General features: G+C 38.6%; 2 protein-coding genes across 2 annotated transcripts; both read right to left on the reverse strand.

Annotated features, from left to right (window-relative positions):
- Nucleotides 1-19,113: 19,113 nt before the first annotated feature.
- LOC115209758 (centrosomal protein of 72 kDa) lies at nucleotides 19,114-92,607 on the reverse strand. The gene is made up of 15 exons (XM_029778271.2): nucleotides 92,528-92,607; nucleotides 76,277-76,404; nucleotides 74,907-74,944; nucleotides 73,030-73,184; nucleotides 70,977-71,126; nucleotides 68,730-68,852; nucleotides 59,045-59,103; nucleotides 54,237-54,370; nucleotides 47,308-47,390; nucleotides 45,150-45,313; nucleotides 41,049-41,202; nucleotides 28,769-28,938; nucleotides 27,245-27,374; nucleotides 22,120-22,234; nucleotides 19,114-20,015 (listed from the first exon to the last, which is right to left on the reverse strand). The coding sequence occupies exons 1-15, from the start codon at nucleotides 92,589-92,591 to the stop codon at nucleotides 19,748-19,750; spliced, it is 1,935 nt and encodes a 644-aa protein (XP_029634131.1). The 5' UTR covers nucleotides 92,592-92,607; the 3' UTR covers nucleotides 19,114-19,747.
- Nucleotides 92,608-101,824: 9,217 nt separating this feature from the next.
- On the reverse strand, nucleotides 101,825-125,499 carry LOC115209140 (ER lumen protein-retaining receptor 2). The gene is made up of 4 exons (XM_029777293.2): nucleotides 125,306-125,499; nucleotides 110,392-110,651; nucleotides 109,130-109,382; nucleotides 101,825-102,989 (listed from the first exon to the last, which is right to left on the reverse strand). Exons 1-4 carry the CDS (start codon nucleotides 125,394-125,396, stop codon nucleotides 102,955-102,957), a joined length of 639 nt encoding a protein of 212 aa, XP_029633153.1. The 5' UTR covers nucleotides 125,397-125,499; the 3' UTR covers nucleotides 101,825-102,954.
- Nucleotides 125,500-144,179: the final 18,680 nt, after the last annotated feature.

A 144,179-nucleotide genomic window follows, 5' to 3' on the forward strand; every position in this document is an offset into this window, starting at 1 on the left:
GAACGAGTACCAGACTTTAAAAAAATAAGCACTCCAGTATGGACGCCGTCTAATGACTAAAACAAGTAAAAGAAAAAAAAATATTGTTTTAACCTTTTTTGTTTAATGTGTCGCGAATCGCTATTCTCTGACAGCAGTTTTACATTTTCCAGATGCCTTTAGCTAGGCCGAAATAATGTCTTCACCACTTGACCCTTTCTAACCTCTTCTAGTACACCATAAGCTAAATCAACTAAATTTATTGTTCTCAATGATATATCTATCCTTCTGGGTCTTAATATAAGCAAGCACATCAGTTGTCATCAACAGAACAACCAAAGGAATCACTATCAAAACGACTGCTACAATTTCAATGTCCCACCCTCTTTCGGCCATACATACATACATACATACACACACACATACTTACACACACACATACATAGATACATACACACACACACACACATACATGCATACATACATATACACATACACCGAGTAAAAAATCAGTTATCTCTCTCTTTCACACATTACTCTCTCTGTCTCTTCACACACACTAACAGAAGCACTTCACTTACACAACATACTGTCTGTCTCCCACACCCCATCAAACGCACACAGGCCGACTTCAAAGTGAAACCTTATCGTCGTAAAATCGCTTCCTCTTAGTCTCTTTCGCTCTCATTACTTATGTAAAAAAATAAAAATTTTTTACGGAAATCGACGGAAATCTGATCTACGACATACGAAACATCGCCAAGCCTTGTTTTGTTTTGCTTGTCGGCAATTAAATACTTGTTTTAGTAAAAATGGATATTCTAATTGGCATTATGCAAAAGAAAAAAAAAACAAAAGTTTAAATAAGCACACAAACTCTGCATCCCATATCCAAGCTATGTTGACATGGAAGGAACGCCAACAATGTTTATCCATAACATCCATGTCTTCAATCTTGCAAAATGATCAGTTGAACAAAAATCGTTATTATATCAGTTCCATTGTTGATATTGTTCATTTTCTTTGTGCAAACGAATTGCCTTTTCGAGGAAACGAAAATGAAGCTTTTCGGGAACTTTATTCGGAAGATGATACGTAACCTTGTGGTCTTTATTTGAAATTATTCCAGTACACATTAGAGAAAGACTCAAAGCTAATGGAATGTTACAGCATGATTCCAAAAAATGCGACCTACACCTCCGCAGCAATGCAAAACGAAATCATCGAATTGTTGATAAGACACACTGTCAGCCTCGTGCTCGATGTTTATTTGAAATTATATAAAAATAATGTTTAAAGATTTGGCTGTTATCTCTAGCATGTAGAATGTGCTTGTTGAAAATATTTTTTTTAATATTGGAGTCGATACATTCGACTAAAAATTCTTTGAGGTGATGCCCCAGCATGGCCTCAGTTTAATGTTTGCAACAAGTAAAATGAAAATAAAAACGAAATATATCAGAAGTTTTGCCCAGGATAGGCGTCAAGAAATGTGAAAAAATAAACGGAAAAAATAACCGAAAAATATAAGCATGGGGCTTTTGTCCACTTTCACACTTTTGTCCGTACCCCTGTTCAGCACCCCCAGTTGCAATCGGCTGGCTACGTGGCTGGTATGAAGTAAGGATTTGCGTTCTCTCTATCTGTATGTATGCGTGTATGTATGTATCTATGCATGTATGTATACACACAAACACACACATAGAAATTTGGCACAAGGTATATCTACACGAGAAAACATTAATACATATATCTTCCGCGTTACGAAAGCGCATTACCCATAATTCATTTCCCCATAACTTATCTTGTTCATTGACGTTTAATTTATATGAAAGTCATCGGGGGGAGGATAAGTTTCACATTACGTAGCTTCGCATTGTGTCATGATTTCCACGGTTGCAATGCTTCCACTATGCGACTGTTGCTTAAAAAACAAAACGAGCTTTTAGGGCATCAAGTCATTTTATAACGATATATTGAACCAATCGGTTTTTGGGGGGTATTGTTTGCCACAGAAGACAAGTTGGTAGCGTTTATCTTTAATTCATTAAACTGTTTATCTTTTATCTTGTCACATATGGTTGTAGCAATGTGGAGTTTGTCAATGAAGATATACTTCAAAAGTATGCGTTACCTTTGCCAAAGTAGATGGCTCAGTTAATGCTGTGTAGTCTCACTGCGGCTGTGAGAATAATAACTGAACCAAATTCACAAACAATTAACTGTAATATTTATTGCCAGACGTAACGATATTCGGTGTTGGCTTCCCGCTACTATCTTTCATTATTTACTTGTTTTTTCACTAAACTGCGGCCATGCTAGAGCAAACCCATAAAGGGGTTTTAATCTAACTAATCAACCCCAGTACTTACGTTTTTTTCTATAAGTTTGGTACTAAATTTCTTTTCATTCGCAGAATCTCTAAGTTACGGCAACGTAAACAAACCAATACCGGTTATCAATTGCTAGGAAGGGACAAATACAGATACAAAAACACTCACATGCATACGCGCGCATCTATACACCGTCTTCGTCTTTTTTTTTGTGAATTCTCCCTATATATATATATATATATATATATATATATATATATATACACACACACACACACATACACATATATATATATGGCAGTGCTCCAGCATAGCCACAGTCATTGGACTGAAACATAAAATAAAAGAATATGTACACTCGCACATACGCAGATTGATCTATCTATCTATCTCTAGTTTTTTTTTAACAAGAAACCATTCAGTAGCATGAATTGGCTCTCTCTCTCTCTCTCTCTCTCTCTATATATATATATATATATATATATATATATATATATATATATAAGTACATTAAAAGGCTTCTAAAAGAAGAAGTGAGTACTAGATACACAAAAGTTGGATAAATTCAGTGAAATGAAAATTAAAAACGTTTACAAACTCGGTTCATCTTATAAAACCTTTAATAATAATCTTGCAAGTATGAAAATTGGTCCCTAAGTTATATTTTGTTTATAACAGCTACTTATCATCATGTTTACACTGGAGGCTATCATATTTATTGGATTAATTTACAAATTCATCTTATAAAAGTTAGAGAAAGCAAATTAGTAGAGTCGCACATGCTTCTATTGATATGCACTTCTAGAATAACAGGTTGCTTACTGAAGAATCTGACCTGAGCAGATAAATTATATTTAATGCTGAAAAAGACGAAACTGCAGTATAAGATGAACCGAGTTTGTAAACGTTTTTAATTTTCATTTCACTGAATTTATCCAACTTTTGTGTATCTAGTACTCACTTCTTCTTTTAGAAGCCTTTTAATGTACTTATATATGAATAACATATAGCCTATGGCTAAAATGTCTTTTGTACTAGATCACCGGCGATAATAATTTATTTTATCGCATTTTGACTATGTTTACGTATATATATATATATATATATATATATATATATATATATATATATATAAACGGCAAAATGTCTGCGTGTGTGTATCCTTTATACAAATCCACAATTTTTCAGTTAGAGGGCTCGCACTTTCTATGGTCATTCAAAACCGTCCAAGGGTGGTCGTGCACATCTTTACATTTCCCCAGTCACCCCGCAAAGCCATTAAAAAATCAATAGAAGTGACTTTTTTGTGAATTTTCTATCCAAAACCTAATCAAAATGCCTGAAACTTGATATGGCAATTGAATGCCAGCTAGCTGTATGTGATTGGTCGGAGATTTGGACAGTACTCGCATATATGTGCGCACGCGCGCAGCTGTATATGCATGCACTAGCACTATGACCCGGAGTGTCATGATGAATCTGCTTGAGAACTATGTTAATGGTACACATGTCTGTGGAATACTCAGTCACATATACACTGATTCAATGAGACTGGCAAGCCAGTAGATTGAAGCAGTGAACCCTCAATGGTTAGAAATTCTAACCATTCTTCAAAAAGTCTGTAATCTGAATTTCATATAGACTTCATAGACTTCCTTAGAAATCCTGCAAATTAAACTGTTTCACATATAATCACCACTACCACTACCACCACCGCCACTGCCACTGTCACTTTCACAATCACCACCACTACCACTGCTACCCACACCACAATCGCCGCCACCACCTCCATGCTGCCACCATCACCACTGCTACCCACACCACAATCACCACCACTACCTCCATGCTGCCACCACCACTACCACTGCTACCCACACCACAATCGCCACCACCACCTCCATGCTGCCACCATCACCACTGCTACCCACACCACAATCACCACCACTACCTCCATGCTGCCACCACCACCACTGCTACCCACTACCACCATCACGCTCCCACTACCACCACAGCCACCACCACCACCACTTCCATGCTGCCACCATCACCACTACTACCCACACCACAACTACCACCATCATCACCATTGCTACCCACAGCACAATCACCACCACCACCACCACACTCCCACTACCACCATGGCCACTGCCACTGCTACCCATACCACAATCATCACCCCCACAACCAGCCTTTGGACATTTCTGCCTCAAGTAAGACTCATAAGGTTGATTACTCAGTTTTCATGGCACATAAGTAACCAAGATCACAACATTCTCCACTGACTGGGACATTGGTTCATTGGAGGGTTATTCATTTGCAGTGGAGCAGGACAGAGTAACATAAAATGAAGCGTTTTGCTCAAGAACACAACACAACACCCAGTCCAGGAATCGAAACCACAATCTTACAATCATGACTCCAATACCTTAGCTACTAGGTCACACGTCTGTTATAATAAATAATACACAGTGGATTAGAATTTCCCTCGTTTTCAATGTTTAGGAAAGACGAATGTGTATAATTTGTAAATTAATCCAATAAATATGATAGCCTCCAGTGTAAACATGATGATAAGTAGCTGTTATAAACAAAATATAACTTAGGGACCAATTTTCATACTTGCAAGATTATTATTAAAGGTTAAATGGCAAAAATTTGTGTTTAAATTCCTTTCAATTTTACTCTGTAACCGTCACAACCCAATGCATTACACAGTTTAGCAAATACAATATTTTTCTTCATATTATTATTATCGTCATTTTGTTTCTAATCTCGACTAACATCGGTGACTTCAACAACAGAAATGAAGGGACACAATTGTATATACACCAACGGTTGTTGTGTGGAACAGTCTAATATTTAAGTGAATAATATACTTTTGTGCTGTTTTGTACAAGATGGGCGTCATCAAACTGAGAACTAAAATACTTCTTTTTTATCTTCTTTATTTAAGATGGTAGAGATTAGTTCTAAATGGAATGATGCCTAAGATACCTTACATAATTTAATTCAGCTCTTCTCCATTCAGGGTTCAAACCTTACCAAAGTTGACTTTGCCTTTCAATTTCTTGGGGGTCATCATTACAATCACCACCACCATCATCATCATCATTGTTTGTCCACTTTTAATACTGACATGAGTTGAATGGCCCAAGTCAATCCTTATTCAGAGTCACTGTCCCCCTAGACGGAGTAACTATCCTCCAAACTGGAGTATGGACTCCTTGATGGGTTCCACTCAAACATTCCATGTCTGGCATGGTTTCTGTCGCTGGACGTTCTTCCTGACACTAACAGAGTGTATCAAGATATATGGCATGTTGATGTATTTGCCAAAACAGACTATGGAACCTGGAGTGGACTTTGGCTTTGCCAGCTCCTGCCCAACCATTCAACCCAGGGCAGCATGGAAAATGGACATTAAATGATGATGATGATGATGATTGGAGTGCATTTTATCATGGCACCAGCACTTGAGAGGTTGTCATGTTCTTTACAAGAATTGAAGATCCTTCTCTATCTTCATTCGCCAACCACTGAGTACATTTATTGTGGCACCAGCACTAGAGAGTCTACCTTATTTGATGAAAGGCACTAAAAAGACATCTCTTACCCTGGAAAACATAACCAAAAGGATGAAATGAAGGGAGATTGATGACCATGAGGGTGAAATAAGAGAGAGTAAGGATAAGATAGAGTAAGTGAGAATAAAAGTTAGCATGAGTGTAATGAGGGAAACAGTAATAAGATGGTAGGGGAAGGAGTAATAGGAGAGAGACAGTGATGGTAACATGTTGGTTGTTGGTAAGGTGGTTGAATAGCCCTATGTTGGGATTGTGATTAACAGGATGCTGGGTGTCTATGAAAAATCACATGGGGGAGAGATAAGGATTTAGATAGAGTAGGTTGATGGTAGGAGATACTGAATATGGACAGATCAGATACATTAGATCACGTATGTTGTAGCAGCAAAGGATGATACATCTTGGCATGTTGATTCCAGACTCATGTAGCAGTCATAGCAGTTGATGTCATGTTGTAGAATATGCTACTACAAAAATGCCAAAACATGTAATATTTATATCTTGGTTTCAAATTTTGGCACAAGGCCAGCAATTTTGGGAAAGCGGGTAAGTCAATTACACCAATCCCAGTAATGAACTTGTATTTTATCAACCACCAAAAGAATGAAAGACAAAGTCAACCTTGGTGGAATTTGAACTCAGAATGTAAAGACAGAAGAAATGTCAAGCATTTTGCCTGGTGTGCTAATGATTCTGCCATCTTGCCACCTTAAATATTCTTTTCTACCCTGGGCACAAGACCCGAAATTTTGGGGGAGGTGGGGGGCAATCGGTTAGATTGACCCCAGTACACAACTGGTACTTAATTTATTGACCCTGAAAGGATGAAAGGCAAAGTTGACCTCAGCAGAATTTGAACTCAGAATGTAAAGACAGATGAAATAACGCTAAGCATTTCGCCCAGTGTGCTAACGTTTCTGCCAGCTTGCTGCCTTATAATATACTTACATATTGCAATGCGTTTTGTCTCTGGAAACCGTTGTGTCTTATCCTCCTTAGTAATCCCTACCATAACTCACAGTTAATGTAATGATCACCATGACCATCACCTCTCAAAAGCTAATATAGCTGTGTTTGTAAGGTGGCAAGCTGGCAGAATCGTTAGCATGCCAGGCGAAATGCTTAGTAGTATTTCATCTGTCTTTACGTTCTGAGTTCAAATTCCACTGAGGTCGACTTTGCCTTTCATCTTTTTGGGGAGTCAATAAATTAAGTACCAGTTGTGTACTGGGTTCAATATAATCCACTGGCCCCCTTCCCAAAACTTTTCTGGCCTTGTGCCTAGAGTATAAAAGAATATAGCTGTGTTTGTGAATTCCTGACCGACTGACTTATGCCAGTGTTAGGCTAAACCTTGCAGACCAGTTTAATGACATTAATAACAATTACATATTTGACATATATATATATACACATTATACACACACATATATATATATATGATGGGCTTCTTTCAGTTTCCGTCTACCAAATCCACTCACAAGTCTTCGGTTGGCCCGAGGCTATCATAGAAGACACTTGCCCAAGGTGCCACACAGTGAGACTGAACCCAGAACCATGTGGTTGATAAGCAAGCTACTTACCATACAGCCACTCCTGCGCCTATATATATATATTTATTTATTATATATATATTTATTTATTTATTATATATATATATATGTATACACACACACACACACACATATATATATATATATATATATATATATATATATATATATAGGAGAGTGTTGTAGTTTGCTTGAAGCATTGTGTATTCTTTGTAAAGAATAAAATGTTTTGAATAACACAACAATGCACTATAATAACAACAATGAACTATAATAACTGTTGTAATTTAATCTGATATAATATTTCGGAATATAAAAATTCCTTCTTCAGATATCCATCAATTCCTAGGGATATCTGAAGAAAGAATTTTCATATTCGGAAATATCATACCAGACTATGGATGATTAAATTACAACAGTTATTATAGTCCACTGTTGTGTTATTCAAAACACATTATTCTTTATATATATTTTTATATCTCTCTCTCTCTCTCTCTCTCTCTCTCTCTATATATATATATATATATATATATATATATATATATATATTTATAATAGAATTAGCTCGTATACGAGTAGGTATATATTTGTAAAAAATGAAGTTCGAAAATGCTGCTATATTATACAATTTTTAATTTTTTAATATACATTATAACATGTTTCAGTTCCTGAAATGAACCTTATCAAAAAAGTTATATATAAAAAAAGACAGCTCATGCCGTCAAACACAAGAAATTCATTTATAATACACAACGGAGTCAGACATCTTAGAGTTCATGTATAGTTGATATATAGTTTGAAGTAAGTTCATTCATGCTATATGTTCAAAGTGTTCGATGCAGTGGCCCACGGTGGCGATACGTATTCAATACAAAAAACAGATCAAAGTGGTGGAAAGCAGTCAATACAGAAGATTGATGTTTCCGAAAGAGCGAGGAATTCATTTTTACCTTAAGCAATGTGATGACCCATGGTGGGTGTTCGCTGGGTGGTTCTAGTGAGTCTTGTGAATTGCTCGGTTTTATAATGCCTGTTAGGTGGTCAGTCCAGCGTAGCGTGACGTCATCAACGTTTTGACCAATCGTTTCGTTAGGTGGCTTTAGTCAAGCAGAACGGGACGTCATCATCATTTTGACCAATCGCTGTATTATAACTGCCTCTTGTCTGTTTCCTGTTTTGACCAGTCGCTTCGTTAGTCAAGCAGAACGGGACGTCATCCAGATTCTGCCCAATCACGACTTATAGCTACATTAGATCTGCCCCCTGTCTGTTCTTGTTAGGTGACTAGTCAAGCAGAAAAGGACGTCATCAATATTCTGACTAATGACTGTCCCCTGTTTGTATCCTGTCCATTCTAGCAGAACTAGACGTCATCAACTTGTTGACCAATCAGAATCGGGTCTGACCCTTAGCTGTATCGTATGTATCAGGGTCAGATTTGCACGAAAGAATTTTTTTCCCTTTTTTACTAAGGTATATTTCCGTCAGTGCGAGTGTCTGTTTAAGGTAGCGGCCATGGTGGAATTTTGCTTCTCCTTTTCGGAGGACTTATCTTTTGTTTTAGTATTCCTGGCCCAGGGTGTTTAAACTTGGTCTAAATTTTTTTATGAAATATAGTTCTTTATTTTGGCGTTGTGTGAAGGTTGCCTTGTCACTGAATTTATAGAGCGGGTTAGTTGTAAATTTCGGATTTACATTTCCAGCACATCTATCTATGTGTCCGCTGACCGGTATTTTGCGGTAATCAGGGTTTCTAATTTGTGATTTATGCACCGCCATCCTGTTACGTAAGCTATTTTTTGTATGGCCTATATACTGCCTATTGCAGCCTGCGCATGTTATGACGTAAATTAAGTTTTCTGATGCGCAGGTGAAGTTTGTTCTAATGGTGAACTGGTGGCCTTGTTCCAGTATAAATTCTGATCCTTCTTTCAAGATGACACAGATTCCGCAGTTGGGCCTTCCACATTTTCTAACTGCTGGTTTTGTGGTTAATGTTGAGTGCAGTGTAGCTTGGGTTAAAATCCTTTTCAAGGATTTTGGTTGCCGTTTACTTTTAATGATGGTGTGTGTTTCGAGGATCCGGTTCATCTTTGGGTCTCCCTTTAGTAGGGCTGTGCTTTGTAGTATGGTGTTGAAGGCCTCATTGTTGAGTGGGTTGTGTGTAGAGATGTAGGGAAGGGTTTTTAATTGTTCTTTCTTTTTTGGTTTTGTTTGTCTCAGATCTTCTATACTTAATTTAAGTACCCGTTGGATTGCACTGTCTATTACGGGCTGTGGATAGTTTCTATTTGTGAGTATGGTTCTAAGTTCCTGGAGACGTGTGTGTCGGGTGTTTGTGTCTGATATTATGGTGCAAATCCTTCTAGCTAAACAAAAAGGGACATTCATTCTAGTGTGTCGTGGGTGGCATGAATCAAAGGGTAGGTACTGTTTAGAGTCTGTCGGTTTATAGTAGATATCTGTCTCTATTTTGTTGCCGGTTTTCTTAATGAGGATGTCTAAAAATGGTAATTCTTTTTCGTTGTGGTCCATCGTGAATTGTATATTGTCATTTATTCCATTTAATAGTATTTTAAATTCCTCAAGTTTCTCTATACCTTTGTCCCAGATGATGAAACAGTCATCGAGGTATCTTTTCCAGTTGTTATGGATATAGGTGGCGAAGGTGTTTCCATATTTCTCGAGTGTTATCCGGTATAGTATTTTCTCGAGGTATCCCATCACTAGGTTGGCAAAAGATGGTGCAGTACGCGTGCCCATCGCTGTTCCCGATCTTTGCCTGTAGAAATCATTGTCAAAAATAAAATAATTGTTCTCTAAAATGAATCTAAGTCCTTCTATTATAAGGTCTTTGTTTATGCGAGTTGGGAGTTCAAAGGGGTAGTTATTCAGCCAGAAGGTGATCGCTTCTATTCCTAGGTTGTGAGGGATGTTAGAATAAAGATTAACTACGTCGAATGATACTAGAAGGGTTTTCTCATTGACTGTTTTAGGTAGGTGGTTGAGCATATCTATATCGTCTCTTATGTAGCTTTTGATGTGTTTTAGGAAAGGTTTAAGAAGTGTGTCTAAGAAATTGCTGAGGCGGTGAGTTTCACATGCTGGCCCTGCTATTATCGGTCTTAGTTTAAGATCATTTGGTGAAGGGATTTTGATGAGTGTGTCGGTGGATGTTTTGCATGTTTCTCTAATGGTTTGGCTTTTGTGTACCTTAGGGATACCATAGAACAAACTCGATTTGCATTTGAAGTTAGTCATGTATTCATACTCCTTGTTCGTGAGTCCTTGGTATGTGTTGATTAATGTCCTAAGGTTATGCATTATTTTTTGCTGGTTATACTGTTGGGCCCTTTCATAATACGTTTCATCTCTTAATAGGGATAGCATTAAATTTTTATTGACCACCTAACAGGCATTATAAAACCGAGCAATTCACAAGACTCACTAGAACCACCCAGCGAACACCCACCATGGGTCATCACAATTGCTTAAGGTAAAAATGAATTCCTCGCTCTTTCGGAAACATCAATCTTCTGTATTGACTGCTTTCCACCACTTTGATCTGTTTTTTGTATTGAATACGTATCGCCACCGTGGGCCACTGCATCGAACACTTTGAACATATAGCATGAATGAACTTACTTCAAACTATATATCAACTATACATGAACTCTAAGATTTCTGACTCCGTTGTGTATTATAAATGAATTTCTTGTGTTTGACGGCATGAGCTGTCTTTTTTTATATATAACTTTTTTTGATAAGGTTCATTTCAGGAACTGAAACATGTTATAATGTATATATAAAAATTAAAAATTGTATAATATAGCAGCATTTTCGAACTTCATTTTTTACAAATATATATATATATATATATATATATATATATATATATATATATATACACATATATATATATATATACACATATATATATATATATACACATATATATATATATATACACATATATATATATACATACACATATATATATATATATATATATATATATACACATATATATATATATACATACACATATATATATATATATATATATATATATATATATAGATAGATAGATATATGTATACAATGAGCTACTTTCACTTTCTTTCTACCAAATCCACTCATAAGGCTTTGGTCGGCCTGAGGCTATAGCAGAAGACACCTGCCCAAGGTGCTCTATAGTAGGACTGAACCCCTTACCACACATCATTATTTAAAATCCATTTTTGCATGACACACAGCAGGGTTGAGGTAGGATTTCCACTCCAAACTTGTAAAACCCACACCAACAAGCACAATCCTAACAGACCCATGGGTGGGAGGGTTGCCACCTGAGTGGTGCAAAAGTGTCGTTGGCCAGGAGTAGCAGGGAATCACCAGCAATTGGTGGATACTGCAACACACTGTTACAGAGCAAGACCCCATACTAATACAACTACATTTGTCAATGCTGGCATAGGTTCAATGCCAGCATGAGTGAATCCAGCAAGCTCCAGGGCCATGTCAATCACCAGGGTCAACTGTTTCCTGGATGTCCTTCCTAACAGCAACTACTTTATCTTGTCTGAGTTCCAGTTCCAACCTCTGCATTTTATTTCATCACCGATTCTGTCGGTGCCAATTGTTGTTTCAATTGTGTCACTTCAAACTTTTTGCTGCCACTTGATATCAAATATTCTCAAGCATGGGAAGCTGGCCATTGTTTTTTCTTCCTTTTTTGTCACTTTTCCGCTTTCACATCCATTGAATAATATAGGTCAGACCAATTTCTTGAACAGCTTCAGCTTCATTTTGCAGCCTCTTCCATGGCTTCTCCACACCATTCTTAGATTGTAGAATGTTCTCTGAACTTTGGATATTCCGTTCTTTATATCTTCCCTTTCCCTCATTCTTTCTTGACTGTCATCCCAAGGTAAACAAATTCTTCGATGTCTTCCACTTCATTGTTGCCGATTCTTACACAATCTTGCTGTCTGGCATTATTCCTTAGTGTTTTTCATTCTTCTGGGTTGAGTTTAAGGCTAATTCTGTCCACGTTCTCTGCCAGTCTGTGTGTCTTGCTATAAATGTGTTTGTAGGTGGATGATAGCAATGCCATGTCTTCCACAAAGTTGAGATCTTTGAACATGCTCGTCAGGTTCCATCTAAAGCCATTCATAGGCCTTTCGGTTGTTTTTTTGCATAACCCAGTCTGTTGCCATGAGAAACAGGAAGACTGATATAATACAGCCTTGCTTGACTCCAGTTGTAACCTTAAAACCTGCTTGTCTTTAGTGGGTACTGGTGGCTTTTTCATGCCACTGACAAGAGTGAGGTCAGCATCTAACTTGCAAGACAAGAAAAAAAGTATAAGAAAAAAGTATAAGGAAAAAGTATGAGAAAGGAAACCCTCTTTTACTGTAAGTCAGTAATTAAAACTTGAAACATTTAGCTCCAAATGTTAAGACTCTAAACGTATAAATATGAGAAGAAGCATATTTGACTGTTGTTTTAGCAGTGTCAATACTCTTACACAACAGATTCCTTCATTGACTTTGGTGACGTTATACTGGAAAGGTCAGCTGGTGTGAAGTCATGACACATCCACTTTACCTTCAACACTGATGTAGACACAATACACTTCTCACTCTTTACCAAATATTAATACAAACAGAGCGTATAACATCATTGCACTTGTCTCTACAACTGAGGGAACATCTGGGTGGTCTGTAAATATGCTGGAAACAGCAGCCAGATCTCCATTAAGTTACATCCTACTGTCCTAAATAAAGACAACACACAATGGATATTATAGTCCTACTTAATCTAAAAAGATGGTGTTCATGGCTGGATTGTCTCTAGAGCTGAACTGGGTTAAACTACAACAATTACTTAGAGTGATAGGTCAATTCCACTTCCTAGAATTGCAGAAATGATTTTAAGGAAGTCAAAGTGGAATCAAGAACCAAGATAATGGTGCAACATTGAAAGATCTTCTCCCAACTCGTGACTCTACATCATCAACCGAGAATAATCACAACAGCAAACGTTAAGAGTCCTGAGCACACAGACATGTCTGTACTCTATTGAATCATCATCGTCATCATCATTTAACATCCATTGTTCATGATGGCATGGGTTGGATGGTTTGACCTGGGATAGCAAGCTGGAAGGTTGCGCCAGACTCCAGTCTGATTTGGCATAGTTTTCTATGTCTGGATGACCTTCCTAATGCCAACCACTCTGAGTGTAATGGGTGCTTTTATGTGCCACCGGCACAGTTGCCTGTTTGCATGACACCAGTAGCTTCCATGACTGTGATTTTGCTTGGATTGATGGGTCTTCTTCTCAAGCATGACATAATGCCAAAGGTCTCAGTCATTGACTCCGTGGGGCCCAACACTTGTAAGGAACTCAGCCACTTTGCCTCCACGAGGCCCAACACTTGAAAGGAATTCAGCCACTTTGCTTCCATGAGGCCCAATGCTTGAAAGGAACTCAGCCACTTTGCCTCCGTGAGGCCCAATGCTTGAAAAGGTGTTCTTTATGTATCACCATCATGGGTGTACTTGGCTTGATGAGTCCTCTCAAACACAGCACATTACCAAAGGTCTGTCACCAGTCATTGCCCCTGTGAGGCTCAATCAGTTTAACAAATTTATCTTTTGATGCAGAATCATAGTTCATCTCTTAAACATGGTTCTGGGTTCATTCCACTGCATGGCATCTTGACCAAGTGTTTTCTAGGCCTGACCAGAAGCCCATTGTATATATATTTATGTGTGTGTGTCTGTCGTTCCCCATCACTACTTGACAACCAGTGTTAGTTTCATTGATTGTGTTATGTTCAGGAAGTTGGGCCACAACACACCAGTTACATTTAGATGTAATATCATACCCCATCATCATCATCATTTAACGTCTGTTGTCCATTGTCCATGCTGGCATGGGTTGGATGGTTTGACAGGAACTAGCAAGGCCAGGGCCCACGCCATGTTTTCTAGTCTGTTTTGGCTTGATTTCTACAGCAGGATGCCCTTCCTAACACTGACCACTTTAAAGAGTGTGCTGGGTGCTTTTTATGCGACACCATCACCTGTGCTTTTTACGTGGTACTGGCACCAATACTTTCTTATGTGGTACTTCGGTTTTAGAATATCAGTTCTGTTGTGGGCAGAAATTGGCACTTTGTCAGCTTTGATGACAAGGGTTCCGGTTGAACAAATCAGCGGAACAGCCTGCTCGTGAAATTAACTTACAAACGGCTGAGTGCTCCACAGACATGCTTACCCTTAACATAGTTCTCAGCATGACACAGGACTGTAACAAGGCCAGCCCCTTTGAATTACAGGTATGACTTAGTTTTGCCAGCTGAGTAAATTGGAGCAATGTGAAATAAAGAGTCTTGCTCAAGGACACAACCTCCCGCCAGGAATCGAACACACAACCTTACGGTCATGAGCCAAATACCCTAACCACTAAACTATGTGCCTTCACTAAGGACAAAGAGACACAAACATACACACAGACATAGATATAATGCTGTGCCATAACATACACATACTGCGAGGTGGCGAGCTGGCAGAAACATTAGCACACCGGGCGAAATGCTTAGCGGTACTTCGTCTGTCTTCATGTTCTGAGTTCAAAATCCATCAAGGTCAACTTTGCTTTTCATCCTTTCGGGGTCTATAAATTAAGTACCAGTTGCATACTGAGTTGTTCGTCGAGGAGGCGGGTGCCTACTACATGTTGATAATAGGCAATACACCTTGAAACCTAGGTCCGTGTGTGGTTTCCGCTTCATCGGGGAATTATCTCCCTTTGCAGGATAGAGGACGCCGTGATGGTGTCAAGCCTATCTGGCGACGTTGATGTTCGCCTGGGGCTAAATGCAACAGTAACACCCCCACCACCCTGCCCTGTCCCTAGCCATATTCAGATGGCTTTAGTCCCTTATGTTATGGAGCAGTTACTGTCTATATCTCATTTAGAGAATTATTATTGCTATATATATATATATATATATATATATATATATACTTTCAGGTCTAGATTCATATCACACGCTACACACACACTTTTTTGTCCTGAACCATACAAATGTTACTCGACATGTAGTTTGTTAGATTTTTCTCTTCTACATTGTTACATTAGTCAATGTCTAAGTGTACCTAATATAGGTTCATGTTTTATACATAATTGTTCATTGGTTCTGCACATGTTTCAGACTTCACACACACACACACAAACACCTACACCCACACAAAGAAGTTTGTGGTGAAGTTTCATATATGCAGTCAAATGTCTCAGCTGTTTTATTCATAAACTTTCATGTTAAAATATACTCACACACACACACACATACACACACACAAACATACACACTCACACAGACACACATATGTGTAGTGTGTTGTCCCACTTAACTCACTGAGTTGTATACATACTGCTTGTTGAAACACTATACACACACCCTTATATGTGGGTGTGCATGTGTGTATAAATAAATAGATAAATAAATAAATAGATAAATATATATATATATACATACACACACACACATTCTAAGCCTGAACAAGCTGGGTTTCAGTTAAAAGCTTGCAAAACTTGAAGTTGCTTTGGATCTGAAACAAACTGCTTTAAACAACAATACATGTAACTATGACTGTTTGTTTTGTTTGTCCAGACACTCGTGTGTGTGTGTGTGTTTATTAAGGGAGAGAAAGAGAGAGAGAGAGAGAGAGAGAGAGAGAGAGAGAGAGAGAGAGAGAGAGAGACTGTTGCCCACAGAACAAGCTTGTACATCCAGTAGACAAACACACACATATAAAGAGAGAGAGAGAGAGAAGACAAGAGAGGAAGTGATAGACAGACTGACAGACAGTATGTTGTATCACAGAGTGGTTATACACACAGAGCCTGTGGAACCAGTACACACGCACACAGTTTGTTTAATGCTCTCATTAACACTAATCACTCAACTATAAATGAATTGAAATATTTCCTATTTTCAGCCAGTTTTTACTAAGGTAGACAGATTAATATCTTTTAATGAGAAGCAAATCCTAAATATCTGAGCCTGTCATTGCTCTAATGACATACATTCAGTAATTCAGAATTTTATATTTCTTAACCCTTGTAGAATTTACTAGAAATAAATAACAGTCATGTGTCCCCTTTTAACCCCTGAAGGTTTACTACAATAAAAATGGCAACATATCGTCATTGTCATCGTCGTTGTCGTTGTCGTCGTCGTCATCATCATCATCATTACCACTGTCATCATTTAATGCCAATTTTCCATGCTGGCATGAGTTGGGCAGTTTGATAGGACCCAGCAAACCACAGGAGTGCATCAAGCCCCTGGGATGCAGCAAGCTGCCGTGACTTGCATCAAGCCTCAATGTCTGCTTTGCCATGGTTTCTACAGCTGGATGCCTTTCCTAATACTGACCACTTCACAGAGGGGACTGGTTGCTCTTGTCTTGCCACTGGCACCAGTAACATTGGCTCCCTCATCTACATTTCACACCCTGATGTCAGATGATGTTGGCATTGGGTCAGTATAAAAACGTTATGCAAAGGCACATGGCACAGTGGCTGGGCATGTTGCACTCACAATCTCTAGGTCACGAGTTCAATTCCCAGACTGGCTGTGCATTGTGTTCTTGAGCAAAACACTTCATTTCACATTGCTCCAGTCCACTCAGCTGTAAATGGGTAACACTGCAAGAACCAACTTTCCAACCAGGGGAGAACGTTGGCCTGCTCACCTAGCCAGTGGGGTGGCATCATTTGAAAGCTAAAACAACGCAAAGTGCATTGTGACCAGCTATGTTTAGCAACATCCAATAGTCTGGTCGATCACATGATCATGTGATAAAAATATGAAACAAAAAGTATTGTTCAGATACATGGCCCAGTGGTTTATTATTGTATAAGATCATGGGTTCAGTTCCAGGACCAGGCAGTACATTGTATCCTAATCAAGGCTCTTCACTTCACATTGCATGTCTACTCATACGACATGAGTACCAGGTGAGTTCTGGTACAAGCCTCGCACTCCCTCCCTCTCTCTTTCTCTCCCCTCTCTTTCTCCAGCTGTGACTTCATGGATGTTGAACTGGGTGAAGACAGAGAGGACCAATTTGATGTCTATGTTCGCTTGTGACTGCATGGCAACCTCAAAACAATTAGTGGAAGTTCCTTCAAGCCTTGGTGACAGCTGTAATTATTTCGTTCTTACTTTTATTTAAATGAAAATATACCCTCAAAGATGACAATAACAGTCATTACAAGGTTGGTCAGATATGTTTTATAAATCAATATAAAAATTATAAAAATATAGAAGCAACAGGAGCTAGAAAAGAATTATATTTTTTAGCTCTTCGTCAACCATAACAAACAATATATACATACATACATACATACATATATAAAATAAATATAGAGATATTCTAATTGACAAGTCAATAAATTATTTATATTACAATATTACATTAAATACTATTAATATGATATATAACATAACATAATATTATATGAAAAATTATAAAAACCGTAAAAGGCTAACAAACTGTTTCAACTTATATATATATATCCGATATACATAATCACAGTTCCATTATATATAAATCACTTCAGGGTCCTTGGTTCAGAAAGATGAAATTCCATGTGAAAGGACAGCTGGATTGTAAAAATTAATTCAAATGTTAGTGTTATGAGTGTGATTATATATATTGGAGAAAAAAAATATATACATATATTTTCTGTAGAAGAGCATAGGCTCGAAACATAAAAGACTTTTTCAATTCCTGAGCGTTATACTAATACATCTGTTTGTTTTCTACACCACCTGCCTTTGTCTTTTGTTTTTTTCGTGAATTCTCCCTATATATGTATGTATGTATGTATGTATGTATGTAAGTCGAAACAATTTGTTGGCCTTTTATGGTTGTTATAATTATTCATATAATATTATGTTATGTTATATATCATATTCATAGTATTTAATGTAATATTGTAATATAAATAAATTACTGGATTGTCAATATTATATCTCTATACTTTATCTTTGTAATTGCATTATACCAATATTTATATGGTATCCAACTGAAGTACCAGTGAATTGGATGTTTAACACACCCCTTTGAAGGGTCTCTTTTCCTCAGTTTGTTACTTTATATATCATCATCATCATCATCATCATCATCGTTTAGCGTCCGCTTTCCATGCTAGCATGGGTTGGACGGTTCAACTGGGGTCTGGGAAGCCAGAAGGCTGCACCAGGCCCAGTTTGATCTGGCAATGTTTCTACGGCTGGATGCCCTTCCTAACGCCAACCACTCCATATATATATATATATAGATGAGAGACAAATATTCTCTGTATAGAAGATACTTTGTCGTTCTCAAGAGATTTAAACTTGAACAGGTAGAGAAGTAAATGTAAGGATAGGCAAGTTAGGCAGGTTGCTATACAAAAAATATTCTTTTCTACTCTAGGCACAAGGCCTGAAATTTTGGGGTAGAGGCTAGTCGATTAGATCAACCCCAGTATGCAACTGGTACTTAATTTATTGACCCTGAAAGGATGAAAGGCAAAGTCGACCTTGATGGAGTTCAGAACGTAAAGACAGACAAAATACCACTAAGCATTTTGCCCGGCATGCTAACATTTCTGCCAGAAAAATATTAAATACATTTAATACAAAAAAATGTACATATGCTTACATATAAAAAGGTCTGACTTACAAAGAATAGAAGTGTTATCAGGAATTAAAGGGGTCGAGTAAGGGTTTTACAGGTTTTACCCCTTTAATTCCTGAAATTTCTACTCTGTGTAAGTTGGACCGTTTTATATGTAAACATATGAACATTTTTTATATTAAGTGTATTTAATATTTTTGTATACCAACTTGCCTGACTTACATCTACTCATATATATATATATATATATATATATATATCATCATTTAGCATCTGCTTTCCATGTTGGCATGGATTGGACGGTTTGACAGGAACTGGTAAGCTAGGGAGCTGCACTAGGCCCCCATCTGATTTGGCATGGTTTTATTGGCTGGATGCCCTTCCTAATGCCAGATAAATATATATATATGCACATATACGCAGCGCTATGCGTGTGGCAAGTTTTCTATTGGAACAGAACAGTTGATAACTGGAAAGAATAAAACACACAGCCTTATTTCATATAAAAATACACATACATTGTAACACTTGCACCCATCCACACCCACATACACACACACACATGCACAAACACACACAAAGCACAGAGACTGTCACTGGTCAGAGGAGATCTTTTCTGAAAAAAGAGATTCCTTTTCATCACTGTCATAGAGTTTAGCTGTAGACTGGGCCATATTCTCGGCTACCAAAGAGAAAGGAATGCCTGCTTCGGTTGATGCATGATCTGAGACTGAATCCAAGGCAGATATAGTTTGGCGCAGTTGTTCATAGTTCCACTGCATCTGTTGGACTTCTCCCTGGTGGCGTTGCTTATTTTCTTCAACTTCTTGTAGAAGATGATTATTGGTTTGAATCAGGGACCTGTAAATATATCATAGAAAACATATAAGTAATACCCCAGTAGTATATGTATGTATATTTCCATATATATATATATATATATATATATATATGTATGTATGTATATAAGTCAAAACAATTTGTTGGCCTTTTATGGTTTTTATAATTATTTATATAATATTATGTTATGTTATATATTATATTCATAGTATTTAATGTAATATTTTAATATAAATAAATTATTGGATTGAAGCATTCGCCACCATAACCTTGTTTAGGCTTAGCAGCCCTTCCTGTTTGTTTTCACTGTCCTGTTTGTGTTATAAATTTTGACCCTCCACAAAATCCCAAATTTTATTTAATTTGCTTTGCGGGAGCAACTGTTTTATCGGAAGCGTATATTGTTGTTAAGTGGTCAAAATACAAGAGTAGAAAAACAGCCAACAACTGATGAAGGGTTGTTCTTTGTGTTGTTTGTCTTGTTTTCCATTTGTGTTCATATTCCATGTACTCGTACTTCAAATTTTTTCTTGTGCACATTTTGTAATGTCTTGTGCCCACATATGCACATTATATATATATATACATATAGATGTAAGTATGTTCATATACGTATATATATATATATATATATATATATACCTATATATGTATGTGTATATAGTTTATATTATATATATATATATATAGTTTAATAGAGTTAGCAGTCGGAATAACCATCTAAGGTATAAGAGTATCCATTTTTACTACCAATATAAATTACCTATGTTAACCCTGGGCATACATATGCAAGCATATTATGCTCCTAGGATACAGGCAATAAAATAAACAAGAGTTTATGAGGAATCAAGTTTAAATTAAGCAGAAAATGGAAAAAATTCTTGATCAACAAACAAATTGACTATCAAGAATTATTATTTTTTAATACAAAACTTTATCACTTCTAACAGCCATTTCTGCGTCCAACATTCCTTAATGCTGTCAAAGAAAATGCTGAGAATAATATTCATTATATTCTATAGCACATCCAATGTGGTATATGAAGAATATTATTCTCAGAATTTTTTTTGACAGCATTGAGGGATATTGGAAGCAGAAATGGCTGTTAGAAGTGATAAAGTGTTGTATTAAAAAATAATAATTGATGGTAGTCAATTCATTTGTTATCAAGAATTTTATCCATTTTCTGCTTAATTTAAATGTATGTATATATATATATATATATATACATACATAGTTATAGATTGAGTGGCATAGAAGTATCAGATCATTCCATAAGTAATGTCTGGATCTTAGATATTGAAAACAAGTAATCAAATCTTACATTTTAAAGTAACTTCATTAACAATATTACGTCTATAATCATCTATGACATCTTTCTATCTACTCGAAAGCTTTTTAATTCCATTAGTGAAAAACTGTTTTGGTTTTGAAGAGAAGAACTCTGAAGCTACTTACCACACACTCCTGCGCCTATGGATTTTTTTTTTATTTAACATTTCTTCAAAGGTCAAAATTATCTTTATCTTTTGTTTTTTACTTGTTTCATTCATTAGACTGTGGCCATACTGGAGCACTCCCTTGAAGGGTTTAGTGAAACAAACCAATCCCAGGACTTAATTTTTAAAGTCTGCTACTCATGCTATCAGTCACTTTCACTGAACTGATAAGTTATAGGGACATAAACAAACCAACACCTTTTGTCAAATGGTGGATGGAGGAAAACAAACACAGACACAAAGATGCACATATACATATGTACATGACTGGAAATGAGTGACACCATCTGTATGGTAGTGATGCTCGTTTACAACCATCAGAAGATGTCAAGAAAAGGACACGTGAACATGCACGCACTCACACACATGTGCGCATGCACCATCATGCACACACATTCATATGCACATGCACACATACACACATATACATACACATATATATTATGGGCTTCTACACAGTTTTCATCTACCAAGTCGACTCACAACACTTTGGTCAGCCCGAAGCTACAGTAGAGGACACTTGCCCAAGGTGCCATGCAATAGGTTTGAACCCGAAACCATGTGGTTGGGAAGCAAACAGCTTAACCACATAACCATGTATAAAAGAATTAATACAAAGTCCTTACTTGTGACTTTCTTGAAGCATGTCTGCCAGAGTCTGTATCTGATAATACTGTTCCAATTTGGATTCTAACAATTCAACATCTTTCTTCAGCTGAAGATTTTGGTCTTTCAGTTCTTCTGAATAAAATGAACAAAAAAAAATGTAAAAATTATTTTTAAAAATGGAGAAAAAAGTATAAACAAATATTATTATTGTTATCATTAGCAGCAGCAACAGTGGGAGCAGGAACAGAAGTGGGGACAGTAGCAGCATTTAACCCCGTTGTTCCCATATTTCTGTTGAGATGTTCTGTGTTTCTTTCAATTAATTTTAAATATAACAAAGAATTTAGTAATCACTAGTGTTAGGAACATGAATTGTGACTAAGGTTTGGTAGAAGATTTTAATTCAAAACTTATGGAAACAAAACATTTGTATTACAGAGCCAGAAGCAGTTTCAGCTGGGTTGGTATCAAAAGAGTTAAGAATTGTTTTCTACGTTGGCATGGATTGGACAGCTTGACAGAAACTACAGGACTGTACTGAGGTCCAATGTCAGCTATGGCGTGATTCTTCTATGTCTGGATGCCTTTCTTAACTCCAGCCACTTTACAGAGTGTTCTGCGTGCTTTTCTTCATGACACTGGCACTAATGAAGTGGCCTAGTAACTTGCAAGGCAAGAAAAGAAAAGGAAAAAGGCCCCTTGACTGAGTGGACGGTGTATTTGTGCCTCTAAGACAAAGAAGGGGAGTGAGGAATATCCCCCCACCTCCCTTTTAAAGATGGTAGACTGTAATTTTAGTGACTTGGTTGTAATTTCTAGCAGGCTAATCAACCACAAACAGGTTCTCTTACTGGCTTGAGGATACAGGTGTTGACTGACTTTGTGTCAAAGAACAGAATGCCATAAAGAATATTTAAAGTTCCAGCTCTGTGCCAATTCCACAGCATTAATATCAAATTGTGGATGTGACTGTGTGGTCTTGGGTTTGATCCCACTGCATGGCACTTTGGATATCTTCTACAATAGTCATGGATTGACCAAAGCCTTGTGTGTAGGTTTGATAGATGGAAACTGAAAGAAGCCTATTATATATGTGTTTAGTCATCCATCCATTCATCCATCCATATATACATACATCAATCCATCAATACATACATACATACATGCATACATACATACATACATAGTTTGTTTTTGTATTTGGTTTGCAAGATATTTGATGTAAATTCATGTGTTGAAGCAAGTCTTGGGTGGGTCATTATGTCAATAACAGTAAACACACACACACTGGTTCAATATCACTTCTTTAATGTTAGTCAATCGGTTAAACATCTAACTCGTTAACTAAGTAACTAATTGAGCATTTCTTTAATGTATTGGTTAAACAATCAATTAGTTGTTTGTTCATCAAAGTCCTTCCATCATTATTCATGACCTTCTCAATGACTCACTTTCTCTCTACAAGGTCTGCTGTGAGTCTGTCCAAGAACTGGTCTCATGCCTGTACGTGTATATGGAGATGTGTTTACTTAGAAGATAAGCTAAGGGTGAGATCAAATGAAGAGTGTATGTGCATGCAGGTGTGTGTGAGTGTGCAAGTATGATTATGTGTGTATGTGGGTGTATGCACACATGTAGAAGCACACACAAACACACACACATGCTTACCTCCACTTGTAAACAAACACACATCTATATACATACACACTCTCACGCCATAGTACCACAGAGTGGGACTGAACCCACCACCACCTCCAAACCATGTGGTTATGAAGCAAACATTTTTATTACTTGTGTGTGTGTGTGTGGTGTGTGTGTGTGTGTGTGTGTGCATGCGGGTGTGTGTGTGTCTCTCTCTCTGTGTCCCTTTGTCTCAGGATTGCATGATGGTTGTAAATAAGCACCACCATCCATACAGGTGATGTTGTTGGCTTCAAGTCTTCTGTGAAAAACATGTCTGATCACAATGAAATATTCCTTTGTTTGGAAAGGGGTGAGAGTTGGTGACAGGAAAGGCACCCGGCTGCAGAAAATCTGCCTCAACAAATTCTGTCTGATCCATACAAGCATAGAAAAGTGGATAGTGAAATGATGATAATGATGGTGACTGTCAAAGCAGAAGTCATAAAGAAACTGTGATATTTAATGAACACAGTATGACGAAGATATACGAGGTTAAAAGATATAAATAAACTTCAACTTGTTAGAACAAGACAATTTACAAGACAAACATAGAAACGAAGAAACTTAACAAAGGCCATTATGGAATATGAGAATTTGAAGAGATTAAACACAATTGTTTTCTTTTTAAGAACTTAAATCTGAATTGAATGGTAAAACCGTGGCAAAAGTAATAAACACAGAGGTGTGATGGTGGTGGTGTTTGTGCTGATGGTGGTGTTTGTGGTGGTGGTGGTGTTTGTGGTGGTGGTGGTGGTGGTGTTTGTGACGGTGGTGGTGTTTGTGACAGTGGTGGTGTTTGTGGTGATGTTTGTGCTGGTAGTGGTGGTGTTTGTGACGGTGGTGGTGTTTGTGCTGGTGTTGGTGTTTGTTGTGATGCTTGTGGTGGTGGTGTTTGTGCTGGTGGTGATGTTTGTTGTGATGTTTGTGGTGGTGGTGGTGTTTGTGATGGTGGTGGTGCTTGTGCTGGTGGTGGTGTTTGTGCTGGTGGTGGTGCTTGTAGCAGTAGTAATACTGATGGTAATATTGAGAGTGGTGGTGGTGGTGGTTATAAAATAATACACAAACTGAATGGTGGAAATATAAGAAAAGCTATTTATACAATAAACACAATAGGGACTGCCTGCTACAATAGAAGACATGTTTAATGACAAGGTAGCAAAGGGTCTGTTAGAAATAGCAGCAAAACCCCTTCAAACCCTGCCTTACCAAATTAGAGAAAGAAAATACATGAGAAAGTGTAGCCCTACATAAACTGTGTCTGAAGAGAAAAGACAGAGTGGCCATGGCTGGATTGTCTTTAACTCTAAGTCTACGTGGTGAGGGTAGAGTTTTGTCTACACAGCAACATATGTTGATATCAGTGAAGATATTTTGACCTTTTAACTTTTACTTGTTTCAGTCATTAGAGTGCAACCAGGCTGGGGCAGCACCTTGAAGAACTTTAGTTGAATGAAACTCAGGACTTACCATTTTTTAAAAGCCAGGTACTTATTCTATCGGTCACTTTTGTCAAACCACTAAGTTACAGGGACATAAACACACCAATGCCAGTTGTCATGAGGTGGTGGGAGACAAATACTGACACAAAGACACACACACACATCATCTAGTTTTTTAAATCTGGGATTTGTCCCCGTTAATGGGTGTGGCTAGATCTACCTCAATGCCATAGCAACTGAGGTAGGCAGGTGCAGCCCACCCCAACCTTTGGGCTGGCCGGTGCCCATTCTCCTTTTGGAACTGGATTTTCTATGGGGAGAATGCTTATTCCCAACCTCAGTTTCTAGACATGAGTGGTCCCGAGACCAAGGCCTCTACCATGATTTTTAAGAAATGTGGTAGAAAACTTGCTCAGGAAGGCAGGGACACTACTCCCTGAGACCCCTTTCGGAGTCCCCCTACCTATATATATATATATATATATATATATATATATATATATATACACATGCAAAAGGCTTCTTTCAGTCTCCGTCAACCAAATTCACTAACAAGGCCTTGGTTGGCCCAAGGCTACATTTGGCCTGAGGCTCTTGCTCAATGTGCCCTGCTGTGGGACTGAACTCAGAACCATCCAGTTGGGAAGCAAGCTTCTTACCATACAGCCATGCCTCTGCCTTATGATTTTTTTACTTTTTTAAGCCTGGTACTTATTCTATCAGTTTCTTATGCTGAACTGCTAAGTTATCAAGTAGTTGTGGGTGGAGGACAAAACAGACCCAGGCATGACAATAGGTGCAAGTATGGCTGTGTGATAAGAAGTCTGCTTTCCAACTACATGGTTCCAGGTTCAGATCTACTGTGTGGAAGGAGACTGAGAGAAGCCTGTTGTGTATGTGTATAGTCATGGCCGATGCCAGTGCCATCTGGCTGGCACTCATTCTGGTGGCATGTAAAAAGCACCATTCAAGCGTTGGGCCTCGTGGAGGCAGTGACAGGTGACCAAGACCCTTGGCAATATACTCTGCTTGTGTTGACCTGTCAAGCCAAGTGAGACCGTAGTCATGGCTGATGCTGGTGTCAGGTCAGTGGCACCCATGCCTGTGGCACGTAAAAAGCATCCACTACTCTCTCAGAGTGGTTGGCATTAGGAAGGGCATCAAGCCATAGAAACCTTGCTAAACCTTATCAGAACCTGGTGCAGCTTACCAGTTTTCAGTCAAACCATTCGACCCATGACAGCATGGAAAGCAGACGTTAAATGATGATGATATTGATACACACACACACACACACAAGCATCAAGAACAGCAGATGGCTGTAGGAAACCTGCCTCTACAATTTCCACTTGACCCATGCAAGCATGGAAAAATAGATGTTAAATAATGGTGATGATCATGAACATATGCATGTTGTGTTATGTCAAATGAATGAGAAAGTAGTGCTCAATACATGTAGTAGAAGATATGGTTTCTTTTTACAGAAACTGAAGCTAATCATCATCATCATCATTTAAAGTCCATCTCCCACTGTTGGCATGGGTCGGATGTTTTGACAAGGAGCTGGTAAGTCAGAGGGCGACACCAGGCTCCGGTTGTCATGGTTTCTTCAGTTGAATGCCCTACCTAATGCTAATCCCTTTACAGATTGTTGTCATCATCATCATCATCATTTAACATCCACCTTCCATGCTGGCATGGGTGGAATGGTTTGATAGGAGCCAGCCAGGCAGAAGCCTACACCATCCTTCTGTGACTGTTTCAGCAGGATTTTTACAGCTAGATACCTGTCCTAACACCAACCACTCAGCAGAGTGGACTGAGTGCTTTTTACATGGTGCCAGCACAGGATGTGGTATCAAAACACATGGTGTTTAAACATGGTATTGGTGCAGGCATGGCTTGCTTTGTAATCGCATGTCCACCAAACAGTGGTAGAAGTAAGAGAAGGAAGAGTGAGATCATGAACGAGTAGTATGTTAGTTTATAAGATTAAAGACTAAAGAATAAACCACTGAACTGCATTGAGTTGTGTCAGCAGGAAATTCTTCAGTTCCTGACTTAGACTTCTTGATCAATAACCATTGTAGATCCTCTCTCAGTTTCTTGTTTTCTTCCAGACATTGCTCCAATTGAGTTTTCAGACAAACCTACACAACAAAAAGAAAATCAAAACTGACGTTAAACAGACATTTAACTCTAAAGGAATAATTAAAGAAAATTGAAAAAGAAATTGTACTAGAGTTTAGACAAGGGTCAGTAAAATGGCCAATATTGATCCCTCATCTAGCAATCCTAGGTGTTGTTAAACAACAGAAACAATTTTGAGCATTAACCCTTTCATTACTGTATTTATTTTGAGATGCTCTGTGTTTCTTTCAATTAATTTTAAATATAACAAAGAATTTAGCAAAATCACTTGGTTATCATTAAGCTTATGTTAGGAACATAAATTGTAACTAAGGTTTGGTGGAAGATTTTTAATTCAAAATTTATGAAAACAAGACATTTGTACTACAGAGCCAGAGGCAGTTTCAGCTAGGTTGGTAATGAAAGAGTTAAAGTAATGATTTGTTAACCCTTTCATTACGGTATTTATTTTGAGATGCTTTGTGTTTCTTTCAATTGATTTTAAATATAATAAACAATTTAGTAAAATAATTTGTTTTTCATTAAGCTAGTGTTAGGAACATAAATTGTGACTAAGGTTTGGTGGAAGATTTAAATTCAAGACTTATGAAAACAAGACATTTGTACTACAGAGTCAGAGGCTGTTTCAGCTGGGTTGGTATCGAAAGGGTTAAGGGTGCTGAATTATTGATGAACAGAATCTGGAAGAGTGTGGGTGATTCAAGGCTAAAACTTACTAATTTCCAGGCAAATATCAATGTTATAATTAGTATTCACCAAACATACTTTGCATTAAATATTCCGATTATGTGGCTGAATTTTCATCATCATCGTCATCATTTAACATCCGTCACCATGTCACTCACAAACGCTGACCACATCTGATGGTCAGCTGCAGTCAAAGCTGTAAAGTAATGTTTTTGCTTATTGCCTGAAAGTCCAGCTTGCAAGTTTGGCAAATGCCCCACCAGGAGAGCAAGCATGATGTTTAACGGGAACCCCGTTGCTGTAGTCGTCCTTCACTGTTGTGGTGTAGAGTTCATGGATTAGTGTAATCCATAGCAGCTTATCTTGACGTCAACTGTTGACCATCACAGAGGATATGCTGACCAAATCACCACTGAGCATCCAGCATGGATTTGAAGTGAGTGCAGACTTGTAAGCAGAGGTCAGCATTACCAGGTGCCAGTGGATGCCACTGTGGGTAGGAGTAGCTGGGGTAGTGATGGGGGTAGCAGAGTAAACCCTCAAGGGACAAGAATGTAAGTATGAGAGAGAATATGGACAGTGGATCGGTGGTGGAGAGTAGCCAATGATGGGAGTCAGAGGTAAATGTAGGGTGGAAGTGTAGCCTGATGGGACATGAAAGAAATAATTCTGATGACATTTCGTATTTCTAAAGAAATGATTTTACCACGTCAGGGTGTGTTGTTTGAATAGGTCTACTTTCTTGACTTCTTTCAGCAGTTCTTGCTTTGTCTGGTGCACTGGATTTACCAACAAGGTTTGATGAAAACTGAGGATGCATTACAGATTCTTTATCACACTGAGCCATGTGTTTCTCTATCAAATTCTTTGCTATGGCTGAAATAATCAGAAATAAACACATTAGTTTCAAGTACTAAATGATTAAATAAATGCGGCTAAAGGGAGATTTGCCTGCTATTTCAAGGGGTCTAATTAAGCATGGGGAGACAACACATGGCTGCTGTTCTGGGAAAGAAAGATTATGAATATTGGTTTGTGCAGGGAACGGAAAGGATTGGAGGGCACAAGGGCGATGAGAAGTGATGACATGAGTAGGCCAAGGTGCCGACTCATGTTTTTAAGGCCAGAAAATATTTCAGTCCCCAATAGTTAATGATACTCAATAAGGCTCAAGTGAAACCCACAATGGAGTGCTACTCCTACATCAATGCTGGTGCTACATGTACCAACATCTCAGACTGTATACAGCGAAGGACCATTTAACTTCTAATGGACACACTCCAGCCTCTAGCCCACAAGTATAGTGTCTCCTCTGTCTTTTCTATCATTACTATACTAGCTTCTGCTCCTTGGAGTCAGCTTATCTCATACCTCAGTCAATCAGGCATCCTTTCATCATCCTTGGACTGTCCAATCTCTTCTGTTCTCTGCATTAACCACTATTCGTAATCTTTCTTTTCCAGAACATCAGCTATCTGCGGTCACTACATGGCTCATTGGGTTTCTAGAAATAGCAGGCAAATCTCCCTTCAGTCACTTACTACTTTATTAAATAAAGAAGCAACCCATTGGCCAATGCAGTCCATGATATATTCCAGTCAATACAAGATGGCCATAGCTGGAATGACTTTGATTACAGATCTGTCCAATCAAAATTGACCCAGGTCTTAACAACAATAACAATATCAATAACATCTCAAAAGTGCTCTAAAATCATAAAAAGCTGAAGAGAGGTGTAGGCATGGCTGAGTGGTGAGACGTTTACTTCCCAACCACATGGTTCCAGGTTCAGTCCCACTCTGTGGTACCTTAAGTAAGTGTCCTCTACTATAGCCTTGTGAATGGATTTTGGTAGACAGAAACTGGCTTAGTGATTAGAGCATTCTGCTCATGAGCATAAAGGTCATGAGTTCAATTCCTGGCAACACATTGTGTCCTTGAGCAAGACACTTATTTTACGTTACTCCAGTCCACTCAGCTGGCAAAAACGGGTAGTACCTATATTTCAAAGGGCCAGCTTTGTCACATTCTGTGTCACACTGACTCTCTCTGAGAACTACATTAAGGGTACATGTATCTGTGGAGTGCTCAGCCACTTGCACATTAATTTCATGAGCAAGCTGTTCCATTGATCGGATCAGCTGGGGCCTTCGTCATCATAACCGGTGAATAAACTATCGTCTAAATTATGCAAAAATAAAAATAACACAGACATCACATTTTAACAGATATATTTACTAAAGTTACATAAAAATATCTTGAAATACTAAAGAGTAAATTTATTCAATAAATTGCCATTGGCTTCAATCACAACTTCCAGACGACTTCAGAATCTTCTGCAACTCTTCTGGACAGTCTCCTTGTTTAAGTTGGTGAATGCTACCATAATCCTTGCCTGCAGTTCGTCTTTGATGTTACAAGGAATTTTGTTGGTCTCTCACTCAACTATGCCCCACACATAGTAATCAAGGGGGTTGCAGTCTGGGGAGTTAGGTGGCCAGATATTAGGGGTGATGTGATCACAGAAATTGTCCGACAACCATGACTGTGTACTCCTGCTTGCGTGGCATGGTGGAGAATCCTGTTGCCAGACATAGGGTCTTCCAGTAACCACCCTCTTGACTTAGGGCAGCAGTACCTTCTCCAGGCACTTGATATAGGCCTCCATATTGAGTCTGAGGCTGTGTGGGAAGATGAATCAAGGTATAACATCGCCATCACTAGTGTTCACTCCAAACACCATGATGTTGAATGGATGTTAGAGTTTTATTGGTCTTGGTACATGTTTGGGGGACATGGCAAACACTCAGATTGACACCCAAACACTCTGAAATGTTTGTATTGGAGTTTTTGGCATGAATGCCAAGCAGTGCAGCATGTTATTTCCAAATTTCTGGCAGAGAGAATTGTGTCGTGGTGCTGCTTTTCTCACAAATGATGCCCAACTTACCCTACTATACTGTGTAGTCAACAAAATCAAAAACAAACATGTACATGCATGAAATTAAAAATATAAAATGGCAACAATTTACCCATCGCACCCTGTATATATTGATGTGCATGTGTCTTTGTATCTGTGTTTATCTCCCCTCACTGCTTGACAACTGGTGTTGGTGTGTTTACATCCCTTTTACTTAGCAATTCATTAAAACAAAACCAATAGAATAAGAACCAGGTTTAAAATAAAATCAAGTACTAGAGATCAGTCCATTAGACTAAAAGTTCAAGGCGGTGCCCCAGCACGGCCAAACCCTAATGAGTGCCACAAATAAAAAATAAAAGATTAACAATCAAGTTTATACATCAAAGAAATAAGGAAGAGAAATTGTTTTTTCTCTTGAGAGGAGATAGAATAATAATTAGACTGTCTATTAATAAATATGTTGGGATTAAAAATATATTTATGACTTCTTTCCTGATGAAATATTTCTGTCAGCTAATTCATATGACACACAAACACACAGAAGTTGTTTTGTAGGTATATCCTCACTGATTCATGTCATTGATATATTAACAAGTATAACTGTTACATATTTATTTACTGTGTGGTGTCTATGAATGGAGGTGATGTGGACTCCTTGCAAAACCCTGCAGGCAAGGTAAACCTCACCACCTGTCTAGGAGGGGGGGTGTCAACACTGAATAAAAGCTGATGTAGGGTAGGGAAAACTCTTGAGTTCTACTTCAGACAGTCCCTCTCTCTCTCTCTCTCTCTCTCTCTCTCTTTCTCTCTCTCTCTCTCTCATGCCTGTAACACGATAAAATGAATCACCCGGTCATGGCTGAAAAAATATGAGAAAAATATGAGACATGCAGTTTTCTCTATACCAGCTTCGGCTAGTAGAGAGAAAACAGAGGAGGGGGAGGGTTGGCAGAGGAGGAATAGGATGGGGAAGAGGAGAAGGCAGAAGTAGAATAGGATGGAGGGGAGGGGGTTACCTTCACAGGTAACTCTATCAAATTTTAGGGAGTATATATTATTACAAAACTGATTACAATAAATCTGCCAAGTACAAAGATAAATATCAAAATGAACAATAATAATAATGATAATAACAACAACAACAGCAACAGCAATAAGGAGGAAATATCTACACTGGATAAAAGGACAAAAAAGTTGATGACACTGCATGGGGCACCACATCCTAAAGCAAACGTAAACAGACTGTATACGAAAAGAAAGAATGGTGGCAGAAGACTAATTAGTATAGACCATTGTATAAAGAGTGAAAGGAGAACACTTGCCGAGTATCTGATAAATAGTGATGAAGCTCTGCTACAATATACTGTGAAAGATATGGGTGTAAATGCAGATGAAATGAAGGGCAAGGAAGAGTTTAACCAAAGAGCTGAGGAGAAGAGAAAAGAAGATCTTCTTGAAATGAAAATGCATGGACAGTTTGAAAGGAATACACAAGACGTTAAGGATAATACAGCATCATGGGCATGGCTTGAGTGAGGTGATTTGAAGCGTACCACCGAAAGCCTGATCATTGCTGCACAAGACCAGGCTATTGTTACCAATTCAGTGAAGTATAACATCTATAAAACTTCTGACACCCAGAAATTCAGATTCTGTGGAAAGAGTGTGGAAAATACGACCCACTTGGTAAGCAGATGTGAGAGCCTTGCACAAAATGAATACAAGCGCTGCCACGATAAAGTGTGTGTGTATCTTCATTGGCTCTTATGCCGTAAATACCAATATGAAGTAACAGAGAACTGGTATGAGCATGTACCAAGTAAAGTTATGCAGGAGGATGGAAAAGTAACGATATTCTGGGATTATGATTTTCAGACGGATCATGTAAGCAAACACCGTTGGCCGGATCTTGTCATATTGAATAAGAGAGACAAATACTGTCAGATCATTGATGTAGCCATACCAAATGACATGAATGTTGTGAGTAAAGAGGTGAAAAAAATCCCCAAGTACTCCGAATTGAAAGTGGAAATGGCAAGACTGTATGGAATGCGAGAGGGTAATGTAAAAGTGATAACAGTGGCAATCGGAGCGTTGGGCTCAATCCCATTGAAACTTCAAGACTTCTTAAGGCTACTGAAAATCCCATGCAAGATTGATGCCTTACAAAAAGCAGCCATATTGGACACAGTGCACGTCTTAAGGAAAGTATTATCTGTCTGAGGTCCTCGTTGTGACTTGACAGATGACTAAAGACTCTGGTGCATTTTTACCTACACTGTATTATGAAGGAATAATAATAAAGAAAAATGAGCTCAAAATCAATTAAGCCAGACTGTAGCAAGGATATGCTTGAAGATCAGAGCAAAACCATACACATTTGAGAAATGGGTTGGCAGAACACTCTCCCCCACCCTATTTTCTGCACATCAAAAAAATAGAGGGAATGTATTTACATTCTTCATCATCATCATTTAATGTCTGTTGTCCATGCTGGCATGGTTTGGATGGTTTGACAAGGATGGCATGCTGGAAGGCTGAACCAGACTCCAATCTGATTTGGCATGGTTTCCTACAGCTTGATGCCCTTCATATTGCCAACCACTCTGAGAGCATAATGGGTGCTTTTACTTGCCACTGGCACAGGTGCCATTTGCATGACACCGGGGTGCAATTACATGCCACCGGCATGGATGCCAATTTGCATGAAGCCGGTATCTGCCACAACTATGGTTTTGCTTGGCTTGATGGGTCTTCTCAAGCATGATATAATGGTCATGGTCATTGACTTCATGAGGCCCAACACTCGAGAGGAACTCAGCCACCTTGCCTTGTAGATTATAATTTCATTATCAGGAAAATGAATTAAGAATTAATCTCTGAAAGTTAATTTAGAGGGAAGGAAATCTGGTCCTTGTTCAATGACAAGGGACAACAACTATAGGCATGTTTCAATCTATTGGACCTCATCAGCACAGTATATAGCCTGTTACTTATGCCAGTGCTACGTAAAAAGCATTCATGTCAGAGCTGCGTAAAATTACCTGTGCTGGTAGCATGTAGAAAACACCCAGTATAATCTGTGCCAAACCAGACAAATGGAGGCTGGACAGCTGCTGTTAAACTGTCCGACCCATACCAGCGTGGAAGACAGACATTAAATGATGTTGATGATGATGATGAGAAAAGAAGATTTGGCCAGTATAATTTGCATAATCAAAAAAATTGGATAAGTTACGGGAAGTAACTCAACTGTCCACTGGTAAGATTAGTTGAGGGTATTTTGCCCTGTTTCAAGCTCATGTCCTCTCGAATATATATCTGGTCTCATTTGATTGGTACCAATCCATATCACTTCACATAATCCTAGTACATTCCTTGAATTAAGTGAGATAAATTCATCTTTGATGTTTTGTGTTTTGCCCTCTTGATGTCTTTTCTACTCTGGGCACAAGGCCCAAAAATTTTGGAGAGGTGGGCAGTCGATTACATTGACCCCAGTACACAACTGGTACTTAATTTATCGAGCCCCAAAAGGATGAAAGGCAAAGTCAACCTTGGCGGAATTTAAACTCAGAACGTAAAGACAGACAAAATATTGCTAAGTATTTTGCCTGGCATGCTAATGTTTCTGCCAGCTCGCTACCTTTAAAATACTCTTTTCTACTTTAGGCATAAGGCCTGAAATTTTGGAGGAGGGGTCCAGTCGGTTAAATTGACCCCAGTACACAACTGGTACTTAATTTATTGACCCCGAAAGGATGAAAGGCAAAGTTGACCTCAGTGGAATTTGAACTCTGAATGTAAAGACAGATGAAATACTGCTGAGCATTTCGTCTGGCGTGCTAACGATTCTGCCAGCTCACCACCTTTGCCCTTTTGATGTTTGATACTATTTTTCCTCAATGTTTGTTTCTTGCAGCCAACAGTTACTTAATCATTTAGCTTTTAAACTGGCCATATGCCCACAGGCATATGGCGCAGTGGTTAAGAGTACAGGCTACTAGTCTCAAGAATGTGAGTTTGATTCCAGGCAGTGACCTAAATAATAATAATAATAATAACACCGAAAAACACCTTAGGAATGAGAACCCAGGTTCGAAATTGCCCCAGGACACCTGATAAAGGCTGGAGGGTATATCAGCCAAAACGTGTTAACAACAAACAAGATCATCATCATCATCATCATCATTATTGTTTAACGTCTGCTTTCCATGCCGGCATGGGACGGACGGTTTGACTGAGGACTGGTGAACCAGAAGGCTGCACTAGTCTCCAATGTGATGTGGTAAAGTTTCTACAGCTGGATGCCCTTCTTAATGCCAACCACTCCGACAGTGTAGTGGGTGCCTTTACATACAACTGGTACAAGGCCTAGTCAGGCGTTACTGGCATTGACCATGCTCAAATGGTGCTTTTTATGTGCCACCTGCACAGGAGCCAGTCTGGCGGCACTGGTAACGACCACGCACAGAGCCAGTAGCAGTGGCATGAGTAACAGGCTATATACTGTGTTGATGAGGTCCAATAGATTGAAACATGTCTATAGTTGTTGTTCCTTGTCATTGAACAAGGACCAGATTTCCTTCCCTCTAAATTAACAGAGCCCTGGAGGACAAATATTCGTCAAATGTAAATAATGTAAATAATGGCCATATCCTGTCCAAATATTCATCATCCTCATCATCGCTTAACGTCCGTTTTCCATGCTAGCATGGGTCTGTTTTATAATTAAAAGATTAAAGATGGTAGCAGTGTGGGGGGGGGGTCATCCCTGCCTCATAATCTCCCTCCCACCAGATGAAGCTCCATCCTTTGAGATTCCATTTGTGTTGCTGCTTGTATTACATAAAATCTGAAGATTCAGAATTTTTCTTGGGAAAAGATACAACAGTAGTTTCCACAGCTATAGGGCCTATTTAACTTTTAGGCAGAGAGAACCTTTCAGGATTGATAAAAATAAGTGTCAGTTAACCAGTAAGGTCAATGTAATCGACTTAGCCTTTCTCTTGAATTTGCTGACCTTGTGGCAAAATTTGAAATTATTATTGTATGTAAGGACAAAACTGTATCGGCCATTTACAGACAATAACAGCAATAATGCTTTTCTAATCTAGGCACAAGGACTGAACTTTTGGGGGAAAGGGGCAGTCGATTAGATCGACCCCACTACACAATTGGTACTTAATTTATCGACCCCGAAAGGATGAAAGGCAAAGTCGACCTCGGCGGGATTTGAACTCAGAATGTAAAGACAGACGAAATACTGCTAAGCATTTCGCCCGGTGTTCTAACGTTTCTGCCAGCTCGCTACCTTTAAAATATTCTTTTCTACTTTAGGCATAAGGCCTGAAATTTTATAGGAGGGGGCCAGTCGGTTAGATTGACCCCAGTACACAACTGGTACTTAATTTATTGACCCCGAAAGGATGAAAGGCAAAGCCGACCTCAGTGGAATTTGAACTCAGAATGTAAAGACAGACAAAATGCTGCTAAGCATTTCGCCCAGCATGCTAACGTTTCTGCCAGCTTGCCGCCTTAACAACAGCAATAATTACATATAGGAAGAGAGATACTGTTTGGATTTTATGGCAAGCTGTTGATAGGGCAATCTGTTGTGCACATGTGGTTATGACGCATATGCCTGGTATACTTTATCAGACAGGTAGTCATGATGAGTATACTGGGCTTCATATATTTTACCCCAGTGTCACTTTGATGGCATGCACTGCTCCCTCACTCAATAATAATAATAATAATACACACACACATATATAGGTAAGTAGGTAGGTAGGTAGGCAGGCAGGCAAGTAGATAGATAGATAGATGACCTCTTGCTAGATAAATCTGGGTCTTTCTATGTGTCTCTCTGTTGTGTTTCTTCCCCCACCTCTCTCTGCTTTAATTCTGTTCTTTCACACACACACCCTATTATACACAATAATAACAATACTCAACTGCTAACTTTCCCAGCACCACCACAACCAACCACACCTATTTTTTTATTTCAACTTTCAATCACAATAAGAAAGAAAATGAATTTTTACAAATTTACACTAAAGAAACCAAAATACTTCATTTAATACAAAAGGAACCAATCAGAAGTTTACCTGTATTTTTATCTATAACACAAGTATGATCTGACTCTTACCAATATTACACACCTTTGTTCTGGACACAATACAACCAACAACTTCTCCAGTATTCTCACACTCCACCATACCTAGCTTGCCATGTCATTCTAATCAATGATGGACCTCGAAAGAGTCACTTTCATTACATTCAAAACACTGTGCTCCAAAGTTAATTCCAATCTTTTACCAAATCCTTCACACTTCCTTTCTCTGGAACAATCCCTCCTGTCATCCTCTCTTCCTACATCTCAGTGACCATTGTTAGACATTTTAGGGAGCAATATATGATGGAAAATTCTCTTACATGACACACTCACACACCAAAGTTCACTAAAAAAAATGTTGCATTTGATATTAGCAAATATACCAACCGGGTTTGACATGAAAGCCTTCATCATCATCATCTGTGGTCAGTGCCCCCTGACTGGCTCCCGTGCCAGTGGAAAGTTAAAAGCACCATCCAAACATGGCTGATGCCAGTAACCCCTGACTGGCCCCCATGCCAGTGGCACATAATAAGCACTATTCAAATGTGATTGATGCTAGGCCCACCTGACTGGCTCCTGTGCCAGTGGCATGTAAAAAGCATCCACTACACTCTCGGAGTTGCTGGCGTTAGGAAGGGCATCTCGCTGTAGAAACATTGTCAGATCAGATTGCAACCTGGTGCAGCTGCTGGCTCTCCAGATCTCAGTCAAACCGTCCAACCCATGCCAGCAAGGAAAGCAGACGTTAAACGATGATGATGATGATGTCCATGGGCTGGATGGGTTGACCAGGGCTGGTAAGGTGGAAGGCTCCAGTCTGATTTGGCATGGTTTTCTACAGCTGGATGCCTTTCCTAACACCAACCACTCTAAGAGTGTAGTGGGAGTTTTTACATGCACTGGCACAGGTGCCATTTCATGACACTGGTATCTGCCACAACTGCCACATAATGCCAAAAGTCTCAGTCATTGCCTCCATGAGGCCCAACACTTGAAAGGAATTGGCCCTCAAGCTATTAATCCACATTTGTCTCTCAACTCTTGTTGCCCACTATCCTTTAACCTTTATCTTTTTATCTTTTACTTGTTTCAGTCATTAGACTGTGGCCATGCTGGGGCACTACCTCAAAGAATTTTTTGTTGAATGGATCGATCCTAGTACTTTTTTTTAAGCCTGATACTTATTCTATCAGTCTCTTTTGCTGAACTGCTAAGTTACAGCGATGTCAACACACCAACACTGGTTGCCAAGCAATGGTGGGGGACAAACACAGACAACACACACATATGCACACACATACAAACACACAAACACACACATGACAGGCTTCTTTCAGTTTCCACCTACTAAATCCACTCACAAGGTTTTGGTTGACCCAAGGATACAATACAAGACACTTGCAGTGGAACTGAACCCAGAACCATGTGGTTAGGAAGTAAGCTTCTTACCACACATCCAAGCCTAATAGACAGCACATGTCTTTCTTGTAGCCAAGTTCTTACTAATGACTTAAATCTGTTTCTCACCTTTTCAATCAGAGGTTTTCTGTCATCCAATTCTATATGCTGACAATGCTCCCTCTCTCTCTCTCTCTCTCTTGCTATCAACTTTGATACACTACAAGGTTCGGTTAAGTTTCCCACACTCTTCTCTACGCCAATGACCCACTTGCTCTTACTTCTAACAACATTCATTCCTATGCAGACAACACAGTCCTCCTGTACCTTCTGCACCTTTTGAGTCATCCATACAGAACCTTAGCACTTTATGCATGACATATAGCAACACCATGGACAAAGATCTTTAAGAGCCACCTTTGATTTATGCATGACATACACTTGATGCCATAGACAGAGACCTTTGACGCAGATCCAAAGACACAATTAATATAATACATCAAGGAATCACATTTGTACCACACCCATTACACACAAGTACAGACAAATAAACAAAAGGTTCAAAACCACCAACAAATGTTTCACCATTCAACCTTTGGTGACCTCAAAGCAACCTCACACATATAGGATTCTCAAAACTGTTTCACAGCAGCTAGGTTTCTGCTTCTTTTATCTTTTTTTACTTTTGCTTGTTTTAGCCATTAGACTGCGGCCATGCTGGGACACTGCCTTCAAGATTTTTTATCAAATGAATCCAACCCAGTAATTTTTTTTAAGCCTGGTTCTTCAGTCTCTTTTGCAGGACCACTAGGTTATGAGGATGTAAACATACTGACACACACACCAACATACACACACACACACATGCAATGGGATTCTTTCAGTTTCTGTCTACCAAATCCACTCACAAGACTTTGTTCGGCCCGAGGCTATAGTAGAAGACGCTTGCCCAAGGTGCCACGCAATGCGACTGAACCCCGAAGTATAAGACACTTGGCCAAAGTGCCATGCAGTGGGACTGAACCCCGGACCTTGTGGTTGGGAAGCAAGCTTCTTACCACACAGCCATACCTGCATTTAGTTACAAACTTATAAACAAAATATGATAATTAGATTTAATAAGAACCACTGTAATGACTGAGACAGCATAACTCAATAGCACTCCCAGAATTCTGTTTATATTCTACAGAGAACTATCAACTCAATTGATCCAATAACTAAAGCAATCATAGACACAGGTGTGGCTGTGTGGTAAATAGTTAGCTTCCCAACCACATGGTTCCAGGTTCAGGCCCATTGTGTGACACCTTGAGTAAGTGTCTTCTACTATAACCTCAGCCTTGTGTGTTGATTTGGTAGAGAGAAACTGAAAGAAGCCTGTTCTTTATAAATATGGGGGTGGAGTGGGTATTTGTCCCCCCACTGCCACTTGACAGCTGGTGTTAGTTTGTCTACATCCTCTGTAACTAGTAGTTCAGCAAAAGAGACTGATAGAATAAGTTCCAAACTTTAAAAGAAAGTATTGTGGTCAATTCATTTGACTAAGAATTCTTCAAGGCGGTGCCCCAGCATGGCCACACTCTAATGACTGAAACGTGAATCAAGAGACAACGTGCAGTATGTCTTAGATACGAGGAGGTGCTGGAAAGTTCCTGGCTTTAAGAGTATTGAATTAGGTGCATATTTTGCCATAAAAGGAAAATGTTGCTATCAATCAATTTTATCCAAGGTAGGCACTGCCTACCTTGCCTAACTAGATGGCATGTCCCTGGTATATACATATATATATATATATATATATATATATATATATACATACATACAATGGGCTTCTTTCAGTTTCTGCCCACCAATTCCACTCACAAGGCTTTGGTCAATCTGAGGTTAAAATGCAAACAATTACTTAAAGTTCTGCATAATGGAACTGAACCTGAGATCACATGGTTAGGAAGTGTCTATACCTAGGTTGCATAGACATACTGTTTGTTATTCACACTATCAGAAGTGAACGAATGACTGGCCTTGCTGTAAACCTGTCAATTAATCATGGTTTTATTTCCAAAACTAAATATATAGCTAAAAATGAATTGCTTTATATTTTTCATAAATGTCTATGTGGTTAAGAAGCTTACTTTGCCACCAAGTGGCTTTGGGTTCAATCCTACTTCATGGCAATAGCCCCAAGTTGACCAATGTCTTGTGAGACAAGGGGACTATGTGGAAGCCCTTTGTATACATATATATATATATATATATATATATATATAATATATATAGATAGATAGATAGATAGATAGATAGATAGATAGATATTAAAAATGTGTCTGCGTCTTTGCGTTTGTGTATGTCCCTCTCCACCCTAGCTTGACAATCAGTGTTGGTTTGTTTATGTCCCCATAACTTAGAGATGCAGCCCAAGAAATCGAAAGCATCAGGCCAAGGTCAATTTGTCCAAGTAAGCCCTTCAAGGTAGAACCCCCAACATGACCTCAGACCAATGGCTAAAACAAGTAAAAGAGAAAAAAAATGAAACATTTTACTTACATTTGAATTTCACATTTCTATGAAGTGACTGGGCCCCGTTCCAATATTTATCAACAAAATCCATAATCTTGAGAAGTAATCGATCTACACTGGGGCCATCAGAGGTTTTTGAAGCTTCAGATCCTTCACAAGAGATCATAGTTGATGAAGAAGACTGAGTTTAAGAGAAATATTTATACAGACTTTTGTTAATATTTACATGGCATCAATAATAAATAATATATTTATACATTATTTATATTATATATATGTGTGCGTGTGTGTGTAAGTAACCTCTATAATACCTATATAAATAAGGTAAATAAAGCTATTTCTCTGTAGAATGGAAAAAAAATGTCAGATTCTCATCAGAAGCGTCTACATTAATTCTACCAATCCCAGAGAAACAAGCAACCGATCTGATTATATATTCAACAATAGGCACAGAAAACTACTGCTACTAATTTACATAACATGTCAACACTTTATTTTTAAATATCAGAGGACTGTCAATGGAGATCTCAGTCCACATAGTATCGAGGTATGATGGCCTCACAGAGGTGAGGTGGCTGAGTTCCTTTCAAGCGTTGGTCCTCATGAAGGCAAAGTGGCCAAGCTCCATTCAAATGTTGGGTCTCACAGAGGCAATGACCAACACCTTTGGCATTATGCTGTGCTTGCGAAGAAGACCCGTCAAGTTGAGCAAAATCGCAGTCATGGCAGATACTGGTGTCACACAAATGGCACCCATGCAGGGGGCATGTAAAAGCACCCACTACACTGTTGGAGGGGTTGGCGTTAGGAAGGACATCCACCTGTAGGAAACCATGCCAAATCAGACTGGATCCTGGTGCAGCCTTCCAGCGTGCCAGCCCTGGTCAAACCATCCAACTCATGCCAGCATGGACAACAGACACTAAATGATGATGATGATGATACTGATGAACCTATATAGTATGTATATAAACAAGGATAATTAAGCTATACACACACACATACACATATGACAGGCTTCTTTCAGTTCCTATCTACTAAATCCACTCAAAGGGCTATTGTCAGCCCAGGGTTATAGTAATAGATACTTGCTTGTTCATTCAGTGGGACTGAACCACAATTTCTTAATTACACAACCACACCCACACCAACCATTGTTGATAAAAAACTTCCCTTTCAGTGTAAAGAAATGTTAGTTCTGAGAGAGCAAAACATGAAATCAGAAAATACTTGAATAGTATGAAGGAGGTGTTTTATGAACTCAGTGACCTTCTGTTAAGAGTGTTTTTACAGAATGCTCAGCTAGTGCTATTGTAAAGGTGGGAAGAATGTGTGTGTGTGTAAAATGCATATAATAGATCTAGCAATAAACTAGGAGCCACAGTCTGTCAAATAAAGTACTAAAGTTGGGGTTAGTTAATAATAATAGTAATAATAATAGCCCAGCTGGCAACAAGGTATGCGAAAAGGGCATTTGTTTTGCTTGGGTGAGTTTGTTTTGCTTGTTTGTTTAAAGCTCATCCAAGAGAAATTGAGAAATGGCCTTTGAAGTTTTAACTATTACATTATTACATAATGTTGTGGTGGACGCCCCCAGGTGAAAAATAGGCTGGTCCACTACTAATAAATAGTGGACTGATGCAGTCAGTAATGTCAGTCAGTGAGGTACAATATTTAGAGCCAGTCCTGCAGGGACGACGAAATATGTCATCATAATGCGGTACATAACACATAATAATAAAAATAATAATAATATTAATAATAATAATGATAGTAATAATAATAATAGCCCAGCTGACAACAAGGTATGCAATAAGGAAGAAAGAAAAGTTGAGAGATATGACAGGTTAGCTTGGGAAGTTAAGCAGTTGTGGTCGATGAAAAAGGTAGCAGTAGTACCAATAATTGTCGGAGCCCTGGAAACACTGAACAAAAATCTTGAGAAATACGTTGAACAAATAGGGGCTGCAATAAGGGTGGAGCACTTGCAGAAAACAGCACTGCTTTGAACAGCTTGAATACTCCGGAATGTGCTCAAAAAATAAGAGGTGTTACCATAGTTCACTGGTAGTGAACAGCTGACACCGTAGTACATCTCCAGTGTTAGAAGCTGTGCACAGACAATTATAATAATATTTTATAAAGATTGATGTAATTCTTCATAAAGGTAAATAGACAATAAGAAGAGCATGATGTAATTTGTAATAGATTGTCTTTTCAAAAGTTTGAACAATATTTCGACAGATTGTCTGCCTTCTTTAAGTTCAAGATGTAAAATGTAAACAACTGCAGAATCAGGGAAATTCAAAACATAAACAAAGAAATCCTGCATTCCTATTTTGATAGAATAACATCATCAGCTTTCAATTTTATAACTGGTAAAAGGAAAAAGAAAGAAAAAAGAAAAAAAAGAATATTTAGTCAAACTGTTTTGTGTCATTTTATTCATTCCTCCATGGCATGATGTTAGTAATTCACCAATGTATTTCTCCTCATGCATTTTCAGGATTGAAAGTGTAGTTAGATTCAAAATATTTTCTGAGAATGTGCACTTTGAGGTGTTCCTCAAAACTGCAGCCAGTTGATATAAAGTGTTCGGCAAGTTCTGTCGGACTACTGCTGTTGTGCCTTTGGTTTAATTGTTCTTATTTCTTTACTGCCCACAAGGGGCAACACACAGAGGGGACAAACAAGGACAGACAGAGGGATTAAGTCGATTATATTGACCCTAGTACACAACTGGTACTTATTTAATCGACCCTGAAAGGATGAAAGGCAAAGTCGACCTCGGCGGAATTTGAACTCGGAACATAGCAGCAGACAAAATACTGCTAAGCATTTCACCCGACATGCTAATGATTCTGCCAGCTCACGCCTTCACCTTTGGTTTAATTGTTCTATTGTACAACCAACATAAATCAAGTTCTGTTTGGTGCGTTCTGCTGCGTACACCAAATGGGAATCTCCACACATCCCACATTCTGTTATGATTCCTAATGGAACTGACTTGACTCATGTTGTTGCACAATGAACAGGGATTGCCTCTCTTGTGGTTGTTTTTCAAGGTATACCATTCAGAAACTCCAGTAGTAGTTTCTTGGAGTTAGATGTAGTGATTAATATTTCTCTTATATTTTCATTCCATCTAAGAACTACAATAGATGGCTGAGGGAATATTTGTTTAAAACAAGGACATTTTTCTGCAATATGCTAATAACTTTCATGTAACACTTTTAAAATGCCAGCAAAATTTTGGTGCCAGTTAATCACTAAAGGAATTCTATTACAAATTTTACTTAGGTTGCTAAAATTATGCATGGAAGTTTGGTCTTCTTCCTTGCTAATTTTAGCTAAATCATTTGTGATTACCTTTAATAGGTACAATTTATAAATGAACCCACCTACCCTTTTATGTACTGTCACCTTATTTCTTTATTGCCCACAAGGGGCTAAACATAGAGGGGACAAACAAAGGGATTAAGTCAATTACATCAACTCCAGTGCGTGACTGGTACTTAATTTATTGAACCCAAAAGGATGAAAGGCAAAGTCAACCTCGGCGGAATTTGAACTCAGAACATAATGGCAGATGAAATACCACTAAGTCACCTATTGCAGCTTCACCATATATCACGCCTGCGTTTACATCTAATGCTATTTCTAACCATCTTTCACATTCTCACAAAACCTATTCATCCACTCATCCTTGACCCCCCCCTCTATTTCCTCTTTTATCCCACCTTCTTGTACTTTGAGTGTATGCCCAGGCACTGCATCTCTCTTTCTCCATTCTTTCTCCCTTTCATTATTATGTTTTTGTTCCAATTAATTTTGGTAATAATGTAGAATTTAGTAAAATAACTTTGTTATAATCAAGCTGGTGTTTAGAACATAAATTAACATGAACTTTTGATGGAAGGTTTTAATTTAGATCTCTATAAAACAAGGAATCTGTATCATAGAACCATGGGTGGTTTCATGCAAGTTGGTACCAAAAAAGGGTTAAACAATTATAAAACATAAAAGAAGTCATTCCTAAATTTTGCAATTAGTTGAAAAGAAACTTTAACAACATCATAGCAAATAAATTCATATTGAGAACAACAAAATTTGTTGTCACCAACATACTTTTAATGCCTGAGAAGAGGAATGCATATACTTTAGATGTTGCTGTTGTTGTTCTTGTTGTTGGTGTTGCTGGTGGTTCTGACGGTTCTGATGGTCAGTGTTTTGCTGCTGTTGCAACACTAATGGTTCTTTTGGTTGGTGCAATCCATTATCAGCAGTGTGTCCTTTAGATATAAACAATATAATCATGAAAGAAAAACTGCAACAGATTTTCTTTGATTCAATTTGCAAAAGAACAAACAAGATCTAAACAATGCCACTATTTTGTGCTTTAGTGTCTTTAGCCAAAGTCACCCTAGTACCAGTAACTGAATTAGGTCCATGTTATTTTCATAAGCTACTTCTAATTGCTCCTACCCTTTGAATAGTGCCGTTGCCAAACAATTCAAATAATAAGATTCCCCATCAGAAACTCCCTCGATGTATCACGCAGTTCTTAAGTCCTAAGGGTGTTTCTATGTTTTACACAGCCTTTCAAGTCCTGAAGGATGTCTTTACTAAGTATGTAATAGTACGGCATGCACTGTAACTACACACTGCTGCATCCACCATATGTTGGTGATTCCCAATTCCTGGCTGATGACCCCTTTGCACCCTCCTACCCCATTGGTCTGTTTGAGTAGTAATTGCTGGTGAGAGTTTTATGGGTTTGGAGTGTAAATCCTACCTCAACCTCTTTTAGTCGCCTTTTATGACATGCAGAGAAAACATTGGGTCCATTCTTTGACATGCTGGTCCAAAAACTGTGAAATAAAGTGTTTTGCTCAAGAACACAATAGACCACCTGGTTCGGGAAATTCCTGAACCCACAATCTGGCAATCATGTGTACAACATCCCAGTCACTAAGCCACATGCCTTCCCATATTTACAATCGTCATCATCATCATTGTCATCATTTAACGTCCGTTGTCCACACTGGTATGGGTTGGACAGTTTGACCAGGCTGGCAAGCTGGAATGCTGCACTAAATGCCACTCTGATTTGGCATGGTTTTCTACAGCTGGATTCCCTTCCTAATGTCAACCACTCCAAGAGTGTAGTGGGTGCTTTTACATGCCACCGGCACAAGTGCCATTTGTGTGACACCAGTATATGCCATGACTGCAATTTTGCTCAGCTTGATGGTTCTTCTTCCTAAGCACGACATAATGCCAAAGGTCTTGGTCATCATCTCCATGAGGCCCAATGCTCAAAATGTATGCATTACAAATTTGAGGGAGTTTTTGGTGACTTGTTTAAGAAAACACTTTGATAAAAGAGTTCCTTTGTCAGTGGGTTACTTGAAGTTGTTGATGTGAGGTGATGTACAGCAAGGTTGATGTTGTTGCACTGGTTCTAATTCTTTTCTTTTCTATAGTATTTTACTATTTGTTTAGCAGAAATAACAGCATAATCACCCTCAAATTACTCCTTGATATCCTAACACTAGAAAAACAATGAAAATTTCAATTCTAAAAACAATGTACCAGAAAATATGACTGGTAAGTCATAGCTGGATTGTCATCCTAACAATGTTCTCCACTCACTTCTATGTACCCTGTATCTTGAGGGTACACAAAACTTTATCACCACTATTTCTATCTCTTTCTAGCTCCAATCCAGTCTCCCTTCCTCCCCATCTACTCTCTTTCTCATCCATAATGTGAGTAGTCATGTAGTTCCACTACATCAAGAAACCTGTTCTGTTTTGGACCCTTCTCTCACATTTCAATCCCTTGTCCAATGGCATAAAAACCTCCTCCCTCTTTGCTGTAACCTAACTCGGTCAAAAGAGATTTTAGTCTTGGAGGAAAAAGAAGCACCTAGCACACTCTGTAGAATGACTGGCGTTAGAAAGGGCATCCAGTCATAGAAACCATGCCAAAGTAGATGTTGGTGCTTCCTAAAGTCTTTGGAACTGTTAAATCCATCAAATCATCCAACCCATGTCAGCAAGGAACATGGATGTTAAATGATGATGATAGTGATGATGATGACGATAACGATGACGATGATGGTGATGACAATGATGATGGTGGTGATGATGATGATGATGATACTGGTGATGGTAATGAGGGTGATGATGACGATGATGATAGTGATGATGATGGTAGTGGTGATGATGATGATGATGATGATGATGATGATGATAAATGACCAGTTTTATTGAGGACTCACCTGGTTGTGGTGTAAAGGTCGAACGTCCAGTGTATTTAGAATAAGCTTCAACTTCTTCTTGGTGTGAAATTGGCACTGCAAATCTAATGAAATGCTATAATTAATATCAAATCAGTAAAAGTAATCTAAACTTTGATTTAAAATAAACTGTAAGTTCATGATGAAAATATGAAACAGCTTTATTCTTTTATTCGTTTCAGTCATTTGACTGCGGCCATGCTGGAATTGCAGCGATGTTGGAGGGACAAGCACAGACACACAAACATATACACACACATACATATATATATGTATATATACGACAGGCTTCTTTCAGTTTCCGTCTACCAAATCCACTCACAAAGCTTTGGTCAGCCTGAAGCTATAGTAGAAGACACTTGCCCAAGGTGCCACACAGTGGGACTGAACCCAGAACCATGTGGCTGGTAAGCAAGCTTCTTACCACACAGCCACTCCTGCGCCTATACAGACTTTTTTTTTTATATAACCTCATTTTATTTTTATTAACAACATGTTTTTACAGGAAGAAAAGAAAGAAAAAGACATTAAAAGAATATCAAGAAAAAACCCCCACAACTACCTCGCTAGAGAAACAAAGAAAAATCTTTTTAAAAAGTGGGGGTGTGAAGCAGCAGAAGATGTGGGGAGAGTAATAAATTATACACCCCAAACCAAATGGCAAGTTTAGACATGCCTTGCAGATATGATAGCAAAGGTATTGCCATGGAGAATGGCCAGCAACACTCGCTACACCCCACCTTGTGGGACTCATTTCTCAAATAGGCCATAGTTATACCGATTTTGTGGAGGAAATCAGAAGTGCAGGATCCAAGACCATGTAGTACCAACAAACGGTAGCCGGCCAGGTTCCTGTATTTGTTTATTTTGCTCAATTAAAATTATCAAGAAATTAATTTTTACAAATTTAGCAGGGTGAAGGTGGTGGTGGTTGTTTATAGAATTCAAGACTATTAGACCGAATGCCCTACATCATCATCATCATTTAATGTCCATGCTGGCATGGGTTGGACAATTTGACTAGGGCTGGTAAGCTGGAAGGCTGCACCAGACTCCAGTCTGATTTGACATGATTTTCTACAGCTGGATGCCAACCACTTTGAGAGTGCAATGGTTGCTTTTACATGCCACTGGCACGGTTGCCATTTGCATACCAGTATCTGCCATGACTGTTATTTTGCTCAGCTCGATGGATCTTTTTCTCAAGAACGACATAATGCCAAAGGTCTCAGTCATTGCCTCCATGAGGCTCAACATTCAAAAGGAACTCAGCCACTTTGCCTCCCTAATGCTCATAAGGAACTCTTTACATGTCACTGGCACAGGTGCCAGTTATGTGACACCAACATCAGCCTACAGTGTTTAGTTATGGTCATTTATGTTTTGTGTTCAATTTCCACAAGGGTTAACTTTATATTTCAACATTGCAGGTTCAATAAAATATAGATCCAAACAAACCCTTATCATCAACTGTTTCCTTCCCAACAAAATCTTGACATTTTCTGAGCAGGCATAGCTATGTGGTTAAGATGCTTGCTTCCTAACCACATGGTTCTGGATTCAGTCCCATCGTGTGGCATCTTGGATAAGTGTCTTTCACTATAACCCCAGGCTGATCAAAGCCTGTAAGAAGCCCATCGAATATATATTCTTTTATTCTCTCACTTGTTTCAGTCATTTGACTGCAGCTATGCTGGAGCACCACTTTTAGTCGAGCAAATCTGCCCCAGAACTTATTCTTTGTAAGCCTAGTACTTATTCTATCGGTCTCTTTTACTGAACTACTAAGTTAAGTGGTCATAAACACACCATCATCAGTTGTCAAGAGATGGTGTGGGGACAAACATAGACACACAAACATATACATACATACATACATACATATACATATATATATATATATATATATATATATATATATATATATATACGATGGGCTTCTTTCAGTTTCTGTCTACCAAATCCACTCACATGGTTTTGGTCAGCTCAAGGCTATAGTGCTTCTTTCAGTTTCCGTCTACCAAACACACTCACAAAGTTTTGGTCAGCCTGAGGCTATAGTAGAAGACACTTGCCCAAGGTGCCATGCAATGGGACTGAACCTGGAACCATGTGGTTGGTAAGCAACCTACTTACCATACAGCCACTCCTGCACCTATATATATATATATCTTTTATTTTTTATCTTTTATTTATTTTATTTCTTAGCCTGCGGTCATGCTAGGGCACTGCTTTAAGGAAGTTTTAATTAAATGAATCTACCCAAAAAAACTCTTTTCTTAAAAGCCTGGTATTTATTCTATCGGTTTCTTTTGCCAAACTACTAAGTTACAAGGACATAAATACACCAACACCAGTTGTCACGTGGTGGTGGTGGGGGGGGGGGCAAACACACACACACACACACACACACACACACACACAACCACAGATACATAACAGGCTTCTTTCAGCCTGAGACCAAGGTGTCACACTGTGGGACTGAACCCAGAATCATGTGGTTGGGAAGCAAGCTTCTTACCACACAGCCTTGTATGCATATGTATATGTGAGTGTGTGTGTATATGTTTGTTTGTGTACCCTTGTCTAGACATCAAGGGATGGTTGTAAATGAGCCTCACTGTCATACAAGCAAGGTTGTTCATTTCCAGTCTTCTGTGAAAAATATGTCTGGCCATGGAAATGTATTACCTAGCCTGGTAAATGGAAAAACATCCAGCTGTAGAAAAATCTGCCTTGACAATTGGAAAAGTGGACATTAAATGATGATAACGATGATGATGGTGGTGGTGGTGGTGGTGGTGGTGGTGGTGATGATGATGATGTCAGAAATCAATATTAATAGATTTAGTATCAATAAAGTATTACTAGATCAATAAATTGACATGCACATTTGAAGGATAGCAGATCAATCGTTTCTTCCCCCATATTGAATGTGAGAGACATCTTGTGGTAATATCAGGAATCAATAATAAAAAATTTTGTGCCAATAACACTGTACTGAATCAATAAAATTGACAATATTCCTCTTCCATTTTCGAGGCTTTGAGGTTATGTTAGAAACCAATATTCTTTTCTACTCTAGGCACAAGGCCTGAAATTTTGGGGGAGTGGGGGGCCAGTCGATTGGATTGACTCCAGTACACAACTGGTACTTAATTTATCAACCCCGAAAGAATGAAGGCAAAGTTGAACTCGGCAGATTTTGAACTCAGAATGTAAAGACAAATAAAAATCTCTTTGCTTTTCTACTCCAGGCACAAGACCTGGAATTTGTGGGGAGGAGGTCACTTGATTAGATCGACACCAGTATGCAACTGGTACTTTATCTATTGACCCCGAAAGGATGAAAGTCAAAGTCATCTTTGGCAGAATTTGAACTGAGAACATAAAGACAAATTAATACCGAGTGTTTGGCATTATATCATGCTTGAGAAGACCCATCAAGCTGAGCAAAAATCGCAGTCATGGCAGATACTTGTATCATGCAAATTGGCACCCATGCCAGTGGTATGTAAATGCAGCATGGTGTCACGCAAATGGCACCAGTGGCGTATAAAAGCACCCATTGCACTCTCGGAGTGGTTGGCACTAGGAAGGGTGTCCAGCCATAGAAAACCATGCCAAATCAAACTGGAGTCGGGTGCAGCCTTCCAGCGTGCCAGCCCAGTGAAACCATCTAACTCGTGCTAGCATGGACAATAGACATTAAATGACGATGATAATGATGCTGATTTCAAAATTTTCTTTGGTGTTTCAGTAGCACAGAGTTTTATTCTGGAGGTACAATCATTTTTTAAAAATTATGTTTAAAATATCTTGCAGGTTTTCATGTTTTTTCAGATATTGTTGTTCAATGTGCAGGTGTGGCTGTGCGGTAAGAAGTCTGCTTCCCAACCACATGGTTCCAGGTTCAGCCGCACTGCATGGCACCTTGAACACCTTAGACTGACCAAAGCATTGTGAGTGGATTTGGGAGATGGAAACTGAAAGAAGCCTGTTGTATTCATGTATGTGTATGTGTGTGTCTTTGTGTTTGTCCTCCTACTACCACTTGATAACCGGTGTTGATGTGTTTACATCCCTGTAACTTAGTGGTTTGGCAAAGGGAACCAACAGAATAAGTAAGCAGCTTAAAAAAAAAAGTGAGTACTGGGGCTGATACATTCAAGTAAAAATTTTTCATAGCAGTGCCCCAGCATGGCCTCTGTCTAATGAATAAAACAAGTAAAAGATAGAAGATAAAAGATTCCTTTTAAATGCGAAAATTACCCAGACATTTTCTGCCATGTTTGTGGTACTTGTTATAAGATTTTGTCTCAGTCATGTTTTCACAAAGTTATAGCACGCAAAAAGCACCATTCAAATGTGATCAATGCCAGGCACACCTGACTGGCCCCTGTGCTAGTGGCACATAAAAAGCACCCACTACACTCTCAGAGTGGTTGGCATTAAGAAGAGCTTCCAGCTGTAGAAACATTGCTAGATCAGATTGGAACCTGGTGCAGCCATCTGGCTCTCCAGAGCTCAGTCAAACTGTCCGATCAATGCCAGCATGGAAAACGGATGATGATTGGTGAATGACTTTGGTTCTATACAACCAGCCATCATTTGCAGAGTCTGTGAATAGATAACATTATTTACAATGGACAAATACGAGGGACGTTCAGTAAGTAATGCCCCTGACCCACTTGTTGTTGTTTGATCTTGCTGAAATTTTGCATGTGCAATTATTCATATCTCTATAGATTACGTGGCAAATTACAGCTCTGAACTAATTGTGGTTTCTGATTTACAGGTGTTTGAACTGAGTCAAGTGTGAAATGGAGCCTGTTGAGTGTCGAGCAGTGATCCGGGTTTTGTATTTGAAAGGACGCACACCACGGGAGACTTTTGATGAAATGAAAGTAACTTATGATAATGATGCCCCATCATATGAACTTGTTTAAACGCTGGCATCGTGAATTCAAACATGGTCGGAACTCTGTGGAAACAGCCCCCAGATCTGGTCACCCTCCTTCTGCCATTGATGAGGCATCTGTCCGTCAAGTTGAGGCTGCCATTTTGGAAGATCAACGCATAACTATTTGCCAAATAGCCCATGAGGTCAAGATTAGTACCGGGTCTGTGGAAACTATCATTCATGACCATTTGCATATGCAAAAGGTGTCTGCCTGATGGATTCCCATGTTGCTCACACCTTTCCAGAAACAAGAACGCGTCGAGTGCTCGAGGATGAATTTGGAGATGTGCCAAGAAGATGAGTCAAAATTTTTCAAAAGACTGATTACACAGGATGAAACCTGGGTCCATCACCATGATCCAGAGACCAAAGCCCAGTCAATGCAGTGGAAACACCGTGACTCACCTCCTCCAAAGAAGGCAAGGGTGCAGCCCTCTGCTGGCAAGGTCATGCTCACAGTCTTCTGGGATGAGGACGGAGTAGAGATGACAGATTTCCTGGCAAAAGGTACCACAATTACAGGACCCTATTATGCTTCACTTTTGAGGAAATTAAGAGAAGCTATCAAAATCAAGAGGCGGGGCAAGATCAGCAAAGACATTCTCCTCCTGCAGGACAATGCTCCGGTCCACAACTCAATGGTCGCCAGATCAGAAGCACAGGCATGCGGCTATGAACTCTTTCCCCAAACTCCTACTCTCCTGACCTTGCACCCTCTGATTTTCACCTCTTCCCAGCCATGAAGTTGTTTTTGAAAGGAAAGCGTTTCCCAGATGATGCAGCCTTGATTTCTGAAGTCAGGTCGTGGTTGGAGGACCAAGCTGGGGTCTTCTACAAAACGGTCTCTAGAGCTGCATCAAACGATGGGAGAAATGTATAACTCTGGGTGGTTCCTATGTAAAAGAAGACTAATAACTGTGCCAAGTGTCGTTGCTCTACTGCTATGGGAAGTGGGTCAGGGGCATTACTTATTGAATGCCCCTCGTAGGTGTCCCCATCTTGTTTATTGTTACCACAATGTTTCAGCTGATGTACTCTCCAACCTTCATTAGTTGTTCTGGTGGAATTTCAAACCCAACCCTTAATTTGACTAATGGACTACTCTGTTCTCATTCCTAAGATATTCATTTTTCTTTTTTTGCTGATGTTATTTTATTTTTTTTCTGTTGATATTATTTCTTAAGTCCCTGCTTCAGATTGAACTCAGAATCCGAAATTTAGTAGCCAGCACTCTTATCCACTATGCTATATGCCCAGCAGATCATCTGATGAAGGCTGGAGAGTAAGTCAGCCGAAATGTTGTGGTTACAACAAACAGGGTAAGGACATCTATCTGTCCATTGTAAATAATCTACATAATTCCTCATCTCAAAAGTATAGACTAGTATGTACCATGCTTTCATCGATTGCTTATGGTGATTATGTAATGGTGAGCTGACATGAACATCATCTAAGTCTCAGCACTGTTCACTCAGGGACACATCTAGGATGTGATAGCTGGAGGTAAAGAGAGCTATGCCAGCACCAACAGTACCATCAACAGCAGCAGCAGCACCACCATCATCATTTAACATTCGTTTTCCATGCTGGTGCAAGTCTGATGGTTTGACAGAAGCCGTTGTCCGTTTTGGCATGGTTTTTACAGCTGGATGTTCTTCCTAACACCAACCACATTACAGAGCCCACTGGGTGCGTTTTATGTGACACCAGCATCGACAGGGCCACCAAACAACTTGAAAGATAACCATCTGATAATTATTTACAACTGAGTAGACTGAAGCAATATGAAATGAAGTTAATTGTTCAAAAAAAAAATGTTATTATTGCCTACCCCAGAAAGTGAACCCTGGCCCTTATGATTGTGAGCCAAACACCCTAACCACTAGACCACTGGAAATAACAATGTAATTGTGAAAAAATGTAAATAACCAAAGTTATTGAGGTTTACTTGGTTTGATATGTCTGAGCTTTTGGTTGTGTTTCACTGCTCCCACTGTCTAATTTTGAGTAGTCTGAGTAGATTCCATCATTCAGAGACTTGTGTTTCTCAGAGTTTGCAGCATCTTCTGATGTCACTCTGCTCTGAAAGGATAAAGAAAATGGATTACTTTAATAAGGAATAATAAAGGGACAGCAGTGATAATGTGGTCTTGGGTTCAGTCCCATTGCATGGCACCTTGGACAAAATGTCTTTCACTATAACCCTGAGCAGACCAAAGCCTTGTGAGTGGCTTTGGGAGAGCAAAACTAAAAGAAAGCCATCATGTGCATGCATGCGCATGCGTGTGTGTGTGGGGGAATACATATATATATAAATATATATACACACACACATATATATATAATTAAATAGTGCAATACAGTAGTATTGCTTCCCAGTAAAACAAAGCACCAGTATATATATATATATATATATATAATATATATATATATATATATATATATATATATATACACACACATATATCTTTTTTTCCATTTTTACTTATTTCAGTAATTAGATAGTGGTCATGCTGGAGCACTGCCTTGAAGAATTTTTAGTCAAATGAATGGACCCCAGTAATTATATTCTTTTTAAAAGCCTGGTACTTATTCTATTAGTCTCTTTGGCCGAACCACTAAATTATGGGGGTGTAAACACACCAACACTGGTGGTCAAACAGTGGTGCGTGACAATCACAGACACAAAGTCACACACACACACATATATGACGGGCTTCTTTCAGTTTCCATCTACTAAATCCACACAGATGGTTTTGGTTGGCCTAAGGCTATAGTAGAAGACACTTACCTCTAGGTACCATGCAGTGGGACTGAACCTGGAACTATGTGATCGGGAAGTAAGATTCTTACCACAAAGCCATATGTGTGTGTGTGCATATGAAGGTTGCTTCCCTACCACATGGTTTCATCTTCAGTTCCGTTGCATGGTATTTTGAGCAATTGTCATCCACTACAGCCTTGGGCCAAGTAGAGCCTTGTGAGTGAATGCGTAAGAGACAGAAACTGAAAGAAGCCCATAGTATATACACATGTATACATATACATTTGTGTGTGTGTGAGCCTGAGTGTGTGTGTATGTTAGTGTCCTCATCATACAAATCATGTCCTTCATTTCCAATCTTCCATGCAAACATGCCTGGCCAACACATGTTACTTGCAAACAACACACATGCACACACACACACACAGAGTCCAAAACTAATTAATTCATTTCAAAAGTGACTGTGTTTTAGGCTTCTCATCATTATTTTTATATTTCCAACCTCAACTTTAGACATTGCAACCATTTTATTAAAAGTATTTATACTAGCTTGTTTATTGATCTGTTGTCTTATATATGTGTGTGTATGTGTAGATATATATATGTGTGTATGTATATATATGTGTATACACACACGTCAGTTTTTAGTTTGTCTATTGCAATACTAAAACTGCAAAATATAGATATGTGTTTTCTGTGGCTGGGAAATTGTGTTTAATAGTCATACCATGGAATTAAGACCAGCTGGTGGCTGGCTAAATAACACATATACAAATATACAGACAGTGTACAATATAGTGAAGAGACAGAAATACAAAATGGAAATATATGGAGTCGACTGGGCATTTAATCAATATGGAAATCAACAAACATTTCAATAAATCTCAAGTATTTAAAGATGAGGTTTTGTAATTTTAATGCTAGTAAACTTATACAAGGCATGGCTGTATGATTTAAGAGGTTCGCGTTGCAACCGTGTGGTATCAATCCCACTGTATGGCACTTTACACCTTTCTTTATTGTATTTCTGTTGAGATGCTCTGGGTTTCTTTCAATTAATTTTAAATATAACAAAGAATTTAGTAAAATAACTTAGTTATCATTAAGCTGGCGTTAGGAACATAAATTTTGACTAAGGTTTGGTGGAAGATTTTAATTCAGAACTTATGAAAACAAGACATTTGTATTACAGAGCCAGTGCCGGTTTCAGCCACAAGCCAGGTTGGTATCGAAAGGGTTAAGAATTGTTCCTCTATTATATATTTTAACCCTTTTCTTACCATATTTCTGTTGAGATGCTCTGTGTTTCTTTCAATTAATTTTAAATATAACAAAGAATTTAGTAAAATAACTTAGTTATCATTAAGCTGGCGTTAGGAACATAAATTGTGACTAAGGTTTTAATTCAAAACTTATGAAAACAAGACATTTGTACTACTGAGCCAGAACTGGTTTCAGCCAGGTTGGTAACGAAAGGGTTTAAGATGAGGTTTTGTAATTCTAATAATAGTAAAGTATAAAAGGTGTGACTGTGTGATTTAAGAAGTTCACATTGCAACCATGTGGTTTCAATCCCACCATGGCACCTTAAGCAAGTATTTTCTGCTATAATCCAATGCTGATTAATTGTCTTCTAAGTGGATTTATTAGACAGTAAATGAGTAGAAACTCATTCTATACATGCATTCACACATGCACACACACACATACACTAACTTAAGTGCCACTCTTGAGAATTTCGGCTTCTCAAAACTAGAAAGGAGACAGATAGTTAAAAGATTACAGATTCAAGCCATCAAGGGAACTGTCAAAATCTGTAAAACTTTCTAGAAGTTTAGCATTTCAGTACATGTGTGCATGTCTAGACATGCAATTGTATGCATGAGAATACATACATAAAACAAAACATGCAAATCTGCACATGCACATGCCTCCAAATATTGCACACATTCATACAAACATGCACAAGTACCCTGCTGATGTTGGTGAGATTCCAATAAACAAGCCTTGGATTTATATTAGAAACTGGTTCTTTCTCTACTGGCAAGAAATCTTGAAATAAACTGACTGATAATACGTGTGTGTGTGTGTGTGTATGTTTGTGTTTGTCCACCACCACTTGGTTTTTGTATGCTCCTGGAACTTAGCATTTCAACATGGCTGCACTCCAACAACTGAAATACTTGAAATATGAACTTGAAGGGCCAGGTGAAGCACCCAAAGGGCTACGTTCTGTTTGGGCCTCTGCAACCATTCAGTAAATAAATATAATTTTAATTGCTACCATCGTGTAATCTGCAGTGTTTAATTTGACTTTTAAGTGATAACAATGACGACGACGATAATGATGCTGACAATACTGATGATGACAGTGATGACGACGGCGGCGGCGGCGGTGGCGGCAATGATGATGCTGGTGGCTCCCTGTTTCTGGATTCACATTCCACCAAATTTGATTTTAGTATCAACTCTTCTTGGCTTTAGTGATATCAGTTATATACCAGGTTTCAATTGGTATTCTTCTTCCTCTGAAAAGTTCCATTCTGGCACTTGGCACTAAGTGCTGTGCTTCTTTCGTTAAATGTTTTAGGTGCCTACGTAGTCACAAGCAAACTTGCAAACCTTCTCAATGCTTACACTCTTGACCTGGTGAACACTGAGGATGTGACAGCTGGAGTGAGAAAGGGCTGCACCAGGAACCAATAGGCGCTCATTTTCAATGGAAAAATATGAAATGAAGTGCCTTACTCAAGGATACACAACACCACAACCCTTGTTACTCAAGGTATCGAACCAACAACCTGATAATTATGAATCCAATATCTCAATCACATGACCACACACCACCCTAGCACTTATTCAAACAAAATACCTGGTTTTGATTCTGCAACATTATTGATTCTGTTATTGATCGATGCCATTGACTGGCTCGTGTGCCAGTGGCACGTAAAAAGCACCATCCGAATATGATCGTTGCCAGGCCTACCTGACTGGCTCCTGTACTGGTGGCACGTAAAAAGCACCATCCAAATGTGATCATTGCCAGGCCCGCCTGACTGGCTCCTGTGCTGGTGGCACGTAAAAAGCACTCTTGAAGTGGTTGGTGTTAGAAAGGGCATCCAGCTGTAGAAACTTTGCCAGATCAGATTGGAGACTGTTGCTGTCCCTGGCTCTCCAGACCTCAGTCAAACCATCTAATCCATGCCAGCATGGAAAATAGAAGTTAAACGATGATGATGAAGATGATGATGATGATGGCAGACAAAATTTTCCAATTCCTTCCTTTAACTCTATGGATTACAATCCCCTTGAAACTATCCTTCGATCTATGACACAAACTTCCTGTTTGAAAGTGATCTAAATTGAAATCATCCATCAAAATTTCAGCTTCATTTATGTTCCAAACACCAGTTAAATAATGACAAAGATATTTTTCTAAATTCGTCATTACTTTCATAATTGATTTAAATAAAAGCAATGTATTTCAACAGAAATATGGTAACAAAAGGGTTAAAGTGATCTAAATTAAAACCTTCCAAACACCAGCTTAATAATCCTTTCTGCTAAAATCCCTGAATGCCCTAAGCACATGTTTGAGGGAAGGGACAAATCGATTACATCAACCTCATCCCCCACCCCCAGTGTTTCACGGGTACTTACTTCATTGACCCCAAATGGATGAAAGGCAAAGTTGACCTCAGTGGAATTTGAACTCAGAATGTAATGACAGGCGAAATAGTGCTAAGCACTTTGTCCAGTGTGCTAACGATTCTGCCAGATCACCACCTTACACCAGCTTAATAATGACAAGGAGATTTTACTAAATTAAAGTGAAACAAAGGCAATGGATTTCAACAGAATTGTGGTAACAACAGGTTTAAAAACATCAGTGTTTCTTATAATTGTAAAACAAACTGATGTTTTCGTTTTCAAGCTTTCCAGAAAAACAAAATATTCTTTATAGAAAAATAAAGACATACGAGATCACTCACATTAGCATTAGTTGTTTGCTTTGGGTCAGATGGTTCTTTTGATTTCATCTGTTTCAGGGCTAAAATAATAAACAGAGTAAATTTTAATCATAAACCCAAATATAGAGACTGTATAAACAAGAAAGTGTATGTAAGATACATGTGTGTGTGTGTGTGGTGGGGTACTGCTAGGTTGTGAAACACAGACAATAACAATGGAAAGTGTAGAAGGGGTTACTGAAGAGAAAGGAATTGAGCATAATCCAGGACTGGTTTAAGAACCATAGAAGCCCAAAGCACTTGAAAGATTCTGGTGCTCTCATATGGATGTAATTCAAGATATAAACAATAATAAACCATGAAATAAATCTCTGTTTTTCAAAATGAAACAAAACTAACAGTAAAATGGAAAATAATGTTTATTTTTGTGCACAGTAATCCCTTGCCATATTGCAGTTCATCTATCACGGTTTATTATTTAAGCTTATGTTGATTCCTCCATGGTGTTGTTTTGCATTTATAATATAATAATCATCATCATCATTGTTTCACGTCCGTTTTCCATGCTGGCATGGGTTGGATGGTTTGACTAAGGTCTGGAGGGCCAGCAGCTGCACCAGGCTCGAATCTGATCTGGCAGTGTTTCGACAGCTGGATGCCCTTCCTAATGCCAACCACTCCAAGAGTGTAATGGGTGCTCTTTATGTGCCACTGGCACATGAGCCAGTTTGGCAGGCCTGGCATAGATCACATTTGGATGGTGCTTTTTACATGTCACCGGCATGGGGGCCAGTCAACAGGTCCTGGCATTGGCCACGTTTGGATGGTGCTTTTCACATGCCACCGGCACAAGAACCAGTCAGGGGATACTGGCATCAGCCATGTTTGGTTGGTGCATTTTATATGCCACCAGCATGGGAGCCAGTCAAGCGGACCTTGCATTGACCACGTTCAGATGGTGCTTTTTACGTGCCACCTGCACAGGAGCCAGTCTGGGAGTACAGCCACATTCAGTCGGTACTTTTTACACGCCACCGGCATGGGAGCTAGTCAGGCATACCTGCATCAACTACATTCAGATGGTGCTTTTTACCTGCCACCGGCACAGGAGCCAATCTGGGGATACTGGCATCAGCCACATTCAATTGGTACTTTTTAAACGCCACCAGCATGGGAGCCAGTCAGGCAGACCTGGTATTGGCCCCATTCAGATGGTGCTTTTTATGTGCCACCAAATATATACAAATTATAAAAATAATTTGTTCTGTTTCTATTTTGTGGATTTTCACCTATCACGGTGGGGTGGAGTTTGGAACATAACACCCATGATAGTCAACAGAATAATGTTCTTTCACTTTATTTATATTTGAAAAGATTTCTCTTACTTTTCTTAACTGCAAAGGCTTTGATCAGAACCTCACTACGACACCAAGAACACTTGGAAAACATTATTTTAGCAAGTTTAAAGTGATTTATTTCATGCTGTAAACCATTTACCATTTCTTCCCTGAATGCCCTAAGCACATGTTTATTTTGCTTAATGGCTAATCCAGTGCTGGTATGATCCATTGGACATGTGACGTTAACTTGATGAAATAAACAGAACAGATGAGCCAAGAGAGTAATTGGATAGTCAGTCATTACTCTGTGCAATCTGACAGCACAGATATGGACGAGTGAGGTGAATGATGTGGGAATTACTATCTATTTCTTTACTACCCACAAGGGGCTAAACACAAAGAGGACAAACAAGGACTGACAATCGGATTAAGTCGATTATATAGACCCCAGTGCGTAACTGGTACTTATTTAATCGACCCTGAAAGGATGAAAGGTGAAGTCAATCTTGGCGGAATTTGAACTCAGAACGTAACGGCAGACGAAATACCGCTAAGCATTTCGCCTGGCGTGCTAATGATTCTGCCAGTTTGCCGCCTTAACATGCGGGGAATTACTACCATCACATAATTTGCATTGTTTAATTTGGGTTTAAAATGGCATCGGTGAAGTGGACCTCAAAGATTTCCAGTGTCCCTATAACGACAGAAATCAATTATTTAGAGTGGTGGTTCCCAACCTTTTCACTACCGAGGACCCCTTTTATTTAAATGAGTTTTCCTACGGACCCCTAGTACTACCTTTGCGGACCACAGGTTGGAAACCCGGTTTAGAAGATAACTAATGCACCAGTCCAGCTTACCTGGCAATAATGCGAGTTTATCAATCCAGGGGAAACGACTTCTACTAGCTTATAACAATTATTTCCCTTGATATTCTGTTGTGTCTAGGGAGAATCATTCTCTTTTAGTGCGTCATAATTTAACACACACACCGGTAAAATTTCCACTCATTTACTTATTTATTTTTCTAAAATTTCCGTTGCATCTTGCAACCTTTTCAATAGTTGTTAACTCTGTCCGTTATTCAAGTTGCATTCTTTTTGTCTGTGCGCATGAACGTGGGTCAGTGTGAGTGTGTGTGTCTGTGCATGTGTGTGTGCATTGACATGTATGTATGTATATATGTATGTATGCTTGTATGCGTGTGTGTGTGTGTGTGTGCGTGCGTATGTATATATGTATGTATGTGTGTAAGTTTGTATATATGTATTTTGCATATTCATGTGTTTGTGTGTTTTTATGAGTGTATGTATGTGTTTGCATGTGTGTCTACCTGTGTCTCCTTGTGTGTGCATGTCTGAGTGTGTCTATGTGTGTGTATATGAGTTTTTTGCGACTATGTATTGTATCTGTATGTGTGGATGTGTGTCTCCATATGTGTCCTTGTGTGAAGTGAAGTGTGTGTGTATATATGGTCGTGTGTTTCATTCTTCATTTTTGTATGTGTGCTAGTCTGTTCATATTACCTACGTACCTATCCGTCTGTATGTCTATCTGTTTACTTTCATATCCGTTTGCCTATATACATATACACCTACACACACCTATCATACATAAAGGCATTGCAGTCACCTAGGGGTTCTGAAATCAATCCCAGGCAAGGATTACCTGAAACGTGGCACCAAGTAAACATTGTATATAATGGGAGTTTACTATTTCTAGGTCAAGTGACTATGTAAAATCTTTGTAACTGGTGAATTCATTAATGCTGAAGGCACTCTGTAGAGTGGCTGGCGTTATAGAAACCCTGCCACATTATTTACATTGGACAGATACGTGTCCTCATCTTGTTTGTCGTTACCACAGCATTTTGGCTGATTTACTCTCCAGCCTTCATCAGGTGTCCTGGTGGAATTTTAAACCCAACCCTAGTTATCTCCCTTGTTTACTCAGACTTATATCCAGTTCTCATTCCTAAGGTATTATTGCTGATGTTATTATTATTATTATCATTTTTTATTCAAGGTACTACCTGGAATTGAATTCGGAATCATTACACTATATGCCCATAGGCAATTATAGAGTGAATTTTAGGGCTTATAAGCCAAATATTTTTATAACCTTCCTTAATACCGGTTCCCATATTCTACACATATCTGCACTAGGTCTCCAGGTCACCAGGACACCTGATGAAGGCTGGAGAGTAAATCAGCCGAAACGCTGTGGTAACAACAAACAAGATAAGGACATATATCCGTCAAATGTAAATGATTTGCAGAATTCCTCATCTCCAAAAAATACAGAACAATGTAGTCCCGGAAGCCATCAGATACTGTCAAATTAACCAATCCTTGTCAGCATGGAACATGAACTTTAAATGGTGATGGCTATGATGATGATGATGGTGATTAATCTCATACTGAATATCTCAATAGCATTTATCTGGTTATATATATGGATGCATAACACTGCAACCCCAATAGTTATCTCCCCTGTTTACTCAGACTTATATCCAGTTTATAGGAATGGATGATTTTTTTCGTGGTTATTGGGGAGCTGGGGTGCATTTACGTGTGAACCACTCGGAAGATTTGAGAGCTGTGGGACCTTTATGTGTCAAGGGACGTAACTGAGAGTAATCTTTTAGTCATTTGTTTCTGATGAGACAAAGATGAAGTACACGTGCTGCCAAGGATAGTTATCATGGAACACTGACTTGAAGTAGTGGGAGGAAGCTTGTGAAATATGTGGATGTGTGTTGGTCATACGATCAATTAAGGTCTGGCAGAGTCTGGATTTCTACCACAAGATGCCATCCTTCTTATGATGTGCCTCAATGATCCAGAGAATTATGCCAACAGAGAAAGCCTCAAATGCTGGGCAGGTCAAAGGATAATGGCCAAACTAATATGGATCACATCTTCCCAGAGGTAGAATGGGTTTGTGTGGAGCCAACGGCCCTACCGAGTGAAAGCTAAGTTATAGAAGCATGGATGACCATTTGGAACCAACAAAACCAGGGAAACATGGCATGGTGTAGCAAACAGAGTTTCTTACTTCAGTTGTGGTAAGATGAGGAAAGCAGTAAAGAGATGATGGTAAAGATGTGTCAGGGTAAAGACTGGATGAGTGGGCAGGATTGAGGGTGACAAATATAGAAGTTCGTGGAATCTTGGGCAAGCAACTTCAACAATAGCCTTGGGCTGACCAAACCTTGTGAGGGGATTTGGTAAATGGAAACTGAAAGAAGCAAGTCATATATACGAGTGAGTGTGTATGTGTCTTCGTGCCAGTGTTTGTTCCCCCAAAACTGCTTGACAACTGGTGTTGGTGTGTTTACATCCTCTGTAACTTAGTGGTTCAGCAAAAAGAGACTGATAGAATAAGTAGCAGGATTTTAAAAAAGCACAGGAGTTGATTTGTTCAAATAAACACTTGAAGGTGGTGCTCCAGCATGGTCACAGTCTAAAGATTGAAACAAGTAAAAGATAGAAGAATCTAGATTCTCTTCTGGCAACTTGATATTGTTCCATGTCCCACCCCCTTTACGTTTGGAGTTCTGATTCTACCAAGGGCGACTTTGCCTTTCATCCTTCTGGGTCGAAAAAAATAAAGACCAGTTCAGTACTGGGGTCAATGTAATTGACTTACCCCTTCCTCCAAATTTGCTGGCCTTGTGCTAAAATTTGAAACTAATGTTTTGATTAAATTGTCAAAATATTTTACATTCAATCATTTAACATATATGTGTGTGTGTGTGTGTGTGTAAGTATGTATATATATCATCATCATCATCGTTTAACGTCCGCTTTTCATGCTGGCATGGATTGGACGGTTTGACTGAGGACTATCAAGCCAGAAAGCTGCACCAGGCTCCAATCTGATCTGGCAAGGTTTCTACAGCTGGATGCCTTTCCTAACACCAACCACTCCAAGAGTGTGGTGGGTGCTTTTTATGTGCTACTAGCATGAGGGCCAGTCACACAGAACTGGCATTGACCACATTCAGATCGTGCTTTTTACGTGCCACCAGCACAGGAGCCAGTGTGGGGGCACTGACCACGCTTGGATGGAGCTTTTTACATGCCACTGGCACGGGGAGCCAGTCAGGCAGCACTGGCATCGACTTACACTTGAATGGTGCTTATTATATGCCACCAGCATGGGTACCAGTCAGGCGGCACTGGCATCGGCCACAACTACGATTTCCATTTTGATTTTGATTTTTGATTTTATTTGACTTCTCAAGCGCAGTACATCACCTGACAATTCAAGGGTACTTTTAAGTGGGCTGGTTATGCGACACAGGCATCAGTCACAGCTGTGCCCTCACTTTTCTTGCCGGGTCATTGGCCATGATTTGATTTCACTTGTCTCAACAGATCTTCTCAAACACAGTATATCGCCCATATAAATCCTTTCTACTAAAGACACAAGGCCTGAAACTTTGAGAGAGGGGACTAATCAAACACATCGACCTCAGTATTTCACTGATACTTAATTTATTGACCCCAAAAGGATGAAAGGTAAAGTTGACCTCAGTGGAATTTGAAATCAAAATGTAGCTGCAGACGAAATACTGCTAAGCATTTCCACCGGCATGCTAATGATTCTGCCAGCTTGCCACCTTTATATATATATATATTAAACGTTGTGGTTTCTTTGGTTTATTTGTTCCCAAATAACACTTCTTTTAGTGCTGCAGACACCACTGGATTGAATGGTACTGCCCAAATGTCGAAACCATAATGATATCCGTGTGGCAGCTGATGATGGAGGTATGTTGGATTGTTGGTATGGCTGTTTTTGTATATGTGGAACAGCATTATAACACAACCTTTTGATATATATATATGTATATATATATATATAATATATATATATATATATATATATATAGGGTATAAGAGGTACTGATGTCAAAAGGTACAGAAAACTTATATGTACACCATTCTGCTTAAATAATGGAACTGCAGACACAATATCCTTACGTATCTCACATCTGTTTTCATTCCTCCATTTCACTCTGTATTTCATATCTTCTCCTTAATAACTATTACTTAAACAGTTTCTTGCACTGTTTCTCATGAAGGGATATATAAAATATACTGGAAACAGCTGTAAGACTTCTTTACAAAACTATTCACAGCCTTAGATTTTTTATCTCATTCTGTTAATTTTATTTATATATATATATTTATTTATATATATATATATATATATATATTATATATATATATATAAATGATATATACTTAATATTACCAAAACAGTGACGTTGTGCTATAAAACAAATATGTATTTTGCTATTGTTTTGGTTAGAAATGTTACTGTTTGTCATAATGTTTCTGATTAAATTTCTGAAAATATGTTTGTGATGACATCATTTTCCTCCTTTGTTCCACAACATCTAAAACACATTCACTATCAATGCTGAAATGTTTCACATATTTATATGTATACAAATATTTAAACAAAAGCCATGTTTCTGGTGAAAGAGTATCAGGTTAGATATTTAGTTTAAAACAAGTCAACATATTTCAACCAGAAAATGACGTAACAGAATATCGACTGTCAGTCGTTCATTTAACATTTGTTCTTCTCTGATAGTCAGGGTTAGACGAGAAGGTACTTGAAGCAAGATTTTAATGGCTGGATGCTCCTGTTGTCAACTCTTACAATTTTTTTTTTAAGAAAGGAAACTCTAATCTAACTCTAGAGGAATTTGAAAGCCCAAAGCTAATGGAAGATTTTAGCAGGAAATATCAACAAATGTTACCAGTTGCAGCCAAACCACTAATGGTGACATCGCCTTTTGTAGCGCGGCTAAAAACTATGACATCACTGTTTGTAATATTGCTCACCTGCAGATTGAAAATATTTGCTCAATCCCACACACGCACACATACATACATACATACAAATTTACACAAAAACTTAGAGCAAAAGAAACTGATACAGATTCTCCAAATCCAATCTATTAATGGCACAGTGAAGATTTCTAAGACATTCTAAAGATTCTCTATCTGAGATTCATTAGATGACTAGATACACACACTTGGGTGTGTGCATCGACAGCTCAACCAACCCATCAACTCAACCACATATTTACAAAAATTTGAAAAGTCTTGTCACTTTGTTACCAACTGGCTTGAACTCTCTTTAAAAGAACTTAAATAAAACTCAAAGAAAGACATACGTATATGTATACAAATATATATATATCATCTCATCTAGGTCGTCCCATGGAACTCCCCACATATATATATGCATGCATACATGATAGGAATCTCTCAGTTTTTTGCCTACCAAATTCTCTCACAGGCATTGGTCAGCCTAAGGCTATGATAGAGCACTTGCCCAAGGTGATGTGCAGCAGGGCTGAACCTGAAGCTACATAACTGAAAAGTGAACTTCTTAACTACACCTCAAATGTTACTTAGTGCACTCATAATTAATTAATTCCAGCTTGACAAAGCTTTTATGCCCATTAGTAGAGTTTCTGTTTGCTGTTTTAAAACAAGAACAGCATTTCTTAAGGGTTATGATTGATGGATTTAGTGTCTGAAGAATAGACACATGCAACAAACCCCAGCTTTCTTGGTTAACTTTCTTCCCCCAGCTCAAGTCAATTTTATTTCCCATTGTCTTCCCCAACCTACCTTCTCCATCAATCACTTCCTTTTCATGCCTTCTCTCCCCTGTGCTGTTCTCCACCATTAATACCTCACTTACCTGCTATCACCTTCAATGCCCTCACATATCCACCACAACCCCTGCTTCTGAACTTCTCCTATATGTTTCTCCCACCATTTGCTAGTCACCTCAACCCTACCCACTCACCCAGTCCAAACTCTATATTATGCCACCTATCCTCCACTTCAATGTCGCTCAAGAGCATGCCCTGACACATCTTTGCCACCATCCCTCTCACTACTGCTTTCTTCATCTTACCCTCTAATTCACTCTCCTTTCAACTGGGATATCTAGGAATCTATTCTACAGCAAGACACCCTTCTCTGTTCATTATTTACATTATTTTACATTTGCATGGTGAAGAAGCTAATTTCTCAAGCATGTAGTCTCAGGTTCAATTCCATTGTACACACCTTCAGTATGTGTCTTCTATATAGCCCGACTGACCAATGTCTTGTGACTTGGTTCAGTTTATGGAAACTGAGAGAAGTCCTATCTGTGTGTGTGTGTGTGTGTGTGTGTGTGTGTGTGTGTGTGTGTGTGTGTGTGCATGTATTTGTGTAAATCTTAACATCATGTGATGATTGTAAAATGAGCACCCCTGTCATGTGAGTGATTTTGTCCATTTCCAGTCTTCTATGGAGAACATGTCTGGTTAGATGTAAATATGACCTTGTTTGAAAACAGGTGAAGGTTGGTGACAGGAAGGGTACCCAGCTGTAGAAATCAGCCTCATCAAAATCTGTTTGACCCATGCACATACGGATAAATGGATATTAAATAATAAAGATGACATAAACACATGAAAGCCTTTCTATTTCCACCTATCAAGTCCACTGAAAAAACTTTGGTTAACCTGGAGTTATAGTAGAAGACCCTTGCTCAAAGTGCCATGCATCAATAATTAGTTATAGACAACAAGCTTATGAAAAAAAGGGGTTTCAGTCCCCCTGAGTGGCACCTTGGACAAGTGCCTTCTATATCTTCAGGCTGATCAAAGCTTTGTGAGTGGATTAGGTAGATGGAAACTGAAAGAAGCCCATTGTATACACATATACATATACTTTTAGTCCCATTTTTTTACATTCCCATAACTTAGTGGTTCTGCAAGAGAGAACAACAGAGTAAGCACCAGGCTTTAAATAATAGTATTTGGTCTATTTGCTTGACTATAATTGTTCCTGGTGTTGCCCCAGCATGGCTGCAGTCTAATGACTGAAACAAGTAAAAAGATAGGGAAAAAAATGGTACTTTTACCTCACCCCCATTAAAAAATTGCCATTAAAAAAAATTGGATTATCTCCCTACTAAAATCCTTTTGATTCAATACCTCAACACATTGTTGATGTTTGGCCCCTCAATAGGAATGGTATGGTTTGTTTTAAAAAAATAATCAGATTCAATAAGATGTTTAAGTTTTTTTCAGCATTTATGTTTATTAATCTTTTTAGTTTTATATGATTGGTTATCAGATTCAATAAGAAGTTCTATCTCTCCATTTTTCATGTTTATTAATTTTTTCAGTTTTGTTTTGTTTTGTTTTATTAAGGGTTAAACAATTTTTTCAATTGTGGGAGAGGACCAAAAGTACCGATATTTCTCATAATACAGGGGAGACAACCCAATTTTTTAATGGGGTTCCCCAAAAATAAACAAAATAAAATGTTTACCTTCAAAAGAATATTCTTCAGCAGAAGGTTGCTTGGCTGCTGAACCAGATAACTGTTGTGGTTGAATAAATTTAGTACGAGTGGGATCAAGGATATCAAGGACACTAATATCATCACTGAATACTAAAAAACACAAAGAAAGAGAACACGTGAAATACAGTACAATAGAGAATAGACTTTATTTACATTATTTACATTTGACGGATATTTGTCCTCATCTTGTTTGTTGTTAACACAACGTTTCAGCTGATATACCCTCCAGCCTTCATCAGGTGTCTTGGGGAAATTTCGAACTTGGGTTCTTATTCCTAAGGTATTTTTCCATGTTATTATTATTATTCCACTGCCTGGAATCAAACTCAGAATTTGGGGGTTAGTAGCCTGTACTCTTAACCACTATGCCATATGCCTGTGGGCAATTATGGAGTAAATTTTAGGGCTTTTAAATCTAATATTTTCCTAACCTTCCATAATATTAGATTTATAAGCCCATAATTGCCCACAGGCATATGGCGTAGTGGTTAAGAGCGTGGGGTATTAACTCCAAGATTCCGAGTTCGATTCCAGGCAGTGACCTGAATAATAATACTAATAATAATAATAGTAATAACAAAAACAACAACATCGAAAAATACCTTAGGAATGAGAACCCAGGTTCAGAATTTCCCCAAGACACCTGATGAAGGCTGGAGGGAATATCAGCCGAACCGTGTTAACAACAAACAAGATAAAGGCAAATAGCTGTCAAATGTAAATAATGTATATAATTCCTCATCTCTTAAATATAGAATTGTATTAGGGAATAGACTATTCTTTCATTTTTTATGGTAATTCTTGTGATTTTATTAATAACATATTTTTACAGGAAGGAAAGAAGGACAGATAAACATTAAAAGTATAAAAGATCAAATTATCAGGGAAAAAACAACCCTAACTGTTGCTGCTTGATGTAGAAATCTAGGCAAGTGGGGTCACAATCACCACTGTGATAACAAAGACGAACAATGGTTTAAATGTTTTGGAGCCATTTATTTTCTGCTCGTATGTAACATCGTGCAGGTGTACCATGTGTATATACAAATGTATGGCAAGTGTATGGTAGAAAAAACTTTGTCAGGTCATCATTCTATAAGCAACAGAAAATTGGTCAAACCGGTACAAAGCCACGTTTGCAGTAACATAAAATAACCAATGAAGAACATTCAGGGATGACAGTGGGTTTTCTGAGATATAGATGGACACAAAAAGGGACCCCCAGCCCTTCTTCTGAAAACTAAACAACTTTGATCCCAGATACAAACTGGAAGTGACCCACTTCCGACAAGTTGTGAAAACTAATACAAAATAGTAATACAATAGACTTACTGTTGGCGATAACAAAAACTATGTCATCAAATAAACAGAGAGAAAGAAAACAGGGTGAAGCTGGTGGGGAAGGGAGTAATAGGTTGTACACCCCAGAACAAATAGCATGTTTAGCCGTGCTTTCCAAACATGATTGCAAAAAGCGTTATCATGGGGAATGGTCAGTGATACTCACTGAGACAGCCACCCCACCTCATAGGGCTCATTTCTCTGACAGGCCAGTTATCCCGATTTTGCCACTTGCATGTTAATTTCACAAGCAGGCTGTTCCGTTGATCGGATCAACTAGGACCCTCATCGTCATAACCAACAGTATACCAGTATACTAATTGAAGGCAAGTGTTCTAGTAGTTAGTGTGTTGGCTTTGCATTCATGAGGAATGGGTTCAATTCCTAGACTGGGTGATATGTTGTGTCTTTGAGCAAGGTACTTGATTACAGACCACTCAGCTGTAAATGAATACCAAGTGACAACTGCAGCACTGTGGGCAGTGAGCCAGCAGGATTAGCACGCCAGTCAAAATACTTGGCTGTATTTTGTCTGTCTTCACGTTCTGAGTTCAAATTCCACCAAGGTCAACTTTGCGTTTCGTCCTTTCAGGATTGATAAAATATGAACGAGCTGAGTACTGGGGTCAATGTAATTGACTAAGCCCCCTCCTCCAAACTTGCTGGCCTTGTGCCAAAATTTGAAATCAATATTTAATTAATTGCCAATAGCCAGTTATGTATAATGGAGAGAAATAATTAAATGGTAATCACGCGTGCCTAATATCTCTGCAGGAAGGAGTCTGACATGAATTAAATAGCAGCATGAATAAGTATTCAGAATCATGAGGTGTAATTCGAAGAAAAGTGAGTGAAAGAGATAAGGTGTTCTACCTTTACCACAAACAAGTGATTTTACAAACTGGGCACGGGAGTTACTAACGTCACACTCCGGTTCTGGTTCTGGTTTCTTCACAAAGTCTTCAGATTCACTGAAATGAAGCTGTGCTGATTGTCGTTCTCGATCACGAATGCAGCGATCATCTGCATATATAAAAAAAATTTTTTTAATAAATAAATAATAATAATAACATTGTTTTGTCTTGGTATAAAAGATGGCCTACAGCAAATATTCTGCTGAATACCACATATTTGCTTGTCAGTTGTTTGACCTTAACCAGTTGAGCATGTCCCTTAGTAGTTGACAATATGTGCTTCTCTGATCACGAGCAGAAGTAGTGGGAGAGCATCATAGCCAGGTGTTGAGAGGGATTCTTTGGGGTTTGAATAATACATCTCTGGAAACATAGGTGTATCGTTCAACATCCTTAAACAACCCTTATTCAGGAACCATTTGAGCAGGATGGGTTACTCGACCTGAAGAAAATTCTAACTGGGCCCCACCTGCAAGGTCATGTGCTGTTTATCTTGATATGAGATCACCATGTCGCGCACATATGGTTGTGATGTATGTGCCTAGTGTACCCTTATCAGATGGATAGTCATGATGGGTATACTGGGCTTCGTATATTTTACCCCAGTGTCACTTTGATGGCATGCATTGCTCTCTCACTCAATAATAATAATAATAATAATAATAATAATAATAATATTTTCTTTCATTGGCTATAAGGGCCCAAGACATGAAAGACAATATAAAAGGACAAGAAAGAACTCACAAACAGGTGTGGGGTTTGCATTGATCAAGGTGAAACACAACATTGAGGATATAACAAAAGGATATAAAAATAGAAATCAGAAGTATAAATAATTAATAAATATGTGGTTATTTGCCTGGGACTTACAGCTACTTACAGAGTAACAGAAGGAGAAGGAGAGAGAGAGAGAGAGAGTGACTATCATGAGATGACAGAGGGTAAAAGTTCTTAAAGAGAGAGAACTGTTTCAGAGTTTTGGGGGTTTTTTTTCCTAATCATGAGAAGCCTTTTTCTTATGAGTAAAAGAGAATATGGTGATTCTGTATTTCCATAAAACCCATTTATTGGATATTCTTGTAGTTTTAGTGGTTGTAGACAGTGCTAGCTTGCCCTTTTATGAATAAACAGAATCCATAATAGCAGAATAGTTCACTTAGAGTAATTCAGGGAAAAATCCTCACAATAAGCCCAGGATTACTTTGCCATCTCCAAGGCACAGGAAGTGCCAACTTCCAGTTTCTTCCCTCCTACTTAGAAGAGTTCCATTCAGCCGCACTAGTCTTTCTACTTTTGTTTACCTTTGGATAAACACATTAGAAGGCAGCACCTCTTTCTCATTGAATGTCCATGTTCCATGTTGGCATAGTTTGGACAATTCAACAGGATCTGATGGAGTTCAAGGACTGCATCACGCTGTTCTAGTCTGTTTGGCATGGTTTCTATGGATGGATGCCCTTTCTAACACCAATGGTGATTAGAAGGCTGCACCAGGCTCCAATCCAATCTGGCAAAGTTTCTACAGCTGGATGCTCTTCCTAACGCCAATCACTCCAAGAGTGTAGTGGGTGCTTTTACGTGCCACCAGCATGAGAGCCAGTCAGGCAGTTCTGGCAATGACCAAGCTCAAAAGGTGAAAGGCCTTGTTGAAGGCCCAACCTTCTGAGTTCTTTTATAGGGCTTAGAAAAACTAAAGGGCTGCTGCAATAAGCGTGTGAATCTGAGAGGGGGATATATTGAATAAACTCATAATTAACTGATCCTCCTGTATTTTCTTTTACCTAAAGCCAGGAATGTTTCAGCACTCCCTCGTATGTATATACATATACCTAGCTACACACTCACACACACATACACACACACACGCACACACACACACACACACACACACACACACACACACAAATACACACATATCTAAACATCTAGTTATCAGTTCATATCAACACACAGAGATATACACCTGTGACCATGAAACAAAAGATAAAGTCAGGTGATTCAAGGAACCATACCTAGTTTCTGTAAGTTAGGCAGCAGCTGAATGAGATAAAGTCGATAATCTGGATCATTACGTGTCACTGGATTCAGGCGTAAATCTAATTCCAGCAAGTTCTGGTTCTTCTGTAACACTTTTAGCTCTTCCAAAGAAGCTATATTATTGTAATATCTGAGATCAGATTTTTAAGGATCAAATTGAAGTTCTATATCAGCTGATCTGTGCATCTCTCTTCTCACAAACACAGGAATATACATAAGTATGTGTGCGTGTGCGCGTGTCTTTTGTCTTTTACTGGTTTGTCATTAGACTGCGGCCATGCTGGGGCACCACCTTGAAGAATTTTAGTCGAATGAATTAACCACAACACTTATTTTTTTAAACTTGGTATTTCTTCTATCAGACTCTTTTGCCAAACTGCTAAGTTACTGGGATGTAAATACACTAATGCCAGTTGTCAAGCCGTGGTGGGGGGACAAACACAAACAGGGTGGCCCAAAAGTAGGTTTACAGTTATTCGACTATCTCTTTCGCATTCATATATCAACAGTTCAGATCTTAATTATAAAAAAATATGAAACCATTATTCTATGCTAATATAGTTAATTAATTTTGTCAAGCTCCCTTTTCAGTGTGTAAGATAGAAATTTAAATGTACTAAAATGTTTTAAAAGAAATTTAAAATGTCTACATGATATCTGTAAACCTACTTTGGGGCCATCCTGTATATATAAATGTATATATGTATATATATATATGTCATCATCATCATCATCATCATCATTTAACATCTGCCTTCCATGATGGTATGGGTTGGAGAGTGTGACAGAGGGCTGGCGAGCCAGAAGGTTGCACCAGTCTCCAATCTGATCTGGCAAAGTTTCTAAAGCTGGATGCCCTTCCTAATGCCAACCACTCCGAGAGTGTAGTGGGTGCTTTTATGTGCCACTGGCACAAAGGCCGGTCAGGCGGTACTGGCATCAGCCACACTCGAATGGTGCTATTTACGTGCCACCTGCACAGGAGCCAGTCTGGTGGCACTGGTAACGACCACGCTTGAATGGTGCTTTAATGTTCTACTGGCATGGGTACCAATCAAGTGGTACTGTCATTGGCCAAAACAACAGAATTCTTTCAGTTTCCATCTATCAGATCCACTCACAAGGCTTTGGTTGGCCTAAGGCTATAGTACAAGATACCCGTCCAAGGTACCATACAGTGAGACTGAATCCAGAATCAAGTGGTTGGGAAGCAAGCTTGTTACCACACAGCCACACCTGAACCTATAAAAAATTACCAGTAAGGTGTTACAGAGAATCAAACCCTGTACCTATCAAACTCCAGCTGAACACTGCCTGTTTTATATATCACTCTCTAAAATATACCATATCAATTCAGTAAAGTAACCATGGGTTTACAAATTCAACTGGTGATGTATACCTTAGTGTCTCTTCAAGCACTGGTGTCACAAATAATCAGTGGGCTCATTAAAAAGTAATTAAGAGCAGTACTGAGATTTTATATATATTGTTGATGAAAGATTTGGCTGTTATGCTGCTGGACATCTGCAACTGAGGAACCCATAGCAGGGTGAAATCAGGGGATCTGGCAGTTCCAAGGGACTGTAGCAGATTGATTCTCATCAGTCAATGATATAAATACAAGTGTTTTTATGCAACATAAGTCCTTACAAGCGATCATCTCAAGGTAAATAATGCAATATTCAGTGTATTCTAATACAACCTCCACGTTAAGTTGGAGATCAAGATTACCCATTGAATTATGATTTGGGATCAGTAAATAGTTGAATATGACTTTTTCTAAAAAGTAACAAATTAATTTCAATGCAGACAGATTATTTTCTATTTTGCATGTATTTCACATAAAGGATACAGATTGAGTTTTTCCAACAGCTTTAAATGTTCAAGACCCTGCAACAAAAGGAATTCAGTGAGTCACAGAACAAGAGGAAAATTTTAAATGTTTAGACTAAAGGAAATTTTAGACCTGAGAGAGCCTGGTAGAGCGAAGGTATATGATATAATGGTTAGGATGTTGGTCTCATGATCATGAAGTCATAGTTTTAATTCCTGGACTGATTGGTGTGTTGTGTTCTTGAGCATGTTGCTCCAGTCCACCATCCTTCTCCTCCTCATCATCATCATTTAACATCCGCTTTCCATGTTGGCATGGGTTGGACGGTTTGATTGGGGACCAGCAAGCTAGAAGGCTCCACCAGACTCCAATCTGTTCTGGCAAGGTTTCTACAGCTGGATGCCCTTCCTAATGCCAATCACTCAGCGAGTGTAATGGGTGCTTTTTGCACGACACCGGCACAGGGGCTAGTCAGGTGGCATTGGCAATGACCACACTTGAATGGTGCTTTTTACATGCCACCAGCATGGGAGCCAGTCAGGGGCCACTAGTGTCGACCACGTTTGGATGGTGCTTTTTACATGCCACCGACATGGCGGCCAGTTAGGCAGCACTGGCATCGACCATGCTTGGATGATGCTTTTTACATGCCACCGGCATGGGAGCTAGTTAGGCAGCATTCCAACAATAGCTGGGAAGTCAACCTTATGAAGGACTAGCATACCGTTCAGAGGAGTGTGTTGCAATCTCAGTCACTTATATGCTAGTTGAAGCTATGTTGACCTCTAAGCTTATGAACCCTAGGGGTCATGACACTTGACCATTAAGCAAAATAAGCACATGCTTAAGGGAAGGGGTTCAGTTCTACTGCATGGCACCTTGGGCAAGTGTCTTCTACCATAGCCTCAGATTGACAAAGCCTTGTGAGTGGATTTGGTAGACAGGAACTGAAAAAAGCGTCATGCCTGTGTGTCTGTGTTTGTCCTCCATCAAAGCTTGACTTAACAGTTTGGCAAAAGAGAACAATAGAATAAGTATCAGGCTTTAAAGAAAGATAATTATTGGGGTCCATTCATTTGACTAAAATTTCTTCAAGGCAGTGCCCCAGCATGGCCACAGTCTAATGACTGAAACAAGTAAAATATAACAAAAACTGTTTTATTCTCAACACTTAATCTCAGATCAAACCAAAATCCAAACAGTTACATTTGAAAAGCTTTTATTATGAATCTAATTGTTCCAGTTAGGTCATCTAATCTAAATACATGATTTAATTAGCTTTGTGGATGAGTCATAAATTGAAATTATATTTTAAAATATAAATATAAGTGATATATAGGTGTTTCTGTTAAAACAATAAACAGCTTTGCTTTTTATGAAGTACTTACAGAAAGACTTGTGAGAGAATTTCGAGACAAATCCAGCACCTTCAGACGACTGAATTTCCTCAAAGACTTTCCAACAGAAGTAATTTTATCCTGGTAGGAACCAGGTAATGACAGAGACTTGACATCTTCTGCAAAGAATAATTATGAATTAATTTCCAAATATTTGGAAGAAATTTATTAGAATATAAAAACACAAAATATTTAACCAGTGTTAAATAAAAAACAAAAGTTATTTGGCTATTTCACCTTGGATGCCACCTTCTCATTTTTTAGTTTTACAGTTATTTTCTCCTATTATGGTATAAATTAATTTGGTTTCATTATCATCATCGTCATTGTTTAACATCTGTTTTCCATGCTGGCATGGGTTGAACGGTTTGACTGAGGTCTAGAGAGCCAGTGGCTGCACCAGGCTTGAATCTGATCTGGCAGTGTTTCTACAGCTTGATGTCCTTCCTATTGCCAACCACTCTGAGAGTGTAGTAGGTGCTTTTTACATGCCACTGGTACAGGAGCCAGTCAGGGGGTACTGGCATCGATCACATTCAGATAGTGCTTTAAGCATTTAAATTGTCAATTCCAGTTGTAGAGAGGTAGATAGGTAGAATCCCAAACATTGGTTTTTGTGAAGATTGTGAGGTTAAGAAGCTCATTTTGCATCCACATCGTTTCAGGTTCAGTCTCACCGCACAGCACCTTGGGCAAGTATCTTTTGCTATAGTCCCAGGCTAACCAATATTTTGTAAGTGTATTTAGCAGACAGAATCTGTGTGAAAGACTATCATGTACACACACACACATACACTTATATTTGGTTGAAAATTGAACAAAAACACAAAAAACAATAGGCAGAGACAGGTACTCTGTGTGTGTGTGTGTGTGTGTGAGAGAGAGAGAGAGAGAGAGAGAGAGAGAGAGAGAGAGAGCTTGTGTGTGTGTGTGTCATCCACTACCACTTGACAACCAGTGTTGGTGTGTTTATGAACTTAGTGGTTTGACAGAAGAGACTGATAGAATAAGTAACAGGTTTTATGAAGAATAATAAACACTGGGTTTGATTCATTCAACTAAACTTCTTTGAAGCAGTGCCCCAGCATGGCTACACACAAATGACTGAAACAAGTTAAAAAAAACATTCAGACCTATTGAAGAATGCATCTGCCATCACTTGTTGCTATTTCACTGTTTACATTCCTGGACTTTTATTCATCATGGAAATTCTCAATGCAGGAATAATTCACATTACTTCTCTCAATTGTTTGTCAATTTTTAGAGAATACCCCATTTAATCAACATTGTAATTATTGTAATTATATTGTTAGTGAGAGAAAGCCTAAAGTTGGTAGAATTGTTAGCACATTGCACAAAATGGTTAGGCAAAGTCATTGAGTTCCTTTCGAGCATGGGCCACATGGAGGGAAAGTGGCTGAGTTCCTTTCAAGCGTTGGGCTTCACGGCAGCAATGACTGAGGCCTTTGGCATTATTTTGTGTTTGAGAAGACCCATCAAGCCAAGCAAAATCACAGTCATGGCAAATACCGGTGTCATGCAAATTGGCACCCATGCCAGTGGCACGTAAATGCACCCCAATGTCATGCAAATGGCACCTGTGCCAGTAACATGTAAAAGTACCCATTACATTCTCAGAGTGGTTGGTGTTAGGAAGGTCATCCAGCCATAGAAAACCATACCAAATCAGAAAGGCATCTGGTGCAGCCTTCCAGCTTGCCAGCACTGGTAAAACCATCCAACCCATGCCAGCGTGGACAGCAGACGTTAAATGATGATGATGATGATGATGTATTTCACCAGCTCTTTACATTCTAAGATCAAATTTCAGCAAGATCAACTTTGCATGTCATCTTTTAAGGTCAATAAAATAAAGCACCAGATGACCACTGGGGTCAATGTAATCAACTTGCCCCCTCCCCTAAAATTACTGGCTTTGTGCCATATTTTGAAACAGTTCTTATTATTATCAAGGCAGCAAGCTGACAGAATCCTTAGCGCATCAGACAAAATGCTTAGTGGCATTTATCCGGGCCCTTTATGTTCTGAGTTCAAACTCTACCAACTTTGCCTTTCATCCTTTCAGGGTCAGTAAAATAAGTAACAGTTAAACACTGGGATTGATGTAATCAACTTACCACTCTCCCCTAAAATTGCTGGCCTTGTGCCAAAATCTGAAATCATTATTTACGTGCCACTGGCATGTAAAAAGCACCATTCGAGCGTGGTCAATACCATTGCTAGCTGGTGGCACATAAAAAGCACCCATTACACTCACATACTGGTTGGCGTTAGGAAGGGCTTCCAGCTGTAGAAACTTTGCCAGGTCGAATTGAAGCCTGGTGTAGCCTTCTGGCTTGCCAACCTTCAGTCAAACCGTCCAACCCAATCCAGCATAGAAAGCAGATGTTAAACAATGACGGTGATGATGATGAGCTAGCAGATCTGTGAGAGTGTTGGATGCAAAGCCAGGTGGAATTTCTTCCAGCTGTTTACATCCAGAGTTCTAATTGGCCAAGGTCAACTTTTCCTTTCATCCTCTTAAATTTGATAAATTAAGAATCAATTAAACCCTAGCTTTCATATAACTGACTTTCCCCCACTCACTAGAATTGCTGGCCCCAAAATTTGAAACCATTTGACTGGCTCCCTTGCCAGTGGCACGTAAAAAGCACCATTGAAGTGTGGTCGATGCCAGTTCTGCCTGACTGGCCCTTGTGCCAGTGGCATGTAAAAAGCACTCACTACACTCTCAGAGTGGTTGGCATTAGGAAGGGCATCCAGCTGTAGAAACATTGCCAGATCAGATTGGAGCCTGGTGCAGCCTCCTGGCTTGCCATTCCCCAGTCAAACCGTCCAATCCATGCCAACATGGAAAACGGATGCTAAACGATGATGATGAGGATGAGAAGGACAGTGAATTTTAGAATTACTGTGTTGAGGCAATGAATTGGTACAATTTCTTGGACATCAGACCAGACTATAGCGAATTGGTAGAATTTATAAAGTACCAGAAAAAATGGCAGTGGATTGGCAGAATGGGTAGAGCATCAGACAAAATATCTGTGTTTAGCTCTTTCACTTTACATTCTGATTTTATATCTTACCATGGTCAAAACTGTCTTCCTCCTCCTCCTCCTCCCCCCTGCTTCTTCATCATCATCATCATCATCATCACCACCACCACCATCTAATGTTTATTTTCCATGCTGGCATGGATTGGATGGCTTGACAGGAACTGGCCAGCTGGGAGGGCTGCACCAGGCTCCAGCTGTCTGTTCTGGCATAGTTTCTACAGTTGGATGCCCTTCCTAATGCAAACCACTTTACAGAGTGTAATGGGTGCTTTTTACATGGCGTCAGCACACCAATAAAGTATTAGTAAAGAACTGGATGTCCATCTTAAACATCCTCTCCCCGAAACTTAACATATCATGTCTATGATTGACCCAACTGGTTTCAGTATTTTCTATCCCTTCATCAGGGATTGGTCATTCATTTTCCTAACAACAGAGACTAGTAGACCTCCCTTCTGTATAGGCTTTATTTCGGGGTCAATGAAATAAGTACCAGCTGAACACTAGGATCAATGTAATTGACTTACTCCCTCCCCCAAAATCACTGGCCTTGGGCCAAAATTTCGAACTGAGTGTTATTGTACAATTGTTTGATTTAAGATATGGTAATAAAATATGATTGCATTTTTTATGTACATCATCATCATCATCATCATCGTTTAACGTCCGCTTTCCATGCTAGCATGGGTTGGACGGTTCAACTGGGGTCTGGCAAGCCCGAAGGCTGCACCAGGCCAGTCAGATCTGGCAGTGTTTCTACAGCTGGATGCCCTTCCTAATGCCAACCACTCCGAGAGTGTAGTAGGGTGATTTTATGTGCCACCGACACAGGTGCCAGACGAGGCTGGCAGACGGCCACGCTCGGATGGTGTTTTTTATGTGCCACCGACACAGGTGCCAGACGAGGCTGGCTGACGGCCACGCTCGGATGGTGTTTTCTTATGTGTCACCGACACAGGTGCCAGACGGGGCTGGCGGACGGCCACGCTCGGATGGTGTTTGTTACGTGCCCTCAGCACGGAGGCCAGTCGTTGCGGTACTGGCTACGATCACGTTCGGATGGTTTTCTTATGTGCCACCGGCACTGGTACCACAAGGATACAAATTCCATTGATGTTCATCTATTTTGATTTGGTTCGATTTGATTTGATTTGATTCGATTCGATTCTCACTTGCCTCAACAGGTCTTCACAAGTGTCACAAGAAGGAAGGTATGCACAGGTGGACTGACTACGTCCCAGGTAGGGGCCACGGATTATGGCTTCACTAGTCTTGCCGGGTCTTCTCACGCACAGCATACTTCCATAGGTCTCGGTCTCTAGTCATTTCCATGGTGAGACCTAACGTCCGAAGGTCGTGCTTCACCACTTCGTCCCAGGTTTTCCTGGGTCTACCTCTTCCACGGGTTCCCTCAACTGCTAGGGATTGGCACTTTCTCACACACCTATCTTCATCCATTCTCGCCACATGACCATACCAGCGCAATCGTCTCTCTTGCACACAACAACTGATGCTTCTTAGGTACAACATTTCTCTCAAGGTACTAACGCTCTGTCGAGTAAGTACACTGACATTACACATCCATCGGAGCATACTGGCTTCGTTCCTCACAAGCTTACGCATGTCCTCAGCAGTCACGGCCCATGTTTCACTGCCATGTAGCATAGCTGTTCGTACACATGCATCATACAGTCTGCCTTTTACTCTGAGCGAGAGGCCTTTAGTCACCAGCAGAGGTAAGAGCTCCCTAAACTTTGCCCAGGCTATTCTTATTCTAGCAGTTACACTTTCAGCGCACCCGCCCCCACTACTGACTTGGTCTCCTAGATAGCGGAAGCTATCAACTACTTCTAGTTTTTTCCCCCGGAAAGTGACGGAAGTTGTTTTCTGCAGATTTTCGGAGGTCAATGCTCCAGAGCATCTGCCACATACAAAAACTATCTTCCCAGTTAGCCTACCTTTGACATTGCTGCACCTCTTATGTGTCCATAGCTTACACTGGTACATCTTATAGAGTTTCTACCTACACCTTTTCTACAGATCGAGCAGGGCCATCTTCCTGAGGATATTTGTGGATTTTCTAACTTTCTACTTATTAGTACTTTGGTTTTAGCTAGGTTGACTCTAAGGCCCCTCGATTCTAAACCCTCCTTCCACACCTGGAACTTCTCCTCCAGTTCTGATAGTGACTCAGCGATTAGAGTGAGGTCGTCAGCATAGAGGAGCTCCCAGGGGCAACCTGTCTTGAATTCCTCCACAATTGCCTGGAGGACTATGATAAATAGGAGGGGGCTGAGTACTGAACCCTGGTGGACCCCAACCTCTACCTTGAATTCTTCTGTGTACATGTTGCCAACTCTAACCTTACTTACGGCATCTCTGTACATGGCTTGCACAGCCCTCACCAGCCATTCATCTATCCCTAGTTTCCTCATTGACCACCAGATGAGGGATCGGGGGACCCTATCAAAGGCTTTCTCCATGTCAACGAAAGCCAGGTACAGGGGCTTATCTTTGGCTAGGTATTTCTCCTGCAGCTGCCTTACCAGGAATATAGCATCAGTGGTGCTTTTCCCTGGGACAAACCCAAACTGCATCTCATCTAAACTAACTCTCTCTCTAATTAGTTGGGCTATGACCCTCTCCGTAACCTTCATTACCTGATCCAACAGCTTGATACCTCTGTAATTATTTGTATCCAGGGCATCACCTTTACCTTTGTAGCAGTTGACTAGTATGCTGCTACACCAGTCATTGGGTATGACTCCTTCGTGTATCACTTGGTTGACTATACGGGTGACTAGGTTATAGCCGACACTGCCAGATATTTTGAGCATCTCTGCAGTAATTCCTGATGGGCCTGGGGCTTTCCCTGTCTTCATGCTTCTAATTGCCTTAGCTACCACGGAACTATCAACTCGGATAGCTGGTCCCTCTGTTGGGTCAACATTCGGCAGACTCTCTTTATCCCATTCATTTTCTTTATTCAGCAACCTTTCATAGTGGCATCTCCAAACCTCTCTCTTTGCATCCTCATTTAGCGCAAGTGAACCATCATCCATGCGAACACACTTCTCTCCTACCACATCACGATTCTCTCTCACACACTGTCTTGCAACACGAAATACCTCAAGTCTTTCATCCTCACGGCTCAGAACATTGGCAAATTTTTTCTTATCCGCTTCCCCTCTGGCTAAATAAACCTGTCTCCTAGCTTCCCTTTTGGCTGTCTGATACAATTCCCTGCTACCACCGTTCTTCCAGTCCTTCCAAGCCTGTCTCTTTTGTCTAATAGCCCTGTCAACCACAGTGTTCCACCACCATGTTACTCTGGGTCGAGATGGTACTTTGCTCCATCCACAGATCTGGTCAGTGGCTGTCAGCAGATTGTCCCGTAGGAATCTCCAGTTGTCTTCCACATTAAGTGAAGCTATATCCCCTTCTATTTCGTCAGAGGCTTCGAGTAGTATGTCTCTAAATCTCTGTCCATTTGCAGGATCTTTAAGCTTCCAGACCCTTCTCCTCCAAGCTGGTCTTCTTCTGGGCAACCATTTAGCTCTGATCCTGAAGTCGCTAACTACTAATCTATGTTGGGGAGTACATTCTTCGCCTGGGAAGGTTTTGGCATTTATAATCAGCCCTCTTTCCCTTTTTCTGGCAAGGATGTAGTCAATCTGGCTGGTGTGTGTCTGCCAGAACGGTAGGTGACTAGGTGAGAGGTGGGTTTCCTGAAGTGGGTATTGCAGACCATAAGGTCATTTGCATCGCAGAACTCCAGCAGCCTGGTTCCTTCCTCATTTCGAGAGCCAAAACCATAGCCTCCATGGACGCCATGGAAGCCCCCGACATGTCGTCCAACATGTCCATTGAAATCACCTGCCACGAAGAGAAGGTCACTGTCATTTGTCAATGAGGTAGTCCGCAATAGGGTGTCATAGAATTGGTCTTTTTGTCCTTCCGGTAGCCCTGGTTGAGGGGCATATGCCGAGATGATGGTAGCTGTCCTATGGTGAAGAACTAATCTAATTTTAATTACTCTGTCACTTACTCTGACTACCTCGATTACCTTACCTACCCATTTCTCCGCAAGAAGTATACCCACGCCCCCGACTCCGTCAGTGTTCCCTGCCCAGAAAATCTTGTACCTGTGTTCCTTGCCTGTGAGGAGCCTAGCAGAACCTCCTCTCCACCTTACTTCCTGGATACAGCATACATCCACACGTCTCCGTTCAAGCAGCTCTACAATCTCTCCAGACCTACCTTTCAATGTGCCAACATTGAGCGTGCCAACTCTGAGGGTTTGGGAGGTGTGGGCATCAGAGACCCTGGGACGAGGGACAGCCGTGTCATGTACCTGAAAAGAAAGCTTGCATTTGGCAGATTTCATATGGAAACTCTCGACTACAACCTGCATACTTTTCACAATTTTTTGTGCTATATGTTCAGATAAACCCTTCATAGGTGCTAGTGGGGGGGGGCAGTTTCCGGTATTTGGGTAGAAACTTCCGGTATTGGTGGTGGGGGTGGGGGTGGGAGGGTGGGCGACAAAATCGAAGCAACTAGTTTGAATACTATATTTGAGGGGGAGAAATAATTAATTAGATAAAAACTGAATGAAAGCCAGAGAGAGAATGAGTGAAAATAGATAAATAATAAAAAATACGGTAGAGAAAGAAAATAGATAAATAATGAAAAAAATACGGTAGGAAACGAGGGGGCATATTTTCGGAGGAGAATGGGATAAACATCGAAGATGGCTCTGAAGGAAAATAAACTTTAAAAATGCAATGCATGTAGTCGCCATGTTTAGAGAAGAGAAACGAAGGGAGAACAGATCAAGCTATCCAAACAAAACGCTTAAAAATATGAAAAGAGCAGGATGAGATTTGACTTAACTGGCCATATTTGGAAGTCTGTGTTTTCTCTGAAGGTGTAGCGAGTGAATGGGGATGGGATACGATCGCTGGCTGGCTTTTATAGGGGAATTAGGGAGTGGGACGGAAACACGAGAGAGAAAATACCATTATATAAATTGTGTTCGTCATTGGGTACATGTCATGTATTGTCATTTAATAAGTCACTTCAAATATTCATCATCATCATCATCATTTAACATTTTTGATCCATGCTGGCATGATTGGACAGTTTGACATGGAGCTGATGGGTCCAAGGACTGTATTGTATTCTACTCTGTCTGCTTTGGTATTGTTTCTATGACTGGGTGCCAACCACTTTACAGGATGTCCTGAGTGTTTTTTTTTTTCTTTTTTGTGCCAGCCAGTGAGTGAGATTACATGCAGCTTACATGACTAGAAACACAGGGGAAGGATGGAGGAACAGGCTTTATACTAAGAGAAGGAGGATGAGCTAAAATAGGAGAGAAGGGTGCAGAACAGGTTTCTTGCTGTAGAGATGCGGCATGCTTAGTACACGTTACTCCATAAGGAGCATAGGGCCAGTTTCTTGCTTCCTCTAGAGCAGTGCTACTTGAAGTGAAATAATGGTGATGAGGTGTCTGGATGGAACCTCATACAAGGGGAGAAGAAATGAGTGGGGACAGAGGAACTGGAGAATGTAGTTGGTGGAGGTTGCAGGAATATGTCAGGAGTGAAATTTTAAAAATTATTTTAGTTATTACTTATGACATTTTTAATTCAAGGTGACATTGTCACTTTCCTCTACTCTTTTACTTGTTTCAGTCATTTAACTGTGGCCATGCTGGAGCACTGCCGTTAGTCGAACAAATCAACCCCAAGAGTTATTCTTTGTAAACCTAATACTTATCCTATCATTCTCAATTGCCGAACTGCTAAGTTATGGGGATGTAAGCATGCCAACATTTGTGTCAAGCGATAGTGAGGGCACAAACACAGACATACAAATACACACACACATGCACACACACACACACACACACACATATATATATATATATATATATAGAGAGAGAGAGAGAGAGACAAAGAAAGAAGGAAGGAATTAATTCTGTATACAGAACAACCATGTAGTGCTTAGAATATGACCTATATGAATAATATAGGCATCGACAGAAGACACAAAATTCAGGTTATTGATAAAGGAAAATTGTTTATGTGTGTGTGTGTGTATATATATATATATATATATATATATATATGATGAGCTTCTTTCAGTTTCTGTCTACCAAATCCACTGACAAGGCTTTGGTCAGCCCAAGGCTATAGTAGAAGAGACTTTTAACCAAGGTGCCCCATAGTGGGATAGAACCTGGAACCATGTGGTTGATAAGCAAGCTTCTTACCACACAGTCACTCCTGCGCCTCTGTAACTATTTCCCCCAGTTAATGAGTTAGGACCAACTCAGGGCTATACAGCAACAACAAAAGGAAGTGTACATAAGAAAAGGTAGTCCTAGATACACAATGTCTGAATAAAACACCTTTGATCACAGATGTGTTGGATCAGGGCTCAGCAACACTTAAACAATGATGGCAACAGCTGACACACTAACACAGTGGCTCCCTATTCTTATTTTATCAATATCAAAAGTTCAATGAGGTAGAGTTTCAGAAAGAATATCCCACACTCTGTAATATTGTTTATTTATTTATGATTTTGATGATTATAATCATTATTATTATTATTATTATTATTATTATTATATTATTATTATTATTACTCGGTGATGAGCTGGCATGTTAGACAAAATGCTTAGTAGCATATCTTCCAGCATTTTACATTCATCATCATCATCATTCAGCGTCTGTTGCCCATGCTGGTATCGGTTGGACGGTTTGACTGGGCTGCTATGCTAGGAGGCTGCATCAGACTCCAGTCTGTTTCGGTATGGTTTCTATGGCTGGATGCTCTTCTTAACACCAACCACTCCGATAGTGTAATGGGTGCTTTTATGTGCCACCGGCATGGGTCCCATTTGCATGACATCGGTATTAGCCATGGCTGTGATTTTGCTCACCATGATGAGTCTTCTTCCCAAGCACAGTATAATGCCAAAGGTCATAGTCATTGCCTCCATGAGGCCCAACACTTGAAAGGAACTCAGCCACTTTGCCTCCGTGAGGCCCAACACTCGAAAGGAACTCAGTCACTTTACCTCTATGAGGCCCAACGCTCAAAAAGGAATTCAGCCACTTTGCCTCTATGAGGCCCAACACTCGAAAGGAACTCAGTCACCTCATCTCCATGAGGCCCAACACTCGAAAGGAACTCAAGTTCAAATTCTATTCAGGTCAATTTTACCTTTTGAGGTAAATAAAGTAAGTACCAGTTGTACATTGGGTTCAATGGGATCAATTTGTTTCCTCTGAACTCAGAACATAAAAACAGAGGAAATGCATCTAAGCATTATATCCATCATGCTAACAATTCTGCCAGCTTGCAACCTTAAGAATAATTATAATAATGTTTTCCATAGTTGTGGCTGATGCCACTGCTGCCTGACTGGGACATAAAAAGCACCATTCGAGTATGGCTGATGCAAGTGCTGGTGGCATGTAAAAAGCACCATTTGAGTGTGGTTGATGCCAATGCCACCTAACTGGCTCTCATGCCAGTGGTACATAAAAAGCCCCATTCGAGCATGGTCAATGCCATGCTGGTGGAACCATTTGAGCATGACCAATGCCAGTGCCACCTGACTGGCCTCCATGTCGGTGGCATGCAAAAAGCAACCACTACACTCTCAGAGTGGTTGGCATTAAGAAGGGCATCTAGCTGTAGAAACATTGCCAAATCAGATTGGAGTCTGGTGCAGCCTCCCAACTTACCAGTTCTCAGTCAAATTGTCCAACCCATGCCAGCATGGAAAGCAGACGCTAAACAACAATGATGATGATGATGTCCATCTCTATGTTCTGAGTTCAAATTCAACTAAGGTCAACTTGACCTTTCATCCTTTCAAAGTCTCTAAAGTAAGTACCAATGGAACAACGGGGTCAATCTAATTGACTATTTCCCTCCATTAAAATTGTTGGCCTTGTGCCAAAATCTGAAACCAATATTAAGGGGCTGAGCTGGCAGAATCATTACCACACCAGACAAAATGCTTAACAGCATTTCTTTTGGCTCTTAATGTTCTGAGTTCAAATTGCACCAAGGTCGACTTTACTTTTCATCCTTTCAGGATTGATAAAATAAGTACCAGTTGAGCACTGGAGTTGAGGTAATTGACTGCCCATAAAAATTTAGGCCTTGTGCCTATAGTATAAAGGATTATTGATGATGATGTTGTTGTTGTTGCTATCGATAATAATTCTTTCAAATTTTGGCACATTATCATCATCATTTAATGTCTGCTTTCCATGCTGGCATAGGTTGGACAGTTTGGCTGAGGACTGGCAAGCCAGGAGTCTGCATCAGGCTCCAATCTGATCTAGCAATGTTTCTACAACTGGATGCCCTTCCTAACACCAACCACACTGAGAGTGTAGTGGGTGCTTTTTATGTGCCACCAGTACGGGGGCCAGTCAGGCAGCACTGGCATCGACCATACTTGAATGGTCCTTTTTTATGTGCCACCGGCACAGAGGCCAGTCAGGTGGCACTGGCATTGACCACACTCGAATGGTGCTTTTCATATGGCACTGGCACAGGTCCAATCAGGCAACATTGGCATTGACCACGACTACAGTTTTACTGGCCTCAACAGGTCTTCTCAAGCACAGCATACTACCTGACGATTGAAGGATACTTTTATGCAACACTGGCATTGGCCATGGCTCTGACCTCAGTTGACTTGCTGGGACTTCTCAATCACAGCATATCTCCAAAGGTCTCAGTCAGTCACAGATTATTATTATTGTTGTTGTTGTTGATAATAATTCTAATTTTGGCACATGACTAACAATTCTGAGGGGAGGGGTCAAGTAGATTACATCAACCCGAATACTCAACTGGTACTTGTTATTGTTATTATTATTATCATTTTGTTGATGTTGTTGTAATGGATTGCGGAATTATTAGAATGCTGGAAAACAAAAACAGTTTGCAATATTTGTTCCAGCTTTTTTATGTTCTGAGTTCAAATGCCACTGAGATCAACTTTTCACGGCCAACAAAATAAAGTACCAGTCAAGTACTGGGGTTGATGGTATCAACTAATATACCTCTCCTTAAAAATTGTAGGCCTTGTGCATCATCATCATCATCATCATCATTATTTCAAAAACCACTTTTTCCATGTTTGCATGGTTCAGACAGAGTTTGTGGAGATGGATTTTTGTGGATGACTGGAAACAAAGGACACCACTTGCATGATGGTGACATTAGTTTACAACTGCCATTCAATCTCAAGGCAAAGAGAAACACACACAAGAAGCTTCTTTCAGTTTCTGTCAGCCAAATCCATTCATAAGACTTTTGTTAGCCTGGAACATTAGTAGAAGACACTTGCCCAAGTGTCACACAGTGGGACTGAACTCAAAACCATATGCTTGAGAAGAAAACTTTTTACCATGAAGCCATGCCCACACCTAAATCAGAAACCATTATTAGCTCTGCCTTAGCAAAGACAGAAGGTATTGTTTTCAGTCATGTTTGTTTGTTTGACCATGGACAAGATATCTCAAGAACCACTGGATGGATTCGGATGAAACTTTCAGGGATGTTTGGCCTCATGTCTGGCACAAACTGATTAGATGTTGGGATCGATCCAGTACCAGACAAGGATTCTGGATTATTTGCTATATTTCCTTTGTTATATTTACGTTTGTGAGAGCAATCGAGTTTATTTCAGATATTCTCATTTTAAAAACCATTTCTAGCTAATTGTTGAGAGAACGTTGGTGTCGCTTTGGCAGAGGTTTGCATTCTCTAAGTGCTCATTATTATCATTATTATTATTATTATTAAAGCAGCAAACATTCTGAGTTCAAATTCTGCCAACGTCGACTTTACCTTTCATCCTTTCGGGGTCAATATATTAAGTGCGAGTCAAGCACTGGGATCGATGTGATCAAGAGTACCCCTCCCAACAAAAATCCAGGCCTTGTGCCTATAGTAGAAAAGATTACTAAAGCGGCAAAATGCTAGGCATCATTTTGTCTGGCTATATGTTCTGAGTTCAAATTCCACTGAGGTTGACTTTGCTTTTCATTCTTTCAGGGTCAATGATATGAGTCCCAGTTAAGTATTGGACTCATGATACAATGATTAGCATGCAGGGCAAAATGCTTAATGGCATTCCATCTGTCCTTACACTCTGTGTTCATATTCCACTGAGGTTGACCTTACCTCCTTTCAGGATTGATAAAATAAGTACCGGTTGAGCACTGGGGTCAACTTACCCACTCCCTCGAAATTGCTGGCCTTGTGCCAAAATCTGAAACTATTATTATTATTATTATTATTATTATTATTATTATTATTATTACTATTATTATTATTATTATTATATTATTATTATTATTATTATTATTATTAAAGGTGGCGAGCTGGCAGAATCATTAGCATGCTGGACAAAATACTTAACAGTAATTCGTCTGCTGCTATGTTCTGAGTTCAAATTCTGCCGAGGTCGACTTTGCCTTTCATCCTTTCAGGGTTGATAACTTAAGTACCAGTAAAACACTGGGGTCAATGTAATCAACTAGTCCCCTCCCCAACAATTTCAGACCTTGTGTCTATAGTAGGAAGGATTATTATTATTCAGATTTTGATTTCAAACATCAGAGATTATAATTCTTCAAAAAGCAATTTCCAAAATTTCTGGGCCTTCTTCCATCCCTTGCCACTCCATTCTTTTGGTGTATGCAACCCAACATAAGTTTCTTCATTTAAAACTTTTCTCTGAATTATATGTTCTATACACAGGAGATTATCATTCTGGAAAAAAAAGTTCTCAAATTCAATTTTTTAATCACACCCCTTCTCCAACCAGCTATAAATTTTTCATTTTTTTGACATTTTTCAACAAAATAAATTCTCTAAATTATATGCTTTGGACATAGAAGATTATGATTTTATAAAGCAGTTATGGAGGTCATTGCTTATTTTCCAAACCCTACTGGTTCAAGATTAGCTTCACCTGGTTTCTAGGCCTGCTGGAAAAAGCAGTCAAATTTCCATCAAAAATATTCTACCAATTAGAAGAGAAGAACAACTTGGACAGTGTAGTCCTATGTAGACCTTAACAATAAAACAGAATGGTCACTGTTGGAGTGTCTTTCTAAAGCTGCTCAATCATGGCTGACTTGGAACTGAAGACCAGCTAATACTTTATTTTTATCAGCTCATTTCTATAGTTTTATATTAGGTTTGTTTAGCTGTGAAAAAGCACATAATTTACAAAATAGTCAGAAAATGTGGAATGAAATTAAGTAGCAAAATAAAAGCAATGGTTTATCATTTGTGAAAATAAAAAAATATATTTAAGATTTATCGGTAAAATCCCCCCCCCCCAAAAAAAAGTAACTAAGGCAAGTACAGAAGCTTGTCATGACATGATACTTCCTAGAAGATATGGTAGCATATCTACAGTTTGGGGCTGCACAAATTTGCTTCCTTACAATCTTCTAAAACTTTTATAAATGTATATCAGCTAAGCAAATGGTATTCCCTAAATGCATTAAAAGCATTATAATATAATCTGTTCCCTACTTCGGGAAATTATTGCCATTCTCTTTAAGCATATAAAAGACAAATTTTGGTTGGAGCAAAATGAGTAAGGCAAGATAATGTAAATTTCCTGCTTCAGTACTCCAGAAAACAGACTCATACACATCAGAATCCATCACTAGACATCAGAAAGATTAGAAATGCAAAAAAAAAAAAATATATATATATATATCTAGGTCAAATGAAAGAGGCTCAGGGGAAAATGGCACATATGAAATTAATGAAACTCGACTAAATAAAACAAAACTCTGCATAAAATATTCTACACAGCTTCTTCAAGATCTGTTGGAGTGTCCTCTTCGCGATATATTTACATACCACGCAGTTAAAAAGAAAAAAATATTGATATTAGTCATTACTCATTTTGCCCCAATTTAGGCATCATTTTTTGAAACTTAAAAATGATCGAATTAGACACTAGTGTAGGAAAAAATTTACTTAGAATCCAACAGAGAAAAGAAAATTGATTGTTAAAGACCAAAAATTATCCAGATATTTTATTAGCAACCTCAATTATGATCGGGTCGAAGTTGAGGAAAATTTTCTTGAAAAAACAGGACCTTCCACTTGACTATATTTTGGACTCACTCAACTTCAGCAACAACAATTATGCTGACCAATTTTTACTCCTAAATATAATGTAGTCATACAAAAATGATGATACAATATAATGATTTCAAACAGGTAGGTGAAAATAACAAGAAATCAGAAGTTACTCATTTTGCCCCGGTTAGAAATTTTCCCCCCACCCCCATCCCATTTTTTTCCGACACTCCAACGGTTCTGCGATCTATCATGGTAACAATAACAATAATTCTTTCTAATTCCCTTCACTTGGAGTTTTATATATATATGTATCTTAGTTTTATACATTTAAAACATCAGCATTATTTAATCTCCCCTCGATAAAACAGTATTTTTACAACATGTCATTTAAAAATATGCATCTTAAATAGACTTATGAGGAGGAGAAAGATCCAAACATCACTAATAAAACTTTTCAATTTGATCATCATTGTAATCTCCATCCTTGAAAATATGTATCCGAAAACTTTTATTTAAAAAAAAGGTATTTTTCAGAAATTTATGTGGAAATAAATTTGGGGAGCACCAAACTGTAGTTAAACCGGACATATGACACTGTAAAGGCGACAAAATGACCAAGAAGAAAGTCGTCTGTTGATGGCAGAAGACATGTCCAGACTTGTCTTAGAGTAGAATTCCAGGAAAATCACGGCTAACAAATAACTATCGATTCATTGGGAAACATATATATTTCGTATTTCTTTTATCATCAGTCAATATAAACGGACGAGTGTTTCAATTTTGTTTCTATCTAAACAAGAATAAATGACATTTCACTGATGCAGACGTAAACAAAGTTTGTCAAAGCGATTCAGCGAAGAATTGGATCGTTCGTGAAAATAACAAAAATTCATGTATAAAATGAATACAAAAATGATTGAAAAGGAAATTTATTTCATTAATAAAAATCGAGTGATCATAAAAATTATTATATTTAATATCTTCATATATAAATACAGAGACTTACCTAAGTTATTATGTAGTAAATTAACTCTGGTTCGAATAATATCTTCTGTCAATACAAGCGCCATAATTTTGTATTGGATAATCAAGTGTAGGGAAAACAATATAAAAGGTAGAATAGTAATAAAAACGAAACGGAATAAGTTTATAACACGGGTTGATAGAAATACAGGCGGAAAGTTTATAGAATTTCTATAAACATTAGATAATCACAAACGTAATAAATACATGGAAACACGTGGACAAAGTTTGTAGAGTATACACAAATAATATATAAATATACAATTGATAGAAGTACACAGGGAAATGGTAGAATATACACAAATGCCGGGCGAAATGCGTAGCCGTATTTCGTCTGTCGCTACGTTCTGAGTTCAAATTCCGCCGAGGTCGACTTTGCCTTTCATCCTTTCGGGGTCGATTAAATAAGTACCAGTTACGCACTGGGGTCGATATAATCGACTTAATCCGTTTGTCTGTGCTTGCTTGTCCCCTCTGTGTTTAGCCCCTTGTGGATAGTAAACAAATAGATATATATTCATCCACAAAAAGTAGAAAAATACAAAGTTGGTAGAATCGTCGTCGTTTAACGTCCGCTTTCCATGCTGGCATGGGTTGGACGATTTGACAGAAGACTGTCAAGCCAGAGGGCTACACCAGGCTCCAATCTGATCTGGCAGAGTTTCTACAGCTGGATGCCCTTCCTAACGCCAACCACTCCGAGAGTGTAGTGGGTACTTTTTACATGTCACCAGCACGGGTGCCTGTCAGGTGGCACTGGCAACGACCATGCTCGAATGGTACTTTTTACGGGCCATCAGCGCGAGAGACAGTTGGGCGGCACTGGCAACGACCCATGCTCGAATGGTGCTTTTTACATTCCACCGGCAAGGGAGCCAGTCAAGCAACACTGGCAACAACCATGCTTGAATGGTGCTTTTTATGTGCCACTGGCACAGGTGCCAGTCAGGTGGTACTGGCATTGGCAACGACAATGACTTCACTTGACAGAACAGGTCTTCGCAAGCAGAGTTTTTTGTCCAGTATTGATGGGTACTCTTAAATGGGCCTGTTATGGTCTCACTGAGTTTACCTGTTCAACAGATCCCCTCTACTGCTAGTGTGTGACACTTTTTTACACAGCTCTCCTCATTCATATGCAACACATGACCATACCAGCGCAGTCGTCTCTCTTGCACACAGCATTTTGTGCTTCTTGTGTCCAACTTTTCTCTCAGGGTGCTTACACTCTGTTGTGTATGACCACTGACATTACACATCTAGTGGAGCATACTGGCTTCATTCCTTGCAAGCTTACGCATGTCCTCAGCAGTCACGGCCCATGTTTCACTGCCATGTAGCATGGCTGTTCCCACACATGCATCATACAGTCTACCTTTTACTCTGAGCGTGAGGCCCTTTGTCACCAGCAGAGGTAGGAGCTCTCTAAACTTTGCCCAGGCTATTCTTATTTCTTTACTGCCCCCAAGGAGCTACACACAGAGGGGACAAACAAGGACAGACAAACAGATTAAGTTGATTATTTATTCAGCTAAATATTCTTCAAGGTGGTGCCATAGCCTAGCTGCAGTCTAATGACTGAAGCAAGCAAAAGATACATTCGTTAATACATCATCGTCATCACCATCACTTTTACATTCTTTTTCTCCCTGCTTGCATTGCTTTGATGAGTCTTCTGTAACACACCATCCCACACCTTGTTGCATTTCTTCGTTGTCTCTTGTGTGAAGTTCATCTTCCCAAGATCAGTCTTCATCACTTCACCATCCCATGTCTTCCTTGTTCTTCCACATAGATCTTACTCATCCTCTTGTCATCTTCTATACACATCAAATGTCCTTGCCAACACAACCATCACTATCAGTTGTTAGTTGCCAAGATATTGCATCCTTTAAAACCTCCATGCTTCCTGAAATTCACCAACACTACACCTGATATCCCCATCCCCGCCATATGCATGCACACATGTATATCATGACACATACAGTTCACCTTCCTGACTTTTGTACATAATTCTATGCATTGTACATGTACTTTTGACAATTGTAGTGCACCTGAGCTCTATATGCAATAATTTCATTACTATCATCATTATTGGGCCTCACAGAGGCAAAGTGGCTTGAGTTCCTCTCAAGTGTTGGGTCTCATGGAAGCAAAGTGGCTTGAGTTTCTCTCGAGCATTGGACCTCATGGAGGCAATGACCAAGGACTTTGGCATTATGTCGTGTTTAGGGCAGCGACCTGGCAGAAACGTTGGCATGCCGGATGAAATGCTTGGTGGTGATTCGTCTGTCTTTGTGTTCTGAGTTCAGATCCCACTGAGGTTGGCATTGCCTTTCATTCTTTCGGGTTCGATAAATTAGGCACCAGTTGTGTACTGAGATCAATCTAATTGACTAGCCCCTTCCCCAAAGATTTCAGGCCTTGTGCCAAGAGTAGAAAAGATTATGTCCAACTTGAGAAGACCCATCAAGCCAAGCAAAATCGCATTCATGGCAGATAGTGGTGTCATGCAAATTGGCACCCATGCTGGTGGCACGTGGGGTGCACCCATTACACTGTCAGAGGGGTTAGTGTTAGGAAGTGCATCCAACCGTAGAAAATGATGCCAAATCAAACTGGAGTCTGCTGTAGCATACAAGCCCAGTCAAACTGTCAAACCCATACCAGCATGGCCAACAGATGTTAAATGATGACGATGATGTATTAACAAATGTATGTTGTGCATGCTTCAGTCATTAGACTGCAGCCATGCTATGGCACCACCTTGAAGAATATTTAGCTGAATGAATTGACTCCAGGACATATTTTTTTAAGGCCTGATACTTATTCTATCAGTCTCTTCTACCAAACTGCTAAATTTCAGGGATGTAAACACACCAACATTGGTTGTCAAGCAGGATGAGGGACAAACACAGACACAAAGATATACACACACACGCATATATATATATATATATATATATAAATATATATATATATGACAGACTTCTTTTAGTTTCAGTCAGCCAAATCCACTCTCAAGGCTTTGGTCAACTCAAGGCTATAGCAGAAGACTCTTGCCCAAGGTGCCACACAGTGGGACTGATACTGGAACCATGTGGTTGGTTGAGAAGCAAACTTCTTACCACACACCCACACCTGTGCCTGTGTACAAGAATTTCGTTTAAAAACTTCAAAGTTATGGACTGAACTGTCCATCCATTTTCTCTAGCCACAATTTCTGAGAGGAGTCCTCAGGCCCCCTCCTCCATAGGGTTCTACCAGAAGCAACCATCATTCATTTTCTAATTGGGTTCCCAAGCATGACCAACTGAAATTATAGTTTTCCAATCACCTCATTCTTCATTTGTCCCAAAATCTCCTGCTGCTTGCCTCGACTTCAAGAACCTATCATACGAGCCTTTCCTGCAACAGTCTAACCACATGTCTGTGGTACAAGATAATACTGTTCTATATTTAAGAGATGAGGAATTATGTACATTATTTACATTCAACGGATATTTGTCCTCATCTTGTTTGTTGTTAACATAACGTTTCAGCTGATATATTCTCCAGCCTTCATCAGATGGTTTGGGGAAATTTCGAACCTGGGTTCTCATTCCTAAGGTATTTTTTGATGTTGTTGTTGTTATTATTATTATTGAGTGAAAGAACAGTACATGCTATCAAAGTGACACTGGGGTAAAGTATACAAAGCCCAATATACCCATCATGACTACCCGTCTGATAAGGGTACACTAGCCACATGCCTCACAACCATATGTGTGCGACATTGTGATCTTATATCAAGATAAACAGCACATGACCTTGCAGAATTTTCTTCTGGTCGAGTAACCATTCCCACTCAAAAGGTCCCTGAATAAGGGTTGTTTAAGGATGTTGAACGAAACACCCATGTTTTCAGAGGTGAATTATTCAAACCCCAAAGAATGTCTTTCAGGTCACTGCCTGGAATCGAACTCGGAATGTTGAGGTTAGTAGCCTGTGCTCTTAACCACTACCCAGGTTCAAAATTTTCCCAAGTCACCTGATGAAGGCTGGAGGGTATATCAGCCGAAACATTGTGTTAACAACAAACAAGATGAGGACAAATATCCGTCAAATGTAAACAATGTGTAATACAGGAGTTGGAAAATACAAACAGACAAAAACAAAAGTGGTTGTGTGGTAAGAAGCTCCCAACTACATGGTTCCAGGTTCAGTCCCACTGCGTGGCACCTAGGGCAAGTGTCTTCCACTATAGACTCGTACCTACCAAAGCCTTGTGAATGGATTTGGTAGATGGAAACTGAAAGAATCCCATCGTATATATATATATATATATATTTTGTTTAATCCTGCCTATAATTTGATAGATTGAATGAATGTGGTTAAGCTTTCACTTTTATATTATACTATGGAAGACAGTAGGGAATATAATTTTTGTATGACTTAATGAATTGGTTGTTGTTTAGTTATGTATTTAGGAGTTGGTTGTAATTTACTTATTGAATTTATTTACCAATACGGTTGTAAATAGGGTAAATGTGTGTGAAAGTTGTGGTTTCTTTGGTATGTTTGTTCCCAAACAATACTTATTTTAGTGCTGTTGACATCACCAGATTGAATGGTACTGCCCAGGTGTCGAAACCATAATGATATCCGTCGGGCAGCTGATGATGGAGGTATGTTGGATTGTTGGTATGGCTATTTTTGTATATGTGGAACAGCATTATAACACATCCTTTTGATACACACACACACATATGTATGTATGTATTTGTGTCTGTGTTTGTCCCCCACCATCACTTGACAACCGATGTTGGTGTGTTTACATTCCAGTAACTTAGCAGTTCGGCAACAGAGACCGATAGAATAAGTACTAAGCTTAGAAATTGCTCCAGCATGGCCACATTCAAACGAGTGAAACAAATAAAAGAATAAATAAAATAAAAACCAGCAAAATTGGAATTTGTTTTTCTTCAGGAAAATATTTTATTTAAAAAAACCCAGAATATTTCAGGTACAACACAACTAACCTTTGTTCACTGATACAAAGTGAGAAATGCACATTAAAAAGCAAAATTTTAATCAAAAAGAATTTAAATTGAATTTTTTAAAAAACTGATATAAAGTAAGTAATTAATAACATTTCCATTTTCTCGTGTTTCTTGACTTTGTTTGTCACAGGAACATCTTAATTTAACCAATTTTATAACCTTGCACTAACTCAAAACATATCTAATGTTTGCATAGTCAGTATTTCAAATACAGCAGAGTCAGTTATAAATATATTCCAGGATTAAACAGACTGGTTTTGTTCATTTTTGACTATGAAAACAAGTAAATCTGATATTTTAACACTCGTGTCACATGCAGCCGTTAAGAACTCGTTATTTTAATAAATGAAGTACACAAGAGTCCTTGAACTTAACCCTTTTGATACCAACCCAGTTGAAACCACCTCTGGCTCTGTAGTACAAATGTCTTGTTTTCATAAGTTTTGAATTAAAATCTTCCACCAAACCTTAGTCACAATTTATGTTCCTAACAGTAGCTGAATGATAACTAAGTTATTTTACTAAATTCTTTGCTATATCTAAAATTAATTGAAAGAAACACATCTCAACAGAAATATGGTAACAAAAGGGTTAAAATATATAAGAGAGAAACAATTCTTAACCCTTTTGATACCAACCTGGCTGAAACCACCTCTGGCTCTATAGTACAAAAGTCTTGTTTCCAAAAGTTCTGAATTAAAATCTTCCATCAAACCTTAGTCATAATTTATGTTCCTAACACTAGCTTTATGATAACTAAGTTATTTTACTAAATTCTTTGTTATATTTTAAATTAATTGAAAGAAACAAAGAGCATCTCAAAATAAATACAGTAACGAAAGGGAAGAACTGTTTATGTCTCAGAGTATGAGATCTCCTCATCATCATTTAACATCCGTTTTTCATGCTGGCATGTTTGGATGGTTTGATAGGAAAAGGTTGACAGCCACTCAAAGTTTTATGCTGTGTAATCTTTCATCAGAAGTAACTGTCAACATTTTCCTTGTAAAATAAAAAAATTAAAAATGGTCATTCTACCGAAGGATATTGAGGGATTCTTTGGTTTTATGTTTGACTATTTTATATTTAACTATACATAAAAAATAAACATATTTCTATCTCATTGTTTTGATGAAAATTGTTCATTGCTTGAAAAATATTGGTCAAGTTTAATAAAATTTAATATGTACTCAATGCATGAAGTGTCACTGTTGGACCCAAGGCCCAATGAAGAGCCCTCTACAGGAGCTTGTTTAAAAGCTGCCCGACAGGGCGGCTTATAAGCTAGTATGTATATATATCATCATCATCATCGTTTAACATCCGTTTTCCATGCTGGCATGGATTCGATGTTTTAACTGAGGTCTAGAGAGCCAGAGGCTGCACCAGGCTCCAATCTGATCTGGCAATGTTTCTACAGCTGGATGCCCTTCCTAGCACCAACCACTCCGAGAGTGTAGCAGGTGCTTTTTACATGCCACCAGCACAGGAGCCATTCAGGCAGGCCTGGCATCAGCCATGATCGGATGGTGCTTTATATATATATATTTTTTAAAACAGAAATGAAAAAGCAAATGGTTTGGCATGACTTGACAAGCTATACATGCTGGTGCCGTGTACAAAAGCACCCAGTATACTTTCTAAAGCAATTGGCATTAAGAAGGGCATCCAGCCATAGAAACCATATCAAAACAGATAATTGGAGCTTGGTGCAACTTTCTGCCTTGTCAACTCCTGTCAAACTGTCCAACCCATGCCAGCATGGAAAATGGACATACGATGATGATGGATATTAGAAGGCATGAAACTATGAAATGTCTTGTAAAACAACAACAAAGTATTAAAAATTTAAAGACTATTAGATTATTTTCATGGTAATATGAATAATAAACATTTCTTTTCTACTCTAGGTACAAGGCCCGAAATTTGTGGGCAGGGGACCAGTTGATTAGATCAAACTCAGTATGCAACTGGTACTTAATTTATTGACCCAAAATGGATGAAAGGCAAAGCTGACCTTGGTGGAATTTGAACTCAGAATGTAAAGACAGATGAAACACCAGTAAGTATTTCTCCTGGCGTGCTAATGTTTTTGCTTGCTTGCTGCTTTAAATAAGAAACATTGTTATTCAGAAATAATTTATAGAAAAAAAAAAGTTTTTTGATGATATGAACAATAAGGTTCTAATCAGAATGTTTTTTTATAATTGGACTTTGCTTACCAAAAAAAAACCAAAAAAAAAAACCACTGATATTTTAAATGACCAATGAAATGAAGAAATGTTGGACTAGATGCAGACACCAAGTTATCCATATCCACTGCCCCATGCTAACATAGATTATATCACTGGCTGAAAAAAAATAGTAACTATCAAAGCATAAGCTATTTTTTTTTCCAATTTGAATGACCTTTCCACCCACTACTACCAGCTTCAATCTTAAACTGTCAGGTTGTAATAGCCCTTATTTATTTAGCTTGATAACACAGAAGCAATGATTATTGAGAGATAAGAGCTTACACCTTAACCTCAGAGCCAATTTTACAGGACAAATTATCTACATATTGATACGCTAAGGCCAAAATGCATTACACTGTCATTTGGTTAGCTGAAGGAAGAGGTGAAGAGGGAGAGAGAGAAGTGTTAATGAAGTGATATTGGGTGGGGGGATGTAACAGTTATTACACTAAGACACTGTCAAGTGGTTAGTTCATAGGAGAAACGAAAAGAGAGAAAGACAGAAATGTGTTGCTAAGAAATAGACAGAAGGGAGAGATATAAATGTGTTAAGTGCAGAGGCATGTAGTACAGCTAGAGAGAGAGTGAATGATGACTGAAAGGAATGCAAGAGTGGGAAGTAGTTACCTGATTTTAAATGTAATATAGATAGATAGATAGATAGATAGATAGATAGATAGGTAGATAGATAGAAAGGTAAGTAGATAGATAAGTAGAAAGATAGATAGGTAGATAGGTAGATTGGTAGGCAGATAGATAAGTAGAAAGATAGATAGGTAGATTGGTAGGTAGATAGATAAATAGAAAGATAGATAGGTAGATTGGTAGGTAGATAGATAAATAGAAAGATAGATTGGTAGGTAGATAAGTTTCTTTATTGGCCACACAGGGCTGCACACAGATGGGACAAGTTACAAGGTAGAGCTTTTCTTTTGGGGGATGAAAAAAGGGGGTGGCGTAGGTTTTCGATCAAGAGGGATTGTAAAAGGGATGAAGGTAGATAGATAGGTAGGTATGTAGATAGGTAGACAGATAGGTAGGTAGGTATGTAGATAGGTAGGCAGACAGGTAGGTAGACAGGTAGGTAGATAGATAGATAGCTGAATAGATAGGAAGATGGATAGGTAGGTAGATAGACAGATTGCCCCTTCAACACTGCTTGTGTAGATTTTTACATCTCAAGAATCAAATGTTTCAGAAAACTATACAACTTCCTCATACAATTTTCCACAGGTACTGCTAGTTGTTGTTAATTCTTTCTAATCTTGGCACAAAGCCAGCAATTTTGAGGGGAGGATTTTAAATAATTACCCTGACTCCACTTCTTGATTGGTACTTCCTTTTTTTTTTTATTGACCCTGAAAGAATGAAAGGCAAAGTTGATTCCGTCCAATGCATTAACAATTCTGCCAGTTCATTACTTTGATAATAACTAGGCCTGATATTTTAGGGAGGGGGTAAGTTGATTTCATTGACCCCAGCGTTTCACTGGAACTTAATTTATCGACCCCAAAAGAATGAAAGGCAAAGATGACCATGATAGAATTTGAACTCAGAATGTCAGGATGGACAAAATGCCACTAAGCATTTTGCCCAGCATGCTAATGTTTCTGCCAGCTCTCTGCTATTATAATAATAATAATAATACTGAGGGTAGAACATGCTCAGAAAAACTGTTTTATTGAGGACAGCGAGTGTGTTTCAGATTGATACTTGGATGATAAGTACTGTGGAAAGGGACCCTGTGAGACCCTTGACAACAGGTTGTTGTCCACTCTTACAGAATTAGCTGGAGGAAGTGAAATCAACTGTTCTGAGAAGCAAAATGGAAATAATAAAGTCATTGACTCATATATATATGCTAGCATGGAAGACGGACGTTAAATGATGATGATGATGATGATGATATATATATATATATATATAATGAAAAATAAAAAAAAAATTCAGGAAAATAAAAGAAATTTGCATTAAATTAGAAATAATGACAAAACAGCATCCTACAATGAAATATGATTTATTCACATGGAAAAAGAATTTTCAGAAAATCAGTAGGCATACAATAATGGCTGAGACTGTCAGAAGCTAAAGTTTTACATGAATTTCTTCCTTCACAGTCATTTAAAGTGAAAAATGGGAATAGTACTGTTGCTGTCGTACTCTTCCAGCAAAGTTCCAGTGAATTTCTATGAACATAATGACTAACTAGTTGGAAACAAAGTACCAGGATGTATAGTGACTTTCATAGTGTGTGTGTGTGTGTGTGTGTGAGAGTGAGTGTGTGTGAGTGTGTATGTGTGTGTGAGTGTGTGTGTATGTGCGTGCTTATGTATATGTGTAAAAAAATGTTTAATGATTCATCTGTGTGGATTTTAACTTAAAACAACAGTCCACGAGATTGAAATAACAGTTTAATAAAGAATAGAATAGAGTTTAAGCTTTGGAAACAAAAAAAAACAAAAGACTAAAACAAAGGCAAGAGATAAGAAATGAAGGAATAATAACGTAACTCAAGAGATATCAAGAAAAAAACGTGATATTTCAATTATTATACATTTGAAACTCTTTTCCTTTTTTTTTCTTTTTTGTTGTATCATTTGTTTACAACCACAATCTCATAGAAATGTCTTTTGAAAGATTGGTTCCAACACTGCTGTGGTCTAAGGAGGTTGCAGTGCTGGAGGAATCATATGAGAGAGAGAGAGAGAGAGAAGTCAAGTGAAAGAGGTTTGTTGTGTGGTTCTATCATTGGTTGTTAGGTTTAAGTAAAGTACACTGAGACAAGGTGACTAACAACCTAAGAAGGAAAGAAGGGAGTAAACAGGTTGAGCAATGTAACCCTAAAATAAAAGAGATGGCAGGAAGGAAAGGAAGAGGTTTGTGATGAAACCAGAGAAGGGATTTTGTTAAAAGCTTTAATGAGGATTTTTCACTGCTTGGTAAGGTGAAATCAATGAGGAAGAGAATGATGAATTACCACAGTGTTTTATGTGAAAGCCAGCCATAGATACCAGTAACAAACAACTTCTTCCAACCCATCAGAGGAGTAGTAGTAGTAGTAGTAGTAGTAGAAGTAGTAGCAGCACACTTGCAGCCTTCTCATGCCTCAGGCAAACTCGTAGCCTCTTCACTCATGCTGGTAGAGTAATCTTTTTGCCTCGTAAAACTGGAAGAGGAAAATAAAAATAAAAATCCAAGAGCTGTCAAAGAGGGCAAGAGAAGGTTGTCAATGTAAAGCTTTGAAATATTTCAGAATCTTCATAGAAAACCTATTGATTCTATTCACCATAGTTTCACCTCAAAGACCATAAGACAACTACCAAAACAAGTCATCCATTAGTATGAAGCTTAAAAAGATTCTGGCTTTCAACCCCTTTTTATTTTTACCAATATATAAAAAGCAAAAAAAAAAAATCTAAAACCAAAATACTTTATGAGAGCAAAGAGAAAAACGAGACCCTAAAACAGGACCCTAGTAGCAATTAAGACAAGACAACTTTAACCACAACTAATTGTAAAATAGATATTTATGGCCAACAAATAAAACAGGAATAACCAAGGTTTCTGAAACCATGAAGAATAGCGCAAAAAAAAAAAAAAAAGAAGAAATCTGAAAATTAAGAAAGTAGAGATACATCATCATTTAATATCTGTTTCCCTTGCTGGCAAGGGTTGGATGGTCTGAGAGGAACCAACAAACCAGAGCTGAGCAAAATATGCTGAGCTCCAGTGTCTGCCCTGGCATATAGATATATAATGAAATGCAAAAAAATAATCATAACCAATTACGCATTTATATCAATACAAGTACCGAACCTCTTATCCAGAAATCCAACTATTTTTGAAATTGGTTAGCTTTGAATTTTGCAGGCTGTAGAAGTTCGCTGTATGGCTTCTTTGTTTTGGTTTCTATGGTATATGTGTCACACGACGCCAGTTCCCGTGTGACTGCTGCTGTGTGGACACCTTTCACTCATAGTTAAGTGGTTATTTGTTTTAATTTATAATTTTTATTTATTACCATGTCTAAAAAGCCTATGTCCAGGAATGTGGAAAATCCAGAAAACCTCCAATCCCAAGGTTCGGTACCTGTATAAACATTTATACATGTATAGGCAGTTACATATGCATGTGTGTAAATACATATGCATATGGGTGTTTATATGTTGTGTGATTATGTGTGCGTGTATACTATATATATCTTGTGATCAATCAGACTATTGGATGTTGTTATACATTGCTGGTCACAATGCACTTTGTATTGTTTTAGCTTTCAAATGATGCCACTCTATTAGCCAGGTGAGTAGGCCAACATTGCCCCTGGTCAGAAGGCTAGTCCATCACAGGGGCAACCTATTTACAGCTGAGTAGACTAGAGCAATGTGAAATGAAGTGTTTTGCTCAGGAACACAACGTGTTGCTCAGTTTGGAAATTGAACCCATGGTCTACTGATTATGAATGCATCACCCTAATTGCTTAGGTTATGTGCTTTCACATGTGTGTGCATGCGTGTATATGTATGTATGTTGGCTGAACCTTAAAAACTCCAGACACACAGATCCTGAGGACAGCTGATATCTTGAGTATTGAGGTGATTGTGCACGAACACCGGTTACGTTGGACTGGACACCTTATTAGAATGAAGGATAGCAGGATCCCTAAGCAGATGCTATATGGGGAACTTGTGAATAGAAAGAGACCCCAGCAAAAACCAAGGCTGCGATTTAAGGACTGTGTCAAGTCCTCATTAAAGGCCTGTGATATGCAGGAGACTGACTGTGAGAACAATGCATGTCATCGCCACAGATGGAGGAAGCAGGTTAAAGGAGTCAACACTTTTGAGAGAGTACATATTCAGCATGAAAATCTTGAGCATGCTACTTGAAAGCGCACTGCTGGTGTAGTGAATGGGGAAAGCTTGGTCTGCAATGTTTGCAGTCGTGTATGCTTGTCAAGAGCAGGGCTCATAAGCCATCAACAGAGCCGCAAATACAAAATATAAGTTAGTCCTAGAGTGCACAGTGTTCCTGAAGGTCAGCAATGGTCCTCGGTCACGAGTGGATGGCCATCATATATATACACACACACACACACACACACATAAATAGAAAACCATTTGTCCATTCCTCAAATATGAACAACCAATATGTACTCTACAAAAAAAAATATTTAATTATAAAACAATAGAAATACTTCTAAAAACAGAATAGAAAAATATGGAAAAAGACAAGACTAACATTTTATAAATAAAATACTTATAACTTTCACTTCATATTTGAAAGAGCAAGAAAACTCAACACTAAGTAGATGTAAATATATTTCCTACATCAAAAAAGCAACTGCCAATTGAAGAGAAGATCTGTTTTGAATTTGTAATAGAGCAAAAGTTAGGTTTAATAATGTGACTGTCTTGGGCTTCCAGTGAACCCTAACCTCACTAAATACAACTGACAGAGGATTTAAAAACTGACAATGGAATAAATATTGACTAGCAAAAATAAACGTTCAATATAATATATTTGGTTTTGTTTTTGATCTATTTCTAAGTAAAACATTACAAATGTTGCATCACCATTAGAAGTGTTTGAAAACTGTAATTTAGCTCAATTACAGTGTAAGCAATTAAAAAAAAATTATATAATTCTTTTTAATGTTGGTATAAGGGTTTCAATTTTAAGAGGAAGGGAGTCAGTTGATTACAATGACCCCCACCATTTGACTAATACTTTAATGACCCTGAAAAGAGGAAAGCAAAGTTGACCTAGGTAGCATTTGAGCTCAAAACATAAGGAGTTGACAGAAAATTTTACTAAACATTTTATCTGACATCCTACCAATTTTGCTAGCACATTGCCTTAAGAATAAAGATAAGCAGTCCTAAATGACCATAATGAAGCAGCTGAAGAAGTCGAAAAGATGACCAACTCTGCAAAGGTGGAACTAGAAAGAAAGAGCAAGACCACTACCAAAGTTGTTCCTGTAGTTGTAGAGACACTGGGGACCATATCAAAGAAACTGCTACAATTCTTTGACTAACTTAAAATCAAATATGATATCAGCACTGAACCAAAACAATGCCTTATTAGGTACTACTTAGACCTGATGGAGAGATCTTAAAAAAACTAATTTTAGGAACTGAGAAGCACAAGAAATAATAATAATAATAATAATAATAATAATAATAATAATGGTTTCAATTTTTTGACATGAAACCAATAAGTTCAGGGTGGGGACTAGTTAATTACATTGACTCCAGTAACTGGTACTTATTTTATCAATGTTAAAAGGATGAAAGGCAAAGTCCACCTCAGCAGAATTTGAACTCTGAACGTAAGGATGGACAAAATATCATTAAGCATTTTGCCCGGTGTGCTAACGATTCTGCCAGCTTGCCACCTTATTACAATAATAATAATCCTTTCTATTATAGGCACAAGGCATGGAATTTGAGGGGAGGGGAATAGTCGATCACACTGACCCTAGTAGATGACTAGTACTTAATTTATTGACTCCCGAAAGGATGAAAGGCAAATTCAACCTCAGTGGAATTTGAACCCAGTATGTGAAGACAGGCAAAATGCTACAAAACATTTTGCCCAGCATGCTAACAATCGTGCCAGTTCGCCACCGAATAGCCTCTAACATAGGCACAAAGCTACAGAACCGAAGGGAGATGTCAGTTGATCAAACCAACTTGACTAGTATTTTATTCCACCAAATCCACAGAGGGATGAAAAGGCAAAGTTGACTTCAGTATAATTTGAATTTAGAAAAGTAAAGGGCCATAATTAAATAGCAAAAGGCACTTTGTGCAACATCCTAACAATCCTGTCAATCTACTGTAATAATAATAATAATAATAATAATAATAATAATGTGGGTTATTAGCTGAAAGTGTGGCTTCAAAGTAACAGAAAAGTGTTATGAAGCTGAACCAAAAGCTGTGATAGAAAATAATTACAGGATTTTATGGGACTTCCTTGCAAAGATTGACAACACTATTAAAGCAAGCAGACAAGACATGATTACTGTGGCCAAAAAGAAAAGCAGATAATGTAAGATCATAGAGTTTGCAATACCATAACAGAGTGGACACCAAAGAAATGGTGAAAAAAAAAACTGAGAAATATCAGGACCTAGCTAGACAGATGAAGCAATACTAAGCTGACCGTTATTCTTGTGGTAATGGATGCACTTGGCACAACACCACAATTGCTCCCTAAGAGTCTGAAGGATATTGAAATTGAGACTTGCACTGCAAAGTGCAATCCTGTATTCTGCAAGAACCCTAGAAAGATTCTCGAGATTTGTCATTACCAAACCTCAAGACACCATCCTTGTTTACTCATATAGAATGTAATAATTGTTGTTGTTATCATAATAATAAAAATAATAATAATCTCATTCATCGTAAAAATTTTCTTAGATTTAATTACTAGAATTATAAGACATTTATCACAGAAAATTCTACTGGATAAAATTTACAATATTCAAGATCGAGTAGACGCAAGTGGAAATGTGTAAAACTGGATTTTAAGTTTAATTCTATGAATAACATATTTGTGAATATTGAGGTTTTTTTTTGTTCATAAAGATTAAAAAAATAGAATACACATAATATGTATTAAATGTAATCAGGAAGAAATACAATGTATAAGAATGTATTAAATACAGCAGTGTTTGTGCAGAAGGGAGTCCTAATTTGCCCTTCTCTATGAGTATTATGATATGTTGTATAAAAAAAATTTTTTAAAAAAAGGAAGAAAAGGTGAATAAAACAGAATTAACTTTCAGAAGGCAAGTGTGGTAAAAAAAACAAAAATTAATTCTGAAATATAATTATACCAAGAAATTAATTACCTAACACTCACAAAAATAGTGAATGTGTGTGGTGATACATGATCATTACACGGTATTAGTATTCCATTAATGAAAGGCAATGCTTTGGCACAAAATAATTATATATTTAACCATTTTCTGATTTAAGCCTCTTGTGTGGAAGACAACATGAGAAAAAGTTGATACTTGATGTTTTCACGTGTAAAATATAGCAAATATTTCCTTCAGATATATTTTATTAATTTAAAAAAAAAAACAGAGAGGGGGGAGAAAATAAATAAAAATCTATGTTAAGATGCATTCAGTTTTTAAAAATATTTTCCATATTTAATTTTTGTAGTTTTTGCAAGACATTTTCTCAAATAAGATTAGTTGTCTATCAAAATTGCAAGGAGAGAAAGAGAGAGAGAGAGAGTGCTAAAATCAGTATCAAAATTAACTTTTTGTCATTAGAAATTATTATTCTTAATTTTGACACAAGGCCAGCAAGTTTTAAGGGAGGGAGTAAGTCGATTATGTCGACCCCAGTATTTGACTAGTATTATTTTAAAGACCTTGAAAGGACGAAAGGCAAAGTCTACCGCAGCAGAATTTGAACTCACAATGTAAAGAGATATGGAGAAATGCTGCTAAGATTTTGTCTGACATGCTAATATTTCTGCCAGCTTGCTGCCTTAATGGTTTCAAATTTTGGTACAAAGCCATCAATTATGGGAGCTGGGGTGAGTTGATTACACTGACTCCAGTCTTTCCCAGGTACTTATTTTAATTGATCCTGAAAGGATGAAAGGCAAAGTCAACTCTGGCAGAATTTGAATTTTGAATTCTTGCCCAATGTGCTAACGATTCTGCCAGCTTGCCACCTTAGGATGAAGAATATTAATAAATTTATAAATCAATCCTTCAAGGCAAAAAAAAAAAAAAAATTAAAATAACAATAAAAGAATTAATGGTTGCATGACTCCAAATATATTCCTATATTGGAAATAATGAAAGTTGAAAAAAGGGATTTTAAAACAGCTAAAATGTAGGAAGCCACCAGAAATAGATAAATCTATAACCAAAATTGAATAGAAATTAGGCGTTATTTAAAACCCGACACTAATTATGATTAAGTCCACTGAAAATTAATCTTCATAAATATTCTGGAGCACCATTACAGAGATTTAAACATTAAAAAAATTTAAGATATATATTATATATATATTATATATATATATATATAATATATATATATATAGATTGACAGAACACGCCTGTATTACTAGAATAAATCGATATTCATTAAGTAAATGCTTAATATAGTTTCATCTATTAATATTCATTGGAGAAAATTAGACAGCTTTCTTAAAAGTAACAAATTGTATTTTTTTTTTTGCTTGCAGTTATGTTGAACTCTTAGCAAAAGATTTCTGTCTAAACAGACAATATTGATCCAGTTTCTTTGGCAAGATCTTTGTAGTTACCTTTTGTGATATATAGATAGAAGAAGTCACAGTAAAGTATAGTCTGCACACATCCAGAAACAACAGCAATGAGATCAAAGAATCCCTCGAAGTAGTAACGATAAATCCAGTTTAGGATGTACAGGAAGCGATAGCTTCCCAGAGCAAACAGGTAGTGGCTGGTAATACTCTCAGCTTCGCCAGTCTTGCTCACCATGAACAACTGAGGCAAAATTGCTACAGATTCCAAGTAAATAGAGAAGGTCCACAAAATCTGGAAAAAAAAGAAGAAAAGAAAAAAAAGGATAAAATGAAGCATTGATAAAGAAGCTGAGGAATTCAGTATATATATATATGTATATATATATATGCCAAGTGTATACAGATGTAGATTATTAATTTACATTGGGTCATCCCATAAATAATGCGATTTTTCTAACTGCATGAACAAAAAGTTGGATGGGGATGGGATAAATAATTAGCACAAGGTCAGCACTTTTAATGGGAGGAGGTGTTAGTCGATTTCATTAACTCCAGTACTTGATGTTACTACAATTTATTAGCTCCGGAGGAATGAAAGACAAAGATGATCTCAGAAGGATTCGAACTCAGATTGTAGCAAGCCTGAAGGAATACTGCAAAGCATTTCTTCCAATATGGTATTTCCTGCAACTCATTACATTATAAGTTCAAATCCTGTCAAGGCCATCTTTGCCTTTTGTCCCTCTGAGCTTGATTTTTATCAAGTGCCAGTCAAGTACTGGGGTTGATGACATTGACTAAACGCCTCCCCTTAAAACTACTGGCACAAGGCCAAAATATGAAACCATTTATCATCATCATCATCATCATTTAATGTGTTTTACATGCTGGCAAAGGGTAGATAGTTTGACAGGTGCCGGTAAGCCAGGGAGCTGCACAGGCCCCAATTGTCTGTTTTGGCAGGGTTACAGTGGCTGAATGCCCTTCTCAATGCTAGAGTGTACTGCATGCTTTTTACATAGCACCAGTATGAGAGCTTTTATGTGGCACCAAATCTTTCTACTTAATAGCTGTAAGGCCTGAAATCTGTGAAGAGGGAAACAGTTGATTACATCGACCCCAGTACTCAACAGGTACCTATTTTATTGACCCCAAAAGGATGAAAGGCAAATCAACCTCGGTGAAATTTGAACCCAGAATGTAAAGACATGAAAAGCCACTAACCATTTTGTCCAACATGCTAGCAAATAACAACAAACATAGAAATACAGTATTTAAAACTAGATAAATGGTGTACGTACCTCTAATAGAGTGAATTCAGAGTTGACCAAAACGGAAAGGCCACCAACAGGGACGACCAAAAACTCTGCTCGAAACGTGTCATGGTTGCTGTCATAGGTTGCCTTAAACTTGTAGTAGATGAGGAAGACAGTGAAATAGGAGGAAGCAATGAAGAATGCCTTCATTATTGTATTATAGAAAGATATGAAGGATGTGAACAGATCTAAGTAACGAGTTGTGAAGACCAAAGCAAACAACACTTGGCTTTTGCCAGATATACCTGAAAAAATAGAGATAGAAATACATGAAATATATCTCAGGTATTTATTTATATATACACACACATTCATTATTTATAATATACAAGCAATGCGTCCCAGCGCTGCCCGGGTGTTACGTCCAACAGCCACAGCTGATATATACACACATAAACTCCCTTTTATACGTATGTATATGTATGCATATATATATATATATATATATATATATACTGATTGAAAGCAATATCAATAAATAAGCAATACCTTTGATGATGATGATGATTGGACTGAGTAGTTTGAAACCTAAAGAGTTTAATGTGTATGTATGTATATATATATATATATATATATATATATATATATATACTTATTAATCCGAGGGGAGGCAATGTAACCAGCAACTAAAGGAACATTACAAAATCCATATATATATAAATTACAAACTACAAAGTTATATCTTGAGATTGCTAGTGACAACAACACTCAAAATATATATATGTTTTTTGATTTTAAGCATAAATTTAATGTGTTATATATGCAACATTGATTCTTATATATTTATATATTTTTAAACATCGGACTCTATATCTGTTCTGTAGATATAAATGAATATATGTGTTTGATCTTTCTGTGGATTTTGTAATGTTCCTTTAGTTGCTGCTCACATTGCCTCCCTTTGGATTAATAAGTATATATATATATATATATATATATGCCGTTTCGGGGCCGACCTCTCGACGGCATCAATGCGTACTGCCTCCCCCTCCTCACTGATATGAGGCCCTGCTTGCTGGTTACGGAAGAAAACTGTCCAGTACCAGTGTCGTAATTGCTAGGTCATATGAATTCTCTTCTGGTTCTAACAATTTCTGTGCTTTTAAGCATTAGACATCTATACAGAATGCTACTGGCAATCCAGGTACCAGGTTATTTTTTTTCCTAAATCAGTGGAAGCAGGGCTTGGCTAGTATATAGTGATAGTGAATACGTGATGAAGTGCAAACATGCAGAGATGACAGGATCTAGCTGTTCCACCACCTGTGATGGACAATTTTCATCTGCTACTGATATTTCTCTGCTTTTAAACACTAAATGCCTTCATAAGAGGTTTTCTCAAGATGAATACTACAGCATTACAGCATCCTTACAATACATCTATGTTAAGTAAGATATGAAGATTGCTATACAGTAGTACTAATACTGCATCCATCACTAATATCTAATACACACACATCTCCTCGAGAACCTCATATCACCAGACATCCCAATATTTTGTCATCTCCCTCATGAGGTTCAGGGTCCTAAGATCAGCTTTCATCACTTTGTCCCACGTCCAAGTCTTCTTGGGTCACCCTCTTCTACAAGCTCCAATCACCTTTAGCAACTGATGTTTTAATCACACACATATATATAATAATCATATACTGAAAATATTAGTCTCATATTTTAAGATCAATTCTCAAATTTTGACAAGTAAAACTTAATTATATAAGACACTCAGAAGAAAAAAATGAATTATATGGAAATATTTCATTTCTCACTCATAACAAAAAGATCTCACATAGCAATAATAAAGCAAAAAAAATCAAATTATAAACCCTTAGCGGTTCTCTCCCCTTAAAGAGAAATTCCATCTTCCCCTTTATTTCTTAGTAAACCCTCTTTCTCTCCCGTTCTTACTTTGAAAGCAACTGTAGGTGACAGCACTAACAGTTGCCAGTCAAATTTCCCACGTGTGAATTATGTGAATATACTTACGGTAATTATAAAAGTAACAGACTAATAAGAGAGGGAAATAAAATCAATTGTGAATCTTCAGAAAACTAAAATAATTAGTCTTACAAACCACAAATGGTTTAAGGTATCTTTAAAAAGACAAACAGTAAATATAATCAAAAATGAATATTTCTTTATATGAATCAATAGTCTTATTGTCATCATCATTGTTTTAACGGCCACTTTTCCATGTTAGCATGGGTCAGATGGAGTTTTTCTATGGCTGGAAGTCCTTTCATCAACTGTCATCTTTTACTAAGCGAAGTAATATCTCCTCATGATTGGAAACACTAGTGTAGCTAGAGTGTGTGCTGCCCAGAGCAGCCCTTCCGTTTGCCACCCCAACCATAGAAATCATGCCAAAGCCAACATTTGAGCTCTGCACAGCCCTGTAGTGAGTCTAGGATATTTACTCCACCCAAGGACAACAGATGAGGATTTAAAACTTCTTACTATATTAGAGGGGGGAGGTAATTGTCCTATGGGGTAGTTGTCGTTGGGGGAATTTTCCTATGGGGTTTAATTGTCCTGAAACACCTGTGGCACACCAGATTCTTTCAAACTGTCCAACTCACGTTAGCGTGTAAAAAGGAAATGTGAAGGTGGAGGTATTGTTTTCAGTCATGTTTGTTTGTTTGTCTGAGGACAAGATATCTCAAGAACTGCTGGATGGATTTGGATGAAACTTTCAGGGATGTTTGGCCTCGTGACTGGCACGAACTGATTAGATTTCGGGACTGATCTGGTACCGGACAAGGATTCTGGATTATTTTTCCTGTTTTTTTACTTAATTTTCGAGAGCAGTCAGGTTCATTTTTAGTATTCTTGTTTGTGAGCGCAATCAAGTTTATCTCAGATATTCCTATTTTAAAAATCATCTCCAGCTAATCGTTGAGAGGACGCTGGTGTTGGCCTTGGCAGAGGTTTGCACTCCCTGAGTGCTCTTGTTTCCATTTGTCTTTAAGTCATTTAAATTGATTTTCCTATCTCAGAGCAGCTAATTTACCAAATTAAATATTTTAAACAAATATTAATCAAACTGCCAGAGGCAAGTATGGCTATATGGTTAAGAAATCTGCTTTGCAACTCTATTGCTTTAGTTTCTGCCACACTGTGTGGCACCTTGGCTGTCTTTTACTTGAACCCCAGGGTAGGAAAAGCCTTATGAGTTAATCTGGTGGAAGGAAACTGTGTGGAGACCTGTTGTATGTTCATTCATTAGTTCAGTTTATGACAGTTTTTCCATGCAAGCATGGGTTGGATTAGTATTCTATTAAAGCATTGATTTACAGCTGAATACGTTTCCTGTCATTAGATCTTATCTTTTTTTTTTTTTTAGTAAGGACTTTCTTATTCCACAAGACATTGAAAATGAAAAGCCAACTAAATATTCAACAAAAGAAATGACAACAATATCACTGCTGGAAGCTCACAGAGTTTTGGAGAAACACCAACGTAAGCACAAAGACATGTGTATGCACACATGCACACACACACAAACTTTTCTCAGTTTCTGTTTACCAAATCTACTCACAAAGGGGCTATAGTAGAAGAACTTGTCCAAGGCACCCGACAACAAGACTGAACCTAGACCACATAGTTGGGAAGCCTGCACCTACACATAGGTGCCAGGAAGAATGTCCAGCCACAGAAACCATGCCAAAGGAGACACTGGAACACACTATAGTCATTGGATCATGTCAAACCATCCAACCCATGCTAGCATGGGTATTGAAGGATGCTATATACACATACCCTTTTATAGTGTGTGTGTGTGTGTGTGTGTGTGTGTGTGTGCATGTATCTGCAGGAATGCTTATATAGAACTGCTAAGCTACAGATGGTTTGTTGACATTTTCTCTGTCAACAACTCATCCAGTAGTTCCACACTTTCAAAAATGACTAACTAAAACTTCCTTAATTGAAAAATAGGTAAGGGTTTGATACAGGAAGGCCATCTAGATGTAAATTAATAACATTTGTTCATCTAACCTGTGTCAGTATGTGAAAACAGGTGTAAAACAAACACTAAAACAGAGACAGAAATAACTTAGGGCCACCTGACTGGCTCCTGTGGCATGTAAAAAGCACCCACTACACTCTCAGAGAGGTTGGCATTAGGAAGGGCATCCAGCTGCAGAAACATTGCCAGATCAGATTAGAGTCTGGTGCAGCTGCTGGCACTCCAGACCTCAGTCAAATTGTCCAACCCATGCCAGCATGGAAAACGGACATTAAACGATGATGATAATGATGAACATAAAAACAAACATTAATGTGTGTGTGTACCCTTGAACTTTGAACGTCCATTATCCTTCCAAACACTGTGTTTGAAGACAGAGAAAAACCCAATCCATACCAACATGGAAGAATAATTGAAAATAGAGAAAAAAAAAGAATATAGTTCTATTATATTTTGAACCAATTTTTTAAAATATTCTTTAAATGACCAAAAACAGTATTAATGATAATCAAATATTTCAAATACCAAAGCTAGTATTGATATTGTTCAAATATTATGAATACCAAAAATGGTATTTATTTTATTTAAATAACATATTTACAATATTTAAACAAAATAATATGGCATTAAACTCACAAGACCTTGTTAATCTGTCATAACCTACCAAATGAAAATTGGATTTGAGTCCATCACAATAAATGTTAGCACTTGTCATTTAGACAGTGCTCCCACTACCGATGTTGTGAATTGTATGATACCCCAACCTTGAGTTACCAATTGATACATCATATTCTTTAACCCTTTTGATACCAACCTGTCTGTGATTATCTCTGATTCTGATACAAGGTTCTTGTTTTAAAGTGATCTAAAATTTCCCATGACCAGACCAGTTTTTCATGGAAGACTGGAAATGAACAACACTGCTTGTATGAAGGTGATACTTGTTTACAATCATCCCATGATATTGACAGGAATACACACACGCATACACGACAGGCTTCCACACGGTTTCTGTCAGGCAAATCCACTCACATGGTGTCAATCAGCTTGGGGCTGTGGTGGAAGACAATTGCCCAAGGTTCCATGCCATGGGACTGAACCCAAGATCACATGGATACCAAACTATTAGGAAAGCCTTTTTATAGCTCCTCAACTGTGGAAACTTAAGAACAGGGGCTGCAAAGACAAAGAGTACAACACCTAAAAAAAGTTAATGTGTGCATATCAATAAGCCTTGTGAATTTCATGAATTTCTTTCTCAAGACTTAAGATTGATTTTGAAGATGTTCTAATTATAATAAATTTATTAAAAAAAAAAAAACTTTTCTCATGACACTACCCAACCACTCCATATCTTTCTCACCACCTCCACCATGACTGTCATCTCCCCTTCCCTACCTATCATCCCCTGCCTCACCCATTAACCGTTTCTTACTCTCCCATACACTTTTGCAATCTCCACCTCCTGGTTCTTTTCCCCCTACTCACTTCATCTCACCTTGGACCTTAATTTTTAATCTCTTCCCCACTCAACTACAATCCTTCACTCTCTCTTCTAAAATGCAACCCCTCTACAAGATACTTGTTCCTCTCTGGTCCCTTCCCTCATACTTTAACCCCTCATCTCCTAACTTAAAGCTGCATGGTGACCTCGTAAGTTAGCTGGCATGAACAAAAAGCACCCAGTAAACATCTAATTAATAACAATAAGAATTCTATATGCAATGTTTCAAAAACCATTAGCTCAAAGCAAATTTATAATTAGTAGCCTAATGGCAATTTGTAAACTATTTCAAAGATTTTGTACACAATTGAACCAGCATTAAATTAAAATATCTGTGTTGCCAGAGCAGCTGACTGGCTTCTATGTCGGTGGCACGTAAAAAGCACCATTCAAGCGTGATCGTTACCAGTGTCGCTGGACTGGCTCCTGTGCAGGTGGTACATAAAAAACACCATTTGAGCACGGCCATAGCCAGTACTGCCTGACTGGTCCTCATGCCAGTGGCACATAAAATGTGCCCTCTACACTCTCAGAGTGGTTGGCATTAGGAAGGGCATCCAGCTGTAGAAACTCTGCCAGATCAGATTGGAGCCTGGTGCAGCCATCTGGTTTGCTAGTCCTCAGTCAAATTGTCCAACCTATGTCAGCATGGAAAGCGGATGTGTACGATAAAGATGATGTGTACCATTTTTTCATATATACACTATTGAAAGGTATGATGCTGTGGGTTTTGTCCAAGAGGAAATCTCTTCATGGGCATGTTAGAAACATAATTATAAACTGGAAAGTGGCAAATATCATTTCAATTGCATACACTGAGTTTATTTCAGCCCAGCAGCTTTCTACAATATCAGTGAATGTATCATTCATTGTTTCCTATATATAGGAAGAACGAATTTTGTTTAGGCATGTAACAAGTAGGTACACATCATTGACAAGGCCCATCATCATCATTTAATGTCTGTTTTCCATGCTGGCACAGGTTGGACAGTTTGACAGGAGCTGCAAGGCTGGAAGTTGTATCAGGCCCCTTTGTTTGTTTGTTTGTTTTGGCATGGTTTCCACACCTGGATGCCTTTCCTAATGCTTTACAGAATGTTCTGGGTGCTTTTTACACAGCAACATCGCCAACAGGATCACTAAGTACATTGCAAGACAAAATGGTCAAATACGTCTGACAATCTTGTGAGTTATGTCTGGGACAACATTCACTTTGCTGACATATATTGTATTTTTAAGACAGCATGAGAGATTTTCTCTCATACTGTGTTAAAATGACATTTTCTCTCAGTCATCAAGACAAAAACTACAACATCAAACATTTCATTTCAAATTTATCTATACATTAAGTCTGATATACACAAGCAACTAGATTTAAAAAAAAAAAAAAGCAGCAATAACAAATATAATTTGTAGTGAATTATTTTTAGCAGGAAAAAACGTTTTTATGATTATCACATTTTAAATTAATCTTAAACAAATCTTGAGAAAGAAAACCATGAAATTCACAGGACCTGTTAAGAAGCACAACATATGAATTATCAGAAACTGGCAACAGTTTGCAGAGAAGGGGAGAAAGGTAGCTATAATAGCAAGTTGGCTGATAACTTACTATTCAAAACAACAGCTTGTGTATGAGTTAATCCTGATCTGGCCTATCATGTATATTACTGACCTATACAGGTTATTAGATTGATAACCTTGTGAATAAATATTTCACAGTAAAATGTTATCAAAGCAATTCTCTTCTCATACACTCTCTAACCATGGACAACACAAAGTGTTTCTAATTACATCTGTCACATCTCTGATGATCTCCCCTGATAATCCCACATCTATAAGAGCACTCTCCAAACACAAAACTCCCTCAAAAACTAGTATTCTTCTTTAGGCTCTGTTATTGATCCTTTAAAAACTTCATGTTAAATTGACATTTGAGTACTGCTGCACACATTTACGCAACTCTGCTGGTGCTACACTCACAGCTTACAGATTCTCCACACTGAATCCAAAACAAAACCATTTTATTGACTGAGACACATGTCAATCACTATCATCTCTCTACCAATACTTATTTCTTTACTTCATCTCTCTACCAATACTATAATGGCTCAGGCTCAGCTGAACTGACTAGCAGCATTCTCTTACAGCCAAACTGACCTGTCCCACTTCTCTTGTATCTCGCCTATTACATAACACATTAAACACTTCTACCTTCCTCCACAGAACGTCCCTCCAGAATTCCTACGTATCTGTGCTTTTTGAATAGATCTTGAACCTGTTCTTCAACAACATGTGTCTCACCAGTCTCAAGGGGCAGTAAAAGTCATGGGAGGAAGTGCCCCCTTTTCTCCCCTAACTTATAAAGCCAATAATCCCTAAACGGTTTAGATGACTTGGAAACTAGGACTAGATATATTGGAGACATATTCATCTCAGATCTCCTAAATTAATAGAAGGGGGCACTAACAAGGGGATATTATATGAGGTTAATATATGAAAGCTGGCAGAATCATTAGCACGCTGGGCAAAATGCTTAGTGGAATTTTGTCCATTTGTACATTCTGAGTTCAAATTCTGCTGAGGTTGACTTTGCCTCTGACCCTTTAAGGGGTTATTAAAATAGGAACATTGGGGTTGATATAAATAACTTACTCTTCCCCTAAAATTGCTGGCCTTGAGCCAAAAGTCGAAACATCGTTTAATGTCCGTTTTGCATGCTGGCATGGGTTGGACGGTTTGACTGAGGTCTGGAGAGCCAAGAGACTGCACCAGGCTCCAATCCGATCTGGCGAGGTTTCTACAGCTAGTTGCCCTTCCTAATGCCAACCACTCTGAGAATGTCGCGGGTGCTTTTTACGTGCCACTGGCACAGGAACCAGTCAGGAGAGGGTCTCTGGGGGCACTGGTATTGGCCACGTTTGGATAGTGCCTTTTGCGTGCCACCGGCACAGGAGCCAGTTACGGGTTACTGACATCAATCACATTTGGATAGTGCTTTTTACATGCCACTAGCATGGTAGTCAGTCAGGGGATACTGGCATCAGCCACATTCAGATGGTGCTTTTTACGCGCCACCAGTACAGGAACCAGTCAGGCAGCCCTGGCATCAATAATGAAACCAATATATAAAAGAGTTTATTATATGTAATAGTTAATATATAATGTATAACAGTGTTTGCTCAATATTAAATATCTGAGCGAGAAGTAAACAGTAGTAGCACAGAATCGTGAAATATATTTGCTAAAACTGGCGGTCCCATAGAGGACAATGCTACTGTTGTTTTTAGCCCCAGGAGGACATCTCGGAGTTAAAGTCAACAGTAGCATCGTCCTCTATAGGACTGCCACATTTAGTTGGCAAATATATTTCAAGAGTGTTTACTCACTTCTAAATTTAGAATTATATATTAACTTTGGGCAAATATATTACAGGGAATTTTAGAAATACATGTAGCCGATACTGGTATCATGTAACAGGCACCCATGCTGGTGGCACATAAAAAGCACCATTCAAGCGCTGGGCCTCATGGAGGCGATGTGGCTGATGCTGGTGGAACACAAAAGCACCCTTTACACTCTCGGAGTCGTTGGCATTAGGAAGGGCATCCAGCTGTAGAAACTATGCCAAACCAGACTGATGCAGCCCCACAGCTTACAAGCCCTGGTCAAACCATCCAACCGATATCAGCATGGACAGCGGGCGCTAAATGATGATGATGATGATAGAAATGTTACTTGACAGGGTGTGTCTCAGAGATCAAGGAGTCTCTCCAGATCAAGCTGCTATTTCTAGCATTGAGAGATCACTGCACCTTTACTATGGACATGTGATTAGAATGTAGGAGAGAACTGCCAAATAGATTCTTCAAGCCAAGCCAACCAGCAGGAGGCCTAAGGTAGACCAAGAATGAGCTGGTTGGATAATATCCATAGTTAATGATTTGTGGTACTTTGTTATGCAAACATAATATACTATGAAGCAAGCTAAATGTTTTTATGTCTTGGCGTTAGGAAGGGCATCCAGCTGTAGAAACTTTGCCAAATTAGATTGGAGCCTGGTGTAGCCTTCTGGCGCGTCAGCCCTCAGTCAAACCGTCCAACCCATGCCAGCATGGAAAGCGGACGTTAAACGACGACGATGATGATGGTGATGAATATTACGTCCTACTGTCTCAGTAATGCTTCTTACATTATTTTAAGGTTGTTCTATATAAGCACGTGTTTGAAAGCAATCATGGGTTAGGTGAGAGCTGATGAAGGGGCAACAACCCCTGTAATATGGCATATACACTCAATACCGATTTTTGTCTTGGATCACATTGTTTGTTTGTTTACATCCGACGTTTTGATACGAAACGTAGCAAAAGTCAGTGCTGGCTATGAATTCTATAGAATATCTGTAAAAACAATCTTAACGAAATAGTATTCTAAATCTCAGTTGGTCATGCTTAGGAATCCAGCCAGGAAGGGTAATGATGACTGCTTCTTATAGGACCCTACGTAGGCTCTACCACCAAGACGAAGATAGATGCACATAGAATTTGATAGAATTGGTAGGGGCAATGGGAATTCAATAAATAAATGAGAAAGGTGGCAAATATTAAGAGCCAAGCTTTTATCCTGCTAATATTTCAATTCAAACTGAGGTCATGTCACAGAAATTAAATCTAATTTCAACAGGTCAAGACAAGTTGTCCTTTTGGTGGAGACCAATACTATCACCCATGTTTCACTGTCTCTCTTTCTTCCAGTACTCCCCCTTCAATCATGCCTTATCTCCCTTTTTGTTTCACCAACCATAACACACACTTTCTATTTAGTTACTTAACAACTGTTTTGTAGCTATCTACCATTATCTCTTGTATTATTCTCCCCTAATACCTTCTTGCTTTGTTCTCTTTAATTACTCTGTCAGGTTGTTCCTAACCAAGCTCCTTACCAATAACCATCATGCAGCTGTCTATCACTCCCTTACTCTCTTTTATATCGTCTTACTTCTATCACACATTCTCTCTCTAACTCTCTTCCTGCCTGGCTATATGGAAAAGAAAGAGACAAAGTAGGATAGAGAGGACTCTTTAATTTTGCTGGGGATACGATAATTTTTCAAGAGCTGGTGCCACATTAAAATGCATTCTGTCAAGTGGCTGGTTATTAAGGGAATGCAGCCATTGAAGCCAACCCTAAAATGGAATGCATGGAAAAAACGAATGGATAATGATGGTGACCAATACAAGAGTTCCCAAACCAGGTTCAGAGCAGTCCCCATCGTAAGTGGCTTGTACCTTTATTGGCAAAAAAAACATACTTGCTTTAAAGGAGGACTCCTGTCACTTGATAATAGTTGTCTCAGCACTCAGTCACCTCTGGTCCAGCGGACCATTATGATCAAAGGTATTCCAGCTATGATCATACCAACATTTTATTTAGACATAGTGGATCTGAAACTATATTATTCAATGTCCTTATTTTGATGGCCCATCTTCAAAAGTGTCGCTGTTACTTAACGCCAAGGCAGCCGTGATTGAGCACACCTCTGACTGATCAAACATTTCAGCCGTGACCATCACCTAGCATATCTATTTTATATCTATGTCCAGGGAAAACAACTAATATATATATATATATTTGCCAACAGGGGTACAATTTGAGATGGAATTTGACTTCTATCTAGTAAACCGAACGATCACGTAGAGTCCCACCCCCGCTCTATCCCGGACAAGATTAGCAACTAGTTAAATAGTTAAATCTAATTTATATATTTATCTAACTTCAGCCGACTTTCGTGGCAAATGGCGAATACTCGCAGACCGTTCGTTGTAATATCGGATACAGAATTATCCATTTTAAAAGTTCCAAAAATCAACGAGAAGTAAAAAGCATTCGAGTAAATAAACCCCTTGCTCTTCACTTGCTGGGTTCTTAATTTATCGACCCCGTGCGAACGAAAAGTAATGTTGATCTCGTTGGGATTTGAACATAAAACGTAAAAAGCCGAAACAGGTAATACGAAGTATTAGGTAAACAGTACAAAATAGTACAAAAAACAGTACAAAATAGTCGCGATATTATAAGAAAAAATTGCAGACGATTGAATGATCAGTCCCGATTGAGCAGAACTATAAAGACGTTTTAGCCGCGACCATCCCGTCTGGAGCTCCCTTCACCCAAAAGTATCTCTAAACCAAATAATTTAATGCGTCTTTCTCTTTTCTTTTAAGACAGTGTGCATTACCAGGGATTTGGTTGCTATATCTAGCAGGCTGAGTGGACCGTGCTGCGCCTCCCTTGGTTGGCGGGTCAGATGTTTTAAGTATAAAAGACTAGGTGTATATAATCTCATTTAGCTCCGCTAATGATATGCTGGATTCGTGTGACACACCGAGACAAAACAAAGCCAAAATAAGACAACTGAGTGAGACCGGACACCATTAAAAAAAACACCGGCGAGAAAAAATAAAGAGGTCAGGCTAACGTAGGCTAAAAGTAACGCCCACCATCTACCCCTGGACATATGCATACACAATATACACACAAACACACGATAAACTTACAATTTATATATGTATCATACAGACTCAGTGTGTCTGTGTGTATTTATGCATTAAATACATGCACCACAATATATATATATATATATTGGTAAAACGGTAAGATAACAAAAGAAAGAGAGAGACCTCAATATCATGTAAATAGAGGAAATTTATCTATACAATGATATGTTACATTACTCGATAGTCAAGATAATACTCTGAGTTTCAGATGCCGAAGTGGGAATCTACGACATCTCTTCGGTTATCTGGCTATTTGAAAACTCAGAGTTTTATCTTGACTATCGAGTAATGTAACATATCATTATATATATATATATATATATACATACACACACACACACACACACATAGACAGACAGAGTATGTATGCGCATGTATTTTGCAAGTCTACAACGGCTATATAATACAAATCTAATATTTAATTTAAAAAAAAACATTCTACAGTAATACAGTAAAAAAAAAAAAAATCACCGAGATAAAGACTATAAAATTTATCAATCAATTCAAGAAACAAACCGACCCCGAGTGGTGTTTAACAGTAAAATATCTAAGTATAAGGTCCGTAGCTATATATTTTAGGGGCCCAATACCGAGATGCATAGATATTTGCAGCTTGTATATTTATTTGGACGGGACTTTTCATTCAAACGAATCCCGCCTACAGCAAATTAATTTAAAGACTATAAATACGTCACCCAACATTTTTCAAAAGTCGTTTTATTAACTATCCTCGGGGTTGGGGGAGGGAAATTTTTTTTTAAAAATCGATGAGTTTTCAAAGAAAAGAAGGAAAGTATAAAAGAAAAAGAGAGAAAAAAAATCCAAGAGAATCACGTTTGCGTGAGAGAAGGAAGTGAGAGATAAACGGAAGTGAGCACGGAGTTATGGCTTATGTGGCAGCACAGCAGTCGATAGAGCTTGACTAGCAACGTGTACACGCCATACGTAGACACTACAACTTAAAAACCTCCACCTTGCAAATTATACATAACCATAACCCTTCGTCTTGTCTCCCTGCTCTCTTTACTGTTGCTACTGCTGCTACTACTACTACTACTAGAACTCAGTCACACACCCCCACAGTCGGTCGCCGCCGACGTCTCGATACTTCATGAGGCAGGGTTGAAGACAAACCGTCAAACTCTCTTCCTCGCAGATATTGACATTCCATCGAAAACGGCAGGATGTTGCTAAAACCTCTTAGTACTTACATTGATTGTTATATATTTATAGTATGTGTGTGAGTAGGAGAGGGGAGAGAGAATATTTCGCAGGGTTCTGGAAGAAGTACCTTGTGAATCATTTCCTGATTTCTTTGTGTGTGTGTGTGTGTTAGCTAACTTTTATGCCGAGCCAGCAAAATGGAAATATTTACAACGAAGCATTCTAATAGTGTTTTTTACGTAGGTTTCACTGCAGATTTCAGCAAAAAAAAATCAGCAAGATTTAACTGCATAGCCATATACAGCACTATCATCACAACAACCAACATAATAATTTTAGTTGGCATGCAACTGATGGTTAGTTCAAAGGCAAGCCTGATGCAACAGACCTATGATCAAAGGTAGAACCATCCAGTCTTTTTTTTTCAAGGTGGTAGGTTATTTGAAAGAGGGGGATTTGGCTGGTATTTTTTTTTTTTTACATAGATGGAGCACGCATGAATATATATAAAGGCGATGCAGCATGGTTTGAGATGATGTGTATAATTTGGCTGCTATTTTTAGCATGTCGAGTAATCACACACCTTCTCCAATGATTTCTGAAAAGTTGTTTCTATAAACTTATTAATAAACAATGTTTACATTAAATATTTATATCAAACGATATTTAAATAGTGCAGGGGATAAGTGTTTAAAATTAGTGGGTGAGGGGGTAGGGTATTCGTTCAAATAAAGCTAACAAATTAAATATATGATTGGCATTGAATAAAAACTACCACAGACTATACAACATCCACTGCTCACTTACCTCATATATTTATACATATATGTATGTAAGCGAGTATGTATGTATGAGCACACCTGCATATAGGTATGTATGTGCGCGTGGAAGAGACACAGTTATCGGGGTGGAGAACTTCCTTGATAATTCGTACTCGTTACTACTGAAGCCAAATTTTAAACCTAGCGCAGGTGTTCAATTAATTAACCAGTTACAGTAACACAAAAACAAACAAAAAAAAATCACAGGGATTTACAGGTGCGTTCAATATAGTAATGAATGAAGGTTAAAGATCCCGAACATGGGATGTTGCAAGATATCTGCAATTATGAACCGAACAAAAAGCACACACACGTGTGTGTGTATATATATATATATATATATATATATATATATATATATATACACACACACACACAATCTACGCATTCCAAGTTATAGCAACAATTTAGTTCTAAGGCAATGGTATATAAATCCATAAAATACTTTTGCTGCAGATAAAATTGTAAAATGTTCTCAAAAAAGGTGCAAAGAATTCAGAAATTTCTTGAAAGAGATTAATATTTATCACTGATAACCAACTTTATCTCAGAAGTAACCTGCAATATAATCTAACGCCTCCCATTTCAAGCGAGTAGGACGAGTTTACCAGTGTCGGATTAGAGCGATGTTATAATACATTAACATCTTTGTTTCATTAATGGTGCGTTCTTGCAAAGCGTTATACAATAAAAGGTTGAAATGCTGTGTTAAAAGCTGGAAGACATTTGGCCGTTTAATATAAATAAATGAAGCAATAGTATATTATAGTTTCTGAAGTAAAGTTATGAATGAACCGGTGTAAAGTTGTCAGTTTGAAGAGAGAGGGAGAAAAAAAAGACAGCAGTCCGAGAGACGGAGGTGAAAGGAAGGCATTAAATATTAGCTAACCTGCACAAGATCTTGTCTTCCATATTTTCAGCAGCAATATAATGATTGCCAACAAATGTGACATATCTCCAATGAGCCTGAAAATATTCATGTTGGATGCTTAGTTCAAGTGTGGCTGGTGTTGTTGTTGTTGGTCTTGTCTCTCACACCTTCTGCAATGTCTCCACTTGTGAGGACGTGGCGCTAACAGGATTCTGGGAAATCAGAGAAACATCCGGTAAAAGGGAAATAACTCTATCACACTATTCCATTCCTATCGAAATGTGTCAAATAATATTCTAGCTGATTGCTGTCACTTTTACTTCTACCCCGTAACCCCATCAAATCTATGATTAATTTTACATAAGCACAAAGCCGTAAATTTTAGGGGAGGGAACAGTCGGTTATATCGACCCATAAGGGTTGGCTGGTACTTTATTTTATCGACCCAGAAAGAATGAACGGCAAAGATGACCTCAGCTTGATTTGAACTGAGAACGTAAAGAGCCGGCCAAAAGACCACGAGAAAAACATAAATATATCTTATATTGATGATATTTAAGATGAAATATAACTTATTATTTTAGTTATTATATTTGTGTTTAATTTCTCTTTTATATTGCATCATGGTTTCGATGATGGTTCTTTACCATTTTTTTTTTTTCAGAAAAATGCTGACTAAACGAATAGTTCTTCACATTCTCAAGTTTTGTTTTTTTAATATTTTTTGAACAGTGACAATCCCTCCAACTCATTAATTTATACGTGTCGTTAAGTTTTCTAGTCGAAGTTTTTGATGTTTATCGAATTTGATGGCATAAATAGACGCACATTTTTTTCACCCCGCAAAATTACATGATTTCCTACGTGAAGCTGCTTCAAATATTACATGTGTGTGTGTGCCTTTGTCCCCTAAAAGTTGTTTTGTTGTTGCTTTTCCCTAAATATGCCCTGCTGACATCTTGTGCTTCTATTATGCCCTTGCAGTTTTTATGCCATCAAATACGATCTATCTACTTTTTAATATACTATTACATTTTAATCTTGCAACGCCCAAACCAACGACGGAACCACCACGTGTTCGCATGATTTACTAGAAATAACTGCCAAATCACCCTCAAATGACACTTTACTGTTATAAAAAAGAGAGAGAGAGAGAGAGAAAAGAAAGATTGGATAATGTTTACCATATATAAATGTATACAAGAAAACAGGGGTGAAAAGCTTGTAGTTGTAGGTTTGTCGGCTCGATCAGGGCTAGGCTGAGGCTAAAAAAAATATTTGTACAAAGCGTAAAACTTTGAGCGAGAGGACTTTGTCAAATAAAATGATCCCGCTACGTGGATGATATTTTACTTTAGGAACCCAGTGGGATGAAAGGCAGAGTTGACAACAGTAACATGTGAACCCAGAGAATAGAGCAAAGCATTTCTTCCGACGCTCTTACATTATATGTGCTCTCACATGTATCTTTTATCATCATCGATTAACGTCCGCTTTCCATGCTGGCTTGGGTTGGACGGTTTAACTGAGGAATGGAGTGCCAGCAGCTGCACCAGACTCTAATCTGATCTGGCAATGTTTCTGCAGCTGGATGCCCATCCTAACGCCAACCACTCCGAGAGTGCAGCGGGTGCTTTTACGTGCCACCGGCACGAGGGCCAGTCAGGTGGTATTGGCAACGGCCACGCTCAAATGGTGTTTTTTACGTGCCACCTACACAGGAGCCGGGCTAGCGGCACTGGCAACGACCTCGATCGAATGTTGTTTTTCACGTGCCACTGACACAAGTGCCAGTAAGGCGACGCTGGTAACGATCACACTCGAATGATGCTTTTTACATGCCACCGGCACGGAAGCCAGTTAATTTCTTTATTAACCACGAGGTTGAGAGAAAGAAGGGAAGATACGAGGACAGACAAAACAAACATTGGGGTTAGGGTATCGAATGAGACGAAATGTATGAATAAACAAACAAAATATATACAATTAAATGAGAATGAGTAATTTACAAAAAAATGAAGCGGAGGACGCGGTCGATCCCACAAACCACATACTCACACTGAAGACTTTGCTTTCTCCTTTTTACATTCTCGTTTAAACAGGTTCTTTCACTCGCAACATACTTGCTATAGACTTCCGTCTTTTACGAAACACACTTTGCGACAGGCATTTCTTCTCCAGCCTTATTTTCCGTTTCATGTGGAAAACGAAAAAGTCGATTAGCTCGAGACTGGAGATGAACATGCCTGTTGCAATTCCTTTCACTCTCGTCTTCCATACTACCTCTTTCGCAACAGAAACTACCGAGAGAAAACAGGCTCACTCCTCCCTATTCAGAGAGGTCTTAATTACAGATTCGCTCGACAGTTGTACTCTTCTCGAATGTGAGCGGCCCTGGCAACGATCACGCTCGGATGGTGCTATATATATATATATGTATATTTTTTTATTCTTTTACTTGTTTCAGTCATTTGACTGCGGCCATGCTGGAGTACCGCTTTTAGTCGAGCAAATCGACCCCAGGACTTATTTTTTGTAAGCCTAGTACTTATTCTATCGATCGCTTTTACCGAACCGCTAAATTACGGGGACGTAAAAACACCAGCATCGGTTGTCAAGCGATGTTGGGGGGACAAACACAGACATAAACACACACACACACACACATATAATACGACGGGTTTCTTTCAGTTTCCGTCTACCAAATCCACTCACAAGGCTTTGGTCGGCCCGTGGATACGGTAGAAGACACTTGCCCAACGTGACACGCAGTGAGACTGAACCCGGAACAATGTGGTTGGTAAGCACATGTATATATCTATGCGTATGTATATATCTATACGTGTGTGTCTGTGTTTGTCACACCACCACCACCGCCGCTTGACAACCTGTGTTGGTGTGTTTAAGTAGCCGTAACTTAGAGACCGATGGAATAAGTATTTGGCTTAAAACAAGTTCTGGAGTCGATTTGTTCGACTAAAATCCTTCAAGGCGGTGTCTCATCATGGACACAGTCTAATGACTGAAGCAAGTAAAAGAAAAAGATTTGTTCCACTGCTTGGCACCTTGAGCAAATGTCTTCTACTATAGTCCCGGGCCGACCAAAGTCTTGTGAGTGAATTTGGTAGATGGAAACTGAAAGAAGCCCGTCGTATATATATATATATATCTGTGTGTGTCTGTGTCTGCCCCCCCCCCATACACACACTCTTGACAACCGAGGCTAGTGTGTTTACGTCCTCGTATTCTAGCGGTTCGGCAAACGCGACCGATAGAATAAGTACTAGGCTTACAAAGAATAAATCCTGGGATCAATTTGTTCGACTAAAGGCGGTGCTCCATCATGGCTGTAGTCAAATGACTGAAACAAATAAAAGAATATATATATATATATATGAACGAGATCGATGGCAGGATCGCCTGACTGCCCCCGCCCCTCCCACCTCCGTAAAAAGTACCATCTGAATGTGGCCTATGCCAGCACCCGCTGACTGGCCCTCGTGCCGGTAGCACGTAAAAAACACAATCTGAACGTGGCTGATGCTAGTACCCGATGACTGGCCCCCATATCGGTGGCACGTAAAAAGCACCATCCAAACGTGGCCGATGCCAGTACCCGCTGCGGTGGCACGTAAAAAGCACTATCCGAATGTGAGCGACGCTAGGCCCACCTGACTGGTTCCTGTGCCGGTGGCATGTAAAAAGCACCCACTATACTCTCGGAGTGGTTGGCGTTAGCAAGGGCATCCAGCTGTAGAAACATTGCCAGATCAGATTGAAGCCTGGTGCCGCCGCTGGATCTCAAGACCTCAGTTAAACCGTCAATTCATTAGGGCCGTTTCAAGCGACTCCTTTAATTGATTAATGAAAACATTACATCTGAGTCACTTGAAACAGCCGTAATGAATTGGCACCTGTGCATCTTTGTTACTCATATTTTATTCATCTAACTTAGGATCTGCTCTTCTGAAATACTATAGAAAGGACCTTTATAAAAGTACATGTCTGAATTCCAAGAGCGGATATCTTCACTTAGCTGGGTTGCGTTGTCTGAACACACGGCAGGAATATCAGGTACAAACACCCATGCACGGAGTTTTGATATTCAATAATCAATTAATATTGTTTGAGGGTGCGGATTATACCGACCTAGGAAAGTACCTCAATTTAAGTACCTAATTTAACGGAACCTTAATTATATATAAATATATACACGACGGATTTCTTTCAGTTCCCGTCTACTAAATTCACTCACAAGGCTTTGATCACTATCAGATATATTTCGGCTGCGTTTTGAGTTAAAGAATACAGATCTTTTCACCCAACCAAAATCTTAGTCTTAAAACTGAAAACATCGCGCAAAAAATTTATACAGGAGTCTTTTTTATTCTAGCTATTTTTAAAGTTACATATTTTCGGGTTTATTTAGTCAATACATCTGCTAATAGGTAATCATGATAAACAAACGATACAAATGACCAGACAGAGAAATAGATATACAAAAAATAAATGTAAGATAAAAATCTGTTTATATATTTACATTTAAACGTAATGCAGCGAGCTGACAGAAGCATTAACACAGCAGATAAGATGCTTAGCGGCATTTAATCCATCTTTACATTCTGAATTCAAATTCCGCCGATGTCAACTTTGCTTTCGTTCATTCAGGGTCGATAAAATAAGTGTCAATTTACCCTCTCCCCTAAAATTGCAGGCCGTGTGTCAAAATTTGAAATCAACGTTTGCATTTAAATGTCTGCGTGAGTATTGTCGCGTCCCGAATATAAGCTTCCTACAAATCAAAGCTCTCACTTGAGTCAACTTTACTTTTTACGCCTTTTACATAAATTATAGCAGTAAAACATCAGATGAGAATATTGGTAAACCTCATTCACTAACTCCCTATTAAGTATAAATGCTACCATAGTTTGTCAGTCCGGATGTAGCTTGTGGTCTCGAAATCTTTGATGTTACTCCACAACCATTTCATATTTATTATTCTTTCTCATATCGGAACAAGGCTTGAACTTTGTGGGGAGGTGACTAGTAGATTATATTGATCCCAGTTCTCAACTGGTGCTTTATTTTATCGATTTTGAACTCAGAACGTAAAACCGGAGGAAATGCCAGTTGCAATGGACACAAAGGACAAAGATCCTTCCAGAGACATATAGACACATAGGGCCAGTTCACCCCGCTCCCCACTTATCTGTTGCAGGAGGACTCAAGCAACATGGGATGAAGTGTTTTGTTCAGGAACACAATGTGTCACCCGGCCCAGGAACTGAAACCACCATCTTACGATCACTAGTCCAACACCATAACCACCAAGCCACTCACAATGAACATATTTCTGAAAAAATAAACTTCCCATCTATGAATTTTACTGGGGTACCTGAGAAAATGCTGCTTCTGTATATTGTATTTTACATCTAGAATATGGTTACCCGACTGACTAAAGAACTTTGGCTCACCAGAATGCAATCACCATGAGCTTACAGTTGCGCTGTCCGCTGCACCATTGTATGCTTTCACTGCTATAACAACGGTTTCTCTTCTTTTGAAATACTAAGCTTTATACTAACCCTAAGCGATTCAGACAACTTGCTCTTCTCATCAACTGTTCTGTATTAAACACTCCAGCCAACTCTTCTTTTTCCAAATTGCAGCCTACAGATTTCAGGTTCTGTCTTTATTTCAGCTGTTTGGAATGATTTGTAAAAGTAACGGACGGTGAACTTCAACTACGATAATAAAAATTATACACTTCCTTCCTTCCTTCCTTCCATCCATCCACTCAAGACACCCCCCCCCCACACACACACACACATACATACATATTCGTGAGTAAATGCTTAACTGACGTCCTAGATAAGCTTAGATTTTCAGAAAAAGAAATCAACCAACGCACATATTACAAAAATAATCAATAAGTGGAACAGTAAAAATATACAAGACTTTTCTAAAATTTAAAATGGGACATTGCTTTTGTTATCTACAATCCAACGATGCATCATTGAATCTTTGTTAGAAATCAGCTCCTTCCTCAGAGGAAAAATTTTAATAATTAAAAGCAGAAGGGAACAGAATAGAAAAGTAATGCTTCTTTTACTTTATTAATCATGTTGGTGAATAACAAAATTATGTTAAAATTATATCAAAATGTGAACAGCAAAATTAAGAATGACAGGTTATTCAGAACGCTCGTGCGTCAGTATTTTTAAAAACCTTAAATTATATTGTTAAAGTTTGTAGGACACCTGGGATAACTTTTGTAGTATACAAGTCTGCTGTGACACACGGTTTGAAAACCGTTACTCTGTTCTATGTGAGTCCTACAGACAGCAACGAATGATTTGATGCGATTTTAACTGTTTATTTATTGTCACTGTGTAGATACCTCTATGTGGTTATTCGACTTGCTATAAAAATAGCAGCCAACACAAAAACATACCCTGTCTTCTTATCATGAATTATATCGTAGTTCAACCCTTCTTAGGCTAAATTTTTGCCACCAAGTTATTTTGAATAAATAATTTTCTGAAGTATTATTTTTTAACATTTTTCAATTTAGCGATTCGAAATGGATCATGCTCAAGGGAGACAACTATGAATATTTTGCCACTATTGCTATGTCTCGAGGTTAACGCTGACTTTATGGTCTTGATCGAAGGGGAAAAACTATTGACTTTAACAAGATAAAGTTGTTGTCCTTATAACAGACAATATGTTCGGCATAGTAATGTCGTATAATAAAATATAAGAATAATTTCTATTGGATGCAGCTGTACAAGGGAACGAACGAATCACAGTTTGATAAATTCGTTTTATTGATTATGAATATATAAAAATCAATGTAGAAGCCAACAGGCTATAAGATAACTAGTTAAATTCCAGCTGTGTCAACACAGAGTCTGTTCTGAATAAATAAAAAGAAAATATCTATAAGTTACACTGACCAGAATCATTATTATGTAAAAATTTATTCCAATTCACTCAACTGTTTTTTCAAAAGTACTTTCTGGAGCTAATTTAGACACTCGAGCAAAAAATTCTGAGTTGAGGGTTGGTTGATATCCCTTCACAGTATTACTTAATTTGTACTTTGTTTAATCGACCGGGACGGAATGGAAGGCAATTTTAACCTCGGCGGTGTTTGAACTTAAAGAAGCGGGATTAATGCCGTTAAGCATTTTCCCGACGCTCGCCGCTTTCAACTACTTATTAAAACGTTAGCATGTTTCTGACTAAAATAACTCATTTACATAATGGTACAAGATTAATTAGTCAACATTAATTACCATAGTATGGGTTATATACGAACTAGAGTTTTAACGGATAAATATGGATTTATATCTTTGCAGAAAATATGGTATATATACAGTCATTATCATTTAACTTCTATCGAATTTCTTAGTGTTTACACAAGACGATGTAATAAATTGTAATTTTCAAAAGAAAAATATAAAATAAAACCAAATAAAATTCCTACGCGCGTATTCATTACTAATATGTTCCGGCAGATTCGAACGCGAATATACTAGACACTGTTGTACTTTTGTTTACGGAGAGCTTCTTTTTTTCTCATTTGTATAACCCCTCCCGTAACTTCTCTGTCCTTTTCCTCTGTCTCTAATATACTTTCTCTCTCATTGTCTGTGTAGCCTCCTTTTATTCATTGCCTGCCACTAAGCCTAGTATGTACTCTCATCTTGCACTTCTTACGTTAACTCCCTCTGCATCTCTCTTTTATTCTCTCTATCTCTCTCTCCTACTCTCCCTCTTTCTATGCAATATAAAGCGTGACTTGAGAACCAACAAGTATTTATGTCAGCTATTATTGTATAGAGTTAAAAGGTAACAAGCTGGCAAAATTATTATGTTCTAAGTTAAAATGCCGCCGGATTCGACTTTACCTTTCATCTACTCGAGATCGATAAAACAAGTACCAGCTGTGCACTGGAGTCGATATAATCGACATAACCCTCCCACCAAACTCGCTGTCCTTGTGTCAAAACCTAAAGCCCTTATTATATAAACATAAATTTAGTCACTTTAAAGCGTCTAGATTCATGTTTCTATTACATTGGTTTCACAAGCTCACGAGGGCTCGTTGCAGAATTACTCCATCCTAGGGGTCACTGTTACCAATTTTTAGATCTGTGCACCGAAACAACATGAAACGACGTGTCTTACCCAAGAATAAAAGTGATGCCAGATCTCAGACTCGAACCCACGACTGGATGATCATGAACCCCGTACGCTAACCATAAGGCCACGCTCCTTCGCACACGGCATAATACGAATATTAATCGAGATACACTTTTTTCATATTGTGTCTCTAATGAAATGGAAATTCGCTTCTCACGATACAAAAAATTATTCCATTTAGTAATTTTATATAATATAGATAAGGCACAGGCGTGGTTGTGTGGTTAAGAATCTCTCTTCGCAACCACGTAGTTTTGGGTTCATTCTTGTTGCGTGGCACCCTTAAGTATCATTTACTATAGACCTGAGCTCAGTACCTTGTGAATTTGATAGATAGAAACTGTGGAAATGCGCTGCATGTGTGTATATATGTATATATATATATATATATATATATATATATATATATATATAGGATTGTCACTTAAGTTGATAACATGCCATTACTTTATATGTATATGAACAAAATTATTTTATTCCACACGGGTAGAAATAAAGGAAAAATAGAAGTTGAAAATGCACTGAGAATAGTTCAAATATTTTTTATTAATGTAGTTAAAGCTTTAATCGGTTTCACAGTTTACACTGATTTTCAAAAAGTTCAAATAGAAAGACGTGGCTTAAGTCGCAGCTGTCTTGCTTCTGACTAGTGTTTGAAACGTGTTCTATTTCTATAGGGAGTTCATGGCTTAAATTAGTATATGTTTTGAATAGGATTTGATTGGTAGAGAATAGTCACATGACTGGTCTTTAAAATTTTTGTAGGTTCCTCGCTACGTCCGTTCGTTAGTATCACGTGATAATGTTTGACGTCGAACTTTAAAGCTGACACGGTTGACTGAACATGTCCAAACAATAAATACTCTGAATGTTTTCTGTCAAGTGTTTGTAGAGAATAAACACATGATTAAGTTTTAACCTTTCGTGCTTTTCCCGCTACGTCCGTGCGTTAGTTTCACATGGAAGCATATTTTGCGCCTAAAACGAAGGCCGACACAGTAGAGTGAACATGTTTAGTTATAACCAAGGCACTCCAAATTTAATCTGTCTGGTGGGAGAGTGAACAGGTGTCGTTTGTACGTAGTACAGTGGCTAAAGTTTAGGCTGTTAGCTGTGTAGGTCCCTCATGATAAGCGGCAGAATGAGTTTGTATGGGAATAATTATTTGTGTATGTACTCTGTTAAAGTTTGTTAAGTCTTGGTTTGTACTTTTGTATGAAAGAATTTTCTTTGTTTATCCATGCTTCATCTGTGATATTCGTTGAACATAGAGTAGGAAGACCTGGAATTTGGGGGACTCATTTTTTGCACATATGTCTATGTGTCCACTCAGTGGAATCTGTCTAATACTGGGGTCTCGTATTTGTTGTCGGTGAATGGTCAGTCTATTTCTTGAGTAAGCTTTATTTGACCAATGGAGTCTTCATTACATCCTTGACATTCGATACCGTATATTAAATTCTTTGAAGAACCTTAAAGTGATTTTATATGGTAAAAATCTGTCCTGGTTTGAATTTGTATAGTGTGTCTTCAATAAGGTTGATGCAGGTCCTGCAATTGGGGTGACCACACTTTTTGACTGTTGGTGTAGGAATTGTGGAAGGTAATTTAGCACTTGTGAGGAATTTTTTGAGGGTGTTTGATTGTCTTTTACTTTTGATTATTTTGTACATTTCGAATGCTTGTTTCATTCTTGAGTCTTGTTTTAGTAGTCGAAAGTCCTGGGGAATACCTCTGTGTTTCTTGGATTGTGTGTTGTAATAAAGGGTAGAGTATAGGATGTATCTGGAGCGATTTTCGTTTTTCGTAGTTCTTCGATATTTATTGCTTTTGCACTTTCTATTTGTTGTCTATTAACATTAATGGATATTGTCTTTTAAATAGTACTTATTTTAGTTCCTGGAGTCTTTTATTGCGAGTTTCAAGGTTTGAGACAATTGTTCAGATTCTTCTTGCTAGATTAAAGGGGATATTCTTTATCATATGTTTTGGATGACATGGGGACGACAGTAAGTATTGTTTAGAATCTGTTTGTTTCTAGTGAATATCTGTTTCTATGATTTTATCTCTTTTGATTATTAATATATCCAGGAATGGTAGTTGAGTTTTACTGTATCCCGTGGTAAAGTCGATATTATTGTTTATGCTGTTGATCAGCTTTTTGAAATCTATAAGTTGTTCAAATGTGGGCGTCCATAGGATTAGGCAGTCATCTAAATAACGTTTACAGTTTTCTAGTAGATATTTGTGGAAGTTCAAGCTATATATTAATTTAGATTGTTCATATATCTGGACCTCCATGTATACCATAACTAGATTTGTGTAAGTCGGAACAACTTTTGTCCCCATCGCAGTCCCAGATATTTGTTTGTAAATATTGCCTTTGAAGCCAAAAAAGTTGTTTCCGGGGATAAATTTTAATCTTCAGTGATGAAACTCTTTTCAATTCTGTCTGGAATTTCATGAGGGAATTTCTCAAACCAGAAATTTATTGGCGCGGGATTGTGGTATGGAAGTTTACCACATCAAAAAATACGATAGTGGTATCATTGTTTATGGACTTTGGGAGGTGGTTTAACAGGTCCAGGTCGTTCCTTACAAGAGTCGGTGTGTGTTTTAAAATAGGTTTCAGTAATATATCTAAAAAGTTGCTGAGTCTGTGTATTTCACATTTCGGGCCTGCTACGATTGGTCTAGATATAAGGTTGGTGGGATCAAATCCTATTCAAAACATATACTAATTTGAGCCATGAACTCCCTATAAACATGAGGCAAGATTAGTCAGAAATAAGACAGCTGCGACATAAGCCACGTCTTTCTGTTTCAACCTTTTTGAAAATCAGTGTAAACTGTGAAACCAGTTAAAGCTTTAACTATATTAATAAAAATATTATAACTATTCTCAGTGCTTTTCAACTTCTATTTTTCCTATACACACACACATATATGTGTAAGTGTGTGTGTGTGTGTATGTGTAGCTCAGCCTTGGGTTAAAAGAATCTTCGACCTATGGTTGACAGAGCATTATCCCTGCCCCTTTACGTAAAGTTAATGTTTTCTGTCGCTTCGAACACACCACAATACACAATTGGCGAACCATTATGTAATCATAGAAATATAGTATTTTTCTCTTGTAAAAATAATTGTTGCTTCAATAAAGTTTTGAGTTTGTTCTATTATGGGACAACACGCAGCTAAACTTCATGGCAATCAATAAATACACATTTAACCAGCCCGACAGATGAAAGATAAATATTAATAATATAAGCTGACATTGCTGTATAACAATTTCCACCCCATTTAACATTCATCTCGACATGTTTCTCTAAAATATGTCCCTTATATCATAAATGATCAAACTTCTTATTTTTAATGACGCTGTCGGTTATTAGCGTTACTAAGGATAAGTCAAACACATTTACCTATAAATTAGTCATGGGCAAACAGCAGCCGGCAGGACATTCTGAATGGCACGCTTCATTTCGCGAGGAAAATAACAATTTTTTTCTTTTTAGTAGTTCGGCCTCTCTGGTGGTGAGTCACGTCTCATGCGACTTGCTTCTCGATAACGTTTGCTCATGCCTGCAATAAGTAAATGCTCTAACACCGAAATAAAACTAGTTTGTTACTGTTCAGCTTCATATCAACCCCGAATGAGTAGAAGTGTGATGAAAGTAGTGCCGTAGATAGAGTGTGTGACGCCTGGGGCAGCCCTTCAGTTTGGTCCCCGCCTTAACATTCACCTCTTCATTTATTTATTCAGCAGATCCAATAGTGATGCCCCGCAACCCCCATAAAAGTGTCGCCCGGAGCGGACCGCTCCAGTCGCCCCCAAGCTATGCAACAGGATGAAGGACTTCCAGCTATGACCATACCAACTTTTATTCAGACAGTATAAGCTGGAACCATATTACCCATTATCCTTCCCTTTTTAACATGGTAAAGTATAATTTGAAGAAGATTTAGCTGGTACTTCTAGCAGGCCGAGCAACCATATAGAGACCCCTTTGTCGGGTGGTGTAAAAACTTCATATTAAACACAATAGACTAATTAAAATAATTATTTTGGACATTCTTAATTAGGTAGCGAGCTGGTAGACAAAATACTTGGCAGTATTTCTTGAGTTCAAATTCCCCTGAGGTCAAATTTGCTTTTCGTCTCATCAAAAACTGAAGTCGATGTAATCAACTTGCCCTCTCCCCTCAAAATTGTTATCCTTGAGATCTGCAATAAGTGAGCTAGATCGCAACATTCCTCTGAACGGGACGCCGATCAGAGAAATGTCCTGATCTTGAGTAACCAATCATGTCGTGCGGTTCATGATAATTTACTTTAAAAATATTTCAAAATCATGTTCTCGTTATAAGGCAGTGAGCTGGCAGAATCGCTTGCAGCATTTCGTCCTTCTTTGAGTTCTACGTTACGCTGAGGTTGACTTTGCTTTTCATCCTTTCAGGGTCGATGAAATAAGTGCCAGTTAAGCTCTGGGGGGTCAACGTAAACAACCTACCCACGGGCATATGGCGTAGTGGTTAAGAGCGCGGGCTACTAACCCCAAGATTCCGAGTCCGATTAATAATAATAATAATAATAATAATAATAATAATAACAATAACAACAGCAACAACAACAACAATAATAATAATAACAACAACAACATCGAAAAATACCTTTGGAATGAGAACCCAGATTCGAAATTTCCCCAAGACACCTGATGAAGGCTGGAGGGTATATCAGCCAAAACGTTGTGCTAACAACAAGGTGAGGACAAATATCCGTCAATTGTAAATAATGTAAATAATTCCTCATCTCTTAAATATAGAACTGTATAACCTACCCTCTCCCTGAAAATTTTAGGCCTTGCGCCTATAGTAGAAAGGATTATTACAATATTTTATAAAACTTAAGACCAACAAGAGAAACAGCAGAACGGCGGCAGGTGAGGTTCCTAATAGTAGTTACGTCCCTTTATATACTAATTGGTAAAATACCTACCATTAACCAGATCGATCTTATTGATTTCCTCCGCTTACTAGCAAAATGTGTAACCTTATAACAATACTAAAAATCAATACTATATGTTACACCTGCTTTTTAAAGGTTACGTGAGTTTTCTTGCTAGTTCCAGCTGTGCATTCTCCGATTTAATATTTTTTCTTTTTTGAAAACCTTTCGTTTTTAACTTCTCTTTCTCTTCTTCATGTTTCAACTAAAGATGTGTAGAAACAGGCTGGGTTAATAATAAATCGAGGGGTAAATATTGATAAAACTGATCGATTATAGAATTGTTCTGTGTGTTTAATAAAGAAATTATGAAGCTTTCTAAGTTAACCCCGGTTAATATAAAGATCTTCACTCGTGAACCCCCCCCCCAAAAAAAAAAAGAAAGAAAGAAAGAAAAAACCCAGCCTGCTGGGTGTTAACAACTATAAAGAAAACGAATATGAAAAAAAAAATTGCTTTAACGACCCTGCGGTGGGTTGGGAGAGGACTTTTGGAAAATACACAAGATCTGATTTCTCCGTCATAACTTTCGGTAAAATGGATATATATTGATTTTTTTTACGGAATCCCATGTTTGTGGTTATGGAAGATCCGATTCTGAAATTTTTTTTTCAAAAATCGCATTCTCAAAATTTCAATTACCCCCCACCCCACCCCGTCTCTATTCATTTTTCACTTTTCCAGAATTTTTTTTTTTTTTTTGCGAAATACGTAGAAAAATACGAAGATTACGATTGTGAAAAAAAATTGTAAAATTGCAATTTTTCAACAATATATACATATACATATATATATATATAATATATATATATATATATATATATATATATATACCCCCAGGCCTTCAAGCAGGTTATCCACATGCTAGAAATAACAGCCAAACCTCACAAAACTGATAACATAATGTAATCAATCTACTCACCTTTCTACAAAGATTTCTTTCAGTAATATGACAAAGTCATTGAAATTTTGAAAATGCGATTTTTGAAAATTTGTTTTTTCAGAATCGGATCCTCCATAACCAAAAAACCATAACCGTAAAAAAAAAACCAATGTATATCCATTTTACCGAAAGTTATGACGGAAAAATCGGATCTTGTGAATTTTCCGAAAGTCCTCTTCCCCCTCCCACCAGGGTCGTTAGCGCAAATTTTTTTTCCATATTCGTTTCCTACATAGGAGGAATTCCAACCACGTTTCGTGGTTCGTTTCCTCACAACTCCTTTATAGGATCCAGTGAATAAAGACATCATCAGGAGGAACCACATTCGGTTTTGGCCCCTACTCCTCTACCATTTGCAGTATGGCGCCCCACCTTTTCGGAGGTGTCTTCAGCTCTGGTGTTGAGTGCATTTCTTCTTTCTCCTTTTTTCTTCCGTTCCTTGGCCTCTTCGATGCAGAGTCAATGTGTGTCAGCGGGCGACTGACCATCCTGCCAAATTGCCCTTTAAATATTCGCTAGTAGACTCCAGCAGCCAGCACCAGCTGTCACGTGGCACTCTCTAAACACCCATCAGGCTTAAGTTTACTGAAAGGTGGGTAAATGTCGCAAGAATGGCCAGTATAAATGGACCAATTCTAATGATACACCTGTAGTATAAAAAAGTATTATAAAAGGAGAAAGGGGCTCTCTACCCCACTTTTGACCAGGCTCCCGTGGCTTTTATGGGTTTTTCCACGAGTAACCTTTCGAAGCGCCTCCCCCTATTGGGAATTTCAATTGTTATATTTTCGTTATCTCTGGAATTTTTACACGGTATTTTTGCAAACGGACAAAACCCTTTGTAACTTTCGTCCTGTGTTTTGTCCCTTTATGTTTTAATTAATTTTTGTCAGCCCTTGTGGCCAATAAACGAATAAATTATTATTTGTTTTTTTTTTTGTTCACGGATGAAGATCTTTATATTAACCTGAAGCTTTCTAAGTTAACCCCAACATTGACAGCATGACTTCAGAGATAGTTTAAATTCTTTTTGCGTCTTCGTAATCGTTCCATTTATATTTATTTTCATACTCAACATTTATCAGAACCAAACTACTTTCATTTCGGTCTTAGACACTCGGGTATTAGCTGTTATTGCATCAGTGTTTACTGCAACCATCTTTATCATCCTGACTGTGGAGGCGCAATGGCCCAGTGGTTAGGGCAGCGGACTCGCGGTCATAGGATCGCGGTTTCGATTCCCAGACCGGGCGTTGTGAGTGTTTATTGAGCGAAAATACCTAAAGCTCCACGAGGCTCCGGCAGGGGATGGTGGTGATCCCTGCTGTACTCTTTCACCACAACTTTCTCTCACTCTTACTTCCTGTTTCTGTTGTACCTGTATTTCAAAGGGCCGGCCTTGTCACTCTCTGTGTCACGCTGAATATCCCCGAGAACTACGTTAAGGGTACACGTGTCTGTGGAGTGCTCAGCCACTTACACGTTAATTTCACGAGCAGGCTGTTCCGTTGATTCGGATCAACCGGAACTCTCATCGTCGTAACCGACGGAGTGCTTCCACCATCCTGACTATTATTTTTTTTAACGATTATCATTTTCACCGAATCCCACATTAAATATCACTGTAAATATGATTGCAGAACCCGTCAAGTGGCAGACAAAATATAAATTGCGTACCTGGTTGTATACTTTTGAGTTCTGAGTTTAAATTCCGCTGGGTACAACTTTAAACTTTTTTTTTTACCTCCGTCTTCACTGATGCGGAGGTATTGTTTTCAGTTGTGTTTGTTTGTTTGTTGGTTGGTTTGTCCACGGGTAAGATATCTCAAGAACAGCTGGATGGATTCGGATGAAACTTTCAGGAATGTTTGGCCTCGTGACTGGCACAAACTGATTAGATTTTAGGATCGATTCAGTACCGGACAAGGATTCTGGATTATTTTTCCTATTTTTTTAACTTAATTTTTGTGAGCGGGCGGGTTCATTTTTAGTATTCTCGTTTGTGAGAGCAGTCGAGTTTATTTCAGATATTCTCATTTTAAAAATCATCTCCGGCTAATCGTTGAGAGGACATTGGTGTTGCCGTTGTTTGAGTTGGTCGTTTGTGGCCGCGGTTTGGTTGGGGAGGGTTGTCTCTTAGAGACTGTCTGTTGAATATATTGTTTTTTGTAATTGTTGAAGGTTGTTGGGGCGACTTGCGCGTGGTTGTTTTTGTTGTTGTTGTTGTTGTTTTTTGCTGCTTTTCTCCCTGTTGTAGGGGTGAGGGAGTTGGCTTTGTTGTGGAGAGCTGTGCGGGTCCGCTGCAGTGGGGGTAGCTGCGCCGTTGGGGATGAGGCGGTTAAGGATTAATATGGAGGACATGGTGGGAAGCGAGTGGTTCGTGCGGGGAACTGGGGCGCAATTGGGCTGGTCCCTCCTGAGGTGAGCGATGGAGCGTTGGTGTGCCGCGTGCAGGCGATCGCCACCAGCAGGATGGAGGAGTTGTCAGGGGGTGATGTTGGGGAGTGTCTGGGAGCCGTGGTAGAGGTGGGGGTGGATGACTGCATTTGTTGGCGGAGTGGGGGTGCCGCTGGGTGGAGGTGGGGACGGCCTCGCGTTCCACCGCTGTTCTTCAGTCAGGTGGGGTGGCACTGCTGTCCATGTGTGGAGACGGGTGTGGTGTTCGGGTCCAAGGTGCCGCCTGAAGTAGAGGCGGAGTGGTTGGTGGCAGCTGTTCTGGCTGCCGCTGGGGACGGTCCAGGATTGGGGCCGGTGATGGGTGGGGGCGTGTTGGGCTGGTGGGGGTGCGGTGTCGGGATGTGGCTTTTTGTCGCTTTTGAGGGCATTAGGGAAGGTCCCTGCTGATCAAATTCTTTCCACAAGGGCAGTTTGGGGGAGGTTGAAATGAGTCGATTACATCAACCCCGGTGTTCAACTGGTACTTATTTAATCGACTCCTAAATGATGAGAGGCAAAGTCGACCTCAGCAGAATTTGAACTCAGAATGTAGCAGCAGATGAGATACTGCTAAGCATTTCATCGAGAGTGCCAATGACTCTGACGACTCATTACCTTAATAATAATAATAATAATAATATAATAATATAATAATAAGTAAATAATACTCATCAATGGCTAATGACTTCTGGTTTAAAATCAGAAACAGAAGGGTTTGTCATAGCAGCCCAAGATCAATGCCTACCTACAAGGAACTACCAGGCCAACATATTAAAGAACAGCTGCTCCCCAATGTCATGTATGTCAACAACAAAATGAGATCATTGATCATGTTGTCTCCATGTGCAGTTTTCTTGTGCCTACAGAGTATTTCAACAGGCATGATAGAGTTGCACAATATATTCACTGGGTAATTTGCAAAAACCTGGACTTGCCCCATGATAAAAACTGGTGGGAACACAAACCACCCCCAGTGCTTGAAAATGATCACATCTCACTCCTCTGGAACTTCACCATTCAAACTGACAGAAAGATAGATGCAAATAGGCCAGACATCATATTGAAAGACTTCAGACAAAAATCATGCCTCCTCATTGATATGACTGTTCCAATTGACATAAATGTATCTATTAAGAGCTACCAAAAACTGAGCAAGTATAAAGATCTTGAAATAGAAATGTGGAACCTCAAGACTAAAACAATACCTGTTGTCATAGGTGCTCTAGGAATGATAGCAAAAGGGGCTGATTGCTACCTAGCTCAGATACCAGGAAACTCCAAAATGGCAGAAATTCAAAAGATAGGGCTCATGGGAACTGCTCATAACCTACATAAAATACTGTCTATGTAATCTCAAATTTTAAAACAAACTCATAATTTTCTTATGGTTTCTTAAACATTCTCTAGAGCAACACTATGTACAAAACCAAATATATGGCACCCTAGGCATAACACCAACATGAACTTCTAACTTGTCTCTTGAGGTGTCTGGGTGAGACTTGGAGCCAACTTGTACAAATGCAAAGCAAAAGTAAAACATAAAATAATAATAATAATTTTAATAATAATAATAAAAATAATAATAATAATAATAATAATAATAATAATAATAATAATAATAATGATAATGATAATGATAATGAGAAGAAGAAGAAGAAGAAGAAGAAGATGAAGAAGAAGAAGAAGAAGAAGAAGAAGAAGAAGAAGAAGAAGAAGAAGAAGAAGAAGAAGAAGAATTTCTAGGATAAAAAAATCTAAGCACTTCATTTAGAAAGCAAAATATAGGCAGTGATTGACTTTAGAATGTGAGTGGGGATGATTTTTAAAGGTACTTGGCCTTTTGTTGTTGACCTGAGTGAAGTAAAAAAAGGTCATAAGTAGACAGGTGCAACACCTGGTGACAGTAGAACCTTTATCTTTTGCATCACCCCTGCTGTTGCAGAATGATATCGATCATTGCCAGGGTAGACATTACATACATACATACATACATACGTACATACAAACATAACTACATACATACATACATACATACATACATACATACATACATACATACATACATACATGTATGTGCGTGTATATATGCGTGAGTGTGTGTGTTTGTGTGTGTGTATAATATATATCATCATCGTTATCATCGTTGTTATTGTTGTCGTCGTCGTCGTCGTCATTGTCATCGTCGTCATTGTCATCGTCATCATCATCATTGTTTAATATAAGTTTCAGATGTTGGTGTGGACTGGGACAGTTTGAAAGGATCCAGCGAGCCACAGGACTGTGCCAAGTTTCAACGT

Source organism: Octopus sinensis, linkage group LG3 (assembly GCF_006345805.1).
Source record: "Octopus sinensis linkage group LG3, ASM634580v1, whole genome shotgun sequence".
Classification (NCBI taxonomy): Eukaryota; Metazoa; Mollusca; class Cephalopoda; order Octopoda; family Octopodidae; genus Octopus; species Octopus sinensis.

Excerpts from the sequence above, each read along its gene's own strand:
- LOC115209758 (XM_029778271.2), bottom strand. The coding sequence starts at position 92,591 with ATGGCGCTTGTATTGACAGAAGATATTATTCGAACCAGAGTTAATTTA. Across the intron at positions 74,945-76,276 it reads ATTCTCTCACAAGTCTTTCT|GGTCTTGAACATTTAAAGCT; the intron begins GTAAGTACTTCA and ends CTTTTGTTGCAG. Across the intron at positions 20,016-22,119 it reads ATGCTTCAAGAAAGTCACAA|GTCCCTGATTCAAACCAATA; the intron begins GTAAGGACTTTG and ends ATATATTTACAG.
- LOC115209140 (XM_029777293.2), bottom strand. The coding sequence starts at position 125,396 with ATGAATATTTTCAGGCTCATTGGAGATATGTCACATTTGTTGGCAATC. Across the intron at positions 110,652-125,305 it reads GAAGACAAGATCTTGTGCAG|GTATATCTGGCAAAAGCCAA; the intron begins GTTAGCTAATAT and ends CTATTTTTTCAG. Across the intron at positions 109,383-110,391 it reads CTGAATTCACTCTATTAGAG|ATTTTGTGGACCTTCTCTAT; the intron begins GTACGTACACCA and ends TTTTTTTTCCAG.